Source organism: Citrus sinensis, chromosome 4 (genome assembly GCF_022201045.2).
Source record: "Citrus sinensis cultivar Valencia sweet orange chromosome 4, DVS_A1.0, whole genome shotgun sequence".
Taxonomy (NCBI): domain Eukaryota; kingdom Viridiplantae; phylum Streptophyta; class Magnoliopsida; order Sapindales; family Rutaceae; genus Citrus; species Citrus sinensis.
In genome coordinates this window covers 27,896,267-28,034,524 of record NC_068559.1, presented here as the reverse complement: position 1 = coordinate 28,034,524, position 138,258 = coordinate 27,896,267, and the positions used below count along the sequence as shown (strand labels likewise).

General features: G+C 36.1%; 20 protein-coding genes and 1 long non-coding RNA gene across 30 annotated transcripts; 10 read left to right on the top strand and 11 right to left on the bottom strand.

The window, feature by feature from the left end:
- Nucleotides 1-6,303: 6,303 nt before the first annotated feature.
- Nucleotides 6,304-9,355, bottom strand: LOC102612184 (cyclic dof factor 3-like). Its single transcript, XM_006483075.4, has 2 exons — nt 8,726-9,355; nt 6,304-7,991 (listed from the first exon to the last, which is right to left on the bottom strand). The coding sequence occupies exons 1-2, from the start codon at nt 8,957-8,959 to the stop codon at nt 6,741-6,743; spliced, it is 1,485 nt and encodes a 494-aa protein (XP_006483138.1). The 5' UTR covers nt 8,960-9,355; the 3' UTR covers nt 6,304-6,740.
- Nucleotides 9,356-18,962: 9,607 nt separating this feature from the next.
- LOC102612487 (myb family transcription factor PHL8-like) lies at nt 18,963-21,397 on the top strand. Of its 6 annotated transcripts, none has more exons than XM_006483078.4 (6): nt 18,963-19,691; nt 19,800-19,876; nt 19,995-20,049; nt 20,172-20,247; nt 20,364-20,433; nt 20,509-21,397. In XM_006483078.4, the coding sequence occupies exons 1-6, from the start codon at nt 19,568-19,570 to the stop codon at nt 21,187-21,189; spliced, it is 1,083 nt and encodes a 360-aa protein (XP_006483141.1). In that variant the 5' UTR covers nt 18,963-19,567; the 3' UTR covers nt 21,190-21,397. The 6 variants fall into 6 exon arrangements, with proteins under 6 accessions (XP_006483141.1, XP_006483140.1, XP_006483139.1 ...); XM_006483077.4 differs by having other exon boundaries at nt 18,964-19,691; nt 20,172-20,256; nt 20,367-20,433; XM_006483076.4 differs by having other exon boundaries at nt 18,966-19,691; nt 20,172-20,256.
- Nucleotides 21,398-29,668: 8,271 nt separating this feature from the next.
- On the top strand, nt 29,669-31,783 carry LOC127901895 (uncharacterized). The gene is made up of 4 exons (XM_052439942.1): nt 29,669-30,248; nt 30,603-31,361; nt 31,503-31,621; nt 31,760-31,783. The coding sequence occupies exons 1-4, from the start codon at nt 29,669-29,671 to the stop codon at nt 31,781-31,783; spliced, it is 1,482 nt and encodes a 493-aa protein (XP_052295902.1).
- A 7,580-nt stretch (nt 31,784-39,363) lies between these two features.
- Nucleotides 39,364-47,021, top strand: LOC112498965 (protein HOTHEAD-like). Its single transcript, XM_052439941.1, has 4 exons — nt 39,364-39,460; nt 39,598-39,863; nt 45,113-45,497; nt 45,595-47,021. Exons 1-4 carry the CDS (start codon nt 39,364-39,366, stop codon nt 46,464-46,466), a joined length of 1,620 nt encoding a protein of 539 aa, XP_052295901.1. The 3' UTR covers nt 46,467-47,021.
- Nucleotides 47,022-48,224: 1,203 nt separating this feature from the next.
- Nucleotides 48,225-50,372, top strand: LOC102613980 (protein HOTHEAD). The gene is made up of 3 exons (XM_006483082.4): nt 48,225-48,560; nt 48,671-49,324; nt 49,425-50,372. Exons 1-3 carry the CDS (start codon nt 48,464-48,466, stop codon nt 50,276-50,278), a joined length of 1,605 nt encoding a protein of 534 aa, XP_006483145.1. The 5' UTR covers nt 48,225-48,463; the 3' UTR covers nt 50,279-50,372.
- A 71-nt stretch (nt 50,373-50,443) lies between these two features.
- LOC102613681 (E3 ubiquitin-protein ligase MPSR1) lies at nt 50,444-51,457 on the bottom strand. The gene has a single exon (XM_006483081.4). The coding sequence runs from the start codon at nt 51,285-51,287 to the stop codon at nt 50,589-50,591; it is 699 nt and encodes a 232-aa protein (XP_006483144.1). The 5' UTR covers nt 51,288-51,457; the 3' UTR covers nt 50,444-50,588.
- Nucleotides 51,458-52,047: 590 nt separating this feature from the next.
- On the top strand, nt 52,048-53,651 carry LOC102614273 (uncharacterized). The gene is made up of 5 exons (XM_006483084.4): nt 52,048-52,213; nt 52,292-52,587; nt 52,751-52,839; nt 52,995-53,153; nt 53,243-53,651. Exons 2-5 carry the CDS (start codon nt 52,482-52,484, stop codon nt 53,399-53,401), a joined length of 513 nt encoding a protein of 170 aa, XP_006483147.1. The 5' UTR covers nt 52,048-52,213; nt 52,292-52,481; the 3' UTR covers nt 53,402-53,651.
- A 935-nt stretch (nt 53,652-54,586) lies between these two features.
- LOC102614747 (beta-1,3-galactosyltransferase GALT1) lies at nt 54,587-59,686 on the bottom strand. 3 transcript variants are annotated; one of them, XM_006483085.4, is made up of 8 exons: nt 59,532-59,686; nt 57,351-58,460; nt 56,686-56,900; nt 56,309-56,590; nt 55,913-56,041; nt 55,655-55,834; nt 55,382-55,489; nt 54,587-55,257 (listed from the first exon to the last, which is right to left on the bottom strand). In XM_006483085.4, the coding sequence occupies exons 2-8, from the start codon at nt 58,111-58,113 to the stop codon at nt 55,048-55,050; spliced, it is 1,887 nt and encodes a 628-aa protein (XP_006483148.1). In that variant the 5' UTR covers nt 58,114-58,460; nt 59,532-59,686; the 3' UTR covers nt 54,587-55,047. The 3 variants fall into 3 exon arrangements, with proteins under 3 accessions (XP_006483148.1, XP_052295186.1, XP_015387299.1); XM_052439226.1 differs by lacking the exon at nt 59,532-59,686 and adding an exon at nt 58,824-59,418; XM_015531813.3 differs by lacking the exon at nt 59,532-59,686 and adding an exon at nt 58,717-58,804.
- Nucleotides 59,687-62,368: 2,682 nt separating this feature from the next.
- On the bottom strand, nt 62,369-63,905 carry LOC102615052 (ribonuclease 3). Its single transcript, XM_006483086.4, has 4 exons — nt 63,654-63,905; nt 63,375-63,530; nt 62,974-63,172; nt 62,369-62,793 (listed from the first exon to the last, which is right to left on the bottom strand). Exons 1-4 carry the CDS (start codon nt 63,753-63,755, stop codon nt 62,570-62,572), a joined length of 681 nt encoding a protein of 226 aa, XP_006483149.1. The 5' UTR covers nt 63,756-63,905; the 3' UTR covers nt 62,369-62,569.
- A 1,164-nt stretch (nt 63,906-65,069) lies between these two features.
- LOC102615337 (extracellular ribonuclease LE-like) lies at nt 65,070-66,426 on the bottom strand. The gene is made up of 4 exons (XM_006483087.4): nt 66,182-66,426; nt 65,918-66,073; nt 65,588-65,786; nt 65,070-65,494 (listed from the first exon to the last, which is right to left on the bottom strand). Exons 1-4 carry the CDS (start codon nt 66,290-66,292, stop codon nt 65,268-65,270), a joined length of 693 nt encoding a protein of 230 aa, XP_006483150.1. The 5' UTR covers nt 66,293-66,426; the 3' UTR covers nt 65,070-65,267.
- Nucleotides 66,427-70,627: 4,201 nt separating this feature from the next.
- Nucleotides 70,628-72,860, bottom strand: LOC102615621 (pentatricopeptide repeat-containing protein At2g02980, chloroplastic). The gene has a single exon (XM_015531777.3). It carries the CDS (start codon nt 72,826-72,828, stop codon nt 70,960-70,962), a length of 1,869 nt encoding a protein of 622 aa, XP_015387263.2. The 5' UTR covers nt 72,829-72,860; the 3' UTR covers nt 70,628-70,959.
- A 501-nt stretch (nt 72,861-73,361) lies between these two features.
- On the bottom strand, nt 73,362-75,653 carry LOC102615922 (amino acid transporter AVT1I-like). Its single transcript, XM_006483089.4, has 3 exons — nt 75,400-75,653; nt 74,203-74,810; nt 73,362-74,120 (listed from the first exon to the last, which is right to left on the bottom strand). The coding sequence occupies exons 1-3, from the start codon at nt 75,518-75,520 to the stop codon at nt 73,608-73,610; spliced, it is 1,242 nt and encodes a 413-aa protein (XP_006483152.1). The 5' UTR covers nt 75,521-75,653; the 3' UTR covers nt 73,362-73,607.
- A 3,563-nt stretch (nt 75,654-79,216) lies between these two features.
- Nucleotides 79,217-83,705, top strand: LOC102616215 (probable apyrase 6). Its single transcript, XM_006483090.3, has 8 exons — nt 79,217-80,452; nt 80,692-80,804; nt 80,918-81,025; nt 81,678-81,732; nt 82,185-82,364; nt 82,453-82,550; nt 82,744-82,940; nt 83,145-83,705. The coding sequence occupies exons 1-8, from the start codon at nt 79,864-79,866 to the stop codon at nt 83,413-83,415; spliced, it is 1,611 nt and encodes a 536-aa protein (XP_006483153.1). The 5' UTR covers nt 79,217-79,863; the 3' UTR covers nt 83,416-83,705.
- A 6,662-nt stretch (nt 83,706-90,367) lies between these two features.
- Nucleotides 90,368-93,981, top strand: LOC102616509 (hypothetical protein). The gene is made up of 8 exons (XM_006483091.4): nt 90,368-90,533; nt 90,816-91,118; nt 91,555-91,626; nt 92,132-92,196; nt 92,420-92,576; nt 92,928-93,008; nt 93,115-93,204; nt 93,471-93,981. Exons 2-8 carry the CDS (start codon nt 90,855-90,857, stop codon nt 93,594-93,596), a joined length of 855 nt encoding a protein of 284 aa, XP_006483154.1. The 5' UTR covers nt 90,368-90,533; nt 90,816-90,854; the 3' UTR covers nt 93,597-93,981.
- A 319-nt stretch (nt 93,982-94,300) lies between these two features.
- Nucleotides 94,301-99,473, bottom strand: LOC102616807 (uncharacterized). Its single transcript, XR_371129.4, has 3 exons — nt 99,200-99,473; nt 95,173-95,269; nt 94,301-94,520 (listed from the first exon to the last, which is right to left on the bottom strand). It is a non-coding gene; the product is annotated as an uncharacterized LOC102616807 (long non-coding RNA).
- A 3,654-nt stretch (nt 99,474-103,127) lies between these two features.
- On the top strand, nt 103,128-104,489 carry LOC102616993 (zinc-finger homeodomain protein 11-like). The gene has a single exon (XM_006483092.3). It carries the CDS (start codon nt 103,254-103,256, stop codon nt 104,196-104,198), a length of 945 nt encoding a protein of 314 aa, XP_006483155.1. The 5' UTR covers nt 103,128-103,253; the 3' UTR covers nt 104,199-104,489.
- Nucleotides 104,490-105,505: 1,016 nt separating this feature from the next.
- On the bottom strand, nt 105,506-109,848 carry LOC102617299 (TATA box-binding protein-associated factor RNA polymerase I subunit B). 2 transcript variants are annotated; one of them, XM_006483093.4, is made up of 4 exons: nt 108,985-109,848; nt 107,600-108,445; nt 107,357-107,490; nt 105,506-106,500 (listed from the first exon to the last, which is right to left on the bottom strand). In XM_006483093.4, exons 1-4 carry the CDS (start codon nt 109,643-109,645, stop codon nt 105,823-105,825), a joined length of 2,319 nt encoding a protein of 772 aa, XP_006483156.1. In that variant the 5' UTR covers nt 109,646-109,848; the 3' UTR covers nt 105,506-105,822. The 2 variants fall into 2 exon arrangements, with proteins under 2 accessions (XP_006483156.1, XP_006483157.1); XM_006483094.4 differs by having other exon boundaries at nt 107,600-108,442.
- Nucleotides 109,849-114,057: 4,209 nt separating this feature from the next.
- LOC102617786 (uncharacterized) lies at nt 114,058-117,961 on the top strand. The gene is made up of 5 exons (XM_006483095.4): nt 114,058-114,444; nt 114,550-116,057; nt 116,718-117,134; nt 117,224-117,438; nt 117,531-117,961. The coding sequence occupies exons 1-5, from the start codon at nt 114,332-114,334 to the stop codon at nt 117,795-117,797; spliced, it is 2,520 nt and encodes an 839-aa protein (XP_006483158.1). The 5' UTR covers nt 114,058-114,331; the 3' UTR covers nt 117,798-117,961.
- Nucleotides 117,962-118,480: 519 nt separating this feature from the next.
- On the top strand, nt 118,481-120,310 carry LOC102618065 (60S ribosomal protein L34). The gene is made up of 4 exons (XM_006483096.3): nt 118,481-118,648; nt 118,753-118,832; nt 119,791-119,900; nt 119,994-120,310. The coding sequence occupies exons 1-4, from the start codon at nt 118,570-118,572 to the stop codon at nt 120,085-120,087; spliced, it is 363 nt and encodes a 120-aa protein (XP_006483159.1). The 5' UTR covers nt 118,481-118,569; the 3' UTR covers nt 120,088-120,310.
- Nucleotides 120,311-122,718: 2,408 nt separating this feature from the next.
- LOC102617212 (protein FEZ) lies at nt 122,719-124,723 on the bottom strand. The gene is made up of 3 exons (XM_006483634.3): nt 124,327-124,723; nt 123,877-124,178; nt 122,719-123,742 (listed from the first exon to the last, which is right to left on the bottom strand). The coding sequence occupies exons 1-3, from the start codon at nt 124,505-124,507 to the stop codon at nt 122,942-122,944; spliced, it is 1,284 nt and encodes a 427-aa protein (XP_006483697.1). The 5' UTR covers nt 124,508-124,723; the 3' UTR covers nt 122,719-122,941.
- A 4,412-nt stretch (nt 124,724-129,135) lies between these two features.
- On the bottom strand, nt 129,136-132,748 carry LOC102618349 (uncharacterized). Of its 2 annotated transcripts, XM_006483097.4 has the most exons (10): nt 132,287-132,737; nt 132,119-132,210; nt 131,907-132,014; nt 131,596-131,678; nt 131,244-131,380; nt 130,755-130,804; nt 130,438-130,530; nt 129,802-129,893; nt 129,522-129,628; nt 129,136-129,375 (listed from the first exon to the last, which is right to left on the bottom strand). In XM_006483097.4, the coding sequence occupies exons 1-10, from the start codon at nt 132,572-132,574 to the stop codon at nt 129,331-129,333; spliced, it is 1,095 nt and encodes a 364-aa protein (XP_006483160.3). In that variant the 5' UTR covers nt 132,575-132,737; the 3' UTR covers nt 129,136-129,330. The 2 variants fall into 2 exon arrangements, with proteins under 2 accessions (XP_006483160.3, XP_052296037.1); XM_052440077.1 differs by lacking the exons at nt 129,136-129,375; nt 129,522-129,628 and having other exon boundaries at nt 129,881-130,004; nt 132,287-132,748.
- Nucleotides 132,749-138,258: the final 5,510 nt, after the last annotated feature.

Below are 138,258 nucleotides of genomic sequence, written 5' to 3'. Positions count from 1 at the left end.
CGAATCAAGGTTGAAGCTATAAAGTTTGTAGGGCAGTAGTAGTTCACAAGTGCCACTACCAAAGGAGGGCAGAGCTAGCTGTAACTCTACTCACAAACAGCAAGCTGATGAAGTGTTCATCACATCAGCATTCAGCAGCATGTATAGGTTACTGCAAAGAAAGTCCTAGCTGTCCTGGCCAGGGTTTAAATTTATATGCTTCAAAGGGAAGGATGTAAAAAGTTTACAATGCCACATTTAGATCTAAATGATGAAGAGTTAGGGAGTACTGTTTCTGTCATATGCATAAGCTTTAACAGTTAGCATCACATATATACGTAATACGTGCGCGTGTGTGTGATTCAGAAAAAAAGGATCAGAAACAGAAATTCAGAAATCCCTTTAAAAAGATATGAGCTCAGTAAATATAAAGAGTACTGCATAATTTGTTATTTCTCCTCCTCGGCCCACACTTTTCTATGATTTGCAAGAAAGATGTAAACAACTCGGACTAAATGAATGGTCTAGGATTTTCTCTCTTTCAAGAACTTCTTCTTCATTTCAATAAAATAAAATGAGAATTGAGAAAGACACACCATCATCCTCATCATACTGACTTCAAATTAATAGAACCAGCTACAAAGTTTTTTTTTTTAATTTTTTTTAATAAAAAAACTAAAAAAGGTGAGAAATTAATTTCGCTTTGATTATTGGAAAAAAAAAGGACATAGAATTGATTTTGTAAGAGAATAGACATTTTCTTACAGGAGTTGTCTGCATCACTCTGTGTGTCTATGTGTCCGTATAATAATGTATCTCATTGTATGGTTAATGTACGCAATAATTCATTTTATAAACCAAAAAAAGTAAAAAAACTTTGATTGTCAACAGTATTTGGACTCGCAATCAGATTGGGAGAAGCAAAGAATAACAAGTGACGGTACCTGTCCACGTGCGTAGACCCTTCAAACAAGCAAACCAAGCAGGCCCAACGCCAACGGTTCATGCTCCGGACACCGTGCCATAAAAACCAAAAAGTCTCTGTTTTGTTTGTTAATATTATATAATATTTAAATTGCCAAGATCTGTAGCGGCTGATGTTGTCGACTGGAGGATAAAATATTGGCGCAGCTAAATTACTCACTTTTTAAGTTCTTATAATCTGGAATAATTATCTAATTAGCTCTTCTGTTTTCCTATAGTTGATAGATTTAATTGTTTTAAAATATGATAGTGTTTCGGTCTGGTATATATAATTTTAAATTCTAACAAATCACACTGGTAATAGCTGTTTTTCTATCGATGTGTGTTGAGCTAAGAATAACACATGGAGATCTCACTTACGAAAAATTTTAGAATACATTTGAGGTACTGTGTCACTCATACAACAAGTAATGATGTCATGACATTTGTGTATTTATTTTGAACCACTATCATACAAGTGGTGGTTGTATTAAATTCAATTATACATGTCATGCATGCATTAATTGATTATAATACATTTGAGGTATTCTAGAATTTCTCCTCACCTACACATATAGTAAACATAAATAGGACGAGAAAGAGTGACCTCCGGTATTCCCACTCCGATATATAATAATAATAATAATAATAATAATAATAATAATAATAATAATAATAATCTTTTCAAAATAGTTGTGGATTTATGCGAGGATCGTGCTCTTATTGTTTATGTTTTAAACTGATTCTCTCTGATGAGTCACATTTTTACATTTTAAGCTAGCTGACTTCGTGATGATTCATTATTTCATCCTAATTTCTCTGCTAGATAAGATCTTCCCCTGATATGGGTTGGGTGTCAAATTATCCTGCCAACACAAAAATAAAAACTTTTTATATAACTTTTGAAAGTACCAAAACTAACTAATGATTTTACTAGCATTTACCTATATTTACATATCTTAGGTAAAATAAAGACTGGAATCTTGTCTGATAGATATAAGGTTTGATATTGATAGGTGTGGAAATTAGGGGTTACTTTAATATAAGCGTTTCTTATTGCTAAATTAAGAAGCACTTTTCAACAGCTGGAGTAATTGTATTAATGATATTCCTAAGTCATGACCTCTGGCAGCCTAGCACATTGAAACTCTTCATTTGTATATATAATGTAATTTGAAAAGTATTGTTATATATCCCAATTTTTTATTTTAAAAAATTATCTCAAATGATGTGGTATTCATTAATTGACTGATTAGATAATATAATTAATTCGCTTGAATCTTGTAAATAAGTATTAAATACTTAATGAACGACGCATCACTTAAAATGATAATTGAGATAAAATATTTCGAATGTCTATCATTACTCTAATTTGAGAGAGTGTGTGTGTGTGCACACATGAAATTTATTCATCAGGGTTATTTTGAGAATTAGGTGTGGTGTTCAAAAATTTACGGATGTATTATTTTGATTATTCTAATGGTAAATTAAGAAAAGGGGTTTTAGAGTTTGGAAGAGGGGTGGAATGACATCACTGGAAAAAATAATATAAGCCCTGGTTGAAGTTTGCGCTGCTCTATATATATATATATATATATATATATATTTAATGGTCCAGTATAGTTTGGGCCATGCGTGATCCATCACAAAATCCAGGCTTTTCTTTTTCGGAAAACTGAAAAGTCCAGGGACTGGCTCCAGAAATAATGCGGCTGGCGACTCGTACATAACATCTATCGTCAGCCTACGTATTGTCATATTATATTGTATCCTACTGTATTGTTTGGTACAACGCCCCTCACCTGCCTCTTTATTAATTCTCAGTTGAAATTTTCAGTTTTTTCTCACATTCCTAAGTTTCTGTTGTTGACGTCCTGAAATTTGAAATTTTTAACATTTAGGGTTCCTATGGTAATGTGTTTTGCCGGGCGTTTTTTGTTTTTCAAAAACGAAAAACACAAAAACATGTTTGGTAAGCTTATTGTCTAACAATTAGCAAAAATTTTGAGGAGCAAAATGTTTATGTTCTTCCATATTTGTTCGCAAAAATGTTCCCCAACTTCAGAGAACAAACAAAAAATGCAAAAAATTGTGTTTAGGCTCACTAACCTTCTATTATTAATTATTATTTTATTACATTAACAACTCTTTCTACTGAACCATATTTACTTTTACTTTGTCTCTTCACCTGTAAAAACTCTCTCATTTTATCTCTTGCATACTCAGTCAAAACCCAAGTATGGAATTTTTTTTTTTCGAATTTTACGTTTTGTTTATTTTTTACTAAATTTTGTATGAAAAAAAAATGAAGGTTTAGGAGTGGTGATTAGAAATTATGAAGGAAAGTATATACCAGCGGCTACGAAACCATCAGAGTTTTATGGAAGTGTAACTTTTACTGAAGCTAAAGCCACAAAGTTTGGGTTAGAGATTGCAAAAAAGGCGGGCTGCTTACCACTGATTATCGAGACAGATTCTCAGGAGGTAATTGACTTGGTTTTAAATGGGAGGAGTACACAGATAGAGATCTATTGGATAATTTCTTAAATTCAAACCATCTCATCGAGACTTAAACAAAGCAAAATTCAACATACACCGAGATGTGATAATAGAGCAGCACACTCACTAGCAAAAACAGCCTTATAGCAAGACAATGTAATCTCATGGCTGGAAAACATTTCAGAAAACTTTTTGTTTGTATTCACTGATTTTGAGGAATGAAAGATCCAGTTTCATATAAATATATATATATAATGAAGATCCTCATTTTTTTTTTTTGGCAATTTTTACCTAGTAAGAATGAATAATGATGCTTTATTTCAAATTAATTTATTTAAGTTTATATATGCTTATGAATTTTTTTCATTTTTAATCATATACTTTGTTGTAATACTGAAAAACCTTATGGTGCATTATTATTTAAGAGTTGTTTATGATCTATTATTGAATTTTTGTTTGGTAAAGTTACAGTGAGCTATCATTTACAAAAGTGATAGAATAAAATATATCTTAATTATTTTGATGTAACAGTAATCATGATATTATTCTGGTGGTGTCATTGATAAATTTTATTACATTTTTAAAAAGTGTAATCATTATTATTATTTATTGCTAAGGTTTGTGAATATATGCGCATTCTTTTTGAATGCGTTACAAGGAGATGGGCTCAATTGATGTTGATGTTGATGATAAAGCTAAATGGTCCCCTGTTATATTTATTATAGACATATAATAAATATATTTGTTGTACGAATTTTTATTTTGCTATATGCTAATTAATGCTAGGTTTATTATTTTATTTTAGTTTTTTAGAAGTTAATAAATTATGAGAGGATTTTCTGAAAATTTGATTTCATTTTAATTAAAATTATAATAATAAAAGATAAAATGTATAAATACAATGAAGAAAATTATTTTATAAAAAAAAATCTACCAAACACATTTTTCTAGTTTTCTATATTTTTTTGACAAACAACCAAATGTACTTTTATTATTTTTCACATTTTTAAGTAAATAACCAAATGTATTTTTACTGTCTTCATTTTTATATGTTATTTTGAGAACATACTACTGAACAATTTTTCATTTTAAAAAAAAAATCACATTAAAAACATCATTCTCATGTTTAAAATAAAGGACATTAATTAAAAAAAATATTCTCAAATGCACTCTTATATACTTTCAACCAATAATAGGGGTGGGGGCGTAGTAAGGTATAGTGTTATTGTAAGGTATTTCATCACGCTTCCAAAATAGTTTGCTAAGGAAAGGGCAGACATGGTGCGTGCCAAATCTCATTATCGGAATTGTGGGATCATAACATAATGTTGCCAATAAGAATTTGTTACGCGTCCCATTGCACCCCTGACTAAAATTCTGTTACCACAATTACACCAATTATTCTTAGAATCGTGTTAAATATCTGTAACTCAAACTAAGATAATTACTCACTCAAAAAAAAGAAAAAAAAAAAAGAAGAAGAAAAGGTAAGATAATTCTAATTTTTGAGTGAGGTATGATATAATATTTTTTCCCCCACATTTAAAAAGCAAGCGCACTCTCAAATATATTGGATAGTTTTTTAAACTATAAATAAAATATGTATTCATTCCAACACAATTGTCACTATCACCCAATGGACACTCCATGATCAATTTACCCTTTTTTTTTCTTTTTTTTAATTTATTTAATCTAAAGTTCAACAACTTTATAAAACAAAAAAAAAAAAGTAGTGGCAAAGTACTTTACACCTAATTTCCAAAGACTTTTTCTTTCTATATTTAACATTTGGACTTTTGTTAAAAGTCTCGAATTGGAATCTGCACCGAAATGTTAACGATTAACATTTTCCTTTCATCTTCAACATTATATTATTATTGAAACTTATCACTTAGGTTCTTATTCACCCATTAGCATGAATAAAGAAAGATTAATCACCCGTTAGTTAATCTTATCCTTTTGGGTGGCAAGTAAAGATGCATCCATAATCTTTAATCTTGAAAGTGAAACAAACTCTTTTCCCAAGTAAATTTCAAAGCACTCTACTTTCACTTCCAATACGAAATAAACAAAGAAACAGAAGCCTGCTTAATGGTTTAAGAAATCCAGAACAGTGAAAATAAAACAGATGCCTGATATTATTGGGCATAAATGAGACTGCATGTTAACTTGGAACAGCTGATTGCCAAGGAGAACCACAAGATTGAACAGAACCATTAAAGCTGATTGCTCAACATGTCTATATTTAGTTTGATGGCTACATTTAAAACAAGATAATTAAAAAACTTCGAAGTGAAAAGTACAAAAAGGAAACTGAAATGAAAAAGAAACAAACAATTGCAGATGGTGCGGTGATTAAATGCTTCCATGGCATGTATCACATGGACGGGCCCAAAACAGCTAATTCTGAAGAACGTGTGGACGTCTAATTATCTATATCTAAATGTTCCACTATGATTTTGATTTACCAATCAAGTGGGGAAAACACACACACACACACGATAACTATCATTTGACATTACAAAATAATATTCCATGGCTACATAAAAGAAATATATGAAAGGAAAGAGGAAAAGAGAAGGCGAAAGATGGAGATAAAAAGTAAACTTGATCAATGACTTTATGCTTTTTGGTTAGTTGTTTGGATTCTTTTAGGCTTGAAAGGGAGATGCTTGAATTTTTCTGATATAAATCCAAGTTTATCTGCTGGACTGAGGGCCTACGCTTTTCTTTCATTTGAATCTGCCCTCCCTCTCTCTTTATTTTTTATTTTTTTATTTCATATTCAAAGCTAAAAGCCCATTTTGTGAAGAATCTCATAAGCCTCCAACAAGTGAAGCAAATGTAAGAATGAGAAAAAGATTCAGCAAACATCCAATTCCAATTTACTCATTGAGAGCTCCAGGCAAAAAGCTCCTGATTATGGTTTATTATACAGCAAATTAATTTGTTGCTTACAAGAATCTATCTTGTTTTGACCTATATAAATATATCTTACAATCTCACATACACATATATGCACGTACATATATACTTGCTCAACAAGTCCGAGCAAAAAAATATCTGTTTTACTCTCACTTCAAAGGTAAAGATCACATATGAACACTTCCCTTCTCTTCCTTTATGTCGGGATCATGGATTGCTTCGCGACCAAAATCGTGCATTGAGCTTGGTTAGTGAAGTAACAGTAAAGAGTAAATTCGATACAAGTTTGTCAGCAGTGAGAAGCATCAGAGATGTCAAGTCCATGCCATCTATGGCAAGCAATAGTAGATATTTCACCACCCGGTCTCAAGCTTTTAGTTATGTCTCTCGTGGAAATTGAGTGACCGGGACAAGGCTGCAGGATTGGCCTGCAGCACCTCGGATGTTTCAGCAATATAATTTCTGTGATCACTCTTTGATTGAAAGCCCTTAAAGAGACATTCCCCTGCAGAGGTGGTCTTTTCATTTTTAATCCCAAGTGTTGCCCATATAGAGCTTTTAGCAGCTTCACTGGGATCATCAATCCTCAGAGTTTTTGGAACCAAGACACATCTTTCTGAATTCCTGCTCCCTGTTGATGGTTCTTCTTTTTCCGTACTGGCTGGAGTAATGATGTCACCATCTCTGGAATGTTTCCCTAAGGTTGGAGTAGAAAGAGTTTTCGGGACAAATTGGCTTTGCAATGAAGCATTTGGTGGTACACATGGCATATTGCAATAGCCAGGAACGGCACAACCCCAATAAGTAGTTTCGGGGTAGAATGAGACTGGAAATCCCGAAGGGTAGAAACCTGGTGGAGGCATTGGAGTGTTCCAATGATGAGGCCAAGGAGGTCCTGGGAAGTATGGTACTTGAGGCACAGAACCTCGATAATTCTTGGTCCTTATATCTTGTGAAGTACAATTGCCCCCTTTTTCTAATGAACTTGAAGCTGTTATTGATGACCCATTATCCGTTCCGGATACAAGAATTTTTTGTTCAGATCTATGAAATCCATTTCTTAGACAATTCTGGGACTTGTCTGAAAGGTTCGGTACAGAAGCTACAGATTCATGAAGTGGAGAATCAGAGCCAAAGGTAAGAATAGTGCCATTGTTTCCCGAATAAGGTTTATGGACTCCACCTGAAGCATTGGCCTGAAATGTACGTAGAGCTTCCGAGATCATAATCTGCCGATAATTGGAAGCAGAAGAGCTCTTGTTCTTGCGGCGACCAGCACCTACAGGAACATTCCTCATGGTTCCTCCAGCAGTCCAGTATCTTTGACAGTTTTTGCAGAAATGCCGGGGCTGGTTGACATTGTAGTTGTTGTAGTAACAGAATTTGGTGTCCATGCTGTTACACCGAGGACATGGAAGTATCTTGTCTGGTTTCTTCAAAGTCTTTTCTTGCGAATTACTTGTCTCACTTTGTTCTCCATTCTTGGAGCTCTTCAGCGACCGAGTTTCTCTGTCAACAGAGAGAGTTTTTGGGTTATCGCTATTGCCTGATGATGTTATAGGATCTTTTTGTTTGGAGGTGACATCTTCATGTTCATCCTCTATAATTTGTTGCCCTGAATGTTCCTGAAATTGTCATCAAAAGTTCCAATTAGAAAAACTATTAGTATCAAAGTAATAAGTGAACATCTAATATAAGTCCTCTTCAATCATGGAACTTAAGAAACTTATTGGTGATTTAGTACATATTCCAAACATTTTATAGCTGAAATGTTATAGACAAAAGCCACTATATTGGCCTTATTACACTTGATTTCTTTTCATGTCCTTAGAGACAGAGAATTTAATCAGAGAATCATGGAAGAATAAATTTTTGAAAAAGTGTATTCATATTTTTGCAAATTATAAATTTTAATTTATTTATTCTCTGATAAGAAAATTATACACACGCTATACATATTTTTGTCATTATCAGAGAGAAAATAAATAAATGAATAAATTGACATGGAGTTCATCAGAAGGTATTGAATTTTTGAATCCTAATTACAGTTAAGACTTAAGAAAGTGTAGAATATCAGGCTCCTTTCTTTTCCTTTTAACTTAACTTTTTCTCCCATTTACTTGTGTAAAGAGTTTATGTCTGATTAGGCTGACCTAAAGCTTTAACACAGTGAATCAATTCCTTTTAGACAATTATGTAACTAAAGACTGTTTGATTGGTAAAACTAAAATCACCAAGCACAAAACCCTGTCACCACGTGATATCACGAGAAGCTAAAAACAACCCACTAACAAAATAGACTTGCAAAATTCAAAGGGGTCATTCAATGCTACAAATACACATCAGTTTATGTACATACCTTGTCGTCCCGTTGTTGTTGTTGTTGTTGCTGCTGCTGCTGTTTGTTAGAGCTCTCCTCACGTAAAGCAGTTTCGGGGTTTCGATCACAACAGGCCTCCTGATGATGATCATCATCAGAAGCAGAGTGATCATTAGCCAACGTCTCTGGCCCTTGCTGCTGCTGAAACTTGAGTAAAGACAATGGAATCATCTGACCAAACAGCTTTATTGCGGAGTCTTTCACCTCTGACATTCTAATACAATTAAGCAATCTATGTCTGTTGGTTGCAGAAAGTTTTTCTTTTTTTTTCTTCTTCTTTTAATTTGTAGCAGACGAGGGAGATCGAGAGGGGAGAGGGGGTGAAAAATTGAAAATGGTGGCATGGGGGAGTTTAAAGAGGAGGGGAATGCCACGTCAGCGATGGTGAAAACATTCTGAGCCACAAGTTCTTGTGGCCTTTGAGATCTTTCACGCTGTCTTGATTCCCCCATTTTGCCTTTGCTATGTAGATAGATAAAGATAGTGCTCTGTTGTCCCTGGCCCCGTCCTTACTTTTTCTTGCCATGTCATCACCTCTCGCGCTCTTACTCTCGTTTCTATCATTTTCCTCAATTACTCGCCTTCCTTAGTCGCCTTCCTTCTTCAATTACTCGTTCTATCTATAACTTCCTATTTTTACTTCATCTTCTCTCTCTCTCTCTCTCTCTCTCTCTCTCTCTCTCTAACCTTTTAATCACTTTAATTAAATTACTTTGATTATTTTGTGCAAACTTTTTTTATGAATTAAGAAATTTGGAATTTTTTATAGACTCAAAATCTTTGTTTGGACTAGATTTTACATTTATTATTTATTTATAATTGGTGAATATCAGTGTATATAAATTAAAAAAAAACATATATCAAATAATACAACTTCATGAACTTCGCTTTAAACAAAATATATTATAAACATATTTAAATAAAATTGGTCATTAACTCCAATTGTATTTTAAAGGTTCCAATGCTATAGTAATTAATTGTAAGAACATTTAAATTATTTTAGTAGAATTTAATTCAGGAACATACTTGAGAAAAAAGTTAAAATTCTATAATAAAAATGAAATTTTAAGAATTTTAAAGAACTTTTTTTATGCTCTGCCTTTGATTACGAGCACATGTGTAGTTAAGACACATATTTATATAAATAAGAAAAATCTTGTGAAAATTATGTCTCACTAATTATTATGTATTCTTTGGTTATTTTTTTAAGCATTATCATTTTTTATATTAAAAATTAAGGGGTGAGAAATGTTTAAATTAATTATCTTTTTTTAAGATTCCATCTCGGATAATCAACTATTCAATCAAGCGAGTAAAGGAAAAAAAATAATTGGCATATTAAATTAACAACTTTGGCATAAATCTTTACTCGTTTTAAGTTTCGTGCAAATTAAATGTTAACGGTAACGAGGACAATTTGTTTTTTTGTTTTCATTTTCAACATATTAGAAAACAATGACTCGGCAAATGAATAAAAAAAATAAAAAAAAGAAAACAAAATGTGTTTGTCCTCGGCAAAAACAGCGTGCTTGCCTTTTTCGCCGATTCTGTAATGCTCTCCCGGCAACCAATCAAAAAGCCCACTTACCACATAAGCACGTGGCAATAGGCCCACCTGGCTCCCTTGTACAGCTTGCAAGGAGTTGATACTTGCTCCCTGCCATGTCAGCACCATATTCCTGCATGGCCCCACCTGCAAAAAGCGAAGTGAAAAGTTCTTCTGACAAAATCCAAGCCATTCATAATCAATCAATAGCATCTCGCCACGTAATAAATATGAATGAGCAATTGCCATCTGCTTGGCGCTCTTACTGACGGGTAAAAGAGGAAACACAACTCAAATAAGGAATCTAAATCTAGTGGCCTGCGCTTGGTTGAATTAGTGAGAGATACCTATCTTCTCGATGACACCGTGTCTCAATTTATTGGCAAAGATAAAGGAGGAATTCTTCAATAAATTACTTATTTATTTATTATATAACTCATATAATATTTTTAATGTATTATAGAATTTCTATATAATAAACCTCGATCGTATCTTTTTCTCTTATGCATCGAGTCCCCATTGATTTTATTTATAAGGTGAGATATTTTCACCCATTATTTTTGTAAATTTACCTAATTTTTATAAAATATTATAATAATTTTTTATTATTTTTAAAATATAAAAATTAATTTAAAAAATTGACAATTAATCAATTAAATTCTTCTTATAATTTTTTACTTAGGCATATTCAACTATTAAAGTTGCCTTAAGATATATTTTATATGATTATTTTATCTTAATAATACAAAATGACTAAATTGTTCCAATAATGTGAGCTCTTAGGTATTTAATAATACAGATGGGTAGGAACGTTTTTTATAGAGGTGACTTGTAGAGTTCATGTTGTATTTGGAGTGTCCAAATACGTGACACTCGAGGAATTCTTCACAGAATTAGGTATTATACTTATTATCCTATTAGGTTTTGACTTTCTACTGACATGTTGGTTTAAGAAAAAATGAGGTACAATAATTCTAATTATTTATTAGGAGTGGGTTCACAAAAATTATGGGGTAGAAATATCACCTGCTTATTTATGTATTTTGATTTTTTTTTTAACTGATTTTTTAAGAAATTCATTCCTTTTCCTATAATTTCCAAAAACCACCTCACACTTTTGCTTTAAAATTTATAATAGACAATTTTATGGTAAAAAGTGTAAATACTTTGATATCTTGGATGTGAGACTGTGAGTACGATATCTCAAGATTACCATACCTCATACCTCATAGTTTGATAATTGATATTATCATATTGTCAAATTTTAAGGACTTTTTACATAGATAATGCCCATACTAAATGATACAATATTAGTTTTACATAAAAATTATTCATATATTAGATACCGAATCCTCATTATCGGTCTAACACATTTGAAATAATTATTTTGGCAACATCTCAATCATCTCGGATGAGATCTTTGTCTCGATTTAAAAGGAAATCAAACACTTCCCCATCCTCAAGTCAACCCCAAATTATAGATTTATCGATGAAATGAGAGCTAAAAATAAGAAGATTAAAAAAATAACGTGGTTCATTCTAAAGAAAAACACTTACTTTTTTATAAAAAAATTTTAAGAATTCGACTCGTTACAAAATATGGTGATGATAGCAGTTGCAAAGTTGCTTATGTAATGAAAGAAAGCGTTTAACTTTCCGTTAACAAATTTTTTTTTTAATAGATTTTATTTTTTTAAAAAAAATCTGGCCGACCAAAAAGATTAAGATGGGTGTAGCCGTGCATAGGAGTATTACTTAATTAAATATGATTTTTTTTTTTCTGAAAACAAAAAATAAAATAAAGCAGTGATAAGATATGCCCGAGTTTTGTAACCATGAATGTATAACAAAAGCTTATATATGTATATGTATATGTATGTATGTTTGTATGTATATTAAATTAAAATAAACAGCGGAAGAGTTGAAGTAAATGATCGACTTGGTTTGAAATATAAAACAATTTGGATAGGACGGTTCCTAAGACCCCTCACGTGAACTTCTGAGTGCATGCCGTGATAAGTTTTAATTATTTATTTAAGAAAGTAAACCTTAAAGCTGAATCAGCTAATAATACATTATCATAAAAAAAATTTTAAAAAAAGGAAAAACAAAAGTCAGAATAGATTTAACCACAATACTTAAGATAATCTAAGATTGAAGCTTAGTTTACTGTAGCTATTTCTTTATACCCGAAAAAAAAAATATTTTCACCATTAAATCTCATGAGAGATTATAGAAATTTTATAGGTCTAGTCCATCTACCCAACTGAGATTTACAATATGAAGCACAAATAATTGGGAAAATTATATGAGTAATCATATAGCCACAAACTCTTGTACAAACTTATTTTATACAAACTAATGTGGCATGATAAAATTGGTTAAATTAAATATCTCTTGGGCCACATGATTTATTTTCATTATTTTGTATTTTCATTCAACCAATGAATTGATGCCACATCAGTTTGTACAAAATAAATTTGTATAAGAGTTTGTGGCTGAATCATCACTCAAATTATATATATATATATATAAAATAAAAAAAAAAGCATTGCAATCGTAGTACAACAAATTAAGTTTATAACAGACATGATCATTTTACAGTAATCCACGCACAACATGCCACTAGTGAAACTATTAACTCCCCACTGACGATCGATCAGCAAGATTCAAATGCGCAAGAGAAGCTTTCCCACGAGCGTCATCTGGAACCCGTACACTGACTAGATCTCCAACTGGAACGTCCTTCTAGCTCTTTGAAATTGTCTCCCACCAGTGCATTTATTTCAATTGGCTGCAAAAGTAATGGATGTATTGCATTTAATTCATGTATCTATGCTTTCTCACATCTGAACTGTAGAGACTTCATATTTGGAAGGAAACACATCATAACGAACAAAATTAGTGAAGATAATCATAACAACTATTTAGATCTAAAACTTGACGGAGAAAAACCATCAAACTTCTAGACACAGATAAAATGTTCTCTCGTTGAAAGAGAGAAAGACAAAATAATTTTTTTAAAAAAAAAGGTAAATGATTTGTTTGAATTCGCAGCCACAAGAACTCATGCCATTGAATTGGAATGGTGCTTTCCAAATTATGCTTTTAATTTCAAGCACGCATAATCTAAAGTATGGTGTGCGTGTACGTAATTTATTGTACTTGATTTGCTTGTATTCCAACGGCTCTCTGATTTTGAAAGGCCGATTCAAATGAACCCTTCGTGTGTTTATCATTAATTGCAAAAATTTGGGCATAACCCTTGATTTGTTTCTCGTTTCTGGCAACTGATCACCGTACCTTACGGAATTCATTTGAAAGACTTGCCATCATTAACAATGACCTTTGACTTTGATCGTGAGACCGAAAGTGATGATAACAGGATCCATTTTGCTACATTAATTTTCCCATAGCCACTCTCCACTTCGATTAATGCATTGTCTTCCAAACTGGTTTTGGTTCAATGCATGCTATCTTAATGATTTTTTTTCCCACTAAATCCAACTTTAATTTTGGACTTCAGTAACACTGCTATTAAGCCAGAGAATAAAAATTTTAACTGCTCGATTTGGGGACATTACTTTCACATCCTTACCAAAAACAAATTAAGACTGGCTACATTTTAATTCTATTTTTCAAACTCCATAAGTATACTTCCAACATTAATTTTTATTTACTTGAACATCATTTTGAGCATATAATATATCGTTTCGAAGTATTCATTGAGATAAATCTAAATTAATAATGAATTTTATTTGAACAAAGTGTTCCACTCAAAATAACAATTTATCATAATATTTTTCAACAAAACTAATTAAGTTTTTTTTTAGTTTATTACACCTGGAAAGGTGCTAGAGAGGGCTCCTTTTAATTTTGAAAGGCAGCAACAACATATAGAAAATTATCACGGATATATTCAGCCTTTCAATTTTCAATTGCCATGAGTCATTTATTTAATGGTGGAAAATGCCGACGCTCACTCGTTAGATTCATGGAATAATAATAAAAAAATATCGGCGAACATTTTCAAAGACTTTGACGAGTCTGCTTTTGTTAAGTCAACTGTTTAAAACTTGGGACGGCTAGTGGGCTGTTGCCTCTTGCCTGTGGCTTGTGTCTTGTGATTGGCAACTAAAAGCATTTGATTTTGAATTTCGTTGATAAAAAGGGAGAATGTTAGGTAAAACAAGTTACTTGGAAGGGGAACCTTTGTACAGATGAAAAGCAATAATAATGACATTGAAATGTGAAAATTTAGTGGAGCAAAGTGGGGTGATGTGTTAATCACTAAGCAAAAATTCATCAAAACATTTCACATTCCGGTATAAGTGCACTCTTTCTTGCCAGTGATTATTCGGGCATTAATTATGCCAATTTGCATTCATCTTTTGGGAACCGGCCAATTTGCGTTCTCCATGCCTCGATCACAAGTTTCTTTTCCGTTTAATTTTTGATAATCTTGGAGGTGGTTGAGGTAAATATGGAAATGATCATTTGTTCAATCACAAGTGTAAGGTGGCAGAAAAATGAGAAACTTATGATTGGTTGAATCCGCTCCAACCCAGCAGTTGCGAATGAGGTTAAATTTGGCACATTCATTGGTCAGACAGTGAAAATGTCTCATTTTAGAGAGTAAAAGGGAATAATTTGGGGGAACAAAATGAATTTTTTTTTTGTCCTATTATATGACAAAAGCAACAAATAAGAACGTACATTTTAGAGGTCTCCAAGTCAAGTACTTTTATATAAGATTTAAACTATCCGTGACAATACAGTCAAATAAAGTCTCCAATAATGCAGAATGGACACTCGCTTTGAGGGTTGCATGATATTTCGTCATAAAACTTAGCTTTGGATAATTACACCAAAATCTAATAGTGGAATCTCAATTTCACCCTAACTTGAAGAAGATCCAGCTAGTGGTTAAGCACCTGGTGGAAGAGAAAAACGAAAATTTCCGTTCACTCAATAATTTGGAGTCAACCCAAGAGTCCGTAAAAGAAGTCCTTTCAAATGTTTCTTAAGCTGATTGGATGCTATACGCTGTTCGATGTTATTATGGGTAAATATATCAAATTAACTCTCAAAGGATATCGGATATGTGAGTTTGAGATGAAGAGCATATTGGACACTTTGCCTCGAGTTCACATGCCTCGGCCCGTTTATTTAGTCGATTTGTAATTTGCAATTTTAAGTAGGATTAGCTTGGATTTCGATAGGATTGAGAAAAACTGGATCTGTGAAACCCCTAGCCCTTACGGTTCATTGCTTGCAAAATCCAGGTTATATTTGTAATTGTGGTGCTTTTTGCTTAATTTTGATTAATTTTCTTTACACATATGTAAAATACGCACGCACTACCACACATGGTAAAGCCTATGTATGCATAACGCATTGCGTAGCTTGGATTTCTTTGGGAAAGATATAGAAAGATGAGAGCTGGAATTTTGTTTTTCTTCCCAAAAGAAGAGCCTGGAATTTTGAGTGGGGTTACTTTAATGGCTTTATGGCTTTGAAGAAGATGCTATGATCTGACCTTTTTGTATCTTGCTTTAGACTTCATCACTGGGCTTCGTCTTCTCTTATGATAATTATACTTTCACTATAAGATATCCTTTGAGTTTCTTAATTTCCAAATGTAAACCATTACAAACTTGAGAGCAAGCTGAAATTTCATGAGCGAAGTTACCCTTACTATAAAGTCGTCGCGATCTTGATTAAAAATCTGCGAGGTTTAACCTAGAGTTTCTAGTTTGGCAGAAAGATCATCTATTTTTTCACTAGTTATTAGTTTGTACTTGTCTTGAATACGAGATTTGAACAAGCGGACACATCTGAAGCTCAAAGAACATGAGTTAACAGTATATGCATTATACAACCTCCTAAGTTAAAATAAGTTGTGGCGATTTGTTTCTCCATTTAGCTATGTAGCGTTTGATGATTGTTTCCTGTCAATGAAGAGGTAGTATAGACTTTAGAAGTAGATGTGGCTTCATCGGATATAAATTAGCCTTGTTTAATTGGATTTATTGAGGGGAATATTTCATCGTGATACCACTTTGTCCCTGTCATCTGTCAATCAAGTTGTGGGGTGGGTCTGGTTCGTGGACAAATTAAGACGTCATATCTGGATTCTAGAAATTGTACATCACTCAAATGAAGCAAGCGTGGCATTCACTGTCTAGGCGAGGAAAGCAATCGTGTCCACCACTACTTATAAGCCATATGCTGGATTAGATTCCTCTGCATTGTACATAAATATACTTTTGCCGGTGATAAGGCATATAACATGAACATGAGGATATACTTCAGTAAGTTCAATGGTGATGCCCCAAGTTAATTTTCTGTGGTTTCTTGATCCCCTTATTCCTCAACCACTAAACTTTATACATTTTTCTCTTGATTGATTGATAATTTGGTATGCTCATTGCAAGAAATAACTTATCATTTAACTACTGAAGTTCGCGTGATTGGTCTGTAAACTCTCCAGCAAGAAGATGAAGTCATCATGCGCACTAAAATGAAAGAATAAGCATGCCAATCCATTGGTTATTCTACCAGCAAGAAGATTGAAGTCATCATGTGCACTGAAGTTCGTGTGATTTATTTTGCTTTGATAAATTCATCTGTCTTGTTTTGCCTTTGTCAGTATCGGAATTTTTTCCAAGATTGTATAAATTGTAAAACGCTGGCTTCTGTTTCTCTCAAACTAACTTATTTACTTTCTTATGAAGCCTTAGATGACTTACTCAAATCGTAAAATGACATATTGCCTGCGTCATTTCACATAAAATTGCAGCAATAAAATTACATTATCCTTTGGTGGGATGGTGACTGGTTCCTTTTCTTTCTCTTTTCCTGATTCCTGAGGGCACACTCTTCTCATCTTCTTTCCATGCTTTTAGATTTATGAGATCTCTTGCAATGGGTCCCTTTAAAGAATAATAATTGATGAGGCACCTTTGTTTAAATGACTTTTGATTCACCGGACCTTCTTCTACTACTGTTACTGACCTAAAAAATACCAGGGGCCGTTTGGCATCATCCCAGAATCTCCTTTACTCGTTATGGAATATTTTAAAGCAAGAAAGGAGCTTCAAGTACAGCTGCTGGTTAAAGAGAAAGGTTGAATAACTCTTTCTTCTTTTCTTGTTTTTCAAACATTCGGGCCACATATCATGAACACTCATCAATAATTATATTCCTTTCTTTGAATATGAACTATGAGCTTGCCACTAAAGAAATTACGCATCAAGATTGAACAAGCAGATGCTTCTTCAGGAAGAACCCTTTCTTGATGTGATGATATGGGACCCCCCATGCCACTCATTGGGACCGACATTTTGATCTTTAAAGTAAAAAGCTTTATCCAAGAGAGTTATTATGTAACAATCTGATTAACTCTGTGTCTCAACTAATACAGTTGATGCTTAAGCCTAATACCGGATGTGGTGAGTCAACTCATTGGGATCTTCTATTAATATTTTGTTTATTAGTTAATGAGCCTCTTATACTTTTGGTTGCCGTGTGATTAAAATAACACTTTGTATCTAATTTTACTCACTTTTGAATCCTAGGAAATTATTTATGAATGCAGCACAAGCAACAGAATGTATGGCGCTTAGATGGCAATGCTTTGGAGATCAATCATTGGATTTTGATTCCACTGATCAAACTCTTGACCGCAGCCCCAGAAAAATATTATGATCGATCCGATTCATCAGACTTTTCGGATTTGTTGTTGGCCACAGTGTCAGTGTGGCTTCTCTTTTTCTTTTCTTCTTTTTCTTTTGTGGTGAAAATTTCTTTTCTTCAGTTTTGCTTGGATATGGATTACAGACCCAAAGCCGATACTTCCTTTGGAATATATTTCTTTATGGGACTTTTATGCAGGGTGAATTCCGTTTATTGCTTTTATATTAGAAGAAAGCCTAAATATTTATGCGGACCTTTTTGTCATTTCATTATGTGCTTGCTGCTTTTCTCGCGGAAGCAGAATCATGATCATGGTGTTGCTTAGGGAAGTTGGCGTGTGCTTTTTATCTCAACCACCATAGTTTGTTGGTTTGCTTTGCATCACATCCACGCTGCTTCCGCTTGTTAGCACCCAGTTAAATTTCAGAACATAAGAGTTGATTTTAGTTGTTTTTGAATCCTTGAATGAGTTGTGGATTATTGGGTCCGTGATGTTACGTATTGGGGCACTATTGCTATATGTTGAGCTGTGCCGGTCTGGATAAATCTGCAGGCCCGAGATTCTCCTGTAATTGGACAATATTACAGACGTATATATCTCTTTTTGGTTCAATTGTCACGGAAAAACACATAGTTAGAGTTTATTAGATCATGGGAAGTTCACTGCACTTTCTATACCATAGCTCGTCTGATTCACTTTTTCCAGACTAGTTCTTTGATTGTGAGGAAAAATTAAAATATACATATTAATGTATGTACGTATATGGGGTAAGCTAGGGGGTCCTAAAATCTAAGGTTAGATTCTTTGATTCTTCCATCTCTACAAAGAACAAAAAGAATCTGCCAATCACAGCACACCCTCTTCATAAAAAATAGATAGATAAATAAATAAATAAAGAAAAAGAGAAAAGAGAAAGAGAGACCCATTTGGTTTTCCCTTTCATCACCAAAAGGAAATATCCATCATAGCATAGTACCATACCCATCAATTAATTTTTCTCCAAAGTTTCTTCTCTTCTCACATTGTAAAGGAAAGTTACTCCCGTTATTCATTATGGTGGGGCTAACCTATCTCAGCAGGGAATCAAGCAGTGTGTGTTTGTGTGTGTATTTGAGAATTGAGAGAGAGGGCGAGAGATAAAATGAGAAAAACAGCAACATGAAAACAAACCATACACTTTTTTCTCTTTTCTCTCCTTTTAAGGCTCAAAATTGAAGTGTGTTGGCTTTCTCTGTTTTTGCTGCATCATAGATTCGCTTCACCCTCTTTCAAGTCAAAGAAGAAGAGGGGAAAAAAAAATAAAAAAATCAAAAGTTGGTATGAAATGGGAGGAGATAGAAAGAAAAGAAAGAAAGAGCCACAGCTCATGGCATATATTCCCCTCTTAACATAACCCCACTTAAATGTTTTCAGATATTGAGTGAGATCATCGGACAGGCCACCAGCATCAACTCCTCCAAAATTTATAAAGAGTAGGATGGCTTTGGCTTCCACCACATATTCTAAGTTACAAAACATTAACCCATTTATTTAAGTTTCAAATTTTCTATCTGTCTCTCCTTCAACAAACATCTAAATGGGTTTGCAAAATCAAAATATGAACTTGGTTTTATCTACTGATGCTAAGCCTAGGCTCAAATGGACTCCAGAACTTCATCAAAGATTTGTTGACGCTGTCAATCACCTTGGAGGTCCAGACAGTTAAGTTATTAATGATTGTCTTGTTTGCTTTTTTTTTTAAAAAAAAAATTATGAACTTTTAACATGATGTTCTAAATTTTCATTTGTTTATTTATATATATGGGCAGAGGCAACACCAAAGAGTTTGATGAGAGTAATGGGAATTCCTGGACTTACTCTGTATCACCTAAAAAGCCATTTACAGGCAAGTTTCACTTTTCGATGAATACAGTTGATCCATCTTTGGTGCTCTTGGTCTTACGGGAAGAAAAAAGGAAAAGATTTTTTTTCTGAGTGTATACGCATTTGCTTTCTTGTTGCAGAAATACAGACTGGGGAAGAGCCAACATGTGGAAGCCTGCATTGATAATAAGCAAGGTGACTGAAATTGCTTCTGATGGGGCAGACATACATGCGTGTGTGTGTGAATGAAAACCAATTTGTTATTACTATGAATGCTTCCTCTGATTTGAAATATATATTACTTTTCTTTGTTGCAGTTGTAGAGTACAAAGAAACTCAAAGCAGCAGTGATGGGCACGTCAATAGGAATATCAGTGATGGAACTCTCAATCAGTTAAATGAGTAATAGTCAGAAATTATCCCAATTAAATTGTTGAACTCAGATGGTGTTATAATACTATATAAAGAGCTTCAACTGATGATTCAAAGTTGTGTGTTGTGTTTGTCAGAAGCTTGCAGATTGCTCAGGCTCTTCAAGTTCAAATGGAAGTGCAAAGGAAACTTCATGAACAAATTGAGGTATGACTAACGAACCACATCTTCACTCGGTTTCTGATTCTCAGTAGTGTGTTGTATTGATACATGTCAATCAAGTATGAATCTTATTCTCAGGTTCAGAGACATTTGCAGCTGAGGATTGAGGCTCAAGGAAAGTACCTACAGTCGGTATTAAAGAAAGCTCAAGAAACACTTGCTGGTTATAGTTCCTCTTCTGCAGGAGTAGAACTCGCAAAAGCTGAACTCTCCCAGTTAGTTTCAATGGTTAGCATGGGCTGCCCGAGCTCGTCAGTGTCAGAATTAACAGAAGCAGGAACTTCAAGCTTAAAAGATTTTGAAAGGAAGCAAATAAGAAGCACAATATGTTCCATGGAGAGCTCCTTGACATCATCTGAGAGTTCTGGGAGAAAGGAAGAGAAGCAACCAGTGAATGAGATTGGCGACACGGACACTTGTAAGTCTAATAAAACTACACCTGAACTTCAATTAATGGATATCCATATTCACCCACAAGACAAGCCATGTAAAGCACGTTCAAGCAATCAAGCTAGTGGAAGGAAGAGACGTGAAAGCACTATTTCTGATGGTTTTCCCGACGAGCAACAGACTGCTAAAAGATTGGCAACCCAAAATGAGAAATGTGATGATCAATTGAGAAATACTGGATTAGTGGGTAGATTTGATCTCAATAGCCAATACCAGAATGAGAGCGAATCAGGTTCCAAAGCAATAGATTTGAACTGCAAGGGATTGGATCAACTCAATGGGCCCCTTTAGAGTTTTGGAAACTTTTTATAGCTGGGTTATAGTACTATAGTCAATGCAGAAAACTTGATTCTCAGAGCTAATCTTTTGTTTATAAACTATGTATATTGTTATGTGTATGGACCCCAAGAACTTTTAAAACTAGTATATCCATGTTAAAAGAAGGTATAATACAATATTTGTGCGGGTGGATCTCTCTGTCCCCCTCTTTTTAATGGCCTATTATCCCGAAAACATTTGATCCTCTGATACCTACCTATAAGAGATAACTACACTTACTGGTCATGACAACAACCAGATGCCACTTCTAAATTCACTCATGAACAGCCACTGAGTCAAGTCAACACCAGTTTGGTCTTTCAGGGAATGATTATGTCACATATCACTTTTATCAGATTTTCCGAGCTAGTAGCTACCAGATCATCATTCTTATCTGGGCCGTTTCATAAGATTCATAATTTTAATCTTCTTTTTTTTTTTTGGTTTTACCATATTTTTGGAAAACAAAGCAACTTTATCACCCACTGCCACTAAACTATCCCACCACCCAATTCTTGCAACTCAGACTGGTGCTTGCTGTCATTGCTGCCTCGTGAAATCCAGGCAGGGCCTCTTATGATGTAAATTTTCTACTAACCTTTTTTGTTTACTTAAAACATAAAATGAAAAAGAAGCAGTTCAATTTATCATTGCAGCAACACATTATGGACCTATATATAAAAAAAAAAACCAGAAAAATCATATTCATATACCTCCAATAAACAACAAACGAATCATTAGTTAAACCATGCGTATTGTTAAAATTATGAATGCTAAGGGACCTTAATCAATTCAGCCACCATGCTTGAGAAACTCATTGGTCAGATAGCCAGAGGGGTTAATATTTTTTGTTAAATGATTACAAAAATTTGACCATACTCACAAACGACTACAAGTATTTACATGTAATATTTTTAGTACCTAAGATTTCCAAAATTTAACAGTTCATAATATTTTTGTCATTGGTGTTAACCCAATGATCATGTCACATGGACAAACAAGATTTTACATCCACAGCTAACCAATTTTTTAATTTGTAACCATCGAAACCCCAAAAAAAAAAAATCTTATTTTTCAAAAATTAAATCACATGAAAGTGTCATATGATTTACAAATTTCTCCTATTATTTTATTTTATGTTATTCATTAAGAAAATGATATATATGGTAATCATATAACACTGCTATTTGTACATTAGTTTTGTTTTCATTTTGCAAAAAAATAAAATGGAAAGAACATGTTTGGTGTTAGCACAATTAAATTAAAGTCAAAACGTATAGGTCTTACATACAAAAAGAATAGGGGAAAAAAAGATAAAAAAAGTTATATACTCCGCTGCACATCAACGATATTAAATTAAAATTTTATTTGATTTTATTTTAATCATATAATAATATTAATTTTGTTGTGTGCGGAATGCGGAATCAAGCACACCAAATAATTATAAAAAAATAAAGGACACAAAAATTATGTGGTTCGGCAATATGCCTACGTTCACGGGAGTAAGAGAAAAATAATTGTATTATTAACAATTATTTAAGTACAAATTTGAGTAAAGAAATCTCACTTTCTCATAACTCAAATACACACAGTACTCTCTCACATACACTCTCCAATTGCTCACATTCTCAGAACTCTCAAAAGCTTAGAAACTTATAAGCTTAACAAATTTTTGGGATGCAAATTTCTCTCTGAATGAAGCTCTATTTATAGTTGAGCTTCACTGCAAAAGTCTTAAAGTAGTTGGCAAAAGTCCGGCAATTTGGCACCGACTTGAAAAACAAAAGAAATGCATGTGGCTCCTCCATCAACTTGCCAATTAATTGTCAAGGGTCGGTGCCAACTTTGGCCAAATTATAATTATCATAAATCTTTGTCTTTGTCAAAAAACACGTCTTAACTCTTCAACAATTCTCCACCTCAGCGAAGATTTAGCCAAATCTAAGCCGACTATCAACAAACCATCATCCCCAAAGTAGTTGCATCTCTATGACTGCCTACGTACCCAAAATTTGGGATCAAGGCAATCGTAGTTCAAAATTTCCGAATGACATAACTTAACACAATCAAAGGATTTGAATTAGTTTCAAGCAATGTTGAAACTTAACTCCAGAAACTACCTTCGTCAATATATCTGATGGATTATTTTTAATATTGATCTTTTTCAACAACACAACACCGCTCTCGATAATCTCTCACATAATGATATTTCACATCTATGTGCTTCGTCCGAGCGTGATATGTTTGATTCTTCGCAAGGAATATCGCACTTTAATTATCACAGAAGATCATAATGTTCTCTTGGATTACTCCCAAATTACTTAACAAACTTTCAACTAGATAGCTTCTTTTACAACTTCAGTTACTGCAATATACTTTGCTTCCGTAGCGGATAGAGCAATTGTCGACTGTAGAATTGACCTCCAGCTAACCGGACCTCCACCCAATGTGAATACGTAGCCTATTATTGATCTTCGCTTGTCAAGGTCTCCAACGAAATCAGAATCACAATACCCAACACATTATTGACCACAATCCTTCTTGAACAATAACCCAATATCAACTGTCATATACAAATATCAGAGAATCTACTTCACCTCAAGCCAGTGATTTTGACCCGGATTGTGCATGTATTTATCAATTATGCTCACTGTTTGAGATATATCGGGCCTTGTGCATACTATTGCATATATAAGACTACCCACAACACTAGCATATGGAACACGAGCTATATAATCACGCTCCTCTTAAAATGTAGGACATGAAGAAGAGTTTAATTTGAAATTAGGAGCTAGAGGTGTACATACCGGTTTAATTTTGTCATTCATACCGAATCTTTCTAGAACTTTCTTCAAATAAAACTTTTGAGTCAATCATACGCTCTCATTCTTCTTGTCTCTACGAATCTCTATCCCAAGTATTCTCTGTGCATCATCCAAGTCTTTCATCTCGAACTCAGAAGCCAACTGCTTCTTTAATCTTTCAATCTCATCTCTATTCTTCGAAACTATAAGTATATCGTTGACATAGAGTAACAAATAGATGAAAGCTCCATCTAGTAGTTTTCTAAAGTAAACACAATGATCGTGTTCACTTCTGGTGAATTTCTGCGCTTGTATAAATTGATCAAATCTTTTGTACCACTGCCTTGGCAATTGCTTCAGTCCGTACAAAGATTTAATCAACTTACACACATGATTCTCTTTTCCAGCAAATCTGAAACCACAAGGCTGAGTCATATACATTTCCTCCTCCAAATCTCTATGTAAGAACATCGTCTTAACATCCAATTGAGCCAACTCTAACTCATATTCTGCAACTAAGGCAAGTAGGATACGAATGGAAGTATGCTTTACAACTGGAGAGAAAACTTCATTGTAGTCAATACCTTCCTTTTGAGCAAAATATTTTGTCACGAGCCTTACCTTGTATCTAGAAGTTGTTTGATTAAGAGATCCTTGCTTTTTGGTGTAGACCCATGTATTACTAATAGTCCTTTTTTCCTTTAGTAACTTTACAAGTTCCCAAGTCTAGTTTTGATGGAGAGATTTCATCTCTTCCTCCATGACTAACTTTTATTGATCAATTTCACTCCTGCGTAATGCTTCACCGAAAGTGTTGGGGATGTCATCATCAATAACTAGAAGTGCATAGGCTACCACTATATTTTTAGTAAGCCATCATGGTTTCTTTATCTCTCTTCTTGGTCTCATTGTTGCTATAAAATCATCATTATCTACATCATCAATTGTTTATTCATTTTACAGAACAACATCAAGATCGATTTGAATAAAGGCATCCATAACTTCGCACCTCCACGTACCGAAGTTGGTTTTCCCATCAAACTTTTCAACATCGATCTTCTGACCTCCTACAACAGGTGCTGAGTATTGATTTGACAAATCTCGCCTCCCACCTGAAGTGTCTCCTGAAATAGTCTCGGTAGATCTCTCCCCAATTCTGGAAGTTTCATTTTCTACCATTTTCTCAACGAACTATTTCCACTTGAAAATATTCTCTATGATGTTAATTTCACGTGAATAAATGCACTAGAAAAGTTTTCATTAGACTGGACGGAAACTTAGTCCCAATTAAAAACCAGAATCCTTAGACTCTTATCGCCTTGTTGACAGAACTTTCATAGATATGCAAAAACACACACTACTTACAATAGATTGTCTCCTAAGTACAAATGGCCGTCTCTACTGTATTCGTGAACGGTATCGTATGTGAACAATATAGTATACTAGAATAGCACCGTATACGTGAACCGTACCGTATACATGAATAGTAATGTATACGTGAACAATACCGTATCCCCCCAAGTACGAACTGTCGGCTTTGATACCACTTGTTGTGCGCGGAATGCAGAATCAAGCGCACCAAATAATTATAGAAAAATAAATGACACAAAAATTACGTAGTTCGGCAATATGCCTACGTCCACAGGAGCAAAAAAAAAATAATTGTGTTATTAACAATTATTTGAATAAAGAAATCTCACTTTCCCATAACATAAATACACTCAGTACTCTCATACACACTCTCCAATTGCTCACACTCTCAGAACTCTCAAAAGTTTAGAAACTTATAAGTTTAACAAATTTTTAAAATGCAAATTTCTCTCTTAATGAAGCTCTATTTATAGTAAGCTTCACTACAAAAGTCTTATGCTGCATTTACATTTTGGATTGGAGTGAAAATCCTGAGATTAGGAGTGTGGAGTGGGAGTGGGAGTAGGTTGTTTACTTACACTGAAATGAGAGCATAGAATTGAGATTAAATGATTTTAAATTACAATTTTATCCTTATTTAAAGAATTATAGTTTTTAATTACAAAATTAATAAAAAAATAGATTTGAAAAATAAAATATTTATTTTATTATATTTGTAAATTAATATTCTTAATTATGTAAATAATTTTTTTATTAAATTTAATTTTAATTATGTAAATAAAAAATTATTATTAAGAGCAACACAAATAAAACATTATTATTAATAATATAATACAAAATTAATATTTTCTTACAATAAAATATTGATTATTATTAATTACTAATATTAAATAAATATAATACTATTATTTTTAAATAAAAAAGGTGGGTCCCACGGAGTGGGATTCCAGTAAACAATAGAGTGGGAAGAATCCAGACTCCTCACTTCCACTCCAACAAGTAAACACTAGCTTAAAGTAGTTGGCAAAAGTCCTACAATTTGGCGCTAACTTGAAAAACAAAAGAAATGCATGTAGAAATGCATGTGGCTCCTGTTAGCCTATATGGCTATAAATATTGATTTTGATGATAACAAACCACATGTATTTATTGAGTAAAGATTTATGAATTGTGCTTTTATAATAAGAAAATGATGTTATGGAATTAAAGCATTTTGGACTAAAATGAAAGTAATTTTAAAATCTTTGATAGTATTTTAAATTTCATATTTGGACCTATTTGAAACTATTTAAATGTTTTTGGACCATTCTATAATTTCACATAGTTTGGGCAAAGTCATAATTTTAGAAAGTTGTGGGATTGACAAAGCATTATTCTAAAGTTCTGAAATTGGACCTTTTTACAAACTTTCATAACGTTTTGGGTCACACTATAGTTTTATAAAGTTTTGGGGTCAAACATAAATTTGGAAAAATATTCACTGTAGCAGTTACTGTAGCAAGCGGAAATCCGGATTATGACAAACGGAAGTCCGGATTTTAGACAGAATCTATCCGAATTAAAAGCGGAATTCCGGATCCTGACAAACGGAAATCCGGTTGTTGGGCAGTAAGCTACTGAGCGTAAGCGGAAATCCGGATGTGACAAAGTGGAAATCCGGATGTTCAGAAATTCAAATTTGTGGCTGTAACGGTAACATTAAGCGGAATTCCGGATGTCCATAACCGGTAATCCGGTTACGACCAAAATGTGCATAACGGCTAGTTTTTGAGCTCAAACTATAAGAACTCAAATCCAACTCATTTTCAACCTCTCCAACAAGCAAAAACAAAAAGCACACGTGATATCTTGAGCTTACAACTTGCAAAACACAAATCATTGAATCATTCATTGTTCTTCATCTTTGAATCTCTACTCATTGAGTGAGTTTCATTGTATCTTTCATTTCTTCAATTTATTTGTAAGAGTTTGAGTGTGTGAGACACTTGAGTGAAGAGATTGGGAGATAATCTCTTTGTTGTAAAGGTTTATTGACACCTCAAAGTCAATTGTAATTGTTGAAGCCTTGGAAAGGCTTGGATAGTGAAATCCTCGAGCTTGGATCGCTTGGAGGCGTGGACGTAGGCGGGGATTGCCGAACCACGTAAAAATTCGTGTGTTTATTTCTCTTCTCCCTTACTCTTTAATTATCGTGCTATTATTGAACTTATTGTTTTCAATTATTGTTAAGACATTAGATTGCTTGTTGTGTGGATTTGTTAGAATAAATTTTAAAATTTCAATTCACCCCCCTCTTGGGTTGCACACTTGTATTTCAGCTCCTCCATCAACTTGCCAATTAATTGTCAAGGGTCCGTGCCAACTTTAGCCAAATTGTCAAACATTTTGACAAATTATCATAAATCTCTGTCTTTGTCAAAAAACACATGTCTTGACTTTTCAACAAATTTGGACAAATTTATTAAACAATTTTTTTAAAAAAATTTCATTTTCAGATTCTAATTTTGAGATACACGTTATATCGATTATTCTAATTTTCAAATATATCTTTAATACTGTTTTTCTTTCCTAATACTTCGATTCCCATGTTCAAAAAAAAAAATGCAATCATTGGCAAAAGAGATGAGAAACGGGAAGTTTGAAAAAGGCGGGGAAGCTTGAAAAAAAGAAAAAAGAAAAAGAAAGAAAATATTGACCCAATTGCAGAGCAAGCTCGTCCTCTGGATTTAATGAGAATGAGGACTGAACGTCAGAGAAGCAAGCATGTACTAACAAAACTACAAGGAAGAAGATATCACTAGGTAATTAAAGAGAAGTCTTTTACAAAATAAAAAATTCCAAATTCACGCGCCCTATACCAACTCTATGTAATTATTTGTTTGTTTTGGTTCTTCTATAAACAATTTTAATACATATTATTTCTATTTGTTTAATGGGCTATAATTGAGTATGTTTAATCACGCTGATGAGCACAATGATTATGTGATGTAAAATTAATGTTTGTTGAAGAAAGTGAGTAGTTTTCATGATTTTGTTGTTAGATTTATTAATGAATTATTCTTTAGATTAGACTTTGTTGATGCGAGATTCCGGTTCTCCTCGTTCTACGACCAGGATCCCTGCTCGATCAACTTTACCACGACCAGGAGGTCTCCTAGTAATGCTTCTTCTCCAGATGTCCCTGCACACACAGACAAGTCAGAGTACGCCGGTTGTTCTCCCGGCGCAAACCCTCCGACGCTCAAGTCAGATATGAAGGTTCGGGGAACGCTTGCCACAGGTCTTATGGCTTTTTTGTGGTTTCCTCTTTTATCTTGAAAATGCTAACCCTTTTACCTTCGTTGGCTACCTTTTTATAGGCTCCCTCTGAATTCCAGTTTTCCGCTTTTTTCGAGAAGGTCTGGGGCTCTGATTGCTGCGGTATGGGCAAACGGGGGATCTTGCGTGTTACGCCACGGTTCAGGGGAAAGCGTGGCTGTCGTGGTTCTGTGAGATCTTGCGTGTTACGCCACGGCTCAGGAGAAAGCGTGGATGTCGTGCCTAGATTCTCGGGCTGGAGAGCATGTCTTGCCAACTGCCGTCGACCGGGTCTCCTCGCCTATCGACCTCTAGCCGGAATGGCCGTATACCTTTTATAGGGAATTGGCCTCGCGGATGACAACATCGTGGACGAGCAGGATATTTCTGCTCCTGTTCCTCCGCGTGCCAGGCTTTTATGGAACACACCGGTTCGCAGAGCTCTGCCATCAGATATCTGCTCGTCATTCCTGGTCTCGTCGACATATTTATCCCAAAGAGTATCTCTCCCAAACACCGGTCCCCCAGTTTCTGGTGTTGGGTAATGTAGTGGACCAGCAGTGGAAACTCGACAGCACTCGCTCGCGTGGGATTGGAAAAGGCTGCCAAGAGTCATGTCGCATTTAATTGCGAACGAGGTGACGTGGCAGAAATCGCCCCCTCCATTTGAATTTCAAACCGACGGTTATGAGGCCCTCGGGATTCGGCGCAGTTATATGTTGGCAACCCAAGGGTCCGTCCTCATTTGGAAAGCCAAATCCTCTCGAACGGCATATTCACCATTCACTCTGTCTCCGTCTACGTCTCTGTTTCTCCGGCAAAGAAGTTCCGGCACGAAGCCCCCTCCTCCTTGCCTTTCTCCGATTGAAGCGGTACTTCAGGTATTACTTCTCTCTCATCGGTCTCGAATAGTTTGTAGATAACTTCTTTTTTCTTTCGTTTGGGTAGTAGTTGGTGGTGTTGTGGTTAGAGTTTAGGGAATGTCGAAAGGCAAAGAGAAGGTCATTGAGGTTGATGACGACGAGTTGGACTTCCTACCTAGTCTGCTCACCGATCCCACCTTTGACCCCGAGGTCCCCTTAGAGCCTGTTAGGTCTAGTGTCAGGACTAGTGCTAGGAGCATGTCTCCCCAAACGACCTCTACAACCGGGAGTAATGGTGAGGATGGATCTTCTGACTCCGAGGATACTTTGAGTGAGGGTCGAGGAGATGATTCTGGTGAGGCGTCCCCATCGGGAGCGCCGCGACCAGAGGGGAGGAGTACAATAGGAGGTAGAGCCCTATCGCGGGATTATGCTATTGATTACATGACGTGCACGACCACGTTTGATGAGCTCGAGGACCTCCGGCTGAGGTATAGCATTCCTGGCGAGATACCTCTCAAGGTCCCGGGAAAGAAGGATGCTCCCAGCCGGCCTCCTAGGGGATATGTTACCCTGTATCTGGACAGCTTTAAGTACGGGCTGAGGTGTCCCTTGCAACCTTACTTTGCCCGGATACTTAACGGGCTAAATCTAGCTCCTGGTCAGCTGAATCCCAATGGGTGGAGAGTGCTCTCTGGTCTGTTCATATTGTGGGACAGATGTTGCCAAAGCGAGCCCACGGTTGATGAGGTGAAGCACCTGTACCAGCTAAAGAGCAGCCCCAAAGATGCCGGCTGGTACTACTTCCAATCTAGCACCAAGAGCAGGAAACCTATAACCGACCTCCCTACTGGTGGTGGTGGGAATTGGAAGAGAAAGTTCTTTTTTGCTGGGGGTCCTTGGGGTCAGGTCGCACAAATGGACGGGAAGGATTATCGGGTCCCACCCCGTTTCACGGTCCCAGGTTGCCTGCTCGCTCCAGATGCCTTGTATCCATAATTGTTCTTGTTTCATTGGCTTGCTTCTAACCAAGTGTCTATTTATGTTGTAGTTTCTTGGGGCGTTCATTTCCCACTCCGGCCCGGCCAGCTCAAACGGGTTGAAGCTGTGCTAGTCAATTCCTGCTCGAGCCGGAAACTGATATCCACATACAACTTGCTCGAGTCTCGCTTGATACTTCCTGGCCATAGGATGGAGGACGCTGTGATTGGGGCTCTGACCCGAAAACGTTCTCGACCTCCAACCACGAAGAGGGACGAGAGTAACGATGCCTCTACCGCAAAGCGGGCCAACATCGTGCAGCAGGCCCCACCCTTGAAGATTTTACCTCCGGATCCTGTAAAAGTCGGGGAAGCTAGTGGAGTAGCCACAGATCCTGCTACCTCTTCTCCTCGTGTTGGGCCTCGATCTCGCTTACCTGACAGCCGAGCAGAGCATCTGGTCCCTTACCTCAATGAGTTAACTAAATCCGTGAGCAAGAGGGACCTGGAGGCCTTTGACGGCCGCACCTTGGGTGAGCTGGTGGGGGCCATGCAGCATAGCGCTTTCCACCTCAGCTGCATGACCACCTATTACAAGGCTAAGGTTGGCCGCTACGACCGGAAGATGAAGGAGGATATCCAATCGGCGACGAACAGAGCTGACGTTGCCGAGAAGAAAGCAGGGGAGCTGAATCTCGAGAATCTGAGGCTGATAGAGCAAGAATCACTTGCTCAAGCAAAAGCCATTACCCTCGAGGAGGAGTTTACCAAGGTCAAGGAGGATCTGCAAAGGCAGAAGGCTATGTATGAGGCTCAGCTCGAGTCTCTCCGTGACTCCCACCGAGCTCGGGTCGAGAACTTGGAGAGGGAGACCGACAACCAGTACGACCAGGGACTTCGGCATTCCTATCGTTGCATCATGGCCGTCCTCGGGAAGCAACACCCTGACCTGAAGATGGATGACCTTGCAGCTGGCGTTGCTCGGCATATGGATGAGGAGGCGGCCAAGGAAGATGCCGAGGGGGTGGAGCCGATCGTGATTGAGGAGGAAAACTCTCCTCCTCGTGCAGTCCCTGCTGAAGTTGGCGAGGCGAGCACCCCCCCGGACGCAACTGGCGATACCCCCCCCCCGCACCTGAGGAGGTCCAGCCAACCGATGCTGCTCGGCTCACTGATCCGCCGTCTTTTTGATATATTTCTTTTGTTGTAATGGACAATGTTCATGAAGATTATCCCCTCTGTTAATCATTAACCAATTAATAAAGATATATATATATATATATTTATTTTTTTTTTGATTACTTTCTTGTGTTGTAATTATGAGTTAATTTTCGTTTGAGAATCTGCTTGTCTTTGTCTAGACGAGCAGGTTCCGACCTGGCTCATGGTTTTGCCGCATGCCTTTTAAGATCTTTCAATGCTTGGTGTTCGGTTTGCCTTTGTGCGGTCGAGCAGATCCTGGCATGCTTGGCTTTGGTCTCGCCATAAGACAGGCTTTGAGACTTGGCGAGCCTTTGCATGCCTTGGATAATCTCTTCAAACGTTTTGGAGTCTGCTCGCCTTCTCGTGGTCGAGCAGGTCCTGGCATGCTTGGCTTCTGTCTCGCCATAAGACAGGCTTTGAGACTTGACGAGCCTTTGCATGCCTCGGATTCTTCAAAGGTTGGGATTCTGCTGCCTTCTCGTGGCCGAGCAGATCCTGGCATGCTTGGCTTCTGTCTCGCCATAAGACAGGCTTTGAGACTTGGCGAGCCTTTGCATGCCTTGGATTCTTCAAAGGTTGGGATTCTGCTGCCTTCTCGTGGCCGAGCAGATCCTGGCATGCTTGGCTTCTGTCTCGCCATAAGACAGGCTTTGAGACTTGACGAGTCTTTGCATGCCTCAGATTCTTCAAAGGTTGGGATTCTGCTGCCTTCTCGTGGCCGAGCAGATCCTGGCATGCTTGGCTTCTGTCTCGCCATAAGACAGGCTTTGAGACTTGACGAGCCTTTGCATGCCTTGGATAATTTCTTCAAAGGTTGGGATTCTGCTGCCTTCTCGTGGCCGAGCAGATCCTGGCATGCTTGGCTTCTGTCTCGCCATAACACAGGCTTTGAGACTTGGCGAGCCTTTGCATGTCTTGGATAATTTCTTGGTTTCAAGCGTAAAATTGCTTCATTAATGGCAGGATTCGACTTACATAAAATTGTTTGGGACATAAAGCGTAAAAGATAAGCGATAATGAGCCTGAGCAGAAATAGCTTTCAAATGCGAGCAAATCTTACTGGAAGTATTTTCGGAGGTGTGCTGCGTTCCATGGGCGTTTCACCTCGTGGCCGTCCGCGCGAACCAGCCTGTAAGCTCCGGGTCCCGCTATCTGCTTGACTCTATATGGCCCTTCCCAATTCGGTCCCAGCACTCCTTGAGTGGAATCTTTGGTGCTCTGATTCACTCTTCTCAGTACCCAGTCTCCGACCCTGAATTGCCGTATGTTCACCTTCTGGTTATAGTACCGAGCAACCCTCTGTTGGTAAGTGACTGATCGCTCGGCTGCTTGCTCCCTCTTTTCCGTCAGCAGATCAAGATTCAAACATATCTGCTCGTCGTTCTCCTGCTCATTGAAATGATCTGTCCGGTGTGTGGTCGTTCCTATCTCGGCCGGCACGACCGCTTCGTGTCCGAAAGCCAAAGCGAACGGTGTCTCCCCCGTTGCGGTTTTGTGGGTTGTTCTATATGCCCATAGCACACCTGACAGCTCGTCAACCCACGCACCCTTTTTTGCACCAAGCCTGGTTTTCAGAAGCCTCTTGATGGTCTTGTTGGCGGCTTCTACTTGTCTATTCGATTGAGGGTGAGCAGGCGAGCAATACTTCAGCTCTATCCCGAGGTTCTGGCAGAAATCCCTGAAGCTGTGATTATCGAACTGCCTGCCATTATCCGTTACCAAGGCATAAGGGATCCCGTATCGACAGACCAGGTTTCTCCACACGAAGTCTGTTGTTTTCTTCTCCGTGATCCTGCTAAGGGCTTCCACCTCTATCCACTTCGTGAAGTAATCTATAGCAACTATTGCATGTGTTGCTGCTCCTCGTCCTTTTGGCAATGGGCCGATCAGATCAATTCCCCATTGAGCAAATGGCCAAGGGGAGGCCATAGAGGTGAGCTTCTCTGGCGGTTGGTTGGAGAAACTTGCAAAACTCTGGCAGCTTGCACAACCCCTGGTTTTCTTTTGCGCATCCTGGTGCATTGTCGGCTAGAAATATCCCTGCCTTAGGACCTTGTGGGCCAGGGACCTCCCGCCAGAATGATTTCCACAAATTCCTTCATGTACTTCTCTCAGCACGTAATCCGCGTCGTCGTCATCCAAACACCGAAGGAACGGTAATGTGTATCCTCGCCGATACAGTACCCCATCGATCATCGTGTATCTCGAGGCCTGAGCTCTAATCTTCCGAGCTCGCAGCTTATGTGGTGGTAATACCCCGTCTCTAAGGTATGAAACTATCGGGTCCCTCCACGAGCATTTTTGTTCTATCCGCAACACCCCCAAATTCTGCTCGATACTTGGGGTGGACTTCATTTCTAGAGGGACCGACTTTGGCATTTTTGGGTCGGCTACTGCTGCCATCCTAGCCAAAATGTCTGCTCGCCTATTCTGCTCCCTGGGGATTTGTATCACCTCCACTGCTTCGAACTTCCCCATCATCTGCCTGACTATCTTCAGGTACTGTTCCATCTTCTCCTCTCTTGGTTGGAATCTTTCACTGACATGATTCGCAATCAGCTGGGAATCAGTTCTGATCTTAACTCTGTCTGCTTTCACGGCCCTAGCCAATTCCAGGCCTGCTATCAAGGCTTCGTACTCTGCCTGGTTATTTGTGGCTGCAAATTCCAACTTTACAGCATAAGAGATCTCCTCCCCCTCTGGGCCTTCCAGGACGATCCCTGCTCCTGAACCCCGCTCCCCTGATGACCCATCTACAGACATCTGCCATACTTGAGTTTCGTCATTGCCTATAACTGCATCTTGTTGACCTAAGCATGTTTCGGGCTCTGTGAATTCAGCTACGAAATCGGCCATTGCCTGGGCCTTTATCGCTGCGCGGGGTTTATAGTCTATGTCGAACTCGCTCAGCTCCACAGCCCACTTGACGAGTCGACCAGAGGCATCTGGCTTGTGCAGAGTTTGACGCAATGGCTGGTTTGTTATTACCGAGACCGGGAATGCTTGGAAATATGGCCTCAACTTCCGAGCAGCAACCACAAGGGCAAGTGCCCATTTCTCCAACGGTGGGTATCTGGTCTCCGCGTCGAGCAGGGCCTTGCTGGTGTAGTATATCGGATACTGAACTCCTTCTTCCTCTCTCACCAGAACAGAACTGGCGGCCCGATCCGATACCGCCAAATACAGATACAACTTGTCCCCGTTCCTCGGTGTGGACAGCAGCGAAGCTTGCTGCAAGTATTGTTTCAAGTTCCGGAAGGCTTCCTCGCATTCTGGGGTCCATTCTGTTTTCTTTCCCCTCTTGATCACTTGAAAGAATGGCTGACACTTGTCTGTAGCTTTGGATATGAATCTGCTCAACGCCGCCAACCTCCCCGTGAGGCCCTGTGTCTCCTTCAGGTTACGAGGAGACGTCATTTGCACAATCGCCTGGATTTTCTCGGGATTTGCTTCAATCTCCCTATGGCTCACCATGAATCCCAGGAATTTCCCTGACTCGACCCCAAAAGCACACTTCTCCGGATTGAGCTTCATCTTATACTTCCTCAAAAGCTCGAATGTCTCCTCAAGGTGTCTGATGTGTTCCTTCGGGATCTTGGACTTGGTGATCATGTCATCCACGTACACCTCCATGGTTTTCCCGATCAACGGCTTAAAGATTTTGTTCACCAGCCTTTGATAGGTGGCCCCAGCATTCTTGAGACCGAATGGCATCACCCTGTAACAGAACAAACCTTGGTTAGTGATGAAAGCCGTGCTCTCCTCATCCTGCTCGTACATGGGGATCTGGTTGTATCCCGAGAATGCGTCCATGAAGCTAAGCAGACCATGTCCAGCTGTTGAATCTACTAGCTGATCGATCCTTGGTAAAGGGAAGCTGTCTTTTGGGCACGCCTTGTTGAGGTCTGTGAAATCCACACACATCCTCCACTTGCCGTTTGCCTTCTTTACCAACACCACATTTGATATCCACTCTGGGTAACTGACTTCCCGAATGAACCCTGCTCTCAGGAGCTTCTCCACCTCGTCATTTACAGCCTCATACCTCTTCTGGTTGAAGCACCTTCTCTTCTGCCTTACTGCCCGAGCACCTTTCTTTATTGCCAGCTTATGACACGCTACCTCAGGGTCAATCCCTGGCATGTCTTCATGTGTCCAGGCAAACACATCAGCATGAGCCCGTAAACATTTCACCAACTCCTGCTTTTGCTCTCCCTTCAGTCTCGACTCGATTCTGATCGTCTTTCCCGGGTTCTCTGGTCCCATGCTTACCGTTTCCAGATCCTCTACAGGTTCTTGCCTGCCAGTCTTGTTTTCCACTCGGGTATCGAGGGATGTTATCTGCATTGCCTCCCTTGCTGCCGAGGAGTAGCAGCTTCTTGCGATCCTCTGGTCTCCTCGTACCACTCCTACTACCCCATTCACCCGGTACTTCAGAGCTAGATAATGGTTGGACAACACCGCTTTGCTCATCCTTAAAAATGGCCGACCTAGGATCATCTGGTAAGGACCTTCCTCCTCCACTACGACAAAGTCCAGTATCATTGTTCTTTTTGTCGGGGGGCTCCCAATTGTGATAGGTAGTTCGACCACGCCCAGAGGAACCAGCTTCCCTCCTCCGAACCCCTTCAAGGAGGTGTTGGTGTGTTCCAACTTCCGGTCGGCTATTCCCATCTCTTCTAGGGTTGACTTAAATAACACATCAACTGAGCTCCCTGTATCAACCAGTATCCGGTCAAACTTCTTGCTAGCGACCGTAGCCTTGATGACTAAGGCATCCTCGTGGGGGTATAGGATCCCTTCCTCATCCTCATCCGTCCACATGATTGGCACTTGCCTGACCCTTGCCCGTTTGGCTGCTGGGGTGTTGAGGAGTACCTCTTTACTGGTCATGGCGTACCTAGCATAATTTTTTCTCGATCTGTTTGAATCTCCGGCCAACGTTGGGCCCCCCGCTATCACCCTTACCGCGGGCTGCTCGTGCCTCAAGATTCTATCACTCTGCTCCCATTCATCTGTTGTGGCCACCATCGGGAAAGTCCCATCCATAAACTCGTCCAGGTACCGATTTCTCACCAGATCTTCGACTTGGGTCTTGAGATCTCTACACTTTGCTGTGGTATGGCCATGGGTGCCATGGAACTTACAATAACGTCCTCTATCCCTCCTGTTGGGCAGCTTTGTTATTGGTGTAGGGAGGTGCAGCAGCCCTCGATCCTTTATGGCCTCGTACACCTCATCCAGGGACATCTTCAAGGAAGTGTATCGCCCATAGTCCGGGTTCTGGTCGATCAGGTGCACTGCTCTTTCTCTGTTTGCCCCGCTCTGAGTTGGGGGCGGTGGAAGTACTTCTGGTCTGCTCGCTCTGCTACCGTGGGGGTGCTGATGAAGATCACCAGATGCCAACTCATGCCTTCTCCAAGGCTCCCTAGCTGGGGAACGAGGAGGTTGCGCCCTGCTGCGTTGATACTGTGGTGGCCTTTGATGAGGCTGGTAAGCAGTGACCCTGCCTCCTCCCCCACTACCGGAGGCCTGGTGGTCCCTCCTCCTGATCGGCCCGTTCCCTGGTAATGCTTTCATCTCTCTCCTCCCCAGCCCTTCTAACTGGTCTGTCTTGATCCGTGCAGCCTTCTCCTCTTCAATCTCGATGTCTCTTTTAGCCTGTTCGTATGCGGCCGCATACGTTTGAATAGCTGGGCTTCTCAAATTGTACCACAGCCTTCCTATCTTCACCCCTTCTTTCAATCCCCTTAACGCCTGAGGGTGGTTGAAGGCTCCCAAGTCGAGGACAGCCCGATGAAACCTCTTGATGAATTCCCGAAGGGTTTCTTGCTCCCCTGTTTCATGCTTTTCAGCTCCATCATGTCATCTTCCGGTGACATCGCCCCACTGAACTGCTCCGCGAATTCCTGGCACATCTGTTCGAAGGTTTTAACGCTGCCCCGAGGAAGTTTCCTGTACCATTCTCGTGCACGTCCCTCAAGGGATAGCGGGAACACCCTGCACCTTTGTGATTGAGATAATCCTTGTACCCCAGTCATGTCGTTGAAGCGCTCTATGTGCATCAGCGGGTCAGTTCTTCCCGCGTACCTGAGGTCGGGGAGGCGGAAATCTCTCGGAATAACTGCCCTCATGATCTCTGCTGAGAGCGGTGATTCTCCGTCCAGCATTATCCTCCAACCAGGGGCTCTGTTCCTCCCTTGCATATCGTCAATTATCTGCGCTAGTCTGCGCACTTCCTCCTCCAGCTGCCCTGCACGACCAGGGTCACGTGCTGCAACTTGATCCCGCTCCTGCTCTACATCTTGCAAGTGTTGCCTCAACTCGGTTTCCTCTGCATTCACCACCCCGTCGTCCGCGTCACAAGTCTGTCTTGCCGGGGACCGCTCTCTTTCTCTGTGAAATTCTCCCCGTAGAGGTGCGTTACCCCTCTCACCACCAAATCTCCCTGTGGTTTGACCTCTCCCCGCACTATCGGGACCTGGTGCCACTCCACCGCCTCTCACCCTTCCCTCTTGGGTTACCATTCGCTCGCTCCGTAGCTCATGCAGAATGGTTGTCAAGGTCTCCATCTGCTTTTCCATTCGTTCCATCCGGTCGAACATGACTTTTTCCCGTGCCTCACTGACTATCTCCCTCAGCGTCACGGAATCGTTAAGCCTCATATCACCCCCTTGTGCACTACTTCCTCCTGTCTCCATTGCTTTTCGCTTACTCCACCCCTCTTCTTGCTATCAGCAAAAGCTTTTTGCTCTAGTCCCCACAGACGGCGCCAAAATGTTGATGCGAGATTCCGGTTCTCCTCGTTCTACGACCAGGATCCCTGCTCGATCAACTTTACCACGACCAGGAGGTCTCCTAGTAATGCTTCTTCTCCAGATGTCCCTGCACACACAGACAAGTCAGAGTACGCCGGTTGTTCTCCCGGCGCAAACCCTCCGACGCTCAAGTCAGATATGAAGGTTCGGGGAACGCTTGCCACAGGTCTTATGGCTTTTTTGTGGTTTCCTCTTTTATCTTGAAAATGCTAACCCTTTTACCTTCGTTGGCTACCTTTTTATAGGCTCCCTCTGAATCCCAGTTTTCCGCTTTTTTCGAGAGGGTCTGGGGCTCTGACTGCTGCGGTATGGGCAAACGGGGGATCTTGCGTGTTACGCCACGGTTCAGGGGAAAGCGTGGCTGTCGTGGTTCTGTGAGATCTTGCGTGTTACGCCACGGTTCAGGGGAAAGCGTGGCTGTCGTGGTTCTGTGAGATCTTGCGTGTTACGCCACGGCTCAGGAGAAAGCGTGGATGTCGTGCCTAGATTCTCGGGCTGGAGAGCATGTCTTGCCAACTGCCGTCGACCGGGTCTCCTCGCCTATCGACCTCTAGCCGGAATGGCCGTATACCTTTTATAGGGAATTGGCCTCGCGGATGACAACATCGTGGACGAGCAGGATATTTCTGCTCCTGTTCCTCCGCGTGCCAGGCTTTTATGGAACACACCGGTTCGCAGAGCTCTGCCATCAGATATCTGCTCGTCATTCCTGGTCTCGTCGACATATTTATCCCAAAGAGTATCTCTCCCAAACAGACTTTATATTCGATCTCAGACTGAAAGCAGGATCCCCACTCATGCGCTGCCAAAAATGAAGTTTGCAGTTGGACAGACAGTTAATTCTCATGAGCTTCTCATAGCCGTTGGCTTTTTACTACTAAACCTTCATGTGTTGCCTGAAGCTGAAGGTATGCTTGCTACTCGATTGCTGGTTCCTACGCTGTTTTCATATACATGAGAAGCTTAAACGTAGACATGTTCATTCAAATTCAATCGCAACATGTAATGATCTCATATTCGGATCATTTTATTAATTGTGTCCTAGGAAAAGTAAGAGGACTCCCTCATTACATGACTTCAGATGTCAAAGAAGTTGCTGGCAAGTCCTTTGATTACATTGTTGTTGGAGGAGGCACCACTGGCTGCCCGCTAGCTGCCACTTTATCCGAAAACTTCTCTGTGCTATTAGTAGAACGAGGCGGCTCACCTTCTGGAAATCCCTTGGTCACGGACAAGAGCCACTACGGGCTGTCACTGGTACAAACTGATGAATACACATCACTTGCACAGAGCTTTGTCTCTGTTAAGATAGTTCATATTATGGAGTTATAGAATTAACGAGCTAATTAGTTTTTGTTTGTTAGTATTGCTGATGTGTAACTTGCTGAGTCAGCTGGTTAGTTTTAGTTGTTAATAACGGTTTAGTAACTGAGCCTTGATTTTGTTTTTCACATACACAACGCGTGTATACCATTCCAGATTATGTATATATACAACAGTTGTCATCAAGATCAATTATATAACAAATCATTTTTCTCATTTTTGCTCTTCGAATACTCTCAACATTTTCTCTCTGGTTCATACATTTTCTCTGTATCCAAACACACGAACTCTGTTTTTAACTTGGTATCAGAGCTATGATCCAAGCTGCCATGGCTTCTTCAAGCTCAAATCCAAACATTAATCAAACTGTTTCTTCTTTTACCTTCACAAATCCAATCAAATTAGACAGATCAAACTACACAATCTGGAAATCTCAGATCCTTTCTACAATTCGAGCCAATGGACTTGAATCTCTTCTTGATGGAACTAGAAAGTGTCCAAATCAGTTTCATAATCAAGAAGAAGCAAGCTTAAATTCAGATCGAGTAACTGTAGCTGAGCCACAGGAAAATCCAGAGTTCAATAACTGGAAAAGGCAGGATCAGTTGCTGCTGAGCTGGTTGATGTCATCGATCAGTGTTGAAATTCTCAGTCTAGTGGTAAATTCTAACTCATCTAATGAACTCTGGACTAACATTGAAGAACAATTTGGATCAGAAACAGGTGCTAAGAAAGTACATCTGAAAATGCTACTTAATAATCTCAAAAAAGGATCAATGACAATCACTGAGTATTTTAGCAAACTTAAGGCTGTGAGTGATGAACTTGCTTTGGCTGGAAGTCCTGTAACCAATCTAGATTTTATAACTCATCTGATATGTGGATTAGGACAGCCATATTATCCTGTGGTTGTATACATAGAAGCTAATATGTTGAAAATGTCAGTAAATGAAGCATATTCTATGCTTTTAACTCATGAGGCTAGAATAGAGAGTAATCAACAAAATGCTAATAAAGAAGCTAAGTTGAACTATACTGCCAATATGGCTCAGACTGGACCTAACAAGAAATTTAATGGCAATACTGGAGGTGGTTATGGTAATTGGAACCAAAATGCCAATTGGAATGGAAATAATGGGGGCAGAGGAGGCTACAATAATAATAATGGAGGAGGTTTTGGTAACTGGAATCAAAATGTCAACTGGAATGGGAACAATGGTGGCAGAGGAGGCTATAATAGCAATAATGGAGGAAGAGGTGGTTTTGGCAGAGGTGTTACAGGCCAAGGAAGAGGTAACTGGTCTGATGGTAATCACTGGAATAATGGCAATTTCAACAGGAATTATTCTGGACAAGGAAGAGGTGACTGGAGTGACAGTGGCAATGGTGTATTTGGTCAGAATGGTGCCTTTAATGGTAACAAAGGTGCTCAGAATTCTCCTGCTGTCATCTGTCAAATTTGTTTCAAGCCAAGGCACACTGCAGCTGAGTGTAGGAACAGGTTTAACAAAGATTTCACTCCTGCATATCCACCCTCAAACTTCAACCCTTATCAGTCAAACACAAAAGCTGCTTTTCTCACAACTTCAGAGGGTGGCTTAGCTGATCAAGGATGGTACTTGGACAGTGGTGCTACTCACCATCTCACCAACAATCTGCAGAATCTGAATATGGGAATGGAGTATTCAGGTAATCAGCTATTACATGTTGGTAATGGGGAAGGTTTGAATATATCACATATTGGATATGCTTGCTTTCATACATCATGTGACTCACTTTTACACTTAAATGACATCTTATATGTGCCTGCAATAACCAAAAACCTCATTAGTATTTCAACACTTTTGAAAGATAATGACATAACCATTGAGTTTGTTGCCAATCTTTGTTTCATTAAGGACAAGAAGAAGACTGTGCATCTGGCTCAAGGGATTGCTAAAGAAGGATTGTATCAGCTGCTGTCAAAAGATACCTTTCTTTCCAAATCCTGTTCTCTAGCCTATGTACCTAGATCAATGATTTCTGTTATTAGTAATTCAGCTTCTGTTCTGTCAAATAAAGCTGAAAATAAAGCTTGTACTGAATCAGTAAATTCTAAGAGTCATGTAAACATTACCAAATCTGTTGTTTGTGGAAACTTACTGCATCAACGACTTGGTCATCCAAACAAACATGCTTTGAAAAATATTATACCTCATTTGTCTCTTAAGTCTTCTATAACTTTACCTGATTTCTGTGATGCATGTCAGTATGGAAAACTTCATCAGTTATCTTTTTATTCAACTGGAATTAAAACCTCAGTACCCCTGGAGCTTATACATACTGACCTTTGGGGACCATCTCCCATGCCCTCCTTTTTACATGGATATAGATACTACATCAGCTTTGTAGATGATTACACCAGATACTGTTGGATCTTTCCTTTAACTTTCAAATCAGAAGCCTTAGAAACCTTTCAAAACTTCAAAACCTTGGTCGAAAAACAATTTAACCTTTCCATTAAATCTGTACAGTCAGACTGGGGGGGAGAATTTAGAAGCTTTGTAACATTTCTTCAACAAGAAGGGATAAGTTTCAGACATAGTTGCCCTCATACACATCACCAAAATGGGGTAGTAGAAAGGAAGCATAGACACATTGTTGAAACAGGGCTAACATTACTTGCTCAAGCTCAAATGCCTCTTTCTCTTTGGTGGGAATCCTTTCATACAGCATCCTTTCTTGTCAATAGATTACCAACACCTGTCTTGAACAACATCTCTCCATTTGAAAAACTTCATAACAGAAAACCAGACTATCAATTTCTTAAGACCTTTGGTTGTTCTTGTTTCCCTCTGCTCAAGCCTTACAACAAGCATAAACTCAGTTTCCATACCCAAAAATGTCTTATGATAGGTTATAGTCCTATTCACAAGGGTTATAAATGCCTAGATCCTACTGGAAAAGTCTATGTTGCAAGGAATATTCAATTTAATGAGTCTGAGTTTCCATACACTGAACTGTTTACCTCTCATAAAACTGTCAGCTCATCTTCTAAATTTCCACAGTCTGAAAATCCCTTTGCAGTTCTGAATTATCAGTCCATCTCTCAAGACAGCAGCTCTACATATCCATCTGCAAGCATTCCTGATTCAGGTGCAGGTTCTGATTCTACTGCCCTACACACATCACCCTCTATCTCCTCACACAGTATATCATCCACTCCTCCACCAACAAACACAGAACCCTGCTCAATACATCATCCTTCTACCTCCACTCAAACACAAATCTCTCCTCCTGTTCATAACACTCATTCCATGGTCACAAGATCCAAAGCTGGCATATTCAAGCCTAAATCCTACTTAGCAGTTTCACAAGAGCTTGAACCTACCTCAGTCAAATTAGCTTTGAGTGATCCAAAGTGGAAGCAAGCTATGCAAGCAGAATTTGATGCTTTGCAAGTCAATGAAACCTGGGAGTTAGTTCCTAAAGAAGCAGCACAGAAGATTATTGGCAACAAATGGGTGTTTAGGATCAAGTACAACCCTGATGGCAGTATATCTAAGCATAAAGCTAGGCTTGTTGCAAAGGGCTTTCATCAAACTCCAGGTGTGGACTTCTTTGAAACATACAGTCCAGTTGTTAAGCCATGCACAATCAGAGTCATCTTGAGCCTTGCTGTTATGAATCACTGGCCTATAAGACAACTTGATGTGAATAATGCCTTTCTAAATGGCATTCTCAGTGAAGAGGTGTTTATGTCACAACCAGAGGGATTTCTTCATCCTCAGTTTCCTACTCATGTGTGTAAACTGAAAAAGGCTCTTTATGGACTCAAACAAGCTCCGAGAGCTTGGTATGAAAAGTTGAAGAGCTCAATGTTGCAGTGGGGTTTTCATACTTCCAGATCAGACACTTCCTTATTCATCCAACACACTGAAGGAGAATTGGTTGTAGTTATTATCTATGTTGATGATATATTAGTCACTGGATCACATACCAGATTTGTGGAAAGAATTGTTCATCAGTTAGGAACAGAATATGCCCTCAAAGACCTTGGGGAATTTAACTATTTTCTTGGTCTAGAAGTCACACCATCACTTGAAGGACTTCATCTTTCTCAGACCAAATATATTGGTGATTTACTTAGGAAGGCACAGATGCTGGATAGCAAGGGATGTCAAACACCTATGAGCTCAACTGAGAAGCTAACTAAAGACAAGGGGACACCTTTTGAAAATCCTTCTCTGTATAGGAGCATAGTGGGGTCTCTACAGTATGTCATTTTGACAAGGCCTGAAATAGCCTTTTCTGTTAACAAGCTTAGCCAATTTCTCACAGCTCCTTCTGTGTTTCATTGGCAAGCTTGCAAACGAGTATTAAGATATCTTCAGTTGACAGCAAATTATGGTTTGCAGTTCTATCACACTGGAAAGCTCACATTGACAGCATTCTCAGATGCTGACTGGGGATCAGATTTGGATGACAGGAAATCAATTGGAGGCTATTGTGTTTACTTAGGCAACAATCTCATTTCATGGTCTTCCAAGAAGCAGCAAATAGTCTCCAGAAGTACAGCAGAATCTGAATATAGAGCTTTGGCCTTGACTACTTCAGAAGTACTTTGGATTACATACTTATTCAAAGAGCTGCAAGTGCAGCTGCTACAGACTCCAGAACTTAAATGTGATAACAAAAGTGCTGAAGCATTGGCAAGCAATCCAAAGTACCACTCAAAAACAAAACATATTGAACTTGATTTGCACTTCATCAGAGAACATGTTGCTAGAAAGGAAGTTGAAATTAACCATGTTCCTAGTTGTGAACAAGTTGCCGATATCCTCACTAAACCATTAGCTGTTGATCAATTTAACTATCTTAGGTCCAAGCTCAATGTTCTTCCCAGACCTTGAGCTTGAAGGGGGCTGTTAAGATAGTTCATATTATGGAGTTATAGAATTAACGAGCTAATTAGTTTTTGTTTGTTAGTATTGCTGATGTGTAACTTGCTGAGTCAGCTGGTTAGTTTTAGTTGTTAATAACGGTTTAGTAACTGAGCCTTGATTTTGTTTTTCACATACACAACGCGTGTATACCATTCCAGATTATGTATATATACAACAGTTGTCATCAAGATCAATTATATAACAAATCATTTTTCTCATTTTTGCTCTTCGAATACTCTCAACATTTTCTCTCTGGTTCATACATTTTCTCTGTATCCAAACACACGAACTCTGTTTTTAACTGTCTCAAAGGACGGAGTTCAAAACTACAGAGGACGCGTGCTTGGTGGATCATCAGCCATAAATGGAGGGTTTTACAGTAGAGCTAGTAAGGATTTTATTAAAAGAGCTCGGTGGGATGAGGAGCTTGTAAAGCAAGCTTATGAATGGGTAGAATCTAAGCTAGTCTTTGTACCCGAGATGACATCATGGCAGACTGTTGTTGAACTTGGCCTTCTTGAATCGGGGATTCTACCAGACAATGCTTATAATTTGGAACATATTGAGGGAACAAAGGTTGGTGGGACTATGTTTGATCAATGTGGCAAGAGGCATACCTCTGCTGATCTTCTTGAAGAAGGGAACCCTAATAACATCATAGTTCTTTTGAATGCAACTGCAAACAACATTATCTTTTGCAATATTGGTAAGCAGAATTTTTCTATCCACAATCACCATATATGTATTTTGAAATAAGTAATTGACAATCTTAACATGGGTTCAAAATGATGCAGGCAAGGGAAATGAGAGCAGAGCTTGTGGCATAAGGTTCAGTAAGAGCGATGGTAGCCCAAATCATATCCATGAAGCTTACCTCAGTAAGCCTAAGAAGGATTCGAGTACATGGGGTGATGTTATTTTGTCGGCTGGGGCATTAGGAAGTCCCCAACTCCTATTGTTAAGTGGCATTGGACCACATGAACATCTCAAAGATTTCAACATTCCAATAACGGTAGATTTGAAAGAGGTTGGGCAAGGGATGCAAGATAATCCTGCCATTGCTGTATTTTTTGATACTATGCCGCAAAAACGGCTACCGGAGCCACCTGAAGTTGTGGGCATAGCAGACAACTTCAGAGTTATAATTGAAGGTGGGGTGATTCTAATTAATCTGAATGCATCAAGGATGCGAATTGCTGCCAAGATGGCATTTCCAGCCTCTCAAGGCAAGCTTGAATTGAACAACACAGACCCCAGAAGAAACCCTTCAGTGGAATTCAATTATCTAGCTAAAGAAAAGGACTTAGAGCAGTGTGTCAAGATGGTTCGATTGCTACATAGAGTGACAAAGTCTGAATCAGTTTCATTGTTCTTGGGGATTAAATCTAAACCCCAAGAGAACTTAATGTCTAGGGCCAGTTCAGATAAAGAGCTGAGAAAATTATGCAAAAACAATGTGAGAACTTACTATCATTATCATGGCGGTTGTGCAGTTGGGTCAGTTGTAGGGGAAGATTATAGGGTTTACGGGGTTGAAGGATTAAGAGTAATCGACGGGTCAACTTTTCGAGAATCACCGGGCACGAATCCAATGGCCACGCTCTTGATGCTAGGCAGGTACCAAGGGATCAAAATACTCGAACAAAGAAAAGAGACTTCCGGCTAGTTTACATGAAGAGTGTGCATGTCTTGTCAACAGCCCGAATTGTATGATCGTTGTATTTGTTGGAACACCCTGTCTGACCTTGCTCTGCTTACATGAGATTTATTTATGCATGTCTTGTGAGACAGTTCAAATTTATCATGAAATTTATAGGAATGGCTCTAAGCTTTAACCGTTTAAAAAAATGGCTTAACCTGCAACTAACCTGCCTTTTAATTTACATGCAAACTGCAAAGATGGTCAATTAGGACCAAAATAAAGCTCACTTTCTTTCCGCTCTCTCTCACTAACATTTCAAAGAAACTCAAGTTCACATTTTATCATAACTTAGTTTGTTAATTTTATTCATCATTTGCAGACGCAGCCACCGGATTTGCTGCTCCATGCGTCCACCATCAGGATTCACTAAGTTCCTCCAAGCTCCACTCCAAGTCTCTAATCCGGCAACCCAAACCCAAATTTGTGTTTTGTCCTTTGAAATTTTGATGCTGATTTATTAATTTTATTGTAAATTACTAAATTTACATTAATTTAGGGAATAATTTAATGTAAATTACTAAATTTACATTAATTTAGGGAATAATTTAATGTAAATTACTAAATTTTATTTGTTATCGCATATATATTTTTAATGGCATTATCACACATATATTTGACCAATCCGAATCATTTTTAATCTAAATCCAATTCGATCCGAACTTCATCCGATTATTCAACTCGATTCGATCCGATCCGAATATATTCGTATAGTTTAAAAAGTATTTTGAAAATTTTCATTTGACAACATGATAATTTAAATGATAATTCAAAATTTACCCCAATAATAATCCCACCCCTAAAATACAACCTTACAGCTCAAACAACTGTTATTTCTTCCTTATGAAATTTAGGCAGGGACTCTTTTTTTTTGGTATTATTTTTCATGGAAAAAGGATACCTACACCCCTAATGTTTGGAAAAATAATCATGTAAACCTCCAAATATTCAATAAGGAACATCAATACCCCTTTTTGACTAATAATTATCTCAATCCTAAAATACAACCTTACAACTCAAATTGATGCTCGCTATTATTGTTGGTGTATGAAATCCAGGCAAGAACCCTTTTATTTGCGTTAATTTTCTATAGGAAAAAAACACCTATAACTCCAATGTTTAAGAAAATGGTCATGTAAATATCCAAATTTTCAATAAGAGAAACCAAAATCCCCTTCTGACCATAATACCCTTTGTAAATAGTAACTAAAAAACTGACCCTAAATTTTTTTAATAAATACAAATATAATTTAAATAGTTTAATTTGTTTAGTAGACTAAAAATATTATAATTTTTTTAATATCAAATAATTTTAAAACACAAATTATTATATTATTTTAATAACATATTTACATTTATTATAAAATTTTAAATAAATTTCTAGGTTAAATGGATTTTAAATTTAATAAAATTGTACTAATAATACTAAAATTATTCTATATAATATCAAAATAATTCAAATTTTGTATATTTATTAATTTTAGTATTATATTCCTATTTATTATAAAATTTAGATAAATATGATATAAAATTATAAAGTATTAAAATATTTTTTAGATAATTAAAATTATTTTAAAATGTATATTTTTTACATAATATTATTTTTTATTTATTATAAAACATTTGAGTCAATTTTCTTAAGTTAATAGAGCTAACATTATAATTGAAAGGGAGTCTTGCTGTATGGTTGTCTTTTTCTCATTTTCTACTAATCTTTTGTACTACTAAAGCACAACATGATAAGAAAGCGGTTCAATTTATCATTGCAGCAACATCATCATGCCTCCAACAAACAACAAATGAATCATTAGCTAAACCATGCGTATTGTTAAAATATATGAATGCTAAGTAGTCATAATCAATTTAGCCACCACGCCAGAAAAACTCAATGATTGAATAGCCAAAAGGATTAAAATATATAATGTCACCGTTTCCCCCTCCTTGAGCAAGCGCAAACACCAAAAATGAAGTTTCCTGATACGTTTCACTCTCATGAGCTTCTTATAGCCTTTAGCTTCTTTCTATTAACCTTGCCTCTGTTCTCTTCGTCACTGCCCGAAGGTATGCTACTCGGTTAAATGCAAGTTCTCACACGACTTTCATTTAAAAGCTTAAAGATGCAAATTGTGAAATTGATCTCATTCATTCTTATTCTTCTCTTATTATTGTAGGAAAAGGAAAAGAAGTCCCTTATTATATGACTTCGGACGTCAAAGAAGTTGCTGGCAAGTCCTTTGATTACATTGTTGTTGGAGGAGGCACCGCTGGCTGCCCACTAGCTGCAACTTTATCCGACAACTTCTCTGTGCTATTAGTAGAGCGAGGTGGCTCACCTTTTGGAAATCCATTGGTCACAGACAAAAGGTTCTTCGGATTCTCCTTGTTACAAACTGATGAATACACATCAGTTGCACAAAGTTTTATCTCCACGGACGGGGTTCAGAATCATAGAGGACGAGTACTTGGAGGATCATCAGCCATAAATGGTGGATTTTACAGTAGAGCTAGAGAGGATTTTGTTAAAAAGGCTGGATGGGATGAGGAGCTTGTAAAGAAGGCTTACGAATGGGTGGAATCTAAAGTAGTTTTTCCACCTGAGCTGACACCATGGCAGAGTGTTGTCGAATTTGGCCTTCTTGAAGCAGGAATTTTGCCTTATAATGGTTACAGTTTGGAACACATTGAAGGAACAAAAATTGGTGGGACAGCGTTTGACCAATGTGGAAAGAGACACACATCAGCTGATCTCCTGGAGGCAGGGAATCCCAAAAATCTTGTAGTTCTCCTGAATGCAACTGTAAACAACATTATCTTTAGTAATAATGGTAAGCAGATTTTCTCCATCTTTACTCACTGTTTGTGTTCAATGATTAATTATGGTAATCAAATTGATTAGTTCTTACTGATAGTCTTCATATGATGTAGGAAAGGCAAATGAGAGCAGAGCTCATGGCATAAGGTTCATCAAGAGCGATGGTAGCTCAAATCATATGCATGAAGCTTACCTCAATAAGCCAGGGAATTCAAGCACATGGGGCGATGTTATTTTGTCAGCAGGGGCATTAGGCAGTCCCCAGCTCCTATTGTTAAGCGGCATTGGACCTCATGACCACCTCAAAGATCTCAACATTCCAACTATTGTAGATTTGCAAGAGGTTGGGGAAGGGATGCAAGACAATCCTTGCATTGCCAAGTTGGTTGACACCATGCCGCAAAAGCGGCTACCAGAGCCACCTGAAGTTGTGGGCATAGCAGATAACTTCAAATTCATAATCCAAGCTGGGGTTTTGCCAATTAGCTTCAATGCATCAAGGATGCCAATTGCTGCCAAATTGGCATTTCCAATCTCCAGAGGAAAGCTTGAACTGGACAGCACGGACCCGAGACAAAATCCTTCAATCAAATTCAATTATCTAGCAAAGGAAAAGGACTTGGATGGGTGTGTAAAGATGGTTCAATTGCTCAACAAAGTGACGAAGTCTCAATCGGTTTCTTCATTCCTGGGAATTAAACCCCAAGAAAAGTTTATGTCTAATTCAGATGAGCTAAGAAAATTATGCAAAAACAACGTAAGGACCTTTTATCATTATCATGGTGGTTGCATAGTTGGATCAGTTGTTGACAAAGATTACAGGGTTTATGGTGTTAAAGGGTTGAGAGTCATTGACGGATCAACTTTTCAAGAATCGCCAGGTACAAATCCAATGGCCACGGTCATGATGCTAGGCAGGTACCAAGGGGTCAAACTTGTCGAAGAAAGAAGAGAGATTTGCAGCTAGCAAGATAAATAGCGTCACAATAAAGGAATTATGAGTTTCAGCGTGTAATCAACCTAACTGTAATAATTTGATTAAAATTTTAGCCGTTTGATCACCATCCTTCCATTCCTAATAAGTAAAGATCACATAACCTTTTTTCGTGTTCCACTAAATCAAGTGCAAATATTCATACCAAGTGACTCTTTATTTCTAACTAAGATCATGAAAAGGAAAAAATTTACCAATATCAAATAAAATATTAATAACGCATTTTCACTGTACATATAATTCCACAAAATGACCAAAAAAATCACAAAAACTCCCTTAATTCTCAATTTTCCTGATCAGGCCTAGAGCTTGGAGAAGAAGAATCAGACACATCAGTAGAATCTCTTGAAGGAGAAGTACTTTCGTTTTGATTTGAATTCTCACCACTTCTTCTACCACCACCACTGATTGAAAAACTAACCCAAATTTCTCTCCTTCGCTCATCTCTTTTGTTGCCACTTTCCTCTTCTTCAACAGGCATCTTGTATCTACAAACAGGACACGACCCCTGAATCCCAAGCCACTTCTCTATACAGTTTGCATGAAACTTGTGCTTACATGGCATCTCTCTCGCCACCTCCCCAACCTCATACTCCTCTAAACACACGACACACTCACCACCAAGAGCTTCCTCTTCGCTTTCACCGACTTTGATACTTGGCATGGCCTCAACCGATGCCTTTGAAGCAGGAGGCTGGCCATCTTTACCAACGAAATTTCTCAGCAGAGTCTCTAAACTTGAAGTCCCTTCAATCACTACCATGCCCTGATTGAGAGGATTGACGAGAATGATTCTTTCGCTTGAACTTCTGTTTGTATGAGGGGTTTCCCCATCCGGGTTCTGAGAATTCTCGGAACTTTCACCTGTGGAGACGCTGCTTGTGAAGCCTAAGACAAAGGGTAGAAACAAAGACATGTCTCTGTGACTTAACAGTCTCTCAAACAGCGATGAGACATCAGTAGCTTCAGCTTCAGAGGACATCGAAAGAATGAAATTTTGACAGAAAGATCAAATCTTTTTTGAGAGATCTGTACTAGGGTGATCAACAATCCGATTTTTAAGAGGAAAAAAAAAAGGAGAAGAAGAATCTGCTTTTAAGAAAACAATGAGTGAATTCCGATGGGTTTAGAAGTGGAAGTTATAAGGGAAAGCACCCACAGGGAACACGAAGACAAGAAGGTTGTGGAATGATCTGGAAGTATTTGAGCTGTCAGTTTGCGTGTGCGTGATGCATCCTTTTTAACTGAGGGAGAAGATTTTTTTTGGATGTTTATCCATCCTTTTAACTGAGGGAGAAAGTTTTTTTTTTTTTTAGAGATCAAGATTTATGTTATGAATAAATTATTTAATTATTGATGGGTTATTAATAAATAAAAAATAAAAAAAATTAAATTAACATATGGTGGAAAATCATTATAAACTCAGTATAACTCAAATTAGGAAGAATTTTTTTTTAAGAGGCAATCAGGTGCTGCTGCGTATGAGTCCTTCACCAACCTAAACTCCGATTCTATTTGTTATATTTTATTTTACTTTATTTCCACTTTTTTTTTTTTAAGTTTTTAACTATGGTTATGGTATAAATGAATGAAAGACAATCGAAGAGAAGTACGCGGTTATATAAAATTAATTTTTCATATTGAAAGGAAGATTCTAGAACTTAATTAGAGGCTTAGCTACGATTATTTTACTAATATATTATTATATTTTGGGACAAGCTAAATAATATGATGAGGGGTGGCTCGAAGTTTACCAAAAAACTTTATATATATTGGTCAAAAGTTCCGAACATCCAAAGTGTTGCGTAAAGGAAGCGCTAGAATATTATTTGGGAATTGAGATGTGCTCTGGCCAATGTGTTGATCATTCCAGTGACTGGTGACACCTAGAGGGAGGGTTACATCGAGGTAGTTCTGTGTCATTTTCATTTTTTTATTTGAAAGTTCCTTTCTTTTTTTTTAATTCAATTACAAAACAAAAAATAGGAAAAAGGAATATAGCAAAATACACCAACCCTCACGACACATAACGTGTTTGATGAAATTCCTCTGCGACTGCGATAAAACTGCCGTCTGCTATTCAAATTTCATGTCATTTTACATGCATTGAGGCGGTAATGCAACTGATTTATACGGATATCTTTTTTGTTCTTCTTCGGCACTTTTGACCGTCACAATGAGTCTCACTAAAGCTGCTGCTGCACTACAATTCAATGCTTGCGATTTCTTTGGGACCAAGGCAAAGCCCTTCAACTTGTTACCCAGTCAGACCCAGAGAAGGAGTAAGCCAGCCAACGCAATTTTTTTTTTTTTTTTTATAGTATTTAGTCATTATTATAAGAATGCAGTGAGTCGAGTCAATGGCCCAGTTGGTATGGAACTATGACTCGGCATGTATATATTTAATTTGGTTGGACTGCAACTGTGTTTTTTTATGTTGAGTAGGTTTCTTTTTGAAGCCACTAGTAGTGGAAGCACGAGCGAATGCCCGCACGGAAAGCGCCAAAATCCGAAACAGAAGGATTCAAAAGAAGGTATTGTTTCACTTGGTAGTTGTAGCTAAGCTGTGTATGCAATGAAGCCCTTGCTAGTTCACTGTTGACTACAGTGGACCTTTATTTTTATACGAGTTATAGAAGGTCGGCTGATGTATCTTATCAATGTTATGGCTTTGTATTGGCATAACCAGTTTAACGGCACACCTACGAAGCCAAGGCTTTCTGTATTCTGTTCGGATAAGCAGTTATATGCTATGCTAGTAGATGACCAAAACAAAAAGTGTTTATTTTACGGAAGCACTTTGCAGCAATCCATTCGCGGAAATGGAAATCCACCTTGTTCCACAATTGTAAGCACTCCACTGACTTGAGCGAGCATTAGATTTCTTGTTTCTAATCTAGCTGTGCTGACTGTTCTTGATATGTTTCCACTTTCCAGGAAGCTGCTGAGCGTGTTGGTGAAGAGCTTATCAAGACTTGTATTGCACTTAACATCACGGAAATTTCATCTTATGATCGTAATGGCTCTCGTCGTGGTGAGAGAATGCAAGCCTTTGAGATTCCAATATCCCGTCATGGCTTCTTGCAACAAAGATAGGTTGTCTTTTCTTCTTTTTCTTACGGTTTCTCTCTGTCATGCGAAATTTAGGCTTACATCTTTCGCCCTCTAATTTACCCACTGTGGCACGTGAATATATCTGTAAAAAGCGTTGCCCTTCACTTTTTAACTCAACTGTGAAAACAGAGAACTTTTATGATGGTTGTCAGTATCTGCGTTCCTGGTTGGTTCAGAAATTTCTTAAGACAATATCCAAAAATTGTAATAATGCAGTAACCCCTTTTCGTGACTTCGTGCATTATCTCTCCATTTTTTCGTCCACATTTCGTACAGGTGCCGATTACAATGGTTGAGAGAGAGAGAGGTAGTTAGTTACCGTTGGAAATCCCTGTCAGTTATCACCTCCTGCCAGTCCTAAAGGAATAAAATCATCACTTTGTGCGGAATATAACTACTCTTTAACGGAATGGAAAGCAATGAGGATATTGGGATCAAAATCTACACCGCAAACCCACAAAATGACCCAACTCCAAACCCTTCTTCCCCATCCCGACAAGAACCCCGCCGGAAAAGACGAGCGGTGGCCAAGGGAATGCAAGAGACTTTCTCGAAGACATCAATGCTCGTAAACTTTCTTCCTACAGGCACCCTTTTAACGTTTGAAATGCTACTCCCATCTGTATCAAACAACGGATATTTCTCTCCCGTTAGCACTCAGATCATTCATTCCCTACTTGGCTTATGCTCTCTCTCTTGCTTCTTCTTTCACTTCACTGATAGTTTTAAAGGTCCTGACGGTTTGATATGTTTGAGCCTTGTCCTGGCTTGGAAGTTCCAAAAGATGACAACAAGTATAAGGTTGGACTAACCGATTTTCATGTAACGGCTTGTCTTTTCCCCGATCATGTTAAGTACATGGATCAAGTGATGGAGAGTTTTCCTCTCATGGTCGGCATAAATTGCAGCGGCCTTTTTTGGTCTTTCCCAACACAAGATACGGCATAGGACGCACGGCTACTTGATTTTGTTTTATGAGAGTAACATTTGTTTATTCTGTTATTTCCATTGTTCTCTTATTAAACTAAGTACATCCAGACGCCATGATCTATCAATTATCCATCGTGTTTTATAAGATTCCAATTACCGAACTTTGTCTGACACGGACTTCGTATACCATGAAAGCTCGACGATCCTGTTGCTATACAGTCAATTGACCTTTTGGGATCAATAGAAACATATAATGACTTCAGTGCTGCCGGTTACAAATGATTTAGGTCAAAGAATTGGTAGTAAATATTATAGCAAGTGAAAAACTTCTAGGCTTCCAGCATCCCAATACTGGGTGCTATCTGTACAGTGGATCTCTGTATCTCTCTCTCTCTCTCTCACTCTATCTCCCTCTCTCTCTTCTCCCTACTTCATTAACATCCCTTTTAATATGCACTAGTAAAAAATATGCCTACCCTATTCCTACAAGAATACCATAACTATTTCTACAAGAATACCATAATTTGCCGACAATTCTCAGTACCCTCCATACCTAACAAAAAGATATATTAACTCTTGCCTTGCCTCTGAGTTCTCAAGTTCTGCTCTCAATCAACCTCTACCAAAAACCAAATTCCAGGTATATTTTAAGTTGCATATAGCCATGTTAAGCTTGGTGATGAATATAACTATACTTATCAGTCACCACAGCATCTAGCAGCATTTCCTTCTTTGAGTTTCTGCCAAAGACAAAGCATCTCCCTAGGACTTTGGTAATGGGCAACAACGTAACCATCCCTACAACCGTCATTGTGGACCCTCTCATCTTTCTCATACCGAACTTGTAAGCCTTCTTTCTTCATGTCTGCGATCCAAATGCCCATTGCCACATCTTCTAGCTTAAACATCTGCCATGTGCATTAATTTGTTCATGAAGTTAAATACACATAACAAAAACAGCAGGGGTGCAACGCCTACCAAAATGTTTTAGCTTAAGAACGGGGAGAGACACGGTATAATTAATTATCCCACCTTTAATCGGCCTTCCTTGTATCTTTTGTACACTGCCTTTCCTATGTCATGGGACACAACATAACCAGGACCATGCGCCCAAGGGGGGTAAGTTTCTTCAGGCCATTCCTTCATAAGAGCAGATAAGGAGAAGAGGCACACATATGAGAAGCGGAAAATAAAACATGTCTTAAGGAAATACTTGTGGAAAATTAATTGGAGCATGCAAATATCTTATTCTTGAATGAGACAAATTTTTGCAGATAATCCAACAACAATGCTGAATTCAATTACCTCAAGGCTAATGTACCACTTGCTTTCAGGATTCCGATGTGGTCGAGACTCAGAGTTAATGAGTCCATAAAGCAACCCAGAATGCACATTAATCCTCTTTAAAGAAGTCAGCACTTCATCCACACGAACAAATGCATCGTCATCTGTCTTCATGACAAATTTTGCTGAAACAACATCCGTCTGTCATGGAGATGAGGTTAATGAGGTAAAGGAATTATTCTCCTGTTATAAGAAGAGAGTCAAGAGACAAGGCTTTACCCCAAAGATGCAGATCGCTAAAGTTTTCCAGGTGATGAGATTGTAGTAGTCAACAAAAGGCATCAGCTGTATGTCTCCATACGTTCGTGCCTCATTCCAGAGTTCCCCATTGACTATCTGGTTTTTATGCTGCAATATGCCACACAATGGATAAGTACTTCAGCAATGGACTACATAACTACAACTTTTCACTGCACAACTCAGACCTGTAAAAGAACCTTATTTGTGCTAGAACCTTACATAAAACAAAAACTACTTTAATACAAATGGACGGAAGAAAAAGATCAACCCATTAAATGATGGTTTACGAATTCTGTGTTTTCAATCTACCACTGATCTATCCCACATGATAATTGTGTACCAGAGGAGCAAAAGATACGGTTCAGTGAAGCTCACCAAACCAACAAAAAAGCGAACTGCAACTGTTCCTGACCGCACTTCAGTGTACTGCATCCATGTCCTTCTAACTGCCATTCTTCGCTTAAAATTATTTGCTGTTGAGAAAACACCAATGAACAAATCCACTGGTTTATGAAGAGATAGAGGATAAGATCTTAGTGCTTCTAAATCAGTTGTATGCTCTGAATCCTCGGACGTGGGTAAACCACTGGCCAAGACGGAAATTAATTTCAGGTCTCCAGAAATCCTAACTTCATTAACCAGCCATGGCTCCAAAGTCTGAACATATGACCAGCAAAAAGCAAATAAGTTCATTGCAATTATAGTTTATTTAACAGAATTCAACAAATTGCAGGAGAGATGAAAGAAATTACTTCGCGATAAGCGAAGGATGTTATGTGCTTCCCATCAACTGTTGTTTGGATTCCTTCTGATCCTACTCTAATTGTGGCAACAAAAAGATGACCTTGCTTGAAGGGAAAAAATCTTTTGGTTTTAGATGTCCTAGAGTTATTCAAGCGCGTGCTAACAGTAGGAAGCCGCTTATCATCATTGCCAACTAACTTGTTGCACTGATCTAGCTCGTCCACTACAATAAGAAAATAGATGAGTTAAGTTAGAATATAACACAGCACATAGTAATAAGTGAAGACCAACCTTGTGAAGGTAAACAGATTGAACGAAGAAATATGCACTTACAACATGATTTCAGTTGCTAAATATCATAATGGTAACATTGAAACAGAAGTCGAATTGAACCTGGCATCTAGTAATTCATTAACTTTGCAGCAAAATATTGCATCTCATTTACATAAAACCAATTAACTTATCTGACTGAAGTTTATACGACCACCATAATTACTACAGCCTATATATGTTTGAATATTAAAGGCCCCTATGTCTAGTGTAGAGTTTAAAATGGGTATTTTGAAAGTTCCAGTTGTTTCTAATGGGATGAATGCAGCATGCATAAGCAGTGTGTGAACAACTTTTACCTTTCCTACACTCAATAACTTAAAAATGCAATAGGAATTTTTACCTTTTATAATCTTCTCAGGAGAAGGAGACGGACAACGCTCCTCCTCACCCCAGTCATGAGCTAAAGTCCAGGTGTTTTGGACAATCACAGGATTCTCAGTTATCTTATCGCCGAGTAGCCTAACATTGTAATGTAAGACAATGGGTGGATCAGGCTCCCCTGGAAGTGGTTCTCCTGTTAAGTCAATCCGAAAATTACCAAGAAGACCATTTGGAATGCCAATGATTGTAATAGAAGAACCCTGAGTTAGTCCGCAAGGAACCTGCAACTTAAAACTGCTCCTGTCAAGATCTGTGGTATTCATTTTATTTAGAAAATGAGGACATTGTTTCTCTTTTGCTTTCCTGACTGAACTTCTATTAGTATAACCAAGTTTTTCCTCTTCAACTGACGCCATAAGGTTATTCCATGCACTTCCAGCTTCCTTAATAGCCTCTACTCCATTTGATAAAACCTGAGAATGATTAATTAACTGTTTCAAGAGATTCCAGGTCAGCAAAGATTGCTGCTCTTCCTTGGATATATTCCTCTGAGCAAAGAGGCCAAAGGTTATGGCATCAATTGAAATTACTTGAGAAGAATTCTCAGGATCTTGAACTCCAGGGGCAGCTGCAGTATGTGTCCATTCCAGAGGATTACTTCCATTGGAGGAGATAAGACTAGTCAAATAACTTTCCCCAATAGGATTTTTCATGAAACCGTATCTCAGGAGCAACAACATAAACAGGGAAGCAATTAAAACACCGCCGTACCATTTCTTCATTCTGTCGCTTAAACGATTGCATCAAAATTATTTAGCCTCCTTTCCATAGAGATAGAGCATAAAATAGCAAATATGTGGTTGACTAGTGAACAACACTTGAATGAATTAAATAACGGGAATTCTATGAGCAAATCCACAAAGCTGTGGTTGTAATCCGCAGACAGTTAACACCCTTCAGCAATATAATTCAAGCATATAATGCAAAAAGCAGAAGGATCAGCTCACACTTCTTGGAAGCGCAAAAATATATCGGTTGGCTTGAAAAAAGAAAGCTTCAACTACATCAATGACAACTTTACTGCTGTTTTTGATGGAGCATCTGGGAAAAGACTGTCATACAGCTCATGCTGGAAGAAATTCCAAAAGCAATTAGTCCACAAATGAGAGTCAAAGTTTCCAAAAGAGAATTCTATGGCTAAGTTACATATTCAGGTATGACTGGGTAAAAGATTTAACAGAAAGGCAGAATGAATGAAATGCACACAACATGAAACTGGCCAAAAAAAATAGAAAAGAAATCATGTTCCTTGCCTCTCCATTGATTTTGAAACAAGTTCATAATTGAGCATTAAGAAGCTAATCAAAACAGGAATCATCCTATACCTCTAGGAAAAATACCAAAATTCCCGGTATTCGAGCACTAGTTTCACTATAATCTTATAGAAACAAGCATAAGGAACTCACACATGAAAAAATGGGATATCACCTACCTCAGAACTCAAATAAATGAGCAAGTCACAGGTCAACAGCTGACCATTCAATAGCCATAAGATGTTTTTTGTTGACTAAAGAGCAATATGACTAAGCCACATAAAATTTTCCAATGACTTCATCAACTAAGAAGCCCACCAAGCGATAGGCATCATAAACTGTTTACTTTACAAGATAAAATGGTAGATCGCCGAATCAACTGAGGTAGGGACCAAAACATATCAATGGCTAATATCACATATTTTAGAAAACAACAGACACAAATTCAAACAGCATCACAATACGATCAAGATGCAAGAAACTTTAGGTCTCAACTGGAGAACAATTGAACTAATTGCAGTTTCAATCGAATGGATCCATTTCGTTTCATTACTCAAACTTATCGAGTTCATTTCAGCCTGCATAGCGCAGTTTCCTCTTTTGTTTATACTGAAAAAACTGTAGAAGAGTTATATATATTGAATTTTTTTTTTTATTACAACTAATAAGTTCAGTTGGAGCAGAGTTTTTGAGAACTGGAGTAGCGAGGCTGAGTTCAATTTTCTCGAGAGACAAACAGATCCAAACGCATTGCACCGAAACCGAAGTTAATCAAACAATGGCAATGAACAAGATGTGAAATCAGCTCTAACTTTTAAAATTATACTTAAAAACAACTTAACAAGCAGAACTAACTGTTTGAAATGAAGTTGAAGAGTAAAGTTTACCTTGTCGTTTTTCTATTCAGAAAATTTTCCGAGAAACTGCCAGAAAAACGGAGAGAAAATTTTGTGTTTTATATTTCTGTCGTTATGACGTGCAGTCTAAGCACGCTTGCACCGGGGAAATTATAAAAACTTAAAACTTCAAAAAAAAAATGTCTCGGTCTTTTTCATTTATTACTGTTATTATTATTATAATAATTTTAAAAGAAATTGTGTCATTATTGACTTCAAAAAACTACCCAAAGTCTATCGAGCCCAGTCTTCATTACTGTTCAAATGACTGTCGTCTTTAGTAGGGACTAGCATTGCCGTATGAATTAAAATGGCCAATGGAATTGCGCCATGTATACGATCTCGTTAAAATATGTGACGTGGCTAACTGTGATGGGTTAAGTGAAAGACAATGGAGAACCTTATTCCTTCTCTCTTTTCTCTTCTTTTCACTAGGCTTTATTTAGCATCACAGGGACCAGTTGATGGTCATTGGTCACAGACTCCCATGGACCCACGACACGTGATCGTCTATTGAAAATCAACAGTGATTATTGGAGTGTGACGAGAGATAAAGTTACAGCTTCGTCACGGAAGGGTCTCTTCTGTCTTTGATGTTACTTTTCTTATTTTTGCGCTCGCTCGACGCGTTTAGCAGCAGGCGAAGGCCGGTGATCGGTGAATGCGCGAAACGGTCAAGAAAATGACAAAAAGAAAAAGGGGGCCCACTAAAAACAAGAAAAATAAAAACAACAAAAAGTACGCGCCATTGCCTGGTAATAATCTTGTCCATAAATTCGGACGTTTATTCCCTCTCTAATGCACTCAAATATTGAATTTGTGTGTTCATATCCACTATTAAAGTAACTGAGACGTCAAGGGGACGCTAAACTCGATTACAAGAGAAGTTTGCGTTTGTCAAAATTAAACAGACTGTTTTGTACAAGTAATTATTCAAATCTCCTACTTCATGGTTAAGAAAAAGAGATGTGCGACCATATCTGGCCGGAACTTTCCATCCTCCTAAAAGTGGCGGTATTATAAAAAAATATTATAGGTATAGAACGTTTATTGCAGACATAGAAGTAGTGATGTTAAAAATATCCGCTTGGTCCAGACCCGAACCGCACCCGGGTATTATGGGTTGAGTATTATCTGATTCACATATGAAGTCAGGTTAGTCTTGTGCATCACTTGATAAATCTGAACCCGAATTTTATTAAAAAAATATTATAAAATATATATTATTTTAAATATTTATATTTATTTAACTCATTTATTGCACATATAAAATTTTAAGCACTTAAAGTTTATATTTTCATTTAAAATTTTGTTGAAATAAATTTAAAATTTATAAAATTATAAAAAAAATAAAAATTATATACACATATAATATTAAAAAATATAAATTCCAGGCACCTGGATTAAAACCTGACTTGGGCATCTAAAAATTACATCTGGACCGGATCCGGGCATTGCGATACCCAAACCCAGCCCGGGGTTTTGCCAACCCTACATAGAAGTCACTTTGGCTCGTCACCTGTGTTATATCGGTACCTTAACATTTAATATTGTATTAAAAAGTAATTAAAAAAAAAAGCAAAAGGGGAAATAGACTCAACACAGATCAATCACGAGAGACCAAGAATGTGAGACTTGAAGGAACAAGATTGCCCATCACACAATAAAATCGGAAAAGTTAAGCGGAAAAAGAACAAAGTAACATGAATGGTCATTGAAAAGCAAAGCATGATAATATTTTGTTGGAAAGCATAGTGACTAGTTATTTGAAAACATAATTTTGAGCGGGACTTGCTTAGTGAAAATGGCATGTTAAGGATGATTCAAGATATCCTTTATGAGTATTTTAAAATGATATATTTATATACTTAAAATAATGCTGCACTGAATGAGAAATTAATGCTTAAAATATAACTACCTTGAATAAAAGTACGAGTTACAGAGATTGTAACAGCAAGTTAAATTTAAAATTTAATTATGCAATCAATTTCATAATTTATTATTTGTATATGAGTGATGATGCAGTTATAAACTCTTGTACAAACTTATCTTGTATAAATTAATGTAGTATTAAGTCATTGGTTGAATGAAAATATAAAATAATAGAAATAAATTATGTGGGTTAAGAGGGTAAAAAATAAAAAGAATGGGGTTTAATAAGAGGTTTTGTAGGGTGTTCGAAGCTCAACTCCAAAAACTTACATGTTGGGCTTTCTAAACTTTCAATATAATACCCATCCAAGAGTGTGGGACGATTTTCGATTTTGTAGATAGATTGACACATCTTTTTCATATAAAAGAATTGGACTTCCCTAACAAAACCCTTTACGTGTAACGTGGATTTAAAAAAAGAATTTTTGGATAGACATTGGAAAAAAGAATTTGAAAACGAGAGAAAAAATAATAATAATAAATTATACATGAGGGAAATTAAAATAAACCGTAGACAGAATTAAATTAAAAATAAATGTTTAATAATGATAATGTTAAAGACAAGTATCAACACTAATCATGTCGCAACCACATTATCATATTTATTTAGCTATTGAGCATGTTTTTCATGAGTGCTGCAAATGCATTAACCCCTCGCGTTGTGTTTAATGAACCAGCCTCACTTAACAAAACAGTAGAGCCAGGAAAAATTATCCAAACCTCCCTCTTGTTTTCATAAGCAGTTGAAAAGGGGTTTCGGCCATTTTCCTATCATCATTATATGTTTCCCATAGTATACATAAAGTTCAGCCTTGATGCCAAAAATTGAGAATCTCAACTGTGTATACAATTTAATTGGTAAGTAGAATTTTACAATTGATACAATATCTCATCCCTTTTTCTTTTTTTGAGTTATTTAATATAGATAATTGTACTGATGAAAAATTGTTCTGTAGAAGTAAACTTTAACAATTAATTGATGAAACTTTGTTGTTAATACAACGTGAATCAATCAATCACACATACATAAGAAGTTAAGAACGACAAAAAAAAAACTGACGGAGAGATGTAATTCTTCGAATATGCATATGTCATTTCTAAAACCTAGGAAACTGGACAGTGGAAGCACATTTCTTCCTTGGCTGCTTAGGGCATTGGATAAATTCAGAGGCAGAAGTATCGACACACATGTAAATTTGGTAAAGCTGGCTGTTGTGTTCTGGATCCACATTGCATTCAATCCCTGGAGTAAACCCAGTTGCCTCCTTTATGGCAGCTATTATGCTCTCCAACTCATAAAACCCATCGTCTGGTTTGATTCCTGAAATTAGGTGGTGTTTCCCACAGCACAAATTAATATATAGGAAGTAAATTAGAAACACTCAATTAATTAGTTCCATGCTAACTAGCTTGCTTAATTTCTTTGAAAGTAGTATTTATATTTATATTATGTTGAACACAATGTGTGATCGATTATTAATATTAAATATAATCTACGAACCTGCATTCTTGAGAGCTTGGAGGAGGTTTGCTTTCTCTTTCAATTTAAGAGCTGCTTCGAAGTATTCACGTTGGTCAAGTTCAGACTCTGCACACGTACCATGTTTCACCCATTCGTGTGTCCAGAACTTGGTACCGTCGTTGCTAGGGCAAGACAGCGTTGGCCAGTTCTGTCTCAGATCGCTGATCAGATCTGAGATCTATACACATATGCAAAAGCAAATTCTAGAAAATTAACTTTAGCTCGTTTGCTAAAATTTATATTTTTCATACTTGGGATTTTCTAAGTGTTTTATTACTTCATTATAGTCCCAATTGAACCAAAGTTAATTATTCGTGTTCCGCACGAGCCATGGATATATATATTATGGGAAAAAAACAAAACAAAAACAAAAAGGGTACCTGAGACTTTTCAAAAACACTATCAGGGTCACAGTTCGATGGATAGGAGCCGTCTTTGTATTCAGGCCAAAGCCCGTGAATGCCAAAATCAGCTGCCGGCTTCCCTGATTTTGGGTAGCAACAACTTTGCTTTGTATCACAGTACGATCCTGGCCACTACATGCATATATATATATATATATATATATACATACATACAAAAATAATTAAAAACATTTATTATAAGAGCAATATAAATTGTAGAGAAAGCTGATAATCTGATATCCTTAATTTAATTACCTGCTGAACAAAGTAGAAAAAATCGAAATCCTGTGAAACACAAAGAATTGAAAGATATTGTATGATCAAAAGCTTGGTAAAGATTGAAAACTGGAGTTTCATCTTTAGCCAGCAAGCGAAGTTAATCACGCTCTTTCCTTTTCGCCACAACTTTACAACAATGAAGATTGCAAAGTTTGCAATTGATGGGTATATGAACTTATAGGCGAAAAACAGGAAGCTTATGGACAGAATATCCAGGACATTATGCTTGTCCACCTATATAACGGTCTTCTCTCATTGTCATTAAGGCTTTGCTTGCCTTTTTGTATTTCTTTTCCCTTATTATTATTATTATTTTTAAATGTCTAACTATATTAATTGATGAATCACCAGCTGGTTTATGCATGAAAATCATTTTGATCATAGTCAGCTTTTGTTAGGAAGAAGTTGAGAATTTCTTTGGAAAAAAAAAATATTAAGTATTTGTTAGTTGTGCTTTGTACGTTAATATAAATGTATTGCATTGTGAACTTCAATTTCAACGTAGCTTTTGAATCGTAGAAGCAATTAAAAGAGTTGTTGGATGTTTGAGTACCCAATCAGACCTCATCTGAAAGTGATTTTAAGTTTTAAAAATGCCTTTTACCTGAAGCAATTTCGTTCCGTAGGCGCTTTTAGTTCATTATTTTATGAAGAAAACAGGAATGAGTCTCCTACTTTAATAACGTTTATTTTCTCTTTCACTACTTCTTCCAATGGAAAATTTCCAACATCGATCCATTTATCGTTGCATGAAAAAAAAGAATCATAATAATAATAATGTCCTTTTTGCAGGGAACTAGCTAGCATGAACATGACTAAGAAACTTTAGATAATAACAAACCCAATAGTTTATTGAAATTATGTTTTGATGAAACTAATTTATATTGCCAAATTTGAGAACAAACTGCAAACTAGTTGGTGATGCAGTTGCGTGCAAGTCAACTTGTGTCTTCCTGTAATAAAACGTGGCAATGACATATTAAAACTGTTTGGACGGTTTCCATTTTCCCTCTAAAGTTACCACGCAGCGCATTAAAGCTAATTTGCTTTCACATGGAAAAACAATTAAGATTCAAGTTTCGTGTACATCAAGGAGACTGCAAGTGCAACCCATGGAATTAAAAAGTTTCTTTGGCAAGAGCTAGCTGCCATATGATTATCCACCTTCATAAGGACACGGAGGTGACGTCTGTGACTCACCAACTGAAATCGTATTCGGATTTCCACTTTTTAGACTTGATATAGCTAGCTCCTGGTAACTAATAAGGGAATCTCGTACTTAATATAATGCGGGAAAGTGTGTGCGAGAGATTGATTAAATTTTGAGTGGCTGTAATTATGGAGCGTAGGATCATCCATAAAACTTTATATCTAGTTTGAGAAGACAATAACTTGACAAGCAATTCAATTTGAACATCAAATTAAAGAAGCCATTACCACCTTAACGGCTACTGGCTAGGAAATAATTACTTGAGCAATTAGTTTGGTAGAACAATATGAGATTGATCAAGAATAAAAACGACTGAAATAGAATCAGCTTAGCATGATGAAGAAATTAATCACACACGTTGATGATTGATCCCTTGATCACTAAAACGGAGGAAACTCAATCTGGGATCCACATTTTTTGCCGTTGGGAAAGACGGGGCAGTTGATGAAATTAGAGGCAGAAGTGTCGACACACAAGTAAATCTGATAAAGCTGGCTGTTGCCTGATTCATCAACATTGCATTCTATCCATGGACTGAACCCACTTGCTTCTTTTATCGCATCCTTGATGCTTTCCAAGCTGTACGAACTCCCGTCAGGCACTATTCCTGCAGTAAATAAAAATCAATATATTAACTAATTAGCTAATCACATTAGGATTCAATTCAATGTATTAAAATTATTATGAATTAATTTGAGACCTGCGGTTCTGAGAGCTTGGAGGAGATTGATTTGATTTTTCAGGTTAAGAGCTGTTTGAAAGTACTGATGTTGGTTAAGCACAGACTCAGAGCAAGTGCCGTGTTTCTCCCATTCATGGGACCAAAATGTTATGCCATTCCCGCTTGGGCAAGCCAGTGTTGGCCAGTTCTTTTGCATGCTGCTTCGCAGGTCTGATATCTATATACCATAATTGAAAAAAAAAAACAAAATATAACAAATATAAATTAGTTAACGGAATCTACTACACAGGTAACAGGTAGCTAGTGTGATGATAACAATAAAAAGGGGAGGTTAAAGAGTGGACGGACCTGGGATTGATCGAAAGGGGCAGTGGGGTCACAGTTGGATGGATAGGAGCCATCGTTGTAATTAGGCCAGAGTCCATGAATCCCGAAATCTGCTGCTGGCTTTCCAGTCGTTGGATAGCAGCAACTCTTCGCTGTATCACAGTATGATCCTGGCCACTACATTTCATTTCATAATCCATTATATAAACGACGCACAGCATAGATTGAAAGAGCTACATACACAAATTCAAAGAACTACATACATGTATATAATGAATCACTTACCTGCAGGACAAAGTAGAAGAAATCGAAGTTCCGGGCAGCACAAAGAACTGATAGATACTGAATGAAGAAAAGTTTGATCAAGATTATTGAAAACTGGCGCTTGGACTCCATAATTCTCAAAGTGCCAATAGTAAAATCAATATTAATTTTTGGGAGGGAGATCGACAATGGTTTTGAATGTATCTATGTATAGAAGAAGCCTTGTAAGAGTTTCACTGGTTGTGTGAAATGACGTTGATATTTGTGTTGTATTTATAAGCAAAAATGGAAGGTTGTGGACAGAATCATAAAAGAATCCGTATATGCCTATCTATTACCCCTTTCAATTTCAATATAATTATTATTGAATGAAGAAAAGTTTTGACTCTTTTTTTTTAAAAAAAAAAAAAAAAAAAAACCTTGTGTAACAGTGTAAAAGCTACTACCATGATTATTCTCTGTGTCGGCATATTATCATTTTAATTTTATGTCGTTTTCTTTTGCTTTTTTGTTTTTTTGGAAAGAAGTTATTTCTTTTGCATTCGTGATCTCACACACCCTCTTTCAGATTTTGCAGTCCTACATTTTAAGTAAGAGAAGAGCTATATTAGGTAGTAGATATTAGAATCAAAACAAATTTGGATAATTTATTAATGGGGTAATGGAATTTAATAACGTTTGAGGTAACAGTAGTGCTACACATCATAATTTTTTTATTTTAAAAAATTATTTTAAATAATGTAGCATTCACATGAAATTTTAGTTGAAATATTCTTGAAGCTTTGTATTTACAGTTAAATGACAGTGTATATGAAGTTGGGAGAGATGGCAATGTCAGTGTCAGAGCGTTCGAGTCAAATTGGAACTTAGAAACGGGACAACCAAAGCTCGCAATAGAAGTGGGACGCACAATTGTTTGAATTCTCATTTGTTTAGTTCACTCATTAAAAAATAAGTAGATGACTTGTCTAAACGAAACTCTCCTCCTTTGCATTCACATCACACCTACATTTGTTTTCACACGAAATAATTGACATCACACACGTCCTCCTTTCACACTTATCCACACTCTTAATTATTTAGTTTATCGAAATTCATCCATATAAATTTATAACCTAATCATTAAAAAATTTAATCCTAATTTAAACTAATTACAAGTAATTAAAAATAAACTTCATGTAATAATAAGTTATAACTTTTTAAAGTATGTCTTAAAAGAAATTTGAAGGAGATATTGTTTTGAGTGTCATAGAAATTGCGGCTTGTGTTACCTCAAGACCACGAATATATATCTTCTAACCACTTTAAAAGATCTTTTTGATTTCAGGTGGTGTTTGATCCTTTCATTTTGCACAACTCAGCGTGAGTATTTATGTTCAATTGAATTCGTTTATTAACTTTGGGTGGCATGGTTGATTTGCTAGAGGAAGAAGCAAAGGTATCACTTGAATTGGTTGAAGATTCCGTGGGTTGCATATGCAATGTGCAACATTCATAGAAAACGTACGTCGGAAGAAAAATATTAAAACTAATGTAGACATTTATACTTTTAAAATAAGTTTATAGATTTTTAATACTATATTTATTATGACTATCTCTTTTATCAATATCTATATATTGGTTGTCCAGCTGATGTGTTACTTTTCATTTTCTGCATTAGCTTTTTGTTATACTCCTTCATTCTGTATAAGGGGTTTCGTACTTTGTAAAGCATTACTCTAAATAATTGATGCATCCTTTAAGCTATGTTCATGTTCAATTTATTTTTTCGAGTTTTAATTTGAATTAAGCTAGAGCTTGAAGATTGATAAATGGGCGGGCCAACTTCTTCCTCAGTATTATTTCAACACACTCAATGTGACTGTTAAAGAAGCAACGGTTCATGCATCAACAAACATTCGTTGCATTTTTGTTTTATTTTCATTCCATGAAAAGCATCGATGCTACAATAAAGCCTCTTTACATTCGTTTTCCCTCCCTCCAGCAACAATGTGAAACCGAATGCACACGTGTACTATTGTAAATACACAGGATTCTGGCCACGAGGCATTATTGGAATTGGGCCTAAGCCCACGAATGCTGAAATGTGTTCAGGTTTTCCGGTTGCTGTGTAGCACACAGCCGCAACTTTGATCTCCGTCACATAATGAACCTGGCCAATGGAATGAAAACAGTATATGGATTATAGTACCCTCATAATGAAGCATATGTATAAATACTGTTGCAGTTACAAGGAATCAAGGATGATATATCTATTGAAACAAGTTTATTCACCAGTTACACAGACTAGGAAAAATCAAAACCTCGTCCCGTGACAACTATAAGAGACTGTATTTGATGAAGATTGAAAAGTCCACATCATCTTCCTCTCCCTCCCCCTGTGCTTTCTGGATTTCTTGGGAAATTTACACCAATAGCCATAAAAATTTACGCGTTTTCCATCTTAACCACTCAAATAAACTTCTATCAACATTAGCCATAAAAAAGCCTTTGAGACCAAAATACCCCTTTCTCCCCCAACAATCTCTCTTTCTCCCATCTCTCCCAAACCGAAGAACCTCCCATCGTCGGCGGCCGTCGCTGGGCAACAGCAGTGATCTTCCTGACAAGGCTTGGCCTTAACCTAGAGATCGTGATCCTTGGATGCCTGCGGAAGGCACGAAGATGAAGACCAGACCATGGTCTGGACGCTGGCCCTTGTATGGGGTGATGGAGAAGGTGAAAGATGTTTCAAATGATCAACGGTTGATGAGTTTGTATGTTTTAAGGGGATCTTAGCATGTTAGAGAGCTCTTCCGATGGAGAAGGTGGTATCTTGGGTGAGTGAAATGGCACCGGAATCCAGTTTTGCGTTGCCATAAAGCAACAGTTTTGAAGTGTTGAACCTGGAGATCGTGATCCTTAAGCATCTGGTACACATTGCCTGACAGGACAACCATTTTTGGTGCGACAGGCAGCCTGTCGCACCAAGCTTCGGAAACAGGTCGGCTTGTATCGCATCCTCTTTTCTGTCATTGCTGAACCCTTTTGAGATCATTTAGCGCAACTGCAACTCTGTAAACATGCATTTGTTATTCCAGATATTTGTGCATGTAATCCCTGGAGTTTATACAGCAACAGAAAATGCATGCAATCAACCACCGTTTCCAGATATTTGTGCATGATTACGCGGTTTCCAAAAATTCCGGCTTCTTTGTTGCATTGGCTATCAACTGACATTTGTTTTGCTAATTTTTAAGAAACACTAGACTCTGTATCAAACTGACTCTTGTTTTTTCAAATCTCTCTTTACATGCATGTGTTGATTGATAAAGAAGCCATGGTATATAACTATAAAGAATTCAAGGCTTCATATATTGGTACGGCGGAGGAATCATCTTTCTCCCTTGGCAACCTAGAAAGCAATGAATTTTCTGTCATGATACATTGAACTTTTTCATTTTTTTTTTAAATAAATAAATCCAAGTTAAAACGTATTGCACTTGCCTTCAAACCCTCTGAGACTAACATGAAATCGCGTGGGGCCTCTTACACATAAAGTTCGTTCAACACATATAATATTGGAAAGTGAAAATTGGGTTCAACTGGCTATGGGCTCACGTCATACATAATTCTCAAGTTTGTTTTTTTTTTAAATTGGTGCCTGTCGCACCAAGCAAGGTGCGACAGGTGCCTGTCGCACCAACTCTTGGTGCGACAGGTTGCCTGTCGCACCTTGCCTAGTGCGACAGGTTGCCTGTCGCACCTTGCCTAGTGCGACAGCCTGCCTGTCGCCAGATTCACCCACGACTCAGTTCAGCAAGTTCAGAAAATAAGTCATACCACTAAGTGATGCCGATTAGTGTTGGATTCGGATAAATTATGATCGGATTTCACTTTTACCGTTGTCTTTTGCCGTCGCCGTTGGTTGATGATTAAGCTGCGTTTGGTTTGACGATATGGGAGAAAGATTGTTGCTTTTGGTCTGTAAAGAAGGGTAATTTGGGGAGAAAGGCTTGTGTTTGGCTAATGTTGATAGAAAAAAATTGAGAAGATTAGTTGTGAAAATAACAAAATATTCATGGTTATTTTTGTAAATTTCCCGGATTTGTTTAAAGAGAAAAGTGTTGATGCACTGGTGTAAATGATTGCACCATGCTGATTTATCGGCAAAAATATTATCATGTGACCAAGAAGTTGTGAAGCACCACGCTGATATATTTTGTTGTTCTGTGAAACATGTGCACAAGGTTGCTATTTGAGATTCTTTCTTAGCATAGCCAAATCTTGACTACCAAGGGCCTGGCAGAAATTGAGTCTGTTTTTGGTATATTTTAATGATGGCGGGATGCTGTCAAGATCTTGCAATGATATGTCATAGACATGGCAAGAGAACAGTTCAGTTCTAATATAAAGATAGAGGTGCTGTAATCAACAAAACTTTTATATACTTACCAGAAGAGAAAATTCCAGCACAACATAATGTCATATATAGCAAATTTTTTTTAATTATTTCTGATTGGTTCAAATGAATCTCTTTACATGGAGAATGTATCTAAATTCTCAATTGTTGAATTTAATGATTTAATATTTCCTTTACCTCAGTAACTTACGTGGGGAATCCTGAGTGGGTTCTCCATTTGCACATTCTTCCACGTTCTCAAATGACATGGGGCACAAGCAAAGCCTCTAAGTAGTCAATGCAATGAAGTACCCACTAGCACTACTACAGCATTTTTCACTTATATCTGGGGTGACAATGGACACTAGACAAGGCCAAGATACATTTCTCCAAATGATTACTGGTTAAATCAATTTCATCACCAGAAATCACCACAAGAGCACTTCCCATCTCTGAAGTGATGGAAACGTTGGACATCTCTAAGGACTATCTGCCTATTAAAAATCAGTGATATAATTTTAGCCGCAGAATGACAATCACCACAGACCCGAAGGTTCTTCACCACACGAATTGTAGTTCCAGGTGGAGTGTTTAGGAGCCCAAAAGTAATGGCTAGTTTCTCACTATGATATCTAAGCGCAATTTCTTTCTCTTCATCTTCCATATCCCCATGATGGACTAGAGAAGTATCTGGTACATAGCCAACCATCTTCAATTCCTTAACCAACTCATCAAGTGCTTTCTGCAGATCAGTAGAATAAGAATGCACTCCATCCCCAGAAAAAAATTCACGTACTACATTGTTCACCTCTATGGAACTACAGCCAGGAACTTTCAACACACCTCTATCTTTCATCAGCTTCCTCAAATAATCCACATCTTCCCATCTCCCGGCCCTGGCACACAAGTTCGATAAGATCACATAATCACCACCATGGGAGTCATCTAGCTCAAAAATTCGTTCAATAACCTGCTTTGCAAGTCCAAGGTTGTTATGGCTACTACAAGACGATAACAAGGTTCGCCACAATATTGGGGTGGACTTGATCGGCAATTCATCAATGAACCTATAAGCCTCATCCAAGCGTCCAGCTCGACCAAGTAAGTCCACCATACATCCGTAATGCTTAATCCCAGGAACAATCCCATACTTGTCCCTCATACTGTAAAAATAATTCCAACCTTCGTCCACTAATCCAGTGTGGCTGCAAGCATACAAGAGACCCAAAAATGTAATCTCGTCGGGGCTCACTTGTGCCTTCATCATTTCCTCGAACATCAAGATGGATTTATGACCCTGCCCATGGGTTGCATAAGCCACAATCATTGCTGACCAAGCCTGTGTATCTTTGCCACTCATGTTATCAAAGACAGAAACAGCATCATCCAAGCGCCCGCACTTGGCATGCATATCTATAAGAGCAGTATTCACTTTTACATACTTATCAAGTCCATATTTCTTAATATATTCATGTATCCACTTCCCTAAATCTAGTGATCCTAACAAAGCACAAGATGATAAAGCACTAAGCATGGTAACGTCAGTAGGCTTAAGGTTCCTCTCTTGCAATTCACGAAACAATGACAACGCCTCATTTGGCCTGCTACTTCGAGCATACGCCGTGATGATCGCATTATAAGAAACAACACATGGTTCTGATATATTTTCGAAGATCCTCCTAGCAGCTTCCACATCGCTACACTCAGCATACAGATTTATAAGTGTAGTACACACATATAGATTAGAATTCAGCCCAAGTTTAATAGCAAAGCAATGCAATTGTTTACCTTCTTCCAATGCTTCAGCGCCCACGCACGCGCAAGCTTTAAGAAGAGAAGGGAATGAATAGTCATCTGGTAAAAGACCAGAATTTAGAAGCTCAACAAAGAGAAAAATTGCTCGAATTGGTGTTTTGGAGCGAGAATAACCACGAGCCATGGTGTTAAATAAAACGATGTCTGGTTCAGGGATTCTATCGAACAGTAGGTGGGCGTGTTCCATCGATGAGGTAGTGGGGTTCTGCGTACAGAAATTGATGAGCTTGGTGAGGACATTGAGATCATTCTGGAGGTGGGTTTTGATGGTAACAGCATGAATTTGCTTGAGCCCTCTGAAAGAAGTGCATCTGGGTAGTAAAGAGAGTGCGTTTGGAGTGTTTGTACAAAGTTTTGGGGGAGGAGATTGGGTTATTGGTGGAGATGGGGTTGTAGCCATTGCAGATATTGAAAATTGAATTGACAGCTTTGTTTGTTGGAGATGGCGGAGGGAATGCAAGGATAAGAGCATTTGTCAATAATCAAAATGTTTCTTTTTTCCTTTTTTCTTTTTTTTTAAGTATCATGGAGGTCCCTATTGTTTTGTATTTTTACAGATAAGAACATAGTTTATCCATTTACATTATATAAGCACTGCCAATTATCCATTCACATTAAATAAATCCCCGGCCCCTGTTGAAATGACTTATCCCAATTTTCTCGTCTTGTCTTTCTCTGCAGAGCTGATGAGCAATGGTGTAAATGACTGTATTTCTACAGGCGGAAATATACGTGAGGAGAAATCATGATTCCTGTAGCATCATCATATGGACATACTTGGTAACCCCTAGGTCGAGCTTTAAGCCTAGAATTGACATATTCTATGCGGAGCAGGAATCCATTCGGATCAGATCTGCAGAGTAGAAATTGTTAACGGAGCTCGGATTGGAAAAGACAATAGCATTTGTTTATTGGCAAGAATCAATTGCACCCAATAACATTATTGATAATTAAATTATTGAACAAAAAGTCAGGTGTCTGTATATTCTTGCCTTGCCCAGAAAGTAGTTTCAAGTGTTAATTTATTAAATCATAGAAATGGGTCCTTTGCTAGCTACTTTTAATAAATCTCTTTTCTACTACAACTTTATTATAAACAACTAAAATTGTCACAGTGATAGGGCTAATGGCATATAATCTGGGGCCTGTTGACTGAGTTCCATGTAACCTTCTTTCGCAAAAATCCCAGATGATATCAGTTCTTATCTTATTGATTGAGATAAACTTAACCCCACCATCTTAGATCAAATTTCAGAGATGGGTTACAATTTGTTTCAAGGAAGTGTAGGTGCCGACAACAGCAGCTAATGCGCCAATCAACAAAATCCCAACAATTAGCATCAGCTCTAGTCCAAAACGCCGAGCTGTTTTATTAATCCTAAGGTAGCATAGACATGGAAGCAAAATTGAGACAGTGACACCCAAGAACGAGCCCGTGAATGCCAGGACGTAGCCAAAAAATGGAATTGTTATGGCTACAATGACAGTGCTGATGACCAGTACAGTTCTTACAAGGATACTAATAGGCCTGCTCTTGCGGAGATGGGGTGTGTCTTCAAGAGCGGTAGCAATTGGAGTGATAATAACTGCATACTTAGTGAGGGGATTGATTAGAGTAGTATAAATTGCTAATTTTGAGCTTATTTTTCTTATAGGGAGATTTAATGTTACTTGAGACTTCAAATGATCCCCATACATCAGGTATCCTAATATTGCCATTGATCCATAATTGGCGGTGCTTATAATAAAGCAGGCTACTAAAACCTGCAATGAGACAAAGCAAGAGAAATATTAAGATTTTGTTATTAAAGTAAAACAGTTTAACAAGGATGTTACCCTTTTTGACCTTAGAGAATTGCCTTCTATCTTTCATGGAGCTGCATAGTGTGGGAAAAACAGAATGGCCACAATAACAGAAGGTGTACAAGCTTACAGCAGTAGGCAAACCTCCCCAATTCAAGAGCTTGCCTCTTTCATGGAAACCAACACCATCGACTGCACCAACCCATAAGACACAAGCAACAAGAGTTATAGAAGCAAGAACCCCACCAGCAGAAACATAAGCCAGAATTCCCAGACTCCTTAACCATGTTGTGGGCCAAATAATAAGAGCAGTGAGCAGAACAAATCCTTGTTTTCCACCAATTTTTAGGCCACTAATTATGAATCCAAAGTTTGGAAACAGCTTCTCTAAATTGTCACCTTCTAATATTAGAAATTCTACAGCAACGAAATAGAGCTCAAGGTACATGAGGATTGATACCATAGCTCTTCCTTTACATCCAAATGCCAGGTCGCCTATGTCAGGATATGTCTTGATCAGTGGATTTGCATCCATACAGCGCCGTAGAAGTAAGCCAGTGTACCAACAAAGAACAGCTACTAGAAAAAGAATTATTAAGCTCAGCCACCCTCCTTGAGAAAGTGCATAAGGAATTGATAGTATCCCAACACCTGATAAATGTGGAAACCAATAACACGAAATAATATGAATTTCATTCAACTCCCTAGATAATATTTGAGCAGATTAACTTAAAGCAACACTTTGGTGTTATTTGTTCAACTTGGTGTTGGACTTGAAAGTAAGCATCAACCAAGAATAATTTCAGTTGTTTAGATTCTATAGCATAGAAGGAAAACTATGTCCTACGTGCAACAAAAGCAGTGTACTTTTACCAAGACAAATATGAGTCCAAAAACACAGTTGACGAATCAAAAAAGTTTTTGCTTGAGGTAGAAATTTCTGACTTATGGAACTGGAAGATACTCGATAATCCAGCAAAAGAATTACCGTGACCATGGAAACAAATTTATTAAAAAAAAAAAAAACAGAGGCATCACTATTTTAAAATCCTTAACGGTGAGTTGATGTATGAATGAGAGGAAACTGCAACAACAGAAAGTTCAACCCAAATGCTTGTAGGAGAAGACACAGATAGATAGCTTTCGAAAAGATTCTACTAAAAGCTTAGACATGAAGTTTATTTAATTGGCCTAATTGGATTATATATTTGTTACCCAAGATAGAGTATGGGATAAAGACCTGATACAACATTGAGTCCATTGAGGCATGTTCTAAGGAAGGTTGTGCCTTCGCTCCGTTGCTGTGGCTGTTGGAGCTGGTTTTGGCTCTCCATTATCTCTTCATTAGTGTTATCCTTCATCTTTGTTGCCTAAAAGTATAATCCTATCGCCTAAAAGTATAATCCTATCGCCTAAAACTTCGGTATATATAAACAGAGGGGATATACTTTTGTGTGATAAAGTACCTCTATTATTGATTGATCCTAATAATAAAATAGGATGCATGGATTATGGAAAAAAGATTGTGAGGGTGAGTAGATTTCCATTCAACATCACCAAGGAAAAAGCATTAGGTAGGTGTCCTCAGCTATCTGTAATGGTTTCAATTCAGTTTTCAAAAGGGAAACCACTCACATGCCAAAACAAATGCTTGGTGATGAGCCTTTATTTTGATTGCTCTGCTTTGATTTGCGATGTGTCTAGCTATCTAACTTTTTATGCACACCAGCCATTTTCAGGCATGCCGAGGTTGTTCTTACAAAGTAACTTCTATGCAGCTCCAATAAATGAAAATGAAATTTGTACATAGCAAAGTATTTGTTAAGGATCTGGCATGTCTGTAAAGTTTCAACGTCACCAGGTCTTCATGCGGGAAAATGACCAACCCTTTTGCAGTATTTATGATTTATCAGTATCTGAATCTACCTTATAACAGCATGTTCATTCTAATGAAACTTACGGAACTAAATTAACTGAGCCCTTTAGCTTTAATCACCGATTATTTTAGTCCTCACTAACCGCTTTTGCAGTTTTTACACTCTTGAATTTCATTCCTGCGATAAATTTAAATATATTATCAAATTTATTATTTTATGATAATTTTGACCACTTTTCTTCTTAAAGTTTTTATCTTTATTATTCAAAACACGGATTGGTCGGGAAAGTGCGATAATTAAGTACATCAGCAGAACAGTTTATCAACCTAGAATTGTACAACTGTTGATGAACTACAAAGATAATCAAAATGTTAACGTTATTTGTTGAGCTCCATTCGTGAACATTACTGACGGCATGTTTAAATCCTTCAGACGCTTGTGATTATACTGGAGACGCGATCCCATTGCTGGGCAAATCAGACCTTCTCAATCATCTAGCGCCAAGGCTCATCATCTCTCTTCTTTAATTTGTATATTGGCTCATTCTTGGTGCCGCTAGTTAACTTGCATATTGGCTCTCCAGAGCATTTAGTCATTCCAAGTAAATCAGCGATCTCCAAATATCAACATTGTCAAATATATATGTGCAGGTACAGTAATCACCACTCCAAAAAGAATACTGATGATCGAGAGCATCCCTAGCCCCTAGTCTCTTTCTTTCTGCTCCGCTTGTGAAAGTTGGTGGCATGGATGCATTTCAAGCATTTCCATTCTAGCTCATGGCAAAAGTTAGGTGTCATTTGAGTAGTGACTGCCACTGGGTAAGTGAGGAATGCTTGGTCAACATTCATATCCTAAATAGACAGCCCATGCCTCATCTTATATAGCTGAGGGTGAGGGGCCGGTAGGGGAAGGGGAAGAGTCATTCTAAAAAAAAGTGCTTCTCAGACTAGAAATATAGAATCATGCACTTTAGTTAATTTTATCAAAACTTGTACATCCATTTGCCATTCATTATCTGATAAGATGATTGATAATAGACTGTCGTAGCATTATGGGTTCGTAAGCAACAATTGATAAGTATGAATGTAAACAAATTTTTTTATTTTTTTTATTTTTAAATCATGAATGTCAATATGAAATCGCGTAACAAGCGTATATATATATTTTGGCAGGCCCCAGCTTCGCAAATAATCGTACTAAAAAAAGGTGTTATTGATTTTAGATGATGGCGACTGGGCCACTTGTGTTTTTGACAACAAACAAAATGATCCCATCTAATCTAATGTCCACCAACGCTTTGCCATCAGCTTTGTGTACCAATCCAACAGAGTTCTGTTTTACTTATACAGTAACTGGAAATATTTGAGATCTTTTTGACCCATGAATGCTCAACAGTAGAGCTTTGCCGGTTCGTTATCTTATAGATTCTATATTCCTACCAAGTAATTATTTTTACGTAATTCAGTAAAAGATACACGTAGTAAGAATTCAACAATCCAAGTAATTGAAAGTTTCTTCAAACACAAGTCATAGCAAAGAAAATGTGACCAATCAAGTCAAACACCCGCTGAATCAAAATATTTTCCAAGCTTTGTAAACATTATTATTAGGGAAAAGTACATAGAACCCTCTAATATTTGGGAAAAAGGACATAAAATTCTCTTACATTTCAAAAAATATATATACAACCCCCATTTTTGTTAGCAAATTTCATTTGTTTTAATAGTAAATTTGCTTTTAATTTAATAGTAAATTTCATTTGTTTTAATAGTAAATTCACTTTTTATTTATGATTACTACTATACCCCTATAATAAATAAATCAATATATTGATCTAAGACATGTCATCAATGACATGTATAATAAAATCTACAACCTTTTATTTAAAACTTAAAATTGAGATATAATTACCTTTTGTCCAAATTATTCACTCTAAATTATGAATATATCATTCTCAACCATAGGATGGTAAAAAATGATGAATAATAGATAAACTTAAAATCAAAGTTATTTTCTTTCAGAGCAAATTAGGCAAAATGAGATATTAAATAGGCTTATATTGGATGAAAGGCAAATTGGGCTAGTGGAAAGTAAAATTGGGGGCTCATTGTGTGAAGTCATATATATTGATTTATTTATTATAGGGATATAATAGTAATTGTAAATTAGAAATAAATTTACTATTTAAAAAAATAAAATTTACTAATAAAAAAGGGGTTATATGTATTTTTTGGAATGTTAAGAGGTTTATGTCCATTTTCCCAAACGTTGGGGTGCTCACTCTCATTTTCCCTTATTATTATTTTTGTTAATGAAACTATTATAAATCATATCATCAAAAACCTCAAAGATTATAAGTGAAATGACAAACCTTTCATCCTTACAAAAGAATCTAAACAACCCGAAGCGTTGAAGATCCAGTTTTGATGCATTACGCATAATTAATCTAACTTGGTAATTAATAGAAATAAATCAATCTTAACATTAAGTTGTAAGCCAAAGTATAGGCAATGGTTTCGCCAAAATTAATATCATTCAAATAACTTCCCTTATGAATGCCCAAAGTCATCACAAAAGATAAGTAAAAAATTCACAAAGGAAAATAAAAATACAAAAAACAAAAACCACAAGTCACCTCTAGAAAACTTGTATTCATAGAACCTATACAAAGACCACGGCATACATGACATGTACATTTATTTTGAAAAATTATCATATAAGTGGTGATTATATTAAATTCAACTACATATATCATATGTGCATCAATTAATTGTAATATATCAGAGATATTTTAGAATTTTTCCATTATTAAAGTTGAATCTCCAATACGGTGTATTCTCCCCATCCAGACACTAGTGAAACTTAAAAGAGTTTAAGAAGAAATTAAAAAAAAGAAACATAAAAAATAAGAATGAAAATGAAAAAAAAAAAATATGCTACCTTTCCGGTCAGAAGCAGTGGTTGAATTTTAGTGGTGAAGGATGAAAAAATGAAGAGTTTTGTTGGTTGACTTTGTGGGTTGAAGCAGCTGTAAACATTATTAGCATTAAATACCCTAGTTTTGTAAATGGAAACTTGTAAAGTGTAACTACTAAAAAAGAATATATAATTATGTCATGCCAGCAAATTTGTATTTATAATTATAAGGATTATTCATCCCATAGAAAGAAGTATACCAGAATTTAATTTTCTCTCATTTTCCAATTGACTATCCAACACATGAACACCTTAAGAAAATATTTGCATTTGACTTTGTCATCATAGCTTTGTAAGAAAACTAAAGCAAATTCAATAATCAACGCAAGAAGAATTTCTCTCTTAATTTCGTCTCGTGTCAAGGAGATCGAAGGCATTTTCTGTTGTCACAATTCACAATCACAAGTCCAAAAACAAATAGAACAGGCCTCACTTTGCGAAAACATGTAATCCAAAGTGTCATTTGATTGAAAAAAAAAAAAAAAAAAAAAAATTCCAAGCACTTGCGCTGTTGCGCAAACGCGACGCAAAATCTTAGAAGGTGGTGGTGGCATAGAAGGGGAAAAAAAATTTAAAAATAAAATAAAAATAAAATCGTTAGGTCTGATTTGATTTTACCTCCATAATTACCAGATCGATCTGAAAGCGGAGAGGGAGGGCGAAACCGTGTAACGAAAGCCCTCTCCCTCTAATTCTCTGTATTTAACTCATCGACGAATTAAATTTCTTGCATTTTTTTTTTTTTTTTTTTGTGGGTCTCAGAGGAAAAAGAAAAAGAAAAAACATATGATTCTCACGGCATTACCAGTAAGATTATTATTACTACTCCCAATCCTGCTCAGTCTTTGATGCGACGATCGCATGCGCGTACACGGATCAATTCCAACATGGATCCAATCAAGCTCCAAACCCGACCCCTTACGAGATCCACCAACCTCTTCTCTCGGAATCCAAAACCCACCAAATCGAATCCCTCCTCGTTCGCAATCCCCATCGCATTAACTGCCACCCTCATCACGCTTATCTCCTGCTATTACGTCTTCATCCACGCCGCTAAACCCTCGTTCCCGCCCAGTTCTGTCAAATACGGCGTCCTACTCGACGGGGGCAGCACCGGCACCAGAATCCACGTCTTCAGTTACGACACCGAGACCAATCACTTCGACTTTGATTTGGGCAGCATGAGGCTCAATCCGGGTCTCTCGTCCTATGCGGTTAATCCGACCAATGCGGGGGATTCTTTGAAGGATTTGCTGGATTTTGCCAAGAGGAAAGTCCCCCCCGCGTTTTGGGCCGACACTGAAATTAGGTTAATGGCCACTGCCGGCTTGAGGTTAGTGGATGTTGTGGTTCAGGATAAGATTTTGGATTCTTGTCGACGCGTGCTTAGAGTCTCTGGGTTTAGGTTCGCAGATGATTGGGCAACTGTGATTACGGGTATGTTCCGGACCTTTTGTAATTTGTTGATGATATATTTAGGTTATAATGTGGATGAGGAGGAATTTTGTTTGTACGCGGAATCCTAGCATATTAGAAATGTAAATATAAGCAGCAAGATTATAGCAGGTCTTCGTTATCAATAATGAAAAATCAGACTAGCGTGGTCGTGTTTTGTGTTCTTTTGAGTTTCTTACAATTCTAGAAGCTGAATGTGATTGATTTTACAAATGTATTAGGTTCTGATGAGGGTGTATATGCTTGGATTGTTGCCAACTATGCACTTGGTACGCTTGGAGGTGATCCTTCAGAAACTACTGGGATTATTGAACTTGGTGGTGCCTCTGTTCAGGTTCCTTTTCCCTCTTTCTCCTTTAGGAACTTTCTATAATTTGGAATGGACAACGTTCTTGCCAAATGATATCTGAATCGTTAGTTACAATAACTGGTGTGCTTTTGTTTCAGGTGACATTTGTTTCGGATGAGCCATTGCCTCGGGAGTTTTCACGTACTCTTAAATTTGGGAATGTCACTTACAATCTCTATAGCCACAGTTTTCTTCATTTTGGCCAGGTAACCATTTTCTATATTGCTTCTGTTTCTTTTGGAAGAATCATTTTCATTTTCTTCATTGTTATTAAGTGTTTCTGAGCGGTGAGCTTAGTTAAGTACGCTTTATTACCCTTTTTCATGGATCAACATATATGGTCCACAGGGGTTATTGTCTTTTATGATCTTTAAGTATGCTACTGATGGTAAGATATTGGTGGGTTGGCATGAAAATGGGTTGCGTAGAAGCCTTGACTGCCCCACTGATTAGGCTTAGATGTTTTTTACATTACCTCTTAGTTTGTGCTAGGGAACTGCCAGTTTTAGGCTTTCCACAGGCTTGTGAAAAAAAAAAAACTTATTGCATGATAACTCTTGTCTCTGTTGTAATTTCTAATTCAGCGGATGCTGTGAAATTTTCTTTTTCCCTCGGTGAATTGCAAAGAACCAATGTAAAACTGCATTTACTCAAGTTGAACAGATTTTAGTCTTTTGCTGCTTGAATGAACTTGTCTAGTGGGTGAGTAGGCAGATTTCGGTTAGATTTCTTGTTACCACTTCTCTAGCAGTTGTGAACAGTCATACAAATTCATAGTTTTCCTGCTAATATTTCAATTGTCTTTCTGAACTTGGCTATTTTTGGTTAGTAGTTTCTGTAACCTGTTTCATTTTGCAGAATGTTGCATTTGAGACATTGAGGGAATCACTTTCTTCAGGAGATTTTAACACAGGTAATTATAGAAGCCTTAGGATTCCGTGTATAGACTTTATAAATTCTAGAACTTGTAAACCATGCCTTAAACTCTGCATCTTAAATGACTTGGGCTGAACTTTATTTAAGTATCCTTCCGAGTCTTGTCTTTTATTAAGACTTAGAGACTTATTTCTGAATCAACCAACAACTCAAATTGGGAAAAGAAAAGGTTTAGATATATTGCTTATCTGCTTTCTTTGTTTAGTGGCTATTGCAATTATTAGGAGGTTGGCGTGATTATTGCAACCATAAGAGCTTAGCACCTCTTTTGCATTCTTCTTTGACCCCAAATGCTTGCTAGTGCATAAAATCTTTCTCTTGTTCTACTATCGAACTGAATTTATTTATTCTTTGATTTAGTTAGTATGGACATCTGCAATTTTTTTGTCTCTGGAAATATGATATTCATTGATCATTGTGTTAATGCAGCTGCAGAGTCACTGCAGAAGGGAACATATATAGATCCTTGTTCTCCTAAAGGGTACTTGCATCGTGTGGAGTCCTCACCAGGTTCTTTGGCTGCAAAGATCGATTTATCTACTCTTCAAGCAGGGGGTAACTTCTCAGAATGTAGATCTGCTGCATTAACACTATTACAAAAGGAAAAAGGTTAAAATTCTCTTAGAGCAATCGTATCATCAGTGCTCAGGTTCTTTTCAGCAGCAGTAATGATTGTCGTCTTTTCTTTTCACTGCAGAGAAATGCTCTTATAAAAGCTGCTATTTGGGTTCAACGTTCATGCCCAAGCTTCAGGGAAAATTTTTGGCCACAGAAAATTTCTTCCATACTTCAAAGGTATCCATCTCTCATTTTGATAGGTGAACATTTTTTAGCTTCTTTAGATTTCGGGTTTGAATTATCCTTATATGGAACCATTTGGAAGAAAGGATTGAGCTGCCATATGACAAATATTGTGCATATAGATGCACTTTTTGCATTATTTATTAACCCTTTTTGTCTATGCTGGTTTCTCCTTCTGCTTGCTTAGTTTTTTGGGTTGCACCAGAGGGCATTTCTTTCTCATCTCCTGATGGCTGGAGAACAATTCTGCGGAGAAGATTGGTCAAAGTTGAAAAAGAAACACCAGTCACTTGATGATGAAGATCTGCTGCGCTATTGTTTCTCATCAGCATATATTGTGGCCTTACTTCACGACAGTCTTGGAATTTCTTTGGATGATGAAAGGTATATCTTTTTTATTTACTTGTTTAGTGTAGCATCATGAACCACACATAATTAATTTCATAACATTTGATTTTAGTCCTAGACAAATCAAACTCTTGGTTTGGCCTAGAGAATCATTAACATGGCCCTAGCTTCATTTTTTTTCCTTTTTTCCTGGTCCGGTAAATTGGTGAAACCCAATTGACTTGAATTACATTTGAACAGGATAAGGTTTGCAAACCAGGTGGAAAATATCCCTCTTGATTGGGCATTGGGAGCTTTTATTTTGCAGAGCACGGCTGTCTTGGATGAACTGCATCCTAGCTGGATTTCTACCATAATCAGTGATGACTCGCCCACGCTTCTATCTCTAATTGCCCTTTCAATAATGTTGATGGTCATAGCATGGTCCATATCAAAGTGGAGGAAACCCCAGTTAAAGACAATTTATGATCTAGAAAAGGGGCGATATATAATTAGTCGTGTCAATAGGTGATAGCATTGTAGAGAAGAGATGAATCAATCGGATTGGTTTTGCAGATCAGGAGGGAGCTGAGAGCCACCCATGTAACAGTAATCCCTTAAAAATAACTTCTATGCTTCCCGAGTCTGCAGCAAAAATCACCCTCGTCAGCAGGGCTACCACTGTCTAAAAGTGAGATTGTATATTGTGGGGCTTCAGCACATATGGTGTAACATTTTTTATTTTTGTGGGAACTAGGGTAGAAAGTTTTAGATTCCCATATTGTAATTTAGTGGAAACATAAATACCAATTTATTGTACCACATGCTTTCTCGTTACGCTGATTGAACGCAGGGAGTCATACTTTGTGCGAGAGCTCAGATGATCTATCAATGACCCCTTTTTTTTTTTTTTTTTTTTTTAACGTTATGAGAATGATATTGCCGATTTCTTTTTGGCAAAACTTCCGTTACATTAGCTGTACGTTACCAGCTAAAAGATTTAAAATCCTTAGTAAAGTTTATAATTATAAAAAAGTCGATGAGTTTTAAAATTTTGTTTTAAACCCCAAGATGCCTGTAAAAATCTTTGAAATTTCCCAGGAGGGATATTAGCCACCCTTTAGTCAACGTCAATGGCAAATCCCAAAATTCTATCCACATTTTCCCTTATCACGTTTTTGGTTGCATCTCTTCATCTTCTTTTATAAGGTTTTTGCTTGGTTTTCATCTGGCAAAGAAGATTTGATTTTGATTGCATTTGGTCTCATCAAACCAACTTATGACTATTAGAGATATTAAATAGATTTTTATAAATCTCAAAAGAAAGGCAAAGAGAGCAAACCTTGAATAAAATGACGCATTTTGTAAATTACAAAATGTTAAAAACTACATCATCATCAAGTTCTAGTAACTTTGCTATTTGCTTGGAAATTTTTATAGATGATGAAATTTGTTGAACTGCTCCGGTATAAAAACTACATCATCTTTCATTTAAATTGCATTGATGGTTGGTTGGAGATCAATCTAATTGCCCTCTTTATCGTAACTGTATCTTCGAACTTCAATTTTCTTTAAAAAAAATTTATTTATATTTATACCAAATTTAGTACTAAGTTTCTCAACAATTTTTTTTCTATTTTATCTAATTGAATCTCTAACTTGTTTAATCTTACATCTATTGAGTTTTTATTCGTTATATTAATGATCTCTTACTTTAATTTATCTTGATCTTAAACGTTGAATTATTTCATTAATTGTTTAACCTTATAAAATTCTTTGCTCATTTGATCTCATAACTTTTCAATTTGTTTTATATTTTCTTCATTGAAATTATTAATCTCTAACATTTTGTTTGCACTTTCTATATAATTTATAGATAAATTTGGGTTTCTTAATTAATTTAATAAATACATCTAAATTCAATTTAATTGATTATTTGCTCACATATTTGAATCATTGATCCAATCGAAAAGTTGAAATCTTCCATCTGAAAATCCTTTTTGCCCATAGCTAGAATGTGGTAGCTTATTGGTTTTTATATTTTGTGAAATTATTAGAAATTTGGGTAATTTATTCAGTGTACCATTTTTCTAATAATTCATAGAATATTTATGATATATAATATCTCTTATAATTTAGGATGCTACATTTAGATTACAAAATCTATGTGAAAGCATTTATGGTATGTGTGTGTGTGTGTGTGTAGAAAAAAAATCTAATTTATATCTTAAGAGAGACAAGATTTTATAAATACATGTGCAAATATATATTCAGAATTTGTGCATATATTATGAACATGATAATCATTTAGATCCTTATAAAAATATAGTAAAAACTTTTTAAAAAAATTTAAAAATAAATATAGAAGACTATACAATTATACAAAATCAATGAGGAATTATTTGAAAAAATAAATAAATATGTGATTAAAATAAAATTTTCTTTAAATTACTATTGCACCGGTACCTCGTTTTACGTTAAAATTACTTTCATCCATTAAATTTAAAAAATATAAAAATCAATAATCCATATCTATTGACTATTTATTACAATATTTGTAAGATAAGCTTTGCCTTTGTTTTGTATGTGCAAGGTTCTTTTAGTTTCACAGGAAAGCACCATTACTTTTCAAATTAATATCTTGTGTGATGTGAACTTATTATTGACTTATTGACAGATGTATAAACTGGTAGCAGATAAAGAAGAAGGAAAAAAGTCAAATTACTGTTTGTTTCTAATTGAATCACATGAAGTAATGAAAAAAACGAGGGGAGAAGAAGAGAGTATTGTAAGCGAAATCACATCCATAGAAAGATCGTTGTTCAATCATGTTCATTTATATTTCTTCGAGATACGTTAAATATAGTAGCAGAAATGCCATGAACAGGATCTATCTATAGAGATTTTCTGAGGTACAATGTGCCACCTGCATCGCCAATTCTTCAACTGTAGACTATTGGTAAAAGAAAATCATCCCAATAAAGAGATCGCTGTTCATGGCAATTCGTCCATTTTCTTACTTGGCCTCTGTAAAAATGGATGAATCGCCATGGACACGACCCATTTACAGCAATTTAATAAACAAACCACACACCACTGTCCTTCAGATTTCAACATGAGCACATTTCATTTGACACTGACCATATTTATAGGCCCGTTGCACTGCTTCAACAATTTTCGGGAGTCTCATTTTGAATAAATATAATTAATTTCTGAATATTCGGGAGGAAATTTAAAGATGCTTTTGATCTTATCTCTTTTCATGCTCACGGATTTTAATTTTACTATCTTCCCGAATTTGCCGGTTATGGGCTGACTGCTGCCTTGGAATATGAGGAAAAACCAGTGGTGCAAATCTTGGTTTTAGTCTTCTAGATATGGGCATTGAATGTTACCATGTATGGTTTTCTTACAATTACACAAACAAAATCAGTTTCGGACGTTCAAAATTGACCATTTGCCTCCATCTTGTGTTTGCCCTGGCAACATATATTATAACCTTAACGACGTTTCAACTCCTTTCTCACTCATGTAAATGAGGTTCAGACCTTACACATTCGCCATGTTAGATTCTACCAACTCAACAAGTTGGTACTCACTACCTAAGTAACATGTTCATCACCAATATTGCGTACAAATTTAATTAATAAATAAATATGTGATGTGCTCTCGTTTCTTTGTTTATGATTATCCACTTTATATCTCTAATGCAGTTGTCTATTTAGAGAAATTCTAAAATACATTAGAGATAGTACAATCAATTAATATATATATATATATATATATGATATATGTAGTTGAATTTTATATAATCATCAATTGCTTGAAATAAATGCACACAATGTCATACCATCGTTTACTTGTTGTATAACTGACATAGTACTTCAAAAGTATTATAAAATTCTTTATCTATTTGAGTCATGATAATAATTAAAATAATAATTAACGCACTCATTTTTTGATTTTTTGAGGATCCAGTCTTGTCGGATCATCAAAATTAATTACAAATAATAATAAAATATCATCATTTTGTATTTATGAGAATCCACAATAACATGGGAATCTCATCGTGTCACTATAATTTTTTTTTTTTAAAAAATATCTTATTTATACATTTATGAGGATGTATTACAACACGTTATTCTTGTCGGATCCTTATAATAAATTTCAAAAAAATAAATTGAAGTACCTTTATTTTTCTATTTATGAGGATCTATTGTAGGATACTATTTTTTTTTTTTTAATATCAGATATGTACAATCAAATCCTAACATAGTACAAAACTACAAATGTTCAATCAAAGTCCCGCAAACAAAATTTAATGTGTAGAATTGAAGCCATTAATACCAGTATAAGAAATCAAAAAAATACTCTTATAACTAGTAAGGAGCCCTCTATCTTAAGAGTTAAGATGAAGAGGTGTTGACCAACCAATTGAATATTGGATTATTGGATAGGATATAAAATGTTTAGATTAGCATAATGAATAAAAAATTAAATTCTTTTATTGGCCAAAATCTAACAGCAAATTCACTAGAAGACAAATTTCAGATACGCAATGGCATAGATTTGGCCATTAAATGAATTCTACCCAACAAGCCTTAGATTGTGTTGCTAGTTTTCGTCATTGACAGCCGTTAGTTCTGATGAAATTGAACCAAAATTAGAACATTAGTAAGCCTTCTAGGGATCTCCCAGTTGTTTAGATTATTAGACTGAACAACATAAAAAGGCCAAACTTGCTGTAGCCGACCTTTATGATTAGGAAAATGACATTTTTATGATTGCAATTTGCCAGGGAGAACCGCCCCTGGATAGAATAATGTTAATGCCTCAAAATTTATAGCTGCAATCTGCAAAATGGGTCAAAGATTCTAGAATGTATGATTACAAAATGAGTTTTTGGAAGTTGGTACGCTGAACCAACTAAGTGAATTCTGATATTTGAATCTATCAAATATCTAAAAAAATCTACGAAGTGTAAATCTGATAGGAATGTTTTACTCTGAAATTTTAAAGTGTGGAAAAACTTTAAAACCGCAGGCTTAAAACTGTAAACCTTTAAAACCTTGTGATTTTAAATTTTTTTCAGATTTTTCCGCACTTTAAAATTCATGATCAGAAAACTACTAATATATCTGATATGCATAAGTGTGTATTATTTGGGAGAGTAAATGAACCAAACTAAAGATAAATAAATATTTTATCATAATATTTTTTTAAAACATTATAGGTGTACTACAACTAAAATTAAAATACTTATAAAAAAACAACTAAAATTAAAATATAAATGTACAATTAGTATTCAATATATAACACGACATACTAAAACTCAAGGTAAAAATTAAAATCTAAAAATAAAAATAAACTTCAATAACCACTGGAATGATTAATTTGTAAAAATATTTTTTTCCCTAATACTTTACGGACATAAAGCGATGATAGAAATTAGAGGGATTCGATTTAAATTTAAGTGCAAATAGTGATAAAGGTGCAAGAGGGAGGGAAAAAACATATATTTTATTATCGAAAAGAACAGTTAATTTACTAAAAGTTAAAAAAAAAAGGCTACATCGATGATAATCGATCGATTTGTTCAAAAGTTCGGTGCCAACTCAAACCCATTTCTTGTTGGTGGGCCCCAACATGAACTGCTCATTTACGCGGCAACTAACGACGAATCTCACTAACTGAAAAAAAAAAAAAGAACAATAACATTAAGGTCCGCAGATGTTTAGAGAAATTACAAATAGAAACATATTTTTACATTATTTTCTTGAAGACGCCTGCCGTGTTTCCATTGGATTATGTTAAAAATCCATTCACGCAATTGATGATTCAATTGTTGCACTCCCAAAACTCTTGAAATAACTAGAGTTATATGACAGTTTTTAAATAGAGAGATATTCATTAATATGAGATAACAATATATAGGTTATTTTCCCTGTAAAATAATAAGATAAATTAACAATAACAATGACGGTTTTTAGTAAGTATTAGATAAATTTCTTACCTTGTAAAATAATTGGAGATATTCATCCTATAATCTAATGCTTAGTGAATTAACAACAAATAGGTTATTTTCTTTTTATTACTCAAGTTATTGTGAAATAACAAATACGTACCACAAGTATTATACTGTAGCATTTTACCACTGAAAAAATTATAAAATCTTACATTTTATTATTTTTATTAATTGACAAATAAAATATCAATTTTACCCTTACTTTATGGAAAAATTATTTGGTATAATGATTAATATTTAATTATCTTTTAATTATTAATTAAAATTAAAAATCATAAATTTGTATGTTATCGATTGAATATAAACTTTATTATTTAGTCTTTGAAATGTATGTATTTATATGCATGCATGCGTGTGTTTGCATATATGTCTATTTGTTAATTATCCTTGTTTGTTAATTTTTATCGATAATTAATAATTTAGATTAAATTGATATTTAATTGAATAAAAAATTATTGTAATAAAAAAATTTTAGGTTACATTTTTATGTAAATATAAACTTTTATTTTGTATTTTGGGATGCATTACTGAAAATTATTAGGTTTAATTAAATTTTATGTGTTTTTTTTCATAAAATAAGGGTATTTTTTTTTATAAGTCTGCTAATGGTTCTAATAGAAAGATAGTAAAATATAATATTTTGTAACTCTTTAGTATTAAAATATTATGGTGTGATACTTGTTGCACCTAATTGTCATTCCTAATTGTCATTTCACAATAATTTAAGTAGTAAAAGAAAAATTACCTTATATAAATATATTATATTAGCAACACTATCATATATAATTTCCTCATTACCCATATAGTTTGAATCTTTGGAATTTTTTTTTGTATATTCATAGTTGATGCAGTGTGTGATATTTGAATCATATACTGATTGTTTAAGAAGGATGGAAACCTTCTAACAGACTAGCTTAGGCCTAAGTTGATTTAGTTATACTAAAAGTTTGATCTTGGCTTGGACTTCCAATCATCTAAACATACTTGAATTTGAAAATTCAACCAAATATATGTAAATTTAACAATACTTTCAAGTCTATATGCAATGAATATTTACAAATCGAATTCTTTAAATGTCAATCCAACATCAAATGTTAATTTAAAGATATATTATTATGCATAATACGCTCACTTTGTTTATTGTCTATGATAGACTTAAGAGTAGAGAACTTGAGATACGAGTTGAAAAATACTAAGTACACTGCTAACAAATCCTTGTGATTTCATTAATGATATTTAACAGAACGGATCCCTCATAACAAAAATAAAATACATTATCGTTAGTTATGATTTATTAAAAGTTATGGACATAAACGTTATTACCCTAAAACCCATTGTCTTGGAAGAAGGCCCATCGAGACCAGAGAGTTGACGCTCGACAGCGATCGCATGCGCAATGACGAGGGTGGAGAAGTTTTCCCATAATTAATTAATTTAAAAATAAATGAATATACCAATTATATAGGTTAGGCGACAACCCCCAGGTCATTCACTCGTTGTTTGATCGAAACCGCGTTTCAATCGAACGGAACAAAAGTAAAAAGGATTTGGATAAATTTTAATTTGCTGGCTCCTAAAATTTCTGCTCAAACGAACGAACCTCCGTAATTTTTGCCATTGTCAATGTAAGAATTCATTTAAAAGATTCTAATTTTCAATCATTTAAGTCCTTAGCATTTCCCGTCTCTCATTTTCCTTCTCTGCGGAACCGCCGATCCTCCGCTGCCGCAAGCGGCGCTGGTCGGTCGTTTCTCGGTTACTCGCTTCCCCCTCCCCGCTTTCGTTAATTCCGGCAACGTTGATCAGATTGTTGTTTCTTGTTAACGTTTTGCGTTTGGGTTTTTCTTTTATTTTTGTTTTTTTTTAAATTTTTTTTAAAGTTTCAGTTCTGTTAATTTTTTGTATAGAGGCTTTTTAATAAGAAGAGGGGGAGAGAGAGAGAGAGGATGAGTGATCACGTGGTATTGTACGTTGACCGGCTGATAAGGCCAGAGAGCGTGCAAGAGGAGGGTGATGGGGCGGCGCGTGAGACGAGTGGTGGTGTGTTGGAGGATGAAGCGGGACCGTCGTGTTCGGCGGGAAATGACGTGGACGATGAGAAAGTTGGCGAGGATGAACCGTTGCTTCAAGTGGGTGAATGTCGCATTTGCCAAGAGGAGGATTCTATCAATAATTTGGAGACTCCTTGTGCTTGTAGTGGCAGTCTCAAGGTATTGTCATTGGTATATCATATCTGTGTTTGAGTTCTTGCTTTACATTCGATCTTTCTATTTCTTTGTCGATGATGTTCTATGCTTTCTTCCGAACCGCTGGCTTGTTTTCTTTTGTCTTTTGGATGGAATGGAATTAGTCGAACTGCGCAATCGATAGATTGGTGCTATTAGGCCTGTGATTTATTATTTGTTCTAGTGAAATTCATTGTCAATTGTTTGATTTGTTATTATTGATAATGTTTGCATCATAAACAATCCTGTTTCTCGGCTTCCTGCTGTTCTGCATACACACTGGACTTTTATTGAAGCTAACATTTAGGTTCCATGATTCCCAAGTAATTTTCCTTTCCGTTTCTCGTTCTTTTTTAACATTCAGACTCTTATTCTTTTATATGCTTCCTATATATATTTACTGGTTGTACATTTTACCCAGTATGCTCATCGAAAGTGTGTTCAGCATTGGTGCAATGAGAAAGGAGACATTACTTGTGAGATTTGTCATCAGGTATGCTCATGGGTTTCAGTTTTCATTGTTCCAACTTTGTATCCTATATTCCTATGTCTCATATGCACTTTCGACGTTGTTTTATATTACTTTGACTATGGGAATATTTATCATCTTCTTCTTATCTTCTTTCTAATTTACATTGCACTGGCAGCTAAATACCATTTGAATACTTGGTTTGATACATGCCATAATATAAGGATGCGATGCAATGCAGCATTGAGTTGACTTTAACATCTCTTCTATGTCCTAGTACTTCTCTGAATGGACTCTAGTTGTACTAGTCTAGCTAATCAATTAAGTACCCTTCCCATTGCTCTTATGTACTTCTCCTCATGAAATCTTAAGAAGTGGATTTTACCCATCTTTTTTTTCTGATTATGGTTTAAATTAAACCAGATGTCAATATATACTCATATTGCTGTAGTTTATTCTCTGTTGGAGTTTTGAAATTATTTATAAAGAAACTTGATCATGAAATTTGGCATTTTTTATGCATGTGTAGCAATACAAACCAAATTATACTGCACCACCTCCACCTCGTTTGGAAGAAACTGCCATTGAAATTGGGTAAGGAAAGTTTTCTTTGTTTATTGTGTTTTTTCTATTGCCAGTAGTTGTTGTTACTTGTTGAACATTGTGTTGATATATGCATTATTGATTATCAAATTTGATATACCTGAGAAAAGTTGATATAGATTAATAAGAGTTGATAATCTGGATAATCTACTTGAAATTGGCATTATCACAGTGTTGTAACAATTTCTTTTGGTTAATTTGCTCGTGTTTTCAGTGGAGGCTGGACAATCTCTGGTACTCCTTTGGACTTGCGTGATCCTCGTCTCTTGGCCATTGCTGAGGCAGAACGTCAATTTCTGGAAGCTGAGTATGATGAGTATGATGCTTCAAATGCCAGTGGATCTGCATTTTGCCGTTCAGCTGCTCTGATTGTAATGTCTTGACTCATTAACCTTCTACACCTCTATGTCCACAAGTGCAAAACCACATTCCATATACATAGTAAAATGTGTAGTGTTTTGGTTTCTTAAAAATGCATAGTTTTCAGGTATCTCAAGTGCTGAGAATATAAGCCCTGTATGAAGATAGTTTTTCATGGAATTTTCTCTTTTGTAAATAGAAGAAAAGTTGCATGATTGCAATGATGGGATGAACCTTTGGCTACTAGGTGTATGGTTAATTCAATTGTAATTTTCCCTTCTAACAAAAAGATAAATAAATTCCCATCATTCAGACGACAGAAAATGAAATCTGATTATAAGCTTCATCAATTTGCTTGACAGTTAATGGCTCTTTTGCTCTTGCGGCATGCATTGGCCATCCCAGATGCTGATGGAGAAGATGACGTGTCTACTTTTTTCTCTGTAAGAAGAATTTGGCTTTCATTTCACCCTATAGCATCACTATGCTATTCTGTAGTATTTAATCTTACGGTTAAACCAAGCTCATCATCTTGTTGATTCTCTGCAGCTTTTCTTGCTTCGAGCTGCCGGATTTCTTCTTCCCTGCTACATCATGGCTTGGGCCATTAATATTTTGCAGCGTCGAAGACAAAGACAGGTTATTTTCTTATTGTTCTTGCCTCTTCACTGGTTTCTTCTCAACATTGGCTTTTCTGGTGAAATTCATTTTCTTTTTCTGATAAATAAACATCTTTTAAGAACATTACATTCTAACATTTCTTTTGGGTGTACATCAAAGAACTTTAAGCTACCACTAACAAGTAACAAGTTGGGGGAGAAAATGCAAACATTACATTATAGAGTTTGTTTTGTGATCCATTAGGGGATGTTTGCTGAAGTTAGTACCATAATTTGGTGTAACAGGAGGCTGCTGCATTGGCCGCAACACAAGTTGCATTTGTGCTACAATCTGGACAACGAAGGGGTCTGCAGTTTACCATAGCATCGGGATCTAACCTTACCGCAACTCAGCCTCAGGAACCTGTTTGAGAAGCCTGCATATTCACATTGTTTCATTGATTCTGTCTTAAACAGATACGGGGTAAGTGACCGAGCTAACAAAAGGATTATTTAAAAGAAATCTGCTACCAAATAACAGGAGTTGAGCAAGGTTACATTTGTATTAAAATTTATATTAGTGACCTATCAAAGAAACCAAATGATGCACTTCAGCTTTTGAGACATTTTGTTTCATTTGTTTTATCCATGTGAAAATGAAGTTCTCTATGCTTAATATCAGTCGTTCAGTAAAGAGGGTTAAAATCTAAACTCAGTTGCCTTGTTAAATTCTATATTTGTAGTCGGCCGTACATGTAAATAAGTGATGTGATTGACGATTTTTTCATGTTGATATCAGGTTCATGTTTTAGCTTCAGTAATCTGAAAGCTTTCAGGTTGTTTGCCTCCTGTCGAATTACATTGAATTGTAATGCTGGGTTCTTTAGTAAATGTAGCTTTGAATTCGTAATTTGTTTGACAAAATAGAAGTCTCGTCATAATCCCATTTCTCTTTGATTTTAGATCGATTTTAGTGAATTGAAAATTGATACCACCCGACCAACTTTAGTCATCTGCTTATAGAAACATTTGTTCTGATCCTTGAATGTGTGAAGAAGAGCCGTTTCCATAATTTTTCAACTAGACAAGATTTAGCAGTCATTTCTTCCTCAGAATTTTTTAAAAAATAATAATAATTTGTTGGAGGATGCTTTGCAGCGTGAAGATCATTTGCATATTAAATGGCAAAGCATATATTCTCATTCTCACATAGTTACGTTGTGATCTACAAGACAAGAACAATCTTAAAGTAGAACAAGGTAAGCATCTTCCTTTAACGTAAGTTTGGTAACATTCTGATTGCAGCTCTCACTTTTGTCTTCCCTTTGGAGCATTAACAATTTTAAGAGGGACCCTCTGCAAATCAAATGTTATTATTTTGACCAAGAAAGTATAAAAACAAACGTCAATTAGTCATCCTAAATTCTTTTTTATTATGGCCCAAAAAAAATTAAAAAAAAAAAGCAGCTTGTGCCGAAGAATAAAACTTTCCAAGCCGCCTAGATGCAGAGGTTTTTCCCATACCCTAAAATGCAGTATGCAATCTCGACAGATGATGTTATTTTCACAATTTACTTTTAAGCCAACCAAAATATGGGTTTTATGGAAATGAAATCTACAATTTAAATAAATAAATAAATAAAACAGAGAATAGTTTCAAAAACAGGTATACGAAATTACGAACTGTGAAAATTACAAACTCAGATTGCTTTATCTTCTTTAACTTGCTTTGTGACTCTTAAAACTTCTGAGGCCGCAGATTTAAATGAAAGTACCAAAAAGTCACAACTTTAAGACCAACCTCGAGAATCGACAAAGCCATAAAATACAATTTGCTACATTTTCTGTTTTTGTTATTGTCTTGCTTCTGTGCTCATAATGATAAAGAACGAGGGTGGGTACTGGGTATGGTATGGCCCAATTAAGATTCTAATGGTAACTTTGACAGAGGAGCAGGCGTATCTAATCAAGTACAGTTAATTTAACCTTAAAATAGTACGAACCGTACCAATCTAAGCAACCATCCCCTACCAGGTCCCACGTTATATTCACCTGTCTCAACATTTTAGAGGCTTCGAGCAGTAAGCTGGTACGGCAATGGAGGACTGGAAGCAAGAATGAAATAATTGAGATATGATGGAAAGATACTTCATTATGATTCTTTAGAATATATATGATCCGGTGTTAAGGATGAATACAGATTTAATTATGTAGCGGCAATAAATTCGACAACATCAAAAAATTGAACTATCTAAATTTCTATGTATGAGGTTTAGTTCTTTGGAGTCATGCCCACAAAAAAGTACCTACGTAAATGCGTATGCATCTGCATAACATGAATACATGCGCACATCCAACTTGTATTTAAGAAGAAAATATAATATGTATAAAAGAAAATCAAGGCATGAAACCAAAGCTGGAATTTAACAAATAGAAAGCAGCAACACAAGTAACACTAATACTTCAAATGGAGGATAAAAAGCAGAGAATTGCATATTTTAAATGTTCAATCTAAAGGTTCTACTACTTGGGGTGTGACCAGTCATCATGTACCTTCACCCAAAGGCACCATCAAATGCCATCATCTAGTATTTGGGGGGGGGGAAAAAAGTGAGAATATATGCTTTAGAATGTTCCTAGTTGCATGTGATGTTACCATATTATATATTAACAACAGTAAAATAAAGAGAGGGAAATAAAGGAAAAGATGAACTTCAATAAATGAGAAAAATAAAAATTACAAACGAGAAGAGAAAGTGGGCCATCTCTGAATCATTGAACAGGGATTAAGAGTTTGGCAATCCAAAGAAGAGCAGAGTAAAGCATAAAGAAACACATTTAGCACAAGAAACCAAGAGCTGTTAGTTTAGTTGCATAGGGAAGAGAGCTTAGAATTCTAAAGTGGAGAGATCTTAGAATGGCATAAAGCAAGTGTTTGTTTCTTTTGGGGGCTGCTGATCTATTACTTAGTCTTTTCCTTCCCAAATTGATTCTTTATATGACTTGCTTGCCACTGTAGCAATCTAGTTGTTATCAAGTGGTCCTAGTCCATGGCTTTTGACTGCCTCATCACTACCATTCAAAAGAAACAAAAACTTCCTTTTCTTAATAACAAAGAAACGAAAATTTACTAGAATACCCAGAAGAGAAACTTTCATTTCATATTACCATGTGGGCAAAATTTGCATCTGAATACATCAATCCTGCAGTGAACGAAGCTCAAGATGTATAGACCTTAGGGAAAATAAAATAATCTTAAAACAAGCTTTAATCAAGCTGAGTATGACAATTAACTAACAAAGAATGTGACAGTCCCTAATGCTTAACCAGGTAAGCATGGTCAGGTGACGTGGCAAAATGGTTATGAATTCAAGAGACTGAGATGGCCATGTTTTGGTAGACAAAAGCCGGGCAAATGATAGAGATGTAGGGAAACAAATGAAAAAAGATACTTGGCTTCTCAATGGTATTGTTCCAACCCCTTTATTTATTCTGGTCAGATTCTTCCACAACAGCCTTAATTTGCATAGATTGCAGTCTTATGATTTGGGTGAATCTAAATATCTCTGAGTGACCTGGGGCCCTCCCTGCTTTATGCTTTAAAGCCCCTACAATCCAATAAGAGATAAATAACGGCCTTACGGGTTACATCTACAGGAATATAACATAAGGATAGAAAGAATACAATCTCCATCAACTTGCTTATTCTCATATTACTCTAAACAAAAAGAAGATACTTCTATTCTTCTTGTTTGTCCACGTTTAGAGACAATAATGGTGTTTTTTGCTCGAAGAGTGCTCATCCTTCTTATCTGTATGGGGTTGTTATTATCAGTTCAACCCGATAAAGTTTCTGGCTTGCGAAGTATAGACCTCGTCCTCAGACAGAACCAACATAATCAAGGCATGGTGCCACAAAATCAACGTATCCTCAAGGAAACCACCATGGTGGGAATGAATGCAGAGAAGAAATCAACAAAAATACACAACAAGTTTGACCCAAATCAATCAAGCAAAAGAAGAGTGCGAAGAGGGTCAGATCCTATCCACAACAGATCATGATACGTTCAAGTTGGTTGCTCAACCAAAGAGATAAGCAGCAATTTAGCATTTAAAGAAACAGTTTCTAGCAACTCAGAGGAAACTAGAAGTTGGTGAGTTGTATCTGTTTTATCAAAGAACTTTTATGAGGTTGGCTTGATTGGTTTTACCTATCTTGTTTTAGAGTTTTTGTTATAAAGAAATTTGTATAGTGAAGCTATTAGAGATGGTCTTTGAATCCATTCAGTAAACCAGCGCCATTTCTAATATCCGAGATAAGGTCATAATCAAAAGACATAGAGAGCAGTGTAGATGATGGCGCGGGGCTTTACTAAGAAACATCTACATTTTTTTCTCTTTTTTTATTTTTTTCAACATATATTTTAAATTTTCTTCATTTTTATTTTTTTTAATTACATATCTCTGCATTAGTACTAAAGCTTCTAACAGATGATAGTAAAATTCTTTTGTATTGCTACCACTCTTACAAATGTTACTTCAATGTAACAAGCCTCTTTTATTATACTTATGTTGTTTCAAATTTCAAACAAAGATCTTAAGCTCTCCCCTGAACTAACAAAACCACAACAACAGACACATACACAACCTCTAAAGTTCACCCTTACTTATTTACTCAATATGAGCACACACAAAGACTGCAAGATAAATGACTCCTTTTCCTTACTCCACTTCTGAAAGGAAAACTCTGCTATTTTATAACTACTTCTGAGATATAAATTGGATAGGGACAGAGCAGCTTTTATCTTTCAACAAAATTAGCTTGTATCTGTGCCACAGAGATCAAAATTATGATTTAAGATGGAATGAACTCATAGTTAAGGGAGACAAAAAAATCCATCATATGCTGTTTTTCACGAGTCATGACCTGATTTTACATGCCAACACAAATTTTGAAGACGATTACGTGGAAAATATTCAATGTGAGGTGACCATATTGAATCATCCCAACTGAAATAGCTGCTTAGCATGGACGATTGCGTGAATTCTAGAAGAATCATCATTATCTTTCCCACTTTTAGGAATTTGTCAACATAGTCGTCATAGTTTGAATCCCGAGTCAAGGTTATAGTACAAAGATACCAAACTCTAACTAGCCCAAGATCTCCTCAGAAAGAAGTTGATTCTAATATGCATAACTTAGTTGATCTTAATGCGCCATTGCGACAAAAAGCCTAGGAAAAGAAAACACCCTTTTCCATCTAAGGCAAAACAGAACAAAATCGCTGATGAATGTGGATTCATTGCTTCAATAAAGTGCCAACAAGCAGATGATAAAATGACTGCGGATGACTGTTAGAAGTAAAATAAAGATAACATCTTTAGCAAATTAAATATTAAGTTTTCACCCCATGCATATTCACAGAAAGAAAGATCTTGGGATTGAGGAATGGATGCGAGTGATTATTGTAAAAGAATGGAAACCATGATCCAACAAAAAAGTCTCCCTCTAATCATGCTATGTGCCAAGGTGACATATACCAATCACTGCGAAACAAGACCACTATTTCATTTTAATAATCTCCAAGATCACCAGAGTCCCATCTCTGTCCATCAGGCTTCTCCAATTCATTGAAGTTGGAACAAATGAACAATCTGACCTAACCGTTAAAATTTTTATTGTATTGTTTTACTTCACTAGTAAGTAATCCAACACCTTATCTAGCCATCCATCCAATCAAATTAGAAAGTAAGCTACGACTTAGAAACCCCGAATTAGACAATCAGTAAATTGCGCTAATATTGATCATTAACATGTAGAAATAAATTCGATTATCTATAAGCATATGTTAAAAAAAAATCAGCAGCCAGCAAGGACAAGGAAAAATAAATAAATAAACAGTCAATTGATAAAAGAGGCTGCTTTCCTCCTCAATTCCTCTCGAATGAACCATTTATGAAATGAAAAGCTTATGGCGCCAAATTATGTGAAAGCAGAGAGCTTTGTATTTTTTTTTTTTTTTTTTTTTGAATACCTGACTGTCCGGGAAACAACGGTAAAGATCAAACTTTGGGCATCGACGGCCGCGATCCATCTGCAGAGAGATAATGACCGTTCGATTAAGGTCAAGTAATAGATTAACGGCAAGCTTCTACCTTCTGCGTGTGTGAACGAATGAGAATCCAAAAATCGTTTACAATAAAATTTAGAAAATTTTTTACACTCATTTCCTAAACGACGCCGTTGAATTTTCCCTTCCTTTTTTTTGGATTTTTTTTTTTTCTGTAGAACTCGGGCTTAGGTTTACAGTAAATTTCCAAGGCTTGCATATGACAAAAAGCCACGTGGTTCAATGGGCTGGTTTGGTTAATTGGGCCTGATCGGGTAATTTTGTCTTTTTATTTTTTAATTTTTTAATAACTTTTAACATTGTGCAAAAAAAATAGTTAAATAGGAAAGGAATCGGGGGAGAAAAAAATATAAGTTAATAAATAAAGAGAGAGGAGGTTGCAATAATAATAATAATAATAATAATAAATGGTTGATGGTGGAGGATTTTTCTTATCCATACTTTATTTGAGAAGGTCAGAAGATATTTTATCACACACGTTAATCTTATCTTCTTATGTAATATTGCAGAGGGGAAAAATAAATGCTCTTAGGTGGATGCTGATCCCGTCACAATTTCAATTTTCAAAATGCACAACATGCTTGTGATTTTCATATTATCATCTTCGCCGGTCCTAAAATTTTTTTTTTTGAAAATCGAAAGTAATTAAAAGGGTGGGGTCGTGTGACCTTCGAATTAGTGGGACCCAATCAATTAAAGGGGCAGTGGACCTGGATCACGGAATCTGGTTCTGAAATATTTAGGGACTAATGACATATCGGCGTTGTGTTAGGTGTAGAAAATTTAAGGCGCAGCACAAGTGCCCCATTTTCTTAAATTGTCGAGCGTTGTTGTACTTGGGTTGATTTTTCAACCCTCGCCCAACACCTTAGCTGTAACCTTTTGAGGACCTGCATGTCTTCCCCATCATAGCCTCAATTATTACACGACCTACTGTTCTTTTGACCATTGTGGTAAAGATATTTGTGCCATTTTCATACCATTCTGTTAACTTAATCTATAGGGTTATGTTATGCTAGAACGGCGAAGTAGAGTTTCAATTGTTATTTGATTATAAATATTAATAAAATTTTTATTGTAATATATCAATATTTTTTTTTAAAAAAAAATCTATAGAGTTATGTGCTCAGTGCTCACAAGGGATTTAATTGAATGGTTGGATCCATATTTTCATTCGATTAGCTATCTTCAACTTTGAACCTTCATCGAAACTTTTTTTTTTAACGAAAAATAAATTTCATCTAAATTATAACGTAAACTTGACTCATTATGGATTGATCAGATATCCAAACTATTTTATATAATAAAATTAGTTGTTAGTAGGTCAGAATGAATATTTAGCCCGCCAACTTGAGCTCCCTTTATTTTCTTCTCAATGGAATAGATTCTCAAAACTCCAAAAACTCTTAACTAGTTATTGATATATTTTTAAAAAAATAGAGTTTCGCAGATTTTTTATTGTTAAATAATACCATTTCTCCTTTATTTACTAGAATAATATCGCCTCAAATGTTGTTGCATATCCTTTGCCAAAAAATTGCAAAGACAACTCTCATAATGATAAATACAATACAAAGAGATAAATATGTAAATCACAAGCATCTTGTGCCCGATTAGACAATAAAATACAAAGAGATAATATGAAAATAATTGTAAAGAAACAGCAAAACACCCTGTACAAGCAACATGGCCGGTGATAATAATAACTGAGCTGAACAATAAGACGCTACGCTCCAATTGGCTAATCTAATTTCATCATTTCTCTCTGTAATTTTTTATTTTACTTTTAATGTCAATTGCGCATGCTTCCTTGACAATGACACAAATGCCAGAATCTTCGTTCTAATCTAATAAAAATTTTGTTGACTCCTAATACCAACTTCTGCGGCCTACAGCATTTAGCCCCTGTCATTTTGCCCTCAAAAGGAATTGCCATGACCCCCGAGTCTCCCCTAGAGTAAGAGCTATCGCTCGTGCCAAAGATTGTAAATTTTAAAAATGTCTTATCAAACTCGAAAGGGGATTTGAAATTTGAAACCACATGAGATGCAATAATATTTTCGAAGACACTTTTTGGTCTTGGATTCTAATTGAAAGTGATTTGGGGGAATGAGGAATAGTCCCCAGTTAAAACAACATACAAGGATAGAAATATCACATCTAGCACTGTTGGTTAGGGATTAGTCTCCGACTCCATTATATTTAGTTGTTGCCCATCAAACATTAACCTCTCTCTTCCCATAAGTTGCAATGAATCTTATTGTCCTAAGATTTGATTTAGTGACATGATTTGATATCCAACCGCAGGTAAAAAACTTATTGGACTTTTGTATCCCTCGACCACGTTCAATGGCTTAATATAGTAGTGTCGTGCTTACGTAAAATTCCATTAGTGGCAAATGATTTAATTTTGTTTAAAAGTAAAGCTTGTTTTCAAATTTAAGTACGCTGATATCTCGTCATTAAAACAGTGCATTCTCCTAATGCATTGCTACCTGCAGTGACGACTACTTTTGATCTCAAGCTGCTTCCTTTTGTCAAATCTTTTCTTTCAATCCACTCATTCCAATTAATTCGTGTCATTCCCTCCCACTCATTGATGTAATTGCTGCCCATAAAACACCAGTTAAATATTTTACTATACGCATTCAATGGCTTTGCTCTTGCCATTTCACAGAGAAATTAACAGAAAATCACATAAACAAATTACAGTAAGCAAGGACAGTTGTTGCAATGAACACAAATTAATGCATGCTTATGAATTTTTTTGAATCAAAAAGATTGATGGAATTAAAGAAGCTAACTTAGGGAATTTCTTCTTCTTTTCTTTTTTTTTTTTTTCAAAGAGATGAAGAAGCGTGGCGAGTCGCCGTGTAACAGTCTACTCTTGAGCACGTGGAAGCAGAGGGATAATGATGATTAAAGGCAATCCTTAATACTAATCCAGATTCTTTGCTTGTATGTGTGTGGCCCCAGACCAACATTCTTTTGTTTTTGTTTTGGTAATGACATCTGTTTTGATTCTGTAAGCAACATGTTAAGATTACTGAAAGATCAAGTAAACTTGTTGAGGTGTTTGTCAATTTATCAATCATGCAAGGCAATTAGACAAGTTTACTCCTTGAACAGGAAAATTAGGTTCGAATTTTGTATACAGGTTTCAGAATTGATCGTAATGGTGACAGTTACAACAGTTCCAGCCCATGCTAAGCACATGTTTGCCCCACATTTTGTGAAGAAAAATGTAAGCTTAGCCATCTTTATTAACATGTATATATGTTCGCATTCCTTTAATCACTGCTAATTTATTGCCATCCGAGTAAGAAAACTTGGCAACTTTCAATTTATATCAGCAGACAAAAAGCAAAAACTCTTGTGTTTTCATGTATACAGCAAGATAATTGTGCGGCAAATTTTCATTGCAGTACTGAATAAGGCCAGGACCTCTCAGCCGTCCTGGTACTTTGCCTAATATTCTTGAGCCACGTATCCCGTTTAGGACATATGTGTCAGGTCACTGTTCTGTTCGTACTCAAAATGGTTGAAAAGTATTTGCTGCCAAGAACCAACTAATTAAAGAGAAATATAGGGAAAGAGAATGAAGAACCCCGATGAGGAAATTGCTGAACACATAGCCTAAACCTAATCCTAAGTTATAGCCATGTTCCAGATTTCACATTACACTAATTGTTGCAATTTGAGGTGGCGTGCATTTTGTTTTATACGCACTTTTGTCAATTAACCTAGATATTTATCATTTTTTTTTTAATTTTCTTTTTCGTTTCTAAAGCACTTTATCATCATCGTTATCGTGTTCTTTAATTATCAAATCACAATTCATTAAACTACTAGCTATCTCTAATCACACCCATTAGAGGATAGAAATAAAAACCTCTTGACTTAACGCACCCTAATCGACATCCCAATGCTCAGCTAGCTAGTTATCTTATAAGAAGACATGGACTTAACTAACAACATCAACACCAACAAAAATCCAGATACAGAAACAGAGTCCCCACCAAAAATAATCCTCCCCAAGAACAAAAAGTCTCAATCTTTTTACACCAGCAGCTCATTTGTACCACCACTACAAATGGTGGTTTCTTACAAAGAATGTCTGAAAAATCATGCTGCTAGCCTTGGTGGACATGCCTTGGATGGGTGTGGTGAATTCATGCCTAGCCCCACAGCAACCTCTAATGATCCCGCATCCCTCAACTGCGCCGCCTGTGGCTGTCACCGCAACTTCCACCGCCGTGACCCTTATGAACCCAACGCCGCCGCCACTCACCGTTTGCCTCCAGCAGCAACAGCAAGTCACAGCACAGACCCCAGCACGGTTCCAAGCCCAGACACAAACACAAACTCACCTCAACATCACCAGCCAGTTACCTCACCAACTCCTTGCTCTTACTACTCATCTGCGCCCCACATGCTGCTGGCTCTCAGCACTGGCTTCTCTGCACCGCCTGATGATGGTGATGATAATCATCCTCGTCATCATCATTATCCCCAGCACCAGCCTCCCTTCAATCAAGTGCTTGCTGCAAATTCATCAGATAATGGAAAGAAGAGATCAAGAACAAAGTTTACACAAGAGCAGAAAGAAAAAATGTTATCTTTTGCCGAAAGGCTAGGCTGGAAGATGAACAGAGCTGAAGAGAAATTGACCCAAGATTTCTGCAGTGAAGTTGGTGTTAGCAGACGCGTGTTCAAAGTCTGGATGCATAACAACAAGAACGCTTCCGGGAGAAAAGATCAGAGGAGTATCAATAACAAGAACATTAATGACATTGTCAATGGTTGCAGCAGGGTTAGTTTTGACGTCAATGGCAACTGCAAAAACCACAATGACGGAAATGGAAACGGTAGTGTTGCTGTGGCTCCTAAATGTGAAGAGTAAATTAAATTAATGAACAAGTTGCTAGCTTTGACTGGAAATGGAAGATGTTTTACCTTTTTTCCTTTCTTGATTTTGATGTGGGTGAAGAAGAGAATAGATGATATCGCAATTATCATTGTCAATTTTAACTTAATTATATGCTAATTAGTCTTAATTATATCCTTCATCTTCTACATTAGATTTAGGGTTTTGTCTCGCTTTCTTCTTGCAAGTGTTTATCCCATGTGTGTTTTTAATTCTCTTAATGGTGGCCGCTCTTAATGAAAGATTCTCCATACTCTTTTGTCCCAATTTTCAGTAGCTTATCAATATCTTGGGGTTGATTTGTTATGATAGGGCATGTGAATTCTGACTATTCATTTATAAAGCATTTCTACTTTTGCAGATGTGTGTAAGTATGGCTCCCGTACCGTTTGAGTTTCTTGTATTTAATATTTTATTATATTTTAGGTCTTAGGCATAAAGATTTGTTTTGGGTTTAAAGATTTGGGATTAATGATTAACAACATGTCTGCATTTTTGTATGTTATCTTTTTTTTTTTATTTTTTATATCTGAGCTTTTATGGCAAGCAAGTTTTTGCTTAGGGGATGTGCTTTTGAATACTGCCACCTTTCCTTATTTGGTCGGTTTATCAAAGCGGCAAGTTTTGTTTTTCTTCAGCTTCTAAAATTAATAATAATAAGCTAAACAGAGCCACGCATGTGGATTAATAAATTCAATAATGATCTCCCCATCAAACTACTTTTCGGCCTAATTGATTTGCCACGTGTTCACATTATTGCCTTCCGTCTCTTATGATGTGGCCGCTTTTCTGAGAAAGAGAACCCAAAACTTACGACACATTCTTGGTTAACACTTATCAACTGTGGCGGTGGCAAACGTACCGTCGTTTCATGTTTAACGTGAAGATAATAAAATCCAAGGTTCCAAACTTCCAAACCTCAAATTCTGTCTTTTGATTTCAGATGAAATTTACACTAATGCCGATACTTGGTCTGTCTTACGGAAGAATACATTCTTTTTTCTTTTTTTTCTTCCTTCGGGAATCGAATATTACAATTTACAATAACATGAAAAGCAAAAAGGAACACATTGGCTTTCAAATAAAACTTACACACACACACACACACACACACAGTGTTTATCATGTTGTTTGTTACAGTGCTCTCTACTCTTCCTTAGAAATTTCTAATTTTTTGTTATGTCCTTGAGATTATTTTTTTGACACTCTAAAATTCACAATTGCGTACACAAATAATACCTCATAACTTGGGGAGCCATGAACAAAAAATTGGAAAAATAGTGTAAAAGAAATAGAAAGAATTTGAGATTTTTCAATAGAGAAACGATTATACTAAACAAAATCATTCTTTGCTTTCAATACCTTTCAAACCAGGTCCACTACGGGGTGGGCCAAGTTAAAAGGTTTTGGATTGCTGCTTTCCAGTTTCGTAATATGGGCTTCCTCCGGCGAAGAACCTGCGGCGCAGGCAAGTTTCGACTGCCTTGCTTGGATAGTTAACCAATGAATGCTGTACTGAGGCCGGTACAAACCGTCATAATCAGACTAATATTCTAAACAAAGAAAAAGAGCCTTGTGATAAGTATCATAATTTGTAACCTCATGTATTCAAATTTGACAACCCGATGTGATCATCTGCTGAATCTTCTGTTGCATTACAAATGGGATCGCCTGCAGCCAGTTCTACTGGATCACTACAGAACCGACAAGTAACACTAGGGGGAGTCAAGTGCAAGCAATGATCAATTCTTTTTTCCAGCCAAGCCAGTCTTCTCTCAAAACTCAAGACTGCCATATGCATACTCCGAATGTCAACCTGGGCAATGGTGGCACAAGCACGAAGCAATATGTAATAATCTGCATGAGCAGCATATGTCAAGGCACCTTCATCGCTCTTTCTCACATACTGAAGATAATCAAGCCTCTTGATTTGCACCCTAGGTGAAATGTAACAGAATCTATTATTCTCCATGTCTAATTTCAACCGTTTAACGGCACTATCTATTATTGTCTCTGCTGAAGCTTCATCAATGGCTTCTGAATTTGGATATTCCTCTGAACTTTTAGAAGAATTATCACCATTCAAACTCTGCTGGGGATAATCATCTCCACTAAAGCTTTCATAATCAGCAGACGCAGACAGCCTAGTAGTAAACTCTTTCTCTCTTATTTTTTCACTTTCCTTGTAGTGACTGCCAAGAGATAAATCATCCCTTGATCTCTTTCGCTTAGAAGCAATACCACATCTCTTTCCAGAGTCTTCTGCCGCTTCTGATTCCTGAAATCATTGAAAAGTTTCCAAATTGACACAAACATTAGACGGTGCCTTTTTTTCCCCTCCTTTTTTCACAGCTCAAGAACTTCTTAAATGAGCAGAAATCATTCATGTCTTGCACCCAACACATGAGCACGCACATGAGCACACAGAAGTCGTAACACGCAAAACATGTCAGGCACAGGATAACAAGTGACGAAAACTTAAAGTAGCATTCAATTGAAATATGAATGTAAAATCCAACCTACATTCAAATGGGAGAAAACAGGTAAATTTATGACATGCGGACAAAAGCACTGAAGTAATAATAACATTAGATGCATTTCCATGTCAACAAAATTAGGATAGTAGTCCCAATGATACGGGCTATATCTTCATTGAGCCTGATCATTATTTTATAATCTAAAAGTTAAAGAATTTCACTCCAAGATCATACTAAAGCAGCAGCAAATATGCCTTTTATACTTCTGTACTTAAAAACTGAGTAACAATAATTTCGTAGCCATCTATTCAATTCAAAACTGTATATCACATTCTTGTTGGATCACTTTTTCTAAAATTCGGCAGAAAAAAATAGCAGAAAAAAATTCAGACAGGATTATATTCCAGAATGCATCCACTGAACAAGAAAAACTCAAGAAAAGATATAAAAAAAATCCTATTTCTAATTTTTCAAAATCTAGAAAATGTGGTATAAATTAATTTTTTAACAAACTTAAGACCAGAAAGTAATTTTTATGTTATCAATCCAGACTGCAGTTAAATGAACCTGTGTTTGAAAATATTCCAAGATGAACTTAATCCATCACCATACATTTGCCAAGTAAAAGATGCAAACTAGCTTGAAGCTATAATTTACCTTTTCATTCTGATAGAATTTCCAAAATTTTTCTATCATGATTGCTTCTTCAGGGTCATCGTGTGGTGGTTCTAGTCCAGCAAAGACCACATCCTTACAATACTTTAGATATGTTGGTAAGTCCTTGGAATGCTCTGCACATGCAGGGTAAGAAGAGTTAACAATTCTATAACTGCTTATTCTTACAGATAATGAGCTGACATCAACAGCACGGAAATCTCAGAACTATGACCAAAGTGTTACCATAAGTGACACTGTCATGGATATCATTGTATCTTGCTTCAAGGTCATAAAGAAGAGCTTCAGCGTCCAGTTCAGATTCCTTGAAATGTGATGAATTCTTGCTAGATTTTGCATTAGAATCACCAATAACACTGGATGGAGAACAGGAAATCTCCTCAACCTCATCTCTCATTTTGGAATTACACTCAGGGTCGAACTTTCCTCCAATATTGGATGTTGATGAGAAAAATTTGCGACTGGACAAACTTTTTTCCCATGCCCCAAAACCATTTATGTTATAGAGAATTCTAATGGATACAATCAGTATTGACATTACACAGACACGAGTAGGAAACCTACACTCATTTGTTGATAACCATAAATCTGGCGGCATTGACCACTCTTGTATTTTCAAGGCACGTGGAAGAACCTTCCCAACAGGAAGACATAATTGCTTCAGATAACGGGAGGCTAGAGCATAGAAGTTTACTGGAGGTAAATGTAACCCAATGGACTCAGCTATGGAGGCTGCAAATGATTCCAATTTTTGTGAAGGAACAGATTTAGATGGCCTAAACATAAAACTCGGACTCAGTGAGCAAGCAACTGAAGTCTGCCCAAACCGTTTTTCAATTTCCACAAACGCAGCAAAATATGGAATTTTCCCTTCAATCGACCATTTTACAATGTCAGTTGGCAAAATTGCTTCCCTCACAACATGACAAGCTAAAAATGATATTGCTAAAGAGGAGGATAATGGTATCTTCTGTCTCAACAACTTATACCATATCATTACTGCTCTCTGACCATGTAAAGTGTGAGGCTCATCTCTGTACTTAGCACGTGGCTGAAAATCTTTTGATTCTGCTGTATTCAATCATGAAATATATGCAATGATTAAGAACATTACCATAAATTAACAAAAAACAGATTGTATATCACTCTTGATCATTTGGCATCGAGAGGAGAGGAAGAAAGTAAATATGTTATATGTCAATTTAATTATTATGTCTTTACATGACCAAATTGAATAGATTCATCTATGTTTGTAATCTCTAAGGAACAATATTAACTAACATACGAAGTATTGTCTACATTAAAGAGGCACTTTTTATCTATTTCAGTCAAACACAAAAGAATAATTAGCCACCAATTGCACTCTCAAACTCAAAGATACCATTCTTGAAAATCATACCAAAATTTTAGACACAAGTAAGCTGCAAAAAACAATATAAGGGCAGGTTTGAATTAATCCAAAAGTTTTTGTGGAATGGAATCAGAGATAGTTGATAGATAAAATTATTAGTTGTTAGCTGTTAAATTATTATTTTTTTAAAAAAATTAAATATATAGTTAAGCTTTAGTACAGTGGTTAAAAACATAATAAGGTAAAATATGTATGGTACCTAGTTCTTGACTCTCAGATTGGACAATGGCCTCATCAGCCCAGCCTTGGCTAAGAAGGCCAGTTGATGCAAGAAATCTAAACCAAATTGATGCAGCGACTCCGCAGATCAAAGGACAAACATTAAACTTGTCAACTAAAGCCTCACACTGTAACTGAATCATCAACTGCATCCCCATCACGTACTTCATCCTCACCTCAAAATGGTAATCCTCGTAATCCGCCTTAACCGGACCCGACGACCCGAAATCTTGCGGCTCCGTGGGCCCCACCATGTCCGTGTAACTAACCTCCTCCCTCTTAATTCTATGAATAATCGAATCCAGATCGTTGTAATTTGCTGTGGTGGTGGTGGTGGTGGTGGTGGTGTTTGGTTCGTCGAGTAGCGGGGACCAGAACGACGATTGTTGAGAGAGAGGGACGAAATGGTTGGCAGGACGGGAATTGGCGACTTGGCGGGCGTGGCTGGCTTGGTAGAGGGCGGTGCCGGTGCCGGCACCGGTGGCCATGAAGTCCTCATCGGCGACGCCAGTTTCGACGATTTCATCGTCCAGGGCATTGCAATGCGTACAGTAATAAAAGCCGTCGTACGCGCACTCGAATCCAACGTTGTCGCACTTCTTGCACTTCAATCTTCGAATATCGCCCTCGCCGTCCGCCATCGATCGGTTAATTGATTTGTCATATTAGAGCTTGTTTTGTTTGGTTCATTCTGTTCGCGGGGATTTAGGGCTTAGGTTTTAACGGTCGGCTTTTTGGCGGCGAGGCTGTTCGGTTGCTTGGCTACTGCCTGAAAAACAAAAGGAGTATTTTTAGCGCTCGTTTGGTGTTTTTCTAAGTTGCGTTTTTTAATTTGGTTTATAAAATATGAATGATCAGTTCTTAGTGAAAATAAAGAAGAATTTGTCGGTAAATTAATATCTGAAAATAAAAAATAAAATATGTTTGGCAGTTTATTTTAAAAATTATAACAATAAAACTGTATTTAGTATAATTTTTATGAAAATTGTTTTTCAATAAGTCGATATAACCTTTTTTTTTACTTTTCTTTTGATTACTTTAGGTATTTAAAAAAAAAACCAAACACATAAAATAACGTAATAATAAATATTTATATAAAATTAATTGTTTTATTTTAATAATACACTTTGAAAACAAAAAATCAATCCATAAACTGATATAGCACTAGTACTCTAGTAGCAGTATAACTCTTTGAATTCTTACAGAGCCAAAAACAAAATTTGGGGAATGCATATAAGCAATGCATGCCTTCTTCGCGTTTATATGTAATGAGCAAACAAGTGCAGATTTATAGGTAGTAAATAAATAAAGTAAAGAAGTTAAAAAAATAATATTTTTTTTTAAATATTGTTATTGAAAGTAGGGATGGCAATGGATTGGATCTGACCCAAGATCCATGTGATCCAAATCCAATTGGATCATATTTGGGTCAGTTTAAAATGAATTTGGATCGGATTTAGATATTGATGTGCAGATCTAAGACGGAGATGGAGCATGTCTGGATCTATCTTAATATCTAAATCCATATCCATATCCACCTATCTTTTAATTTAATTTTATTTTAAAAGTTTCTTAACAATTGTGCAATTATACTGATAATAAACTTTATTCATAGCATATTAGTGGTATTTACCATGCATTTAAACTCTTAAAACTTAAAAGTTAATTTTGTAAATTAAGAGGTCAGCCAGCCCTAAAGTATGTGCATGCAATATTCAAATTACAATCCAAGTAATACCACCTAGCAATTTATTTTATTATATTGGCCAAATAATTTTTAAGGAATATAGTTATTCATATATTTAGTCAAATATGGTCATAATAAAAATAATAAATGATTGAATATAAATCATATTTAATTTATATGTCATTATCTAATGTTATAGGAATGAGGGTGGGTGTGTCGTGGATAATTATAATGATGAAGGAGACAATAGAATATTAGATTGATCTTACTCCTGCAATTACTTTTAAATGATATTTTATTATCTTATTTGTTGTTTTGGTATAAAAGTATAAGCTACAATATTTATTATATTTTTGAGAAAAAATTATATAATTTATTTGTTATCAATACATTTTAGCCTTCAATTTTCATTCTAAAAAATTATTACTTTTTAATTGATGAGTTTTAGAATTCATGATAAGTTTAGAGCAGATTTGAATTTTAATTTTTTTTCGAATTTGGAGCATATATAGATATTTATTTCTTTTTTGAATCTGGATATGGAGCGAAAAATATGAATTCATGACGGATCTGGAGCATATACGGATCTTGATTTTTATTATGGATCTGGATCTGGAGCAGAGTAGATCCAACCCATATCTGCCCCATTGCCATCACTAATTGAAAGACCTATAGTAAAAAAATTTAAAAGTTCAGTATAACTCAGATCATTAGAAAAATTCATTTATTATTAAGAAATAATGAAGAATAGAGATAATCCATTATCAATAGAATCCCATTAATTATAAGTAGGAAACACCCTTGCCAAATGCATCTTCTATTATTTATTTTCATGAAATTAAAAATATCAAGGAACTCTTAACTCCTTATCGTACTAGACTCGTTATCACTTATCACATTTAGCATATTATTTATGAGATATTATTGAAATTTTTGTCATAATCTAAACTCAAGTTTAATTCTAAAAGAATGTTTATTAAATTATTTTTTGGTACAAATAAATCCAAACTCTTAAAGTAAGTCCGAAAATTGTTGTTGTTGTGGGCTTTATTCCCCTCTTACATAATTGGGTTGGGATATAGACATCTCCCATTCTCCCTCAGAAAATACATATTAATGGAATAAATATATCCTTAACTTTTAATTAGGATATCACATGGTTCAATAGCTCATTGAGCAGAATATTGTTAGCCATATATATATAATTTGGTTCAATAATTCATTGCACCGTACTATATAATTTTGTTTAACTTGAGACCTTTTGTTTAATAATGTTATGTATTTCGAATACATGTAACCAAAATTCATCATTCAGAATTTTCACACGCTTAACAAGTTTCTATAAATATGTTAGTCTCCAACCTTACAAGTGTGTCAATGGAAAAGTGTGTGTATTGGTAGGCTTTGCTCAGTGCTTTTTTCCTTTGCTTCTACAAAGTCATTGGAGAAATCTTTTCTTCAACCTTGCCCCGTAATTGAAGCTTTGGTTTTTTCTCATTGACTCAGTAGCCTGCAATTGAAACTTTGATTTTTTTTCTCATTTGACTCGGTCACCTGATCAAAAACTAACACTACCCTCTCTTCGATGATTAAAGCCCTAAAATTGTACGTGGGAAACATCAAACATGGTGCCAAAAACGAAGCCAACTTTGTATGTTAGCTTAAGAAGCACTGCACTTTCAAAGTGAAGAACAAAATGGTCCCTTTAATCCAATGGCTTGGCTACAAAGAAGTACTCCTTAATGGCTGTCTTCGTAGGGTTTTGGAAATCACGATAATTTTGTTTTTGCTTAAGCTCACTCCAATTGGTAGCCGCATCATGTATTCATGTTCATGTCTGTAGGAATAACTCTGCATAGAACTGCCAAAAGCGTCACGGCCAATGGTTCATTGCGTTTTCTCTTTGTTTATTGGTTTATAATTGTTTGAGGTATGATTGCAAGACTGAAATGACTGGCAAAGCATCAATCCAAACCGTCCAATTCCCAATGAATGAAGTCGGCTGATGTGTGATTATTTGATAATTGACTTCAGACAAAAACGGGTCCGTCAGCGGCATTCGTGGCTAACGCAATGATAACCCATTTCTTTTTTAATTAATTTTGTACTTTTTTTTTTTTTGATGAGAATTAATTTTGTACTTTAAAGCAGCGTAGGTACTATGCCGAGTCGCCGTATGGGAAGGAAGTACGTATTGTTCACGCTTTGAACTTAATTAATAATTGTTAAGAAACTAAGATTTTTTTTTTCTTTTTTTCTTTTAATACCTTCGCTTTCATATCAATTACCTCTTCGTTCATCCGATATATTAAGCATATCTATTCGCTTGTTTTCATGTGCTTAATTAAACAATTTTAAAGTTTTTCATTTTTTTTTATTGTTTACCTAACCAGTAACCACCTGAATTAAAATCCTAAAAAAAAAAGAGTTAAAAATTTAATTAGACTTCTCCCACTCACTTATCTCTCTTCTCTCTCTCTCTCTCGCTTGAATAAAAATAAGCATCCCCTAATATTTTTCCCCTTTTTTATATTATATAATAGATTTTTGCTTTGACAAAAAAAAAAAAGCATGCTTTATAAAACTGTAAGATAGAAAAGAAAAAGCAAAAGAATTAAAGAAAAAAGTGAACGATTTCTCTCTTTTTTTAAAAAAAAAACACTTCTACATTTCAATTCACCAAACATCACAATTGAAGTTGATTAAAATTATAGATTCATTCATTTTATAGAACATAATTTAAAAGTTAATCAAGCATAGCTCAAAAATCTATATAAATTATTGGTTAGGAGGAGTCTCATAAAAGGCTGTACTCATTTTCTTAAATTCATACATTTATATAACATAATCCAAAATTTACGGGGCATAGTTTACAAATCTATCTCAAATACTAGTAAAAAAACCAGAAATCCATCAACTATGAGAAAAAAGAGTCCTTTTACCTTCCCCCCACCCAAAAAAAAGAAGAAAAAAAACCCACAGATAAGTCTATGATTTCTCCAGTTTAGGAAAGCCGTTTACCCAATTAGCCCTACTCAAATCAAGATCAATTTTTTTCCTGTTCCTCGACTCTTCCATGGAAAGGAAAAAGGAAAAATCCGTATATCATGTTTGGTTCTCGGTACTAACACGTCCAGTATCGGGATTAGAATAAGCCCACACAAGAACCAAACAAGTAACCAATCCAAACGCCACCGACCGACTGACCCATTCCAAATGTCCGATGAGGAAGCTTTCGTGCGAACAAAAATCCAAGCACAGTCTCAGCTTGGCTTTAACTAGATTTTGACTTTTGATTACGCACACATTGACACGTGTCACCTCCACAAACAGAATATTCCAAAACTTTGCGATAAAAACTGAAACGGACAATAACTGATAAATTCTTCCGCGCACGAATCATGCTTCTAAATATTTTTCTCCACAATTTCTCCCATTAATCGCGCAATTTGGACATACAGATGCTGCGTTTCGTCACCAAAGATTTCGCTTTCTACACAAGTGGAGAGAGTCCACTATCTCCCTTGTGTTTTGGCAGAAAAATTCTAATTCTAAATTCTCATCTTCGAAGTCACATTCGTCTTCATTAACTTTGCTTACAAATGAATAAATTCTCACATAAATAGGTTTGATTGAGTTGATGGGTACCAACAAATTTCTGTATGAAAATATGTTTCGTTTTGCGGATTCTTTCAGGGTTTTTGTTTCCCAGTGCTGGGTTCTTGTTCTTGGAATTGGCTCATATATTTTCAGGTATATATGATCAGTTCAATTTAGTTCCTTCTTTGTTATTGAATTTGCTTCTTTTTTTTGTTTATTTTGGGTGGATTTGGACTGATTTTTTTTCTTTTTTGGCAGTTTTAAGGAAGGAATCCATAATTTCAATGATCAATTTGGTACAAATTGTTACAAAAAGGGCGAAACTATCGAAGAATTTGGCCAAAAGGGGAATGGTTATGAGGTTGATGATGGAGAGCGGGTAAATCAAATTGGAGGAGAAACAGAGAACTCTGTTATGGCTTCAAGCACTAGCAAGTATGAGTTATCGTCTGGGAAAGTTATCAGCTGGTTCATTGAAGAACAAAAAAGTATGATTTTTTCTGTGCGAGAATTATATGTGAGTTCAAATGATTCCACCAATTGTGATAATAAAATACCAGCAACCGAAGGCGAAGAGGTTATTGATCAAAGGAAAGCGGAGGATTCTGTTGACAAGGTTCTGAAGAAACAAGAGGATTCTGTTGACAATGATTTTAATAAAAGGGTGGGAAAATCATTTCTTGATACGGGCGCGGTTTTTGGTCATGAGAAAATAGGGGATTTTCTTGACCAGTCTCTGAAGAAAGAAGAGAAGGAAACATCATTTTTCGATACAGACAAGGTGTTTGAGCAAGAGAAAGCAGAGGATTCTGTTTTTGTTGACAAGGTTGTAGAGAAACAGGAAGAGGTAATGTTTGCTGTAGCTGAGAATGAAATGACAGTTTTCACAGAGTTTAGATTTCTACCAAAGTATGATTTATCAAATGAAGTCCCCCATCTGGTGGGAGATTGCTTATCACGAGTTGATTCAGAATCTGACACGATTGGTTCAAGTGATGTTTTCTCAAGATGCAGTGATGATGATATTGGGTTGGATTCCTATGAGTTTTTGGCTGAAAGAAATTTTAGTGATGGATTGGGAACTGAAAGTCTTGAAGCGTTAAGTGAAGAGGAGGTTGAAAGTACTGAAACCATCTGGGATCAGGAAACATATGTTATGAGAGAAGTAACGTTTGATTCTGACGACGATTATATAGAATTGAAACCCGAGTCTTATAGTAGTTCCAGTGTCCAAGAGAAACACGAGGATGAAGATTTGTTTCGCGAAGAGGCAGAACTAGCAGATGCTGATGGATTGTCTGAAGAATCCCAGTTGGAAAATTCAGCTGTTTTGGAGGAGGGAATTTTGTCTAGTGAGGACCTGAACGAAGCTGAGGACCGTCATGATGATGAGGAAGATTTAGTTTACGAAGCAGCACATCTAGGTCATACTTCTGAATATTTTGAAGAATCCAGCTTCGAGGAGAAAGAATTCATCTCAGTCTCAGATTCTGACGATGAAGATGAAGATGAGTTTGCATCAGAGGATGATGATCTTATAGAAAAGTTGAAGATGGAACTGAAATATGCTAGAACCGGGGGGCTTCCAACCATTATGGAAGAGTCTGAGTCTCCACCAAAGACCGTCGAGGAACTAAAGCCATTGAGGATTGATCAGAAATTCGAGCATAAGGATCATATGAAAGAAATTCACAAGTTTTACCGGAGCTACTTGGATAAAATGCGAAAATTGGATATCTTGAACTCCCAGACCATGCATGCAATTGGTAAGTTTAACTCCTTTTTTAGTTTTCAAGTTATGTTATGCACACAAGTCCAAAAATCTCAACGTATTTTGCTGCGTCCTTGAACCATTAAATGAATCTATTGACTTGAGTATCAACCTAGTCAAAGAACTTTTACAAAAGGTCTAATGTTTTCTCTAATTAGACTCCATAAGCTAGTAATAAATTAATTTCCTTACGTTCAGATGTGGTTAACTTTTTATATACTGTTAAGTTTCTTTTTTCTATAGTGTGACAAATAATAAAATAAAATTCCTGGTTTTCCATGTGATCATACTGGTGGATTTTTTTATCTCCTGAGATATCTCTATGAAGAATTATATTTCATTAGGGGTCGGTGTCTCCGTCGTCTTTATTCCCATCCGTAAATTGCTGAGAAGGAATCTACAAAGTTGAGCATCTGTTTTCCAGGTCTTCGAGTTCACGTACATGCATAGTGCCACATTTAATAGCAAGTCCATATCAGTGGACCCCCGGTCTTAAATATTATTCCACCTACTTTTCTTCATAATCGTTTGGTCTGGTGGCACATTAATAATGGAATTCGTCCTGTCAACATTAAAATTTATATAAGTTATGAGAGATACTTTTTAATTCGCGTTCATGATGTTACCTGTTCTTGCGCTTTGTGGTCGTTTGTAGGTTTATTTCAGCTGAAAGAGACTGGACAATCGATTAAAACTCAAAAATCTTCAGTTCCTGCAATCAAGTCTCTTCTCGCACAGAACTTATGGCCATGCAAGTCTAGGAGCCGTGGAGCTAACACAGCATTTAAGTTCATTGACAATTTGCATAAGGATTTTGAGTTGGTGTATGTTGGACAGCTTTGCCTTTCCTGGGAAATTCTCCATTGGCAATATAAGAAAGCCCTTGAGCTGCAGGAATTTGATTCTCAAGAACTTCGTCAGTACAATCAAGTTGCAGGTGAATTCCAAATTTTTCAAGTGCTCTTGCAAAGATTCATAGAGAATGAACCATTTCAAGGGTGCACCCGGGTCCTAAACCATGTCAATAGCCGGTGTGCTCATTGTAATTTTCTCCAAGTTCCTGTCATCAAAGGTAAGTGCATTTCCCAACGATTGTGTTTAATCTGCTGCATGATTTTAAGCCATTAGCGTGTCACATAACATCAAACAATTGCATTGCAGATGATAGCTTTAACAATAAAAAAGGAAGAAAAGGAGACGAGGAAGATGGAATTACAATTCCAACGTTAACAGAAATCATTGAAGAATCCTTGCGAGTGTACTGGGAATTTCTCTGCTCCGATAAGGATGAAAATAATATGATCTTAAAGGGTCCTGGGCTCCAAGACTCCGTAGATTCCGAACTTCTGTCAGAGATTCGAACAGATTTTCAAAAGGTTAGCTTCAAACGATATTTTGGCACTGTTTTGGTTCATATTCCTTTTAACATCTAGATAACCATTTTCTTAATTCTTCTTCTTAAATGCAGAAGGAAAAGAGGCTTAAAGAAATATTGAGAAGTGGTAGCTGCATAGTGAAGAAGTTGCAGAAGCACCACGGAAATAGATTCAATCGTGGTTTGTTCTTTGCCCAGATAGAATTGAAGCTGATTTCGAGGGTGCTTTCCATGACAAAATTAACAACCGATCAATTAGTTTGGTGCCACGAGAAGCTGGCCAAAATTAATTTTTGCAACAGGAAGTTAGTCGTAGAACCATCATTTTTGCTCTTCCCTTTTGACACGGCAAGAGCTTAGAGCTCTTTGTCCGTAGATACAACTTTACAGAACACACAGAAAAATAAATACAATGCAACACAATACAAATTTAGAATCAGTTTAGGTTACGCCCGTCAGTTTTCTGTTGTATAAATTTGGAGGCACCAGCTCATTAATAAATTCACTGGAACTGTTTTATTCTCTCTCTCTCTCTCTCTCGTCTTCTGCTGAATTTTCCCCTTCTTGTACACAAGAAACTCAATATCACGGTACAAAATTATTATTCATACTGTCATAATAATGCATGCCCGTGACGCGAACTGCCCCTTTTTTTTTTTCTCTAAATCAGAATGATTAACACAAGTCATACGATAACAATATACATAGCGTTACGGTTTCATATTTAAATGAGCCTTTGACTCCCCTATTAACAAGAATCACATGTGAAACAAACTATACAAAATTTAAATGATAAAATCATTATTTTGATTATTCTTGTGATAATTTTGCACAATAAAGCCTTTCAAATACGAGTATGATCCCAAAAAAAAAAAAAAAAAAAAAAAAAAAAAACAAAATCCAAACAAAGTCTTGCAGGCTGGAAAAATCAAGCCACTAATCGAAAGCCACCTGGGCCAAAAAATTGAGCCCAAAAAGGCCGACGTGGACAAAATTGAAGATGTAACACCAGCCGTCGGATCTAGGGCATCTAAAACTGGAAACCGTCTTTATATCCGCAATCGTGAGCGAGTGCAAAACCTCCTCTGTTTCGGCTCCGTGTCTTTCAAAACCCTAAGAGTGAGAGAGAAAAATGGTTCAACGGCTTACGTACCGGAAGCGGCACAGCTATGCCACCAAATCAAACCAGCACCGCGTCGTCAAAACCCCTGGTAATAAATTTGACACATTTTTTAATCGATGTTTATGTTTAAAAAAAATATTGTTATTGTGAATGAAATTTTAAGTTAAACTAATTTTCTGTGTGGGTGTGTAGGAGGGAAGTTGGTGTACCAGAGCACGAAGAAAAGAGCTAGTGGACCTAAGTGTCCTGTGACTGGCAAGAGAATTCAAGGGGTAATTGTGCCCTTTTTTTCTTTTTAAATCTGTCTAGAGAAGTCTTAGGATTTGTTTTCAGTGTTGAAGAATATGCCTTGTAAGAAATTGTTACGAAAGTATTTGATTTTAATAATTTAAAACAATAAATCAATTGGCTACATTAAGAAATAGGCTGACAATAACTGCTAATTAGATTAGGTTGGAAAATGTGCGATCTCTTGTTATTATTTTTTTTCCCCTCTTGCGATTACGTTTTGGTGGTCGATTTCCGTTGGAAATGTTTGTATCTGGTTTGTGTACCTATTTGGGAGAAGCTGTTTGGTAGTTGATTAGTTGACATTGTTGTTGAAATTCTTAACACTTGTTTGGCAAACGGATCTGTCTTTCATATGCCCCAAACCACTGGGAATTGATTAATTATTATGCTGTAGCTAGTCTAATGTACATTTTGTTAGGTAGGGGTTTCTCAAACTGATATTCAACATTTTGTTTAAAGTTGCTAATTTTATGTTGGGCATTGTGGAGGTACTAGAGAACTGTTCTACATTGTATTAGTGATGCAATTTGCTACTTTTTAATCGCTATCTTTATTAAGGAATGTAAACCGTAGGTTGTCTTGAATGTGCATTCAGTTAACTTTCAGACCTATAGAGATATTAATTCAGTGATTGACTTGGGCTATTTTGTAAATCAAAGAGACAAAGACTGCTTATATGGACAAATGCAAATATAATGCCTATCTCTGTTGGCGGTGGTGGACCGACTATAATTCCGTGGAATACATAAAAGCCACCAACATTATCTTCATAGAGTTTCTGTTGCATTTCTTTGATGATTTTGTTCATGAAAACTGGGTGTCAAATTGATATTTACTTGTATTGGTTATCCTAAATTTATTGTGGATTCATTATGAGTGTGTTTTAGGACATTAACACCTTGCCCACAGAAGTATGATAGACTGTTTCTATGCGCGCAGATTCCTCATTTGAGACCTGCTGAATATAAGAGGTCCAGATTGCCCAGAAACAGGAGGACTGTGAACCGTGCTTATGGTGGAGTATTGTCTGGAGCTGCTGTCAGGGAAAGGTTTGTCATTATTGAAAGCCCAAATCTCAACCTTTTCTTCTTTAAATTTTGCATTTGGTAATGTTGATCTGGATATCATTACTTTTTTAACAGAATCATCCGTGCCTTTTTGGTGGAAGAGCAGAAGATTGTGAAGAAGGTCTTGAAGATTCAGAAGGCAAAAGAGAAGCAAGCTGCTAAGAGTTAAGACTGAAATATTTAATGAGTTTCGAACTACCTTTTAGAATATCTGTTGTTTTGGATGATGATATTGACTCATGGAGAAGTAATCTAGGTTTTTCTTTATTTGAAATTGTAATCCCGCACTTGCTCATATGAACTAAATTCTTAAAGCACTCAGTTGATAACCATTGTGGTGCTGTTTTGTGTACTTTTATCAATTTAATGCCATTAGAGTTCCTTTTTAAATATATCAGATCAGTGGTTCCAGCCACCTTTATTTTTGGGATATCAAAAGTGGCTAATGTGGTATTTGCTCTTAATCCTTTGTGCTTTCATTTCTAACTTGGGTAACCAAAATTTCCTCCTATGTTTCTTTTTCCACTGCAACACCAACATTTCCCGCCCCATTGTTGGTTATATTGTTGAGATTGGGTGATGGAAAGACTTTGAGACTGAACTCTAAAGCCATTGTAATGTAGAAGTTGTATCCAAAGACAAAAATAAAAAATGCCAGGAGGTCTTGTCTTGTTCGGTGGTCCTGCAGGTCTCACTATCTGATTGCATTGAATGTGTTATTTTTTGTAGTACTTTATTTTCTTTCTCCAAGCAAAGAGCTGGGAATAAATCATATTTGCCATCCCTTGGGACTGTGCAATACAACTATGGATACAGCATTGATGTGTCTTCCCGATCAACATCATTACTAAGATTATTTGAAACAATATAGTGTGCAACACCTAGATATAATTAAACAGGAGGTACCTGGAGGAGCGTCTCCTTTACTAAATGGTTGCCCTATAGAGCAGTGATCCATGAGAGAAAGCCTTGGCGGTTTATAAGGTTGAGGAAACCCAGAGCATAAGCCTCTTCAAAAGCTTGGTTGAGGAAATGCAGCCACCACTATGTCAAGAAATCTTAACCCGCCAAGACGACAACCATTGGAAAAGAAAGAATTATTTGGGAAGTTATTTTATAATTCCTCTTTCAAACACAGCTCAGCAACTCACTGAACTCCTTCATCGCCATCTCTCGCTCTTCACCTTCAGAGGATATGATTAGAAATGTGCTTGGTAACTTCTAAATTGCCTTGAAAGATAGAGAAGCAATTAGGCATGTAAAGCAAGCTAGTAATAGTAACCTTTGATCAATAGAACTTTGCCCAAATGCAATTTGGCTTGTTGATGAGGATCCTCAGGCAGTAATTTTGCAGTATTATTCCAGCAATCATCACTGTATTCAAGGATGATGAGCGACTCCGCGATGGACTGGCCGCTATACACCAGAACGGGTACTTTCTTGTGGACAGGGTTATAGTCAAGAAGCAAGTCACTCTTGTTTGTTAAATCTTCCCCAACGTACACGTAAGCTTTGCCCTTTAGCTTACGGGGCTAGTTCAACTCTGTGGGTGAAGGCGCTTTCTTACCCAAAACCCAATGCCGAAATAACACCACCTCACTTTGCTGCTTCTCCATTCTCTCGGTCTGTTTTGGCCCTGGAACTGGGTTTTGATGCTTTTATTTATGAGAGTTGGGCAGAGGAACCTTTTGTTTCTCTGCTAATTGGTCAATGAAATGATAATGCTATAAAAATGTTTGGGGTGTTTTGATTAGAAACAAAAGTCGGATACTTGGAGAACCAAGTTGAACAGATCATAGCTATGAATGGTCATCATATCTATGAGGGCACGATACGACTCGGCGCTCAACCAATCATGAATCATGAAATAAACAGATTTAAAGCCCATTCATTTAAGCCCATTACATAATCAGGTTTAAGGCTTAGTGGGCTTTTTCAACAGGCCTACTATTAACTCATGGTGGTCTCACTTTTCAAATAAGTGAAGCTATTGGCACTACTTCACTATCATTCTAAAACCCCACTACTAATAAAATTATATGAGTGATGATACAACTACAAATTTTTGTATAAATTTATCTTATACGAACTGATATGTCATTAATTCATTAGTTGAATGAAAATATAAAATAATAGAAATAAATCATGTGGGCCAAAAAATATTTAATTCAACCAATTTTATCATGCCACATCAGTTTGTACAAAATAAGTTTGTACAAGAATTTGTAGCTATATCATTACTCAAATTATATTTAAGAACAACAAAGAATTAAACATACTTATAAATTTTTCAAACAAATTACTTACATTAATAATCAATCCATTTTTTTTTCTTTTTGTTTTCTACCTGTCACTTCCATCTAACTAAAATAAATCGTTAAAAGTTTAGAATAATTTATTATCATTTTCCTATTTATTATTGATTAAGAACTTTTATAACTAATATTGCTTTTAAATTATAATTTAAAATATGTATAATTTAACTTAATGATTGACATTTAAAAATTCAACATCTAGGAAACTTTAAATTCATGTATAGGATAACAACAAGATTACAAAAGAAAAGAAAAATAACAGAATACTTCATTGAATTTTAACAATAAAAAATTAAATTAGAAAAATAAAGAGTGCATAAAAAAAGGGCGTTTTTAAAAATTAAAAATAAAAATAACTAAAGGGTTTTATGATGAGATTAGAGGGGTGGTAATAGTCTAACTATTTTTAAAGTGATAATCAGGAATGCGCAGAATACTCACATCATGTCAACTAATAATTTCTTTTTGTTTTCAAATGCCGTCCATGATAAAAATTAAATCATCATTAAATTGCAGAATAAACATACCATTTGGCTTTCAAATCTAATATAACTAGAAAAGTGTTCAAAGGCCTACAAAACTTAATTAAGATTTTACGTACATGTTAGAGCAAACAATTAATTAATATAATTCCTAACATGAACTTGCTGCCTACAGCTAGTTAGCTAATTAAAAATTTCAACTAATAACTGCATGGAATACTACCAATTATAACATGAACTTGCTTGTAGAAACACTAGTTGATATCTCTCTTGGGCACGAAGAACAATCCCACAGCGAGCTAGGCTTCCAAGTTTCTGCAGCCAAACTCATCATCGGCAAACTGAAAGGAAACCCAATAGGTCTAACGGTGCTCTCCCACTGATCATCAACATGATTCATCATGTGTTGGTTCTTCATCAAAACATCCTCATGATGAAGATGATGATCTCCGTTGCTGATGTCTGTCACTGCTGCTTGCATCTCATAATGTGGCAAAGCAGTTGTTGAGAAGCCACTGTACTGATCTTGAGATCCGACAAAATCTATACACTGATCTGAGGCCTTGCCAAAGTCTCCAAGCATAGAGTCAGATGACATGCTTAATAAAACGGATGAAACATCATTAATATTGCACTTAGCTGCTGGGATAGTTGGTTCAAACGGTGAAAACATGAAACTGCTAGTTAGGTCTCCGGACGAAATATTAGGAAGCTGGTGATGAGGCTTGCTAATGATCACTGGGTTAATGGGTTTGTAGGGGACAAAATCGAAAGGCGAAAATGTACTATTCGTACTTGTATTAGTAAGACAAGAAGAAGATGACGATGGCTGTTGTTGTATATCATTGTTGCAGTTGAAGTACTGCGCCATTGATGATGTTAAACTGAACTGAGTGTTGTATGAGCTTTTAACATGTGCATCAGTACTTGAGGCTGTTTCAGGCAATGGAGAGACCCAGGATTGGGACAGAGCTCTTTGCGCTGTGGAGTTTGTTTTCTTGAAAATCCTGCATATAGCCCAAGAGTCCTGCAAAAGCAAACAGTAGTAACTTATTTATAGTGCTGGCTAGCTCTAAAAATATTTAAGATGACATCAAGACATAATATTAATGAACATTTGTTGAACTAGGTAGCTGTTTGATAATTTTGAGGATACTTTACATTGGCAGGAATTGTTTTGTCCATGAATCTCTTAGGCGGCACAGAGTCAATTAGAGAAGGTAACCGAAACTCATGCATCATCCAGTCAGTTTTGATGCCTTTAGCCGCTTTGCCTTTGTAAAAAACAAGCGATTTTTTCAAGCCAATGCACTTGTTTCCTTCTGATGAGTAGATAGGCCGGTCAGTTCCTGTGGCTTTCCAAAACCCAGCTCCAGTTACCCTATTTGGCCTTGCACTGTTTCTGTATTTTCTGTCCCTGGGGCAGTAAAAGTACCACTCCTTTTCTCCTGTAGTCGCCAACTCTGTTTGATCAAATAGCACAAAAAAATAATTTGTAAGATTCATTCTCTCTCTCTCTCTCTCTCTCTCTATGTATATATATATATGCATGTATAGAGATTATGAAGACACTTAAAAAAAATATGCATGAGTTTTGATTTATCATCTTACTTGGGAGATCCCACGGATCATATTTATAAATGTCAAGTTGCTTGATGAGCTCAATAGAGAGAGGCCTTTGCTGAATCTTTCTCTTTAAATAAAACCCTACAAGTTCTTCATCAGTTGGATGAAACCTAAACCCTGGTAGCAAGATTTCATCCAGCTTATCATTTTCATTTCTCTCATCCATCGCTTAATTAGCTTTCAAAATTAAGAGCCCTAGCTAATAGCAAGAAACCCTTAAACTCAATCACAGAAGAAGTGAAGTGAAAGCAAGAAACCCTAAAACACAAAGTTGTCTGTGTTGTTTTGAAAGTGGAGGGTTCAGTTAATATGAAAGCAATATATGCTTCCTGAGGAGGGTTCTGCCTCCGAAGGATCAGCCGTCTTTCCTGGTGACTTTTAAAGAAGTGTGTGTTTAGCGAGGAACGCGTTGGCTCAATCACAACTCACAAGCTGAAGCCAATTAAGCAAAGCAATGCAACAACTACCAAGAAATTAAACAAACAACTTAATGAAGTTAAATTTAATTAGCTGAGTCTTCTCTTACTTATGTAGCTTGATTTGTTTTACTTGTGCCTTAATGAACCCAGTAATTTGAGGTAATTAGTTTATTAATCCAAATTGAGGAATCTCAAGGATACTACAAAATCAGCAGCTTGTGGGGATTTGTGAATCTGTCTTTGATTTTTCATCCATCATCAGATTTGAGTTTTTTCGTTTTGCCCTATCCACTGCAAATCAAGACAAAGCTAGCTTCCAAAGAAACAATATTTTAAGTGTGGTCTTTATTTGAATTAATATTTGGAAACGTGGACCCTAAACCAACTTCCAATACACAAGCTCAAAAATATATTCAACTGATGATAAATTCTGATCAGACCCACTTAAAGATTAATTTAGTAATTTTAGTGCCTCAGAATCCGAAAATTCAGTTTCTATTCCATTCCCCAGAGCTTCTATTCCACTGACTCTGTCAGATTTTGTGTTTATTTAGAGATACCCTTAAGTCTTATTAAGGGACCACTAATCAACCTTATTAGTAAACTAACTTATTGGCTTTTGATTCTTTAGAGAGAGAAGCCAGCCTATCATTCAGGAAATTTCTAACTTCTACTACTCTAATTATTTTCTGATCCTATTCTTGGGAGTAAAAACTTTCAGAAAGTCCCACATCCTGATCAAATATCATTTCGTTAAATGATTTTTACCTACGAGGCTAATTGACCCACACGTTTTGATTTATTAGCTTCCCAAAATTAGATGAAATTGCAGAACTACAATCGGAGGATTCAATATTACAAAGTCCTGTCAGCTTTTAATTACTTGTTCTAACAAATGAGGTGGGTGCGTTTAATTTATTCGAGCTATATGTGTGCTTAATTGTTTCTCCTTTCACATTAAGGATATTTCAAGAAAATCAGTTTGGTCATTAAGAATGTCATATGAAAAATCAGTTTGGTTATTCAGAATGTCATATGAAGTATTGTTATATTATCATTGCATTCATCTCTAAAATGAAATGAAATTCTGGCTATTATTTATTTGTTCTCAGCTTATCTTAATTTTAATACCATAACTACAAAATAAAATTAACACCAATATTCAAAACCCTATTGTCTAAAATAGATAGATAGATATAGTCTTTTTTTGGGGCTAGTGTCCTTATTTTTTTATTTTTTCATACAGACATATTTTTAAGTCGTGCCACTTAATAGAGTTAGATTTTAGTACTATTAAACCGCACGACTTTATAGTGTATTAAATAATTATTTTATTAAACCGCACGGCTTAATGACGTGCCCACGTTAAAAAAAAATAGGGCGCTCACACATCTTTCTTAAAAAAATAATTATAACCATAAACAATTTTGTACAAATAATAATTCTTTTTTTTAAGCTTTTATGGGTAAATATATATATATATATATTTATTTATTTATTTATTTATATATATATATATATATATATTTATTTATTTATTTAAGTGTGTGATTGTGTATTATGTGTTGTCTTTTTTCAACATATAGATTGAAGCCTGAAAGGTCCAACCATATATGAAATTATTGTTATCATTCTAACCTCTCCAATTTTCAGGAAACTCTACTACTGCATGGTTTTATCTTCTTTACGTTCTATGTTTTCAAAATTATACGTTCACGGTCTCCGTACAATTAATTTCAATTGAAATTTTGATTTATTTTGATGTTTTAGTGATCATTTGATTCAATATTGTGTTAGTATTATAAAATTTAGAATGGAATTAGTATCGCTCCTAATTGACTTAAAATGAAATATCAAAGTTTGGTTGGATTTGATTTGTCATTTTTTCCAAGTTCAATATATACATATACATATACATATATATAGTAGTTTTCTAATCAGGGTAGCTAAAAAACAAAATAAACACAAATTTCAATGCACTATATTTTGTCATGTAGTGCATTAAAATTTAATTTTTTTTGTCTTTTAGCTAATCCTTGACTTTATTAAAGTCAGAGATTCCTAATTGGAAAACTGCTCTGATATATATATTTGAAAGATACAATTGATAGTTATTATATAAGAATATAAAACTAATTAAATCTTAAATGTATATTGCTATACATGTACGCGTAGTAGAAGATTATGAAGAGTTGAGTACAAATCAACTAAGTATTGGATCCAAATCCAATTAAATTAATGTGCTAAGTGGCAAAATTAAGTGAATCGGAAACTGCGAATTATTTGTTCGCACTTTGATTAGTATTTAACTACTCAACTATATATAATAAAATTATACAAGATACATCATTTTCATTAAGTTCACTGATTAATTACTTAGTTAAAATATAATAAATTAAATTATATATCTTCAACAACCTCGTGGAAATTAAGGGTTCATTAACACTATAAATTAATCATAATGAATTGCTTTGGTTATTTTGAAAAGGCGAGAGTCAATTTCCTCTTATTTTGTGGGCATTGGAAAGCCAAAGTATATAGGATTCCTCAATTTCTTGCTTTGGATAATGCGGAAACTAGGCTAAAAAGTTTGAAAATTTTTCACTTAAAAGACCCACAAAACTTTTATAATTTGCATGGTTGATGAATGATGATGAAGTCCAAAGTTCATAATTCTCGAACAAAATTAACTTTGATTAGCTAATTGTGTCCACTAATTGGACAACAAGTATGGTACTGTGAATTTAATGGGGAGGTTCACTGAGTCAAATTAATGCTAAACTTGGAACTCCAAATTAAGTGAAACTCCCCAAATCTAGCCCTCGGTTTTGAACCATTTTTGTCTGTTCCTTGACCTTGTCCTTGGGTTTTGCTTCCCCTGCGTGCAACCATTTTCTTTTCCTTTTCCTTTTATTTTTTCTCTCTTGAAAAAAAGAGTCAAACTCTTAGACCGAAGCTTCTATTGCCTCTTTCTTTGTGGAACATTAACCGCACTTAATAATATCAAGTCCACTTATTAATTCAGATTAATTTTGATAAATACATAGTTCATTTATTATAGCCATGCCAAGATACCAACCCTAAGCATCACTCGTTTGTCACAATTGGGCAAGGTCTCTTAGTTTAACCTGTGATTATCAACTATAATTATTTTCTCGATCGGTTTTTTTTTTTTTTTTTTTTATGCTAACCGTTCGTTGGTAAAAAGAAATCTCATACAAATCATAATAGACAATTTTATCATCATTGTTTCAGAAATAGATAATTAGACTATCGCCAATTCAACATTTCATAAATAAACATAGGGATTTCATTCTATTAATAAATTTAATCTGTTTGAATGAAGAGATAATTAATGTACCAGAATACCCACTAAAATTAATGTACCCTATGTGATGCTCATATCACCATCTAAATAATTAAAATTCACTATTAGAAGTGTGTTTGGATGTCTAATTTTTATGAAGCGGTGAAACTTTTACGAAAAAATATAATTATTAAAATCAAATTTTAGGACATAAGTGCCATTTCATATGTATATATATATATATATATTGTATATTATAATGGTTCGACTAAATTTGTTTCTCTAACAATACTTATTGTAGATTTGCCTCAAAATTTACTATTCTTGTGTGGGAACTTTTACTTTAAACACACATCAAGGGCCATTTAATTGGTAGGTCGTGTTCTAACCTACCTTGCATTTAGTTTGACTTTTGTGAGTATTGGAGTACTACTCACACATTTACCCATTCCATATATTTTATATATTGTTGGCCACTTTAAAATTTTAATCCTCGCATGTCCTCAACTCAAGAGTTTGAATCCCATAACCAAATAAAATATTAAATCAGAACCAAACTGGCATTGGAAGAAAAACAATAATTACAACAAAAAAAAAACCCACAAGTGTTGTGTGGATCCAAATTAATTATAATCGTATTGTGTCAAATGAATTTATGAACCTATTGTCCACTACCTACTATTAAAATACGAGGCATTTTGGCATATAATCTATTGAATTCGCGCTAACCCACCGACTTTTTTACAGTACAGTTAACTTTTGACTTTAAATTTGCACTAAAATTTATCTACTTTTTCTTTGGAAAAAAAATTAAGAAAAATTGGAAATAGATTTCTTTAATTTCTTTTCCGGGGAAATGCGTAACCGACCGAACATGGTAGAGTTCCTGCATATCAATGTGCATGAGACTGTCTTCTCATGATTTAGCCTGTGAATATATATACACCGACAGATGCGGTGTGTAATGTGACATAATTCAAGTGGTTATTGATCGTTTCACTTCCACATGGAAGTAAATTGTATATTGATGGTCGCCTCCACGTCACACTGTAAGCGTATCCTCACCTGTTACCAAAAATCAATATTCTTCATTGTCACTGCCAAGAGTTCACAATCAACCCTGTACATTCACATTCTTTCCACTTCTTTTGTGTGCTAACCATTGAAGAAAGTTAAAAAGAATTAAGGGGTACATGGGAGAGTAGGCTGAGAAAAGCAGCATGTGAAAGCTTCATTGCCTCAATAGAGAAAGAAACCCAGGCCCTATGAGCTTGCCTGCAACAATTCCTTGAGATCGTATCCTTGGAGCTACATCCACAACGAAGCAATGGAAATAAAACCTATAATTCTTGGTAAGAAAATTATATATTTATGTTTACATATTTCATTGGTTTTACAAAAAGCTAACACATGCTCACTAAAGAATCTTGAAGAGTGTTGTGTATATTATTTACCTGAAGAAAGGTCAGAAGCAAAATTACTCCTGAGTTCCAGAAAGCATGTATTGTGATAGGGGTTAGGAGGTTCCTGGTTTGAGCATATGAAAATCCCAAAGCAATCCCTATAATGATGCAAAAATTCTGTTAGTTTTATTAACAAAGAATGAAACTTTTCGAATTTATAAATATTATCAACATTTCAAGTTTGACCATGGAATAAAACCATGGAAATGTTGAATAAGTTCATTTTCCACAGTTCTGTAGAAGCTCATCAGTTAACGGTGTAAAAAGTTACCCAGCACAAACAACTGAGGAAACTCTCCCGGGGTGAGATGTGCAAGTGCAAAGACAGCAGCGCTGATGATCACAGCTATTGGTGTAGGAACCCTATAGAACAGATTGTGGGAGTTAACACAGAGCAGCTGTTAAAAATAAATAGCAGGCAAAGCTTAAAGTCTTAAACCTTCTTCCAAATGCATTTTTCTCGTTTGATCCACCCTGCATATTTGTATTGCCACTCAGCTATTTCATTCTCACAACTCATAAATATTATCCCATACTATACTTATCTTCTTTCATAATGCACAAAATCTTGGTGGATCCAGCACGATTTGCCACATATATTTTTCAATACATTACTTCTTTGGATGAAAGTTTAAGCACTCAAACAATTCAGTACTAACTATAATGTTTTGATTTCTAAAAGTTGCTTCATACACCTAATCAAAATCCTACACATCCACTCTATTACCTCAGAATTTGGTTGAAGTAAGAAAAACCAAAGGTTTTTTAAGTAAGTATGGTGTGTCAACAAGTATAAAGCAAAGCATAAGTAGTTCCTGATTAGAATGCGAGCACAAGATCCTGGACTCACAGGATGAAACACTTGAAAAAAGAACATAACAATCAGATGTCAGAGAAGAAAACCTACCACTTAGTCAGAGACACCATAAAAAATCCACGAAATACATTCTCCTCAAGAAGGGGAGCCAAGACACCTGTGATGCCCACCAAGCAAGCAGTGCTGCAGTGGAAATAAACATGATTAATTAACTTCCGATGCTCAAAATAAACAAAAAGTGGCTTTTAATCCTCAAAAATTCCAGTTACCGCAGAATTTATACACTTGGATTCAATAAGAGACGGATCCTTGGCCTTTTGTGGAAATTTATGGTAAAAAAAGGCACAAATATAAAAAGATGTTTAGTGCTCTCTCTCTTGAATTGGAAGATATTTTGCTTGTAGTACCTAATACTTGAAGATCCAATCAATGGAAGCAAGCGAACAAGAGCATCAGTCTGAAATAAAGTTACAGATATTATCAAATGAGCTGTTATGTATAAAGATGATGCAAAGCCTGAGACTAGCTCAATCAAATCACATGACATTAATAATTGACTTCCTTGCTTCTCTGCAGAGATAATCTACAGATAGCAAACCAACCCTAAAACTCTTGACTGATTCTGAACTTAACACACAATTAGCTTACGTACTGAAAAAAAAAAAAAAAGCTTGACAATTTGTTTAAACTACAAGCCTTAGTATAGCTGTAGTAGCAGCAGTTGAGCTAGAGGAGGAGACAAAACATTGCTCTGTACGCTCACAATCAATTGGAACCAATAATTTACAACATAACAAAGGAAAGTCATATGCAATATGTAACCTGAACCTAAAATGAATATTCTTAAAATGTGTATAAATATATTACAAACTACAAAGTTTCAGGAAAATTCTAACCTCTCTTTCTGGAGGGTTCTCACCATTAAACAAGGACAAGGCAGCCCCTGTTGCCGCAACAGCCAAAAGAGCACCTCCAAGACCAATCCCTGCCCACAAGAGCCAGCCTTTCTTCAGATTGAAAGGTTCCCTCAAATCTGAAACACCATGACTTTAATAATGAGCTTCAGAACAAAGTAACAACAATGCACAAAACAATGTTTGTAAGAACCATTTTGTAATAAGTAAAAACCAAGCCAAATCCATTAAGTTGAAAGTTAAGAGAATATAAGCAGCCAAAAAAATAACTTAACCACTTCAGTATCCAAGATAAAGCAAAAAGCTGATTATACAAGTTCTCCAAGACAAATACCATAGCAGAAAAGGTCTTCAGGAAGCGGTTTAAAGGTGCTGGAAATGCCATACAGAACTCCAAGTATAACTGCAGTTGTAATGCTGCCGAAACAATAAGTGAGCAAACTCAGACCCATCGGCAATTCACAAAGTCGCAATACAAAACTCCAAACAAGGCAATTATTGTTTATCAATACAGCTTAATGCAGCATCAAATTTTATATGCAGTAAAACAGCTGCAGTCATTTCACAAGTTTTTCATACAGTTTCTGCAAGTAGAACATTGACCAGCCCAATATAATAAACAAAATAATGAGACTCAAACCATACCCTTGATCCAGAAATAGTATCTCTGCCTTCTCATCTAAACTCAGTTCTTCAATTTTAAGTCCTAAATAGGGTAAAGCCGCTGCCTCCACCAACCCTGTCAAAACAAAACTGCCTGAACAATATTTAAATTTTCATTCCGAATAAAAATCCAACAAAAACCCATCTTTTTTACAAATATCAGTAAAAGTGAAAAAATATTAACTAAAAGACACCTAAATCCACAAGCAAGCGAAGTTAACGAAGCTGTCTGCCAACCCCAAGGTACGTCCCATCGCTTCAGTACAGGCCAGTCCAATTTAGTTTCCTGTAATGCATTGGATGCAATTGAATTGGTAAAAATTAATTAGTGAAATTAATTATGTCGAGCTCAAGAATAGTACCTTGTCTTCGGTGCTGCCGGATTCAGAGTCTTTTCCAGCATTGTAAAAGCAAATTGAACTGAACCTTCTGTAACAAGTTTTTGTTACCCTCGTATTGCTGTTGGGCTTCAATTTTGATAGCTTCTGAGAAGTTGAGAAACTGTAGAAGCAAGGCTGAGCCAGAGCAGCGATCATCGGAGAAGCCATTGTCTTTTCTTTTCTTTTTTTGTGGAAAAATATTTGAAGCTGAAGGTATTGGTGTGGCGAGTGGACAGTTTCCACAGTTTTGTCGAGACAAGGATAAGGCATGAAAACACCTCATAAAGTCGTTTATTTTAGACATTGACGTGTGGCAGCTCGTTTCTCATTTCATAAAGAAACGACAACTCAGAAATAAGACGACACGCGGTTTCTTCAAAACACGACAAGTCGTTTGTGCTCTCACTCGCTCACCGGTCACCACTTCAAAGGGAAAATGACACCCCGCAATGTTTATGAAATGAAAACCCTCTACTCAATATACCCGTTTAAAATGTATAAGAATTGCTTTTGATTTCTACACACACATTTTAAAATTCCATAAAAAAAATCCTTTAATATTTTTTTTTTCTCATTCCGAAATCCGAACGATGAACGAGACGATTTCTACAGAATATTTCCACAAGTAATTATGAATAATTATCGCGTATTTAATTACAATTCTCCAACAGGGGTGGAATAGTTTCTCTTAATTCTTTCTAATAGTTATTTGAGTATAAATCTTAGCTTAACTTATTTTCTAATATTTATTTAACTATAAATCTCAGCCACTTTTGATTTCTATCTTTTTGTTTGTTGTCGGTTTTAAATCTAAATATTTATGACCGAAAGTTTCTCAACATAATAAGGCATTAAAAAAAAACCATGTTTTATTTTAAATAAATAAATACCGGAACTTTTCGGGGAAAAAATGAATACTGGAAGCAGTTGATGATACAATTCACACAGGGACAGGGGTGTAATTAAATATGAGGGTTATAGCTGTAATATTCTCAGGAGAGGGGCTTTGTTGAGGAATTCAGAAGAAGGGTGCTAATAGCTAATAGTCGGAGTCTTTTTCGTGAATCTACTGATCTAGCCCAACGCGAAGCCCACACGCTCTAGAGTTATGAAGGTTATATTACAATGTAACGTAATGATTGGCAGTTTTGCCCACATGCATGCTTCCAGTGCCATCCATGATCCACACACGCTGAATCTAAATCAGAATGATATGATTAAATAACAAAAAAAACAATCAGATCAGATCAGATTGGATTATTGGACTGGATTGATAACTGATTGAGCAAAAGCAAACGAGGGTAGGAGAACAATCATACGAAAGTTGTTTGATTGTATTGTGGGCCTGAATTAGCATGCAGTTCCATCGTCGGAGACCGAGTATTAGAGTAGGAGATTTAATTTGTCAAATCGTGGACCACAATATTTCTTTGAATTTTGATATTCATTGCAAAAAATCTGCATCAATGCCTATTATTTTATGAGTGGACTCACGGGTCACTGCTCACGTAGGCTTAAATGCCCGATAGGTACCTCCTACTACTACCATATTTGTGTCTCTCATTTCAGCTTCCCTTCCGTGGTCCATTCACCGGTGACCACCACTTTTCTTCCATCACATCGATCGCCTCCATAATTTTGTTTCATGACTCGTATATTGCCTTTCAATTGGACACACCCACAAATTACAAGATGGATTTAAGTTGCTTAATCTACAAGAGGTATGATTTCGCACATTCTAATGACTTCCTAGCAAGCTAATTTTTGGTTTTACAAAGTGGTAAGTAGCCATTTGACCAATGGCTTGGTGGTAAAACATCATTTCTTTATCACGAGTGCATGGGTTCTCCGTGATGTTCATTTTCTCATCTATATGTGTCGTTGATAGATGTTTGATTCTTTTATTATCATCATCATCATCTACATATATTACAATGTAAAATCTACCAACACTTAATAGATATCTATTTTAATCCGTATTTACTGAAGGAAAAATATTTTTAGTCCATAAAAAAAAACACAAACTTACGATCTCAAATTTGCTAAGGGAACAAACTCTCCATTGCGCCAAGTCATCAAGGCTTTAGTGGTGATTTTTATTGTTATTTTTGCATAAATATGTTCTGTCAATCTTCTTACTTTTCTATGACTGTGTAATTAATTAATATTTTTAGTATTCCTCAAGATCAGTTTAGTAATACTGTAATTTTTAAAGTAATTGCTATTAATTTTGAATATAGAAATAATCAGTTGTTAAAAGAATCAGTTAAACGTTTGGTAAAATTTATTTTTATAAGTGCTATAAGTTTTAAAAAATAATCATACGTGTTTGATAATTAATATAGTGTTGAACAAAATTTATTTACATATTTATAAATATGTGTGTGTGTGTATATATTATTAGTTAAATTAAGATTTAAGATGAAAAACAAACGCGACTCAAGATTCCTTTCTCATTATTCTAACTTAATCCAAAGTCTAAACCACAGATCAGATCTAAAACCGGCGAAACGAAACGCTGTTCATATGCTGAATTGAAGTCCATGGAACAATTCAAAGATTAGTGTAAAATTACATATAGGCAGTATACGAATAAAAGATGCTTGAATTAAGCAAGCTGGCTGGCACCATACGTCTATGTGTACACGAAATACCATAAAATAATTCAACGCAGCGGGGCCTCTTCTTCCCCGTAAAGTCGCATCCCTCCCTACATCACAATAAATTAGAATAATGGGACGAGGGACAACGTGGCCACCAACAAAATGTTTTTGATCTAAATCGCAAGTGACCTGATCCTGTCAATTATTATTAATTTGAAAACAAAGTTGGACATATTCTAATGCTAGTACCATGATTCATGATTCTTTCCGCTTTTGTTAGTCCATGGTTCTTCCAAATGCCTCACCACCGGTGACCATCATGTTGTCCTTACAGTGATCAAATAACTTCGCCTTAAAGTTCGTGGGTATTTTGTGTCCAAAATAAAGTAAAAATTAATAACAATTTTTTACTCAGCTATCCTACTGAATAATACTCATAAAAATGCAACCGAATATTTGGACACACACACACACTCGAGGGGACTTGAACCTCTTAGGGTGTGTTTGGGATTGAGATGCTGTAGCTTTTAAGCTACAGCTGCGGTGAAAAAAAGGTGGTAATTATGAAACAAAAATTAATAATATATAGTAAATATAAATTTTAAATAATAATTTTGATAAAATTATTAAAAATATAATAAATTTTATATTATACAAGTGACAAATCATATCAACATAGCTTAAAAGCTACAGCAGCTAGTGTTTACCAAACACTTTAGTGCTGTAGCTTTTAAGCTACAGCTGCCCAACCTCAATCCCAAACGCACCTTTAATACATTCAAAATAAAGTGGTTTATCATTTAATAATGAGTGGCTCCAAAGTTTTAGCATAACCTTGAGAATGCAATTAAAAAAATATAATTATTATTTTTATTACTTAAGTTATTGTGAAATAATAAATACATGCAGCAACTATTGAAACCTAATATTTTACTTTAAAAAAAATTGCAAAATATTATATTTTATAATTTTTCCATTTGTTGACATATAAAATATGAATTTTGCATTTACTTCAAGGAAATAATTATTAATTATCCGTAAAAATTAATTATTAATTAATATTAATCATTACTAAATGTCTGTGACTGTATGTATGTATGTATGCATGCATGCTGATTTTTATTGATATTTAATTGAATGAAAATTTTTTGTAATGTATTACAATAAACCTTAGGTTACATGGTTTTGTGTAAATGTAAACTTTTATTTAAATTTTGGGCTTTGATGCACAAGCAAAAATTATTAAGTTTTATTAGATTTTATGTGTTTTAATGTTTTCCTTAAAGTAAGGGAAAAACTAGTATTTTATAAGTCAACTAACATGAAAGTAGAAAAATATAATATTTTATTATGCTTTAGTAGTAAAATGGTATGGGGTAATACTTGACTACTTGTTATACCAAATTGTGGGTCCTAGTACGTTACGTTAACGTAACGTACGTCCCACACACAGCAACAGTTTTCGTGGCGGGGCTCATAACTGTTGCTGTGTGTGGCGTACGTTACGTTAAACGTAACGTAGCGCCAGCCCCAAATTGTTATTTCACAATAACTTAAGTAGTAAGAAGAGATTAACCCTAAAAAAGAAAATGAAAATATTATGTGTACAAAACATGAAAATAATGTAAAGAGGATTATAAAATGTTATCGAAAAATCAAACAACCAATTTGGTCTTGATGTATCTTTTAAAATAATTGCTATTACTTGTAATAAAAAAAATAATTAGTTCAAAAAATCAATTAAGTATTTGATAAATTTTAATTTCAGAAGTGCCGTGAATTGTGAAAACAATTATGAGTATTTGACGAATCTTACTATCAAACTACTATAAGAAAGCAAATGACTAAAATGAGTATAATGTAAGATGAGCTTGACTTATATATATAGGAACGTATACATACAATATTTTTCATTGTATATGTATAATAATTTGAACTAAAAAATAAAATATGTACACTATTGATTTATTGAATTTTTTTAATGAAATGGAAAATATGAAGAACAAATAGATTAAAGGGATGCATGAATAATTAAAAAAAATCATAATAATAATTATTGAAAATATTAACTTTGTTTCCAGTTTGAATAAAACTACTTTTGGGTTTAGGTAATAATTATAAAAATATTTATGAAATTGTATTAAAGATAGAATTGATTGTCAAAATCAAAATTTTAAAAACTAATCATTTTTTATTTTTCAAAATCTGTTGTAAGAGGGACAAATTTTGTTATAAGAGATTTTAATTTTTTAATCAAATATTAAAAATTTATTTTAATTTTTTTAGAATCACTTTTGAATGTCTAAAAAATAATTTCAAATGAATATCTCATAAAGTTTAAGAAGTATGAAGTTACATTACTAACTCAAGCATATGCTAATTTTGTTGGAGAAATCATTGAATGATTTCTACTTTTTTAAAAAAAAAGTGAAGGGAATTTTTATTCTTTTAGGTCCTGTTTGGGATTGAAGCATTGTAATTTAAAAGATATAGCTGTTGTGGGAAAAAAATATAACTATAAAATAAAAGTTAAAAATTTGTAGTAAATACAACTTTTAAATAATAATTTTGATAATTAACAAAAAAAAATAATTTTGACAAAATTATTAAAAATATAATAGATTTTTTATGATATAAGTGAAAAATTATATCAACATATCTTCTAAAATACAATAGTTAGTGTTTACCAAACACTTTAGTGCTGTATCTTTTAAAATACAGCTGCTTAATCTCAATCACAAATGCACCCCTAGTGAATAAACCCTACCCCCGCCCCAGGACTCCGAGATGAATCAAGCATCTTCAAAAGATATTGAATATGCAAGAACTTAGATCATATTAATTAATGGTCAAAATGAAAATGCACTCACCAATTTGGTAAGACATCACATCCTGTTAGAAAACATTTGCATCATTATTATTCATTCGCAATTCACGGGGACAAAAATTGAAAAATAGGTGGACGATTTTGCCATTGCAAGCTTTGCTTATAAAAATACAAAGACGATCCAAATCTCTCTCTCTCTCTCTCTCTCTCTCTCTCTCTCTTTCCCATTTAATGAGCATGAGTGCATGACAAAAGGCCTGCTAGCTACTTTGACGTCAACAGTCAATCACTCCTTTGTCGGTGGATTTACTGTAGCACACCACTATCATTAGCACACAATTAAACACTATTTTTTCGTTCAATAATATTAATATTCTTGTTAATTTCATTATCAAATATTAAATTTAATAAAGCGTTTTCCAATTGAAGTTCAAGACTTAACTAACCTAAAGTATTATTATTAACAGCAAATAATGGGACAATGGCTATATAAAATATTTTGAAGGCAGCCTTCAATTGCTATA

Bases quoted from the DNA above. Each gene is read 5' to 3' on its own strand.
- LOC102612184 (XM_006483075.4), bottom strand. From the start codon at position 8,959: ATGTCAGAGGTGAAAGACTCCGCAATAAAGCTGTTTGGTCAGATGATT. The intron at 7,992-8,725 runs GTATGTACATAA...TGACAATTTCAG, and splicing joins AACAACAACGGGACGACAAG to GAACATTCAGGGCAACAAAT.
- LOC102612487 (XM_006483076.4), top strand. From the start codon at position 19,568: ATGGGTTTGCAAAATCAAAATATGAACTTGGTTTTATCTACTGATGCT. The intron at 19,877-19,994 runs GCAAGTTTCACT...TTCTTGTTGCAG, and splicing joins ACCTAAAAAGCCATTTACAG to AAATACAGACTGGGGAAGAG. The intron at 20,257-20,363 runs GTAATAGTCAGA...TGTGTTTGTCAG, and splicing joins ACTCTCAATCAGTTAAATGA to AAGCTTGCAGATTGCTCAGG.
- LOC127901895 (XM_052439942.1), top strand. From the start codon at position 29,669: ATGTCGAAAGGCAAAGAGAAGGTCATTGAGGTTGATGACGACGAGTTG. The intron at 30,249-30,602 runs GTCTGTTCATAT...TTTATGTTGTAG, and splicing joins TGGGTGGAGAGTGCTCTCTG to TTTCTTGGGGCGTTCATTTC. The intron at 31,622-31,759 runs GCGAGCACCCCC...ATGTTCATGAAG, and splicing joins TCCCTGCTGAAGTTGGCGAG to ATTATCCCCTCTGTTAATCA.
- LOC112498965 (XM_052439941.1), top strand. From the start codon at position 39,364: ATGAAGTTTGCAGTTGGACAGACAGTTAATTCTCATGAGCTTCTCATA. The intron at 39,461-39,597 runs GTATGCTTGCTA...ATTGTGTCCTAG, and splicing joins TGTGTTGCCTGAAGCTGAAG to GAAAAGTAAGAGGACTCCCT. The intron at 45,498-45,594 runs GCAATATTGGTA...AAAATGATGCAG, and splicing joins TGCAAACAACATTATCTTTT to GCAAGGGAAATGAGAGCAGA.
- LOC102613980 (XM_006483082.4), top strand. From the start codon at position 48,464: ATGAAGTTTCCTGATACGTTTCACTCTCATGAGCTTCTTATAGCCTTT. The intron at 48,561-48,670 runs GTATGCTACTCG...TTATTATTGTAG, and splicing joins CTCTTCGTCACTGCCCGAAG to GAAAAGGAAAAGAAGTCCCT. The intron at 49,325-49,424 runs GTAAGCAGATTT...CATATGATGTAG, and splicing joins CATTATCTTTAGTAATAATG to GAAAGGCAAATGAGAGCAGA.
- LOC102613681 (XM_006483081.4), bottom strand. From the start codon at position 51,287: ATGTCCTCTGAAGCTGAAGCTACTGATGTCTCATCGCTGTTTGAGAGA.
- LOC102614273 (XM_006483084.4), top strand. From the start codon at position 52,482: ATGAGTCTCACTAAAGCTGCTGCTGCACTACAATTCAATGCTTGCGAT. The intron at 52,588-52,750 runs GTAAGCCAGCCA...TATGTTGAGTAG, and splicing joins CAGTCAGACCCAGAGAAGGA to GTTTCTTTTTGAAGCCACTA. The intron at 53,154-53,242 runs GTAAGCACTCCA...TCCACTTTCCAG, and splicing joins ATCCACCTTGTTCCACAATT to GAAGCTGCTGAGCGTGTTGG.
- LOC102614747 (XM_006483085.4), bottom strand. From the start codon at position 58,113: ATGAAGAAATGGTACGGCGGTGTTTTAATTGCTTCCCTGTTTATGTTG. The intron at 56,042-56,308 runs GTGAGCTTCACT...GGCATATTGCAG, and splicing joins TTCGCTTTTTTGTTGGTTTG to CATAAAAACCAGATAGTCAA. The intron at 55,490-55,654 runs GTAATTGAATTC...GCTCTTATGAAG, and splicing joins AGTGGTACATTAGCCTTGAG to GAATGGCCTGAAGAAACTTA.
- LOC102615052 (XM_006483086.4), bottom strand. From the start codon at position 63,755: ATGAAACTCCAGTTTTCAATCTTTACCAAGCTTTTGATCATACAATAT. The intron at 63,531-63,653 runs GTAATTAAATTA...ATATGCATGTAG, and splicing joins TTTTCTACTTTGTTCAGCAG to TGGCCAGGATCGTACTGTGA. The intron at 63,173-63,374 runs GTACCCTTTTTG...ATATGTGTATAG, and splicing joins GTGTTTTTGAAAAGTCTCAG to ATCTCAGATCTGATCAGCGA.
- LOC102615337 (XM_006483087.4), bottom strand. From the start codon at position 66,292: ATGGAGTCCAAGCGCCAGTTTTCAATAATCTTGATCAAACTTTTCTTC. The intron at 66,074-66,181 runs GTAAGTGATTCA...AATGAAATGTAG, and splicing joins TCTTCTACTTTGTCCTGCAG to TGGCCAGGATCATACTGTGA. The intron at 65,787-65,917 runs GTCCGTCCACTC...TATGGTATATAG, and splicing joins CCCCTTTCGATCAATCCCAG to ATATCAGACCTGCGAAGCAG.
- LOC102615621 (XM_015531777.3), bottom strand. From the start codon at position 72,828: ATGCTCTTATCCTTGCATTCCCTCCGCCATCTCCAACAAACAAAGCTG.
- LOC102615922 (XM_006483089.4), bottom strand. From the start codon at position 75,520: ATGAAGGATAACACTAATGAAGAGATAATGGAGAGCCAAAACCAGCTC. The intron at 74,811-75,399 runs GTCTTTATCCCA...CACATTTATCAG, and splicing joins TGGACTCAATGTTGTATCAG to GTGTTGGGATACTATCAATT. The intron at 74,121-74,202 runs GTCAAAAAGGGT...GTCTCATTGCAG, and splicing joins ATAGAAGGCAATTCTCTAAG to GTTTTAGTAGCCTGCTTTAT.
- LOC102616215 (XM_006483090.3), top strand. From the start codon at position 79,864: ATGCGACGATCGCATGCGCGTACACGGATCAATTCCAACATGGATCCA. The intron at 82,551-82,743 runs GTATCCATCTCT...CTGCTTGCTTAG, and splicing joins ATTTCTTCCATACTTCAAAG to TTTTTTGGGTTGCACCAGAG. The intron at 82,941-83,144 runs GTATATCTTTTT...ACATTTGAACAG, and splicing joins ATTTCTTTGGATGATGAAAG to GATAAGGTTTGCAAACCAGG.
- LOC102616509 (XM_006483091.4), top strand. From the start codon at position 90,855: ATGAGTGATCACGTGGTATTGTACGTTGACCGGCTGATAAGGCCAGAG. The intron at 91,119-91,554 runs GTATTGTCATTG...CATTTTACCCAG, and splicing joins CTTGTAGTGGCAGTCTCAAG to TATGCTCATCGAAAGTGTGT. The intron at 91,627-92,131 runs GTATGCTCATGG...ATGCATGTGTAG, and splicing joins CTTGTGAGATTTGTCATCAG to CAATACAAACCAAATTATAC.
- LOC102616993 (XM_006483092.3), top strand. From the start codon at position 103,254: ATGGACTTAACTAACAACATCAACACCAACAAAAATCCAGATACAGAA.
- LOC102617299 (XM_006483093.4), bottom strand. From the start codon at position 109,645: ATGGCGGACGGCGAGGGCGATATTCGAAGATTGAAGTGCAAGAAGTGC. The intron at 108,446-108,984 runs GTACCATACATA...GATTGAATACAG, and splicing joins ATCTGAGAGTCAAGAACTAG to CAGAATCAAAAGATTTTCAG. The intron at 106,501-107,356 runs GTAAATTATAGC...CAATGATTTCAG, and splicing joins AATTCTATCAGAATGAAAAG to GAATCAGAAGCGGCAGAAGA.
- LOC102617786 (XM_006483095.4), top strand. From the start codon at position 114,332: ATGGGTACCAACAAATTTCTGTATGAAAATATGTTTCGTTTTGCGGAT. The intron at 116,058-116,717 runs GTAAGTTTAACT...GGTCGTTTGTAG, and splicing joins CCAGACCATGCATGCAATTG to GTTTATTTCAGCTGAAAGAG. The intron at 117,135-117,223 runs GTAAGTGCATTT...ATTGCATTGCAG, and splicing joins CCAAGTTCCTGTCATCAAAG to ATGATAGCTTTAACAATAAA.
- LOC102618065 (XM_006483096.3), top strand. From the start codon at position 118,570: ATGGTTCAACGGCTTACGTACCGGAAGCGGCACAGCTATGCCACCAAA. The intron at 118,833-119,790 runs GTAATTGTGCCC...CTATGCGCGCAG, and splicing joins CTGGCAAGAGAATTCAAGGG to ATTCCTCATTTGAGACCTGC. The intron at 119,901-119,993 runs GTTTGTCATTAT...CTTTTTTAACAG, and splicing joins GGAGCTGCTGTCAGGGAAAG to AATCATCCGTGCCTTTTTGG.
- LOC102617212 (XM_006483634.3), bottom strand. From the start codon at position 124,507: ATGGATGAGAGAAATGAAAATGATAAGCTGGATGAAATCTTGCTACCA. The intron at 124,179-124,326 runs GTAAGATGATAA...TTGATCAAACAG, and splicing joins TGATCCGTGGGATCTCCCAA to AGTTGGCGACTACAGGAGAA. The intron at 123,743-123,876 runs GTAAAGTATCCT...TTGCTTTTGCAG, and splicing joins ACAAAACAATTCCTGCCAAT to GACTCTTGGGCTATATGCAG.
- LOC102618349 (XM_006483097.4), bottom strand. From the start codon at position 132,574: ATGCCTTATCCTTGTCTCGACAAAACTGTGGAAACTGTCCACTCGCCA. The intron at 131,381-131,595 runs GTATTTGTCTTG...ATGGTGTTTCAG, and splicing joins TGAAGACCTTTTCTGCTATG to ATTTGAGGGAACCTTTCAAT. The intron at 129,376-129,521 runs GTAAATAATATA...TTGTGGATGTAG, and splicing joins TGCTTCTGACCTTTCTTCAG to CTCCAAGGATACGATCTCAA.